This window comes from Scardinius erythrophthalmus, assembly GCF_964197995.2.
Source record: "Scardinius erythrophthalmus genome assembly, chromosome: 14".
Taxonomy (NCBI): domain Eukaryota; kingdom Metazoa; phylum Chordata; class Actinopteri; order Cypriniformes; family Leuciscidae; genus Scardinius; species Scardinius erythrophthalmus.
The window spans coordinates 40,602,428-40,746,606 of NC_138234.1; positions in this window are offsets into that span (position 1 = coordinate 40,602,428).

Here is a 144,179-nt window from a genome sequence, read left to right on the forward strand (position 1 = left end):
TCAAAGCCTGCTCCCCAATGGTTTCTGCTGACACTTTTGCAAGAGGCATATATACCCCTCGGGTCCCAGCAAGTTTTCACCAAGGTGGTAGGACCCAGCGATCCATTTCGGTCCTTTGCATACCTTGTTTATTCGTGTAGCCTGCCTTCCAGATAATCAATATGCACTTGCTTAGCATTTTATCCATTGGGTTATTATGGAATCAAACTAATCAAGAGTTCTAGACTTTGACAGGTTCTTCTTATTTGCTTTCATGTTACTATAGACAACTATGCCTAGGGTCTTGAAGTTCTATCACACCACATGTAGTCACTTACATGTATGCTTACTTGACATATGTAACGCCTTAGGTATTTACAACACCACTGGTCACTATATGATAAAAGTGTGAAAATTAATCGTAAGAAATTTATATTAGTTCAAGTTTGCTCTGTGTGGATTTATTGTTTATTGTTCTGTTTCAGTGATGTTCTTTGACATTTTGAATTTTCTGAAAGGAAAATATATCACCTACGGGGTCAAAGCCAGTTCCCCAATGGTATCAGCTGCAGCTTTTGCAAGAGACATATATACCCCTCGGGTCCCAGCAAGTTTTCACCAAGGTAGTAGGACCCAGCGATCCATTTCTCCCCTTTGCATACCTTGTTTATTTGTGTAGCCTTCCCTACAGATAATCAATATGCACTTGCTTAGCATTTCTTCTATTGGGTTATTATGAAATCAAACTAATCAAGAGTTCTAGACTTTGACAGGTTTTTCTTATTTGCTTTCATGTTACTATAGACAACTATGCCTATGGTCTTGAAGTTCTATCACACCACATGTAGTCACTTACATGTATGCTTACTTGGCATATGTAACTCTTAAGGTATTTTCAACACCACTGGTCACTATATGATAAAAGCGTGAAAATTAATCGTAAGAAATTTATTTTAGTTCAAGTTTGCTCTGTGTGGATGTATTGTTCTGTTCCAGTGATGTTCTTTGACTAAATCTGAAGGGAAAAGATATCACCTACGGGGTCAAAGCCTGTTCCCCAATGGTATCTGCTGAAGCTTTTGCAAGAGGCATATATACCCCTCGGGTCCCAGCAAGTTTTCACCAAGGTGGTAGGACCCAGCGATCCATTTCGGCCCTTTGCATACCTTGTTTATTCGTGTAGCCTGCCTTCCAGATAATCAATATGCACTTGCTTAGCACTTTATCCATTGGGTTATTATGGAATCAAACTAATCAAGAGTTCTAGACTTTGACAGGTTCTTCTTATTTGCTTTCATGTTACTATAGACAACTATGCCTAGGGTCTTGAAGTTCTATCACACCACATGTAGTCACTTACATGTATGCTTACTTGACATATGTACTCTTTAGGTATTTACAACACCACTGGTCACTATATGATAAAAGTGTGAAAATTAATCGTAAGAAATTTATATTAGTTCAAGATTGCTCTGTGTGGATTTATTGTTTATTGTTCTGTTTCAGTGATGTTCTTTGACATTTTGAATTTTCTGAAGGGAAAATATATCACCTACGGGGTCAAAGCCAGTTCCCCAGTGGTATCAGCTGCAGCTTTTGAAAGAGACATATATACCCCTCGGGTCCCAGCAAGTTTTCACCAAGGTGGTAGGACCCAGCGATCCATTTCTCCCCTTTGCATACCTTGTTTATTCGTGTAGCCTTCCCTACAGATAATCAATATGCACTTGCTTAGCATTTCTTCCATTGGGTTATTATGAAATCAAACTAATCAAGAGTTCTAGACTTTGACAGGTTTTTCTTATTTGCTTTCATGTTACTATAGACAACTATGCCTAGGGTCTTGAAGTTCTATCACACCACATGTAGTCACTTACATGTATGCTTACTCGGCATATGTAACTCTTAAGGTATTTACAACACCACTGGTCACTATATGATAAAAGCGTGAAAATTAATTGTAAGAAATTTATTTTAGTTCAAGTTTGCTCTGTGTGGATTTATTGTTTATTGTTCTGTTTCAGTGATGTCCTTTGACATTTTGAATTTTCTGAAGGGAAAATATATCACCTACGGGGTCAAAGCCAGTTCCCCAATGGTATCAGCTGCAGCTTTTGAAAGAGACATATATACCCCTCGGGTCCCAGCAAGTTTTCACCAAGGTGGTAGGACCCAGCGATCCATTTCTCCCCTTTGCATACCTTGTTTATTCGTGTAGCCTTCCCTACAGATAATCAATATGCACTTGCTTAGCATTTCTTCCATTGGGTTATTATGAAATCAAACTAATCAAGAGTTCTAGACTTTGACAGGTTTTTCTTATTTGCTTTCATGTTACTATAGACAACTATGCCTAGGGTCTTGAAGTTCTATCACACCACATGTAGTCACTTACATGTATGCTTACTTGGCATATGTAACTCTTAAGGTATTTACAACACCACTGGTCACTATATGATAAAAGCGTGAAAATTAATTGTAAGAAATTTATTTTAGTTCAAGTTTGCTCTGTGTGGATTTATTGTTCTGTTTCAGTGATGTTCTGTGACTAAATCTGAAGGGAAAAGATATCACCTATGGGGTCAAAGCCTGCTCCCCAATGGTATCTGCTGACACTTTTGCAAGAGGCATATATACCCCTCGGGTCCCAGCAAGTTTTCACCAAGGTGGTAGGACCCAGCGATCCATTTCGGCCCTTTGCATACCTTGTATATTCGTGTAGCCTGCCTTCCAGATAATCAATATGCACTTGCTTAGCATTTTATCCATTGGGTTATTATGGAATCAAACTAATCAAGAGTTCTAGACTTTGACAGGTTCTTCTTATTTGCTTTCATGTTACTATAGACAACTATGCCTAGGGTCTTGAAGTTCTATCACACCACATGTAGTCACTTACATGTATGCTTACTTGACATATGTAACGCCTTAGGTATTTACAACACCACTGGTCACTATATGATAAAAGTGTGAAAATTAATCGTAAGAAATTTATATTAGTTCAAGTTTGCTCTGAGTAGATTTATTATTCTGTTTCAGTGATGTTGTGTGACTAAATCTGAAGGGAAAAGATATCACCTATGGGGTCAAAGCCTGCTCCCCAATGGTTTCTGCTGAGACTTTTGCAAGAGGCATATATACCCCTCGGGTCCCAGCAAGTTTTCACCAAGGTGGTAGGACCCAGCGATCCATTTCGGCCCTTTGCATACCTTGTTTATTCGTGTAGCCTGCCTTCCAGATAATCAATATGCACTTGCTTAGCATTTTATCCATTGGGTTATTATGGAATCAAACTAATCAAGAGTTCTAGACTTTGACAGGTTCTTCTTATTTGCTTTCATGTTACTATAGACAACTATGCCTAGGGTCTTGAAGTTCTATCACACCACATGTAGTCACTTACATGTATACTTACTTACTCTTTAGGTATTTACAACACCACTGGTCACTATATGATAAAAGTGTGAAAATTAATCGTAAGAAATTTATATTAGTTCAAGTTTGCTCTGTGTGGATTTATTGTTTATTGTTCTGTTTCAGTGATGTTCTTTGACATTTTGAATTTTCTGAAAGGAAAATATATCACCTACGGGGTCAAAGCCAGTTCCCCAATGGTATCAGCTGCAGCTTTTGCAAGAGACATATATACCCCTCGGGTCCCAGCAAGTTTTCACCAAGGTAGTAGGACCCAGCGATCCATTTCTCCCCTTTGCATACCTTGTTTATTTGTGTAGCCTTCCCTACAGATAATCAATATGCACTTGCTTAGCATTTCTTCTATTGGGTTATTATGAAATCAAACTAATCAAGAGTTCTAGACTTTGACAGGTTCTTCTTATTTGCTTTCATGTTACTATAGACAACTATGCCTAGGGTCTTGAAGTTCTATCACACCACATGTAGTCACTTACATGTATGCTTACTTGACATATGTAACGCCTTAGGTATTTACAACACCACTGGTCACTATATGATAAAAGTGTGAAAATTAATCGTAAGAAATTTATATTAGTTCAAGTTTGCTCTGAGTAGATTTATTATTCTGTTTCAGTGATGTTGTGTGACTAAATCTGAAGGGAAAAGATATCACCTATGGGGTCAAAGCCTGCTCCCCAATGGTTTCTGCTGAGATTTTTGCAAGAGGCATATATACCCCTCGGGTCCCAGCAAGTTTTCACCAAGGTGGTAGGACCCAGCGATCCATTTCGGCCCTTTGCATACCTTGTTTATTCGTGTAGCCTGCCTTCCAGATAATCAATATGCACTTGCTTAGCATTTTATCCATTGGGTTATTATGGAATCAAACTAATCAAGAGTTCTAGACTTTGACAGGTTCTTCTTATTTGCTTTCATGTTACTATAGACAACTATGCCTAGGGTCTTGAAGTTCTATCACACCACATGTAGTCACTTACATGTATACTTACTTACTCTTTAGGTATTTACAACACCACTGGTCACTATATGATAAAAGTGTGAAAATTAATCGTAAGAAATTTATATTAGTTCAAGTTTGCTCTGTGTGGATTTATTGTTTATTGTTCTGTTTCAGTGATGTTCTTTGACATTTTGAATTTTCTGAAAGGAAAATATATCACCTACGGGGTCAAAGCCAGTTCCCCAATGGTATCAGCTCCAGCTTTTGCAAGAGACATATATACCCCTCGGGTCCCAGCAAGTTTTCACCAAGGTAGTAGGACCCAGCGATCCATTTCTCCCCTTTGCATACCTTGTTTATTTGTGTAGCCTTCCCTACAGATAATCAATATGCACTTGCTTAGCATTTCTTCTATTGGGTTATTATGAAATCAAACTAATCAAGAGTTCTAGACTTTGACAGGTTTTTCTTATTTGCTTTCATGTTACTATAGACAACTATGCCTATGGTCTTGAAGTTCTATCACACCACATGTAGTCACTTACATGTATGCTTACTTGGCATATGTAACTCTTAAGGTATTTTCAACACCACTGGTCACTATATGATAAAAGCGTGAAAATTAATCGTAAGAAATTTATTTTAGTTCAAGTTTGCTCTGTGTGGATGTATTGTTCTGTTCCAGTGATGTTCTTTGACTAAATCTGAAGGGAAAAGATATCACCTACGGGGTCAAAGCCTGTTCCCCAATGGTATCTGCTGAAGCTTTTGCAAGAGGCATATATACCCCTCGGGTCCCAGCAAGTTTTCACCAAGGTGGTAGGACCCAGCGATCCATTTCGGCCCTTTGCATACCTTGTTTATTCGTGTAGCCTGCCTTCCAGATAATCAATATGCACTTGCTTAGCATTTTATCCATTGGGTTATTATGGAATCAAACTAATCAAGAGTTCTAGACTTTGACAGGTTCTTCTTATTTGCTTTCATGTTACTATAGACAACTATGCCTAGGGTCTTGAAGTTCTATCACACCACATGTAGTCACTTACATGTATGCTTACTTGACATATGTAACTCCTTAGGTATTTACAACACCACTGGTCACTATATGATAAAAGTGTGAAAATTAATCGTAAGAAATTTATATTAGTTCAAGTTTGCTCTGTGTAGATTTATTGTTCTGTTTCAGTGATGTTCTCTGATTAAATCTGAAGGGAAAAGATATCACCTATGGGGTCAAAGCCTGCTCCCCAATGGTTTCTGCTGACACTTTTGCAAGAGGCATATATACCCCTCGGGTCCCAGCAAGTTTTCACCAAGGTGGTAGTACCCAGCGATCCATTTCGGCCCTTTGCATACCTTGTTTATTCGTGTAGCCTGCCTTCCAGATAATCAATATGCACTTGCTTAGCATTTTATCCATTGGGTTATTATGGAATCAAACTAATCAAGAGTTCTAGACTTTGACAGGTTCTTCTTATTTGCTTTCATGTTACTATAGACAACTATGCCTAGGGTCTTGAAGTTCTATCACACCACATGTAGTCACTTACATGTATGCTTACTTGACATATGTAACTCCTTAGGTATTTACAACACCACTGGTCACTATATGATAAAAGTGTGAAAATTAATCGTAAGAAATTTATATTAGTTCAAGTTTGCTCTGTGTGGATTTATTGTTTATTGTTCTGTTTCAGTTATGTTCTTTGACATTTTGAATTTTCTGAAGGGAAAATATATCACCTACGGGGTCAAAGCCAGTTTCCCAATGGTATCAGCTGCAGCTTTTGAAAGAGACATATATACCCCTCGGGTCCCAGCAAGTTTTCACCAAGGTGGTAGGACCCAGCGATCCATTTCTCCCCTTTGCATACCTTGTTTATTCGTGTAGCCTTCCCTACAGATAATCAATATGCACTTGCTTAGCATTTCTTCCATTGGGTTATTATGAAATCAAACTAATCAAGAGTTCTAGACTTTGACAGGTTTTTCTTATTTGCTTTCATGTTACTATAGACAACTATGCCTAGGGTCTTGAAGTTCTATCACACCACATGTAGTCACTTACATGTATGCTTACTTGGCATATGTAACTCTTAAGGTATTTACAACACCACTGGTCACTATATGATAAAAGCGTGAAAATTAATTGTAAGAAATTTATTTTAGTTCAAGTTTGCTCTGTGTGGATTTATTGTTCTGTTTCAGTGATGATCTGTGACTAAATCTGAAGGGAAAAGATATCACCTATGGGGTCAAAGCCTGCTCCCCAATGGTATCTGCTGACACTTTTGCAAGAGGCATATATACCCCTCGGGTCCCAGCAAGTTTTCACCAAGGTGGTAGGACCCAGCGATCCATTTCGGCCCTTTGCATACCTTATATATTCGTGTAGCCTGCCTTCCAGATAATCAATATGCACTTGCTTAGCATTTTATCCATTGGGTTATTATGGAATCAAACTAATCAAGAGTTCTAGACTTTGACAGGTTCTTCTTATTTGCTTTCATGTTACTATAGACAACTATGCCTAGGGTCTTGAAGTTCTATCACACCACATGTAGTCACTTACATGTATGCTTACTTGACATATGTAACGCCTTAGGTATTTACAACACCACTGGTCACTATATGATAAAAGTGTGAAAATTAATCGTAAGAAATTTATATTAGTTCAAGTTTGCTCTGAGTAGATTTATTATTCTGTTTCAGTGATGTTGTGTGACTAAATCTGAAGGGAAAAGATATCACCTATGGGGTCAAAGCCTGCTCCCCAATGGTTTCTGCTGAGACTTTTGCAAGAGGCATATATACCCCTCGGGTCCCAGCAAGTTTTCACCAAGGTGGTAGGACCCAGCGATCCATTTCGGCCCTTTGCATACCTTGTTTATTCGTGTAGCCTGCCTTCCAGATAATCAATATGCACTTGCTTGGCATTTTATCCATTGGGTTATTATGGAATCAAACTAATCAAGAGTTCTAGACTTTGACAGGCTCTTCTTATTTGCTTTCATGTTACTATAGACAACTATGCCTAGGGTCTTGAAGTTCTATCACACCACATGTAGTCACTTACATGTATACTTACTTACTCTTTAGGTATTTACAACACCACTGGTCACTATATGATAAAAGTGTGAAAATTAATCGTAAGAAATTTATATTAGTTCAAGTTTGCTCTGTGTGGATTTATTGTTTATTGTTCTGTTTCAGTGATGTTCTTTGACATTTTGAATTTTCTGAAAGGAAAATATATCACCTACGGGGTCAAAGCCAGTTCCCCAATGGTATCAGCTGCAGCTTTTGCAAGAGACATATATACCCCTCGGGTCCCAGCAAGTTTTCACCAAGGTAGTAGGACCCAGCGATCCATTTCTCCCCTTTGCATACCTTGTTTATTTGTGTAGCCTTCCCTACAGATAATCAATATGCACTTGCTTAGCATTTCTTCTATTGGGTTATTATGAAATCAAACTAATCAAGAGTTCTAGACTTTGACAGGTTTTTCTTATTTGCTTTCATGTTACTATAGACAACTATGCCTATGGTCTTGAAGTTCTATCACACCACATGTAGTCACTTACATGTATGCTTACTTGGCATATGTAACTCTTAAGGTATTTTCAACACCACTGGTCACTATATGATAAAAGCGTGAAAATTAATCGTAAGAAATTTATTTTAGTTCAAGTTTGCTCTGTGTGGATTTATTGTTCTGTTTCAGTGATGTTCTGTGACTAAATCTGAAGGGAAAAGATATCACCTATGGGGTCAAAGCCTGCTCCCCAATGGTATCTGCTGACACTTTTGCAAGAGGCATATATACCCCTCGGGTCCCAGCAAGTTTTCACCAAGGTGGTAGGACCCAGCGATCCATTTCGGCCCTTTGCATACCTTATATATTCGTGTAGCCTGCCTTCCAGATAATCAATATGCACTTGCTTAGCATTTTATCCATTGGGTTATTATGGAATCAAACTAATCAAGAGTTCTAGACTTTGACAGGTTCTTCTTATTTGCTTTCATGTTACTATAGACAACTATGCCTAGGGTCTTGAAGTTCTATCACACCACATGTAGTCACTTACATGTATGCTTACTTGACATATGTAACGCCTTAGGTATTTACAACACCACTGGTCACTATATGATAAAAGTGTGAAAATTAATCGTAAGAAATTTATATTAGTTCAAGTTTGCTCTGAGTAGATTTATTATTCTGTTTCAGTGATGTTGTGTGACTAAATCTGAAGGGAAAAGATATCACCTATGGGGTCAAAGCCTGCTCCCCAATGGTTTCTGCTGAGACTTTTGCAAGAGGCATATATACCCCTCGGGTCCCAGCAAGTTTTCACCAAGGTGGTAGGACCCAGCGATCCATTTCGGCCCTTTGCATACCTTGTTTATTCGTGTAGCCTGCCTTCCAGATAATCAATATGCACTTGCTTAGCATTTTATCCATTGGGTTATTATGGAATCAAACTAATCAAGAGTTCTAGACTTTGACAGGTTCTTCTTATTTGCTTTCATGTTACTATAGACAACTATGCCTAGGGTCTTGAAGTTCTATCACACCACATGTAGTCACTTACATGTATACTTACTTACTCTTTAGGTATTTACAACACCACTGGTCACTATATGATAAAAGTGTGAAAATTAATCGTAAGAAATTTATATTAGTTCAAGTTTGCTCTGTGTGGATTTATTGTTTATTGTTCTGTTTCAGTGATGTTCTTTGACATTTTGAATTTTCTGAAAGGAAAATATATCACCTACGGGGTCAAAGCCAGTTCTCCAATGGTATCAGCTGCAGCTTTTGCAAGAGACATATATACCCCTCGGGTCCCAGCAAGTTTTCACCAAGGTAGTAGGACCCAGCGATCCATTTCTCCCCTTTGCATACCTTGTTTATTTGTGTAGCCTTCCCTACAGATAATCAATATGCACTTGCTTAGCATTTCTTCTATTGGGTTATTATGAAATCAAACTAATCAAGAGTTCTAGACTTTGACAGGTTTTTCTTATTTGCTTTCATGTTACTATAGACAACTATGCCTATGGTCTTGAAGTTCTATCACACCACATGTAGTCACTTACATGTATGCTTACTTGGCATATGTAACTCTTAAGGTATTTTCAACACCACTGGTCACTATATGATAAAAGCGTGAAAATTAATCGTAAGAAATTTATTTTAGTTCAAGTTTGCTCTGTGTGGATGTATTGTTCTGTTCCAGTGATGTTCTTTGACTAAATCTGAAGGGAAAAGATATCACCTACGGGGTCAAAGCCTGTTCCCCAATGGTATCTGCTGAAGCTTTTGCAAGAGGCATATATACCCCTCGGGTCCCAGCAAGTTTTCACCAAGGTGGTAGGACCCAGCGATCCATTTCGGCCCTTTGCATACCTTGTTTATTCGTGTAGCCTGCCTTCCAGATAATCAATATGCACTTGCTTAGCATTTTATCCATTGGGTTATTATGGAATCAAACTAATCAAGAGTTCTAGACTTTGACAGGTTCTTCTTATTTGCTTTCATGTTACTATAGACAACTATGCCTAGGGTCTTGAAGTTCTATCACACCACATGTAGTCACTTACATGTATGCTTACTTGACATATGTAACTCCTTAGGTATTTACAACACCACTGGTCACTATATGATAAAAGTGTGAAAATTAATCGTAAGAAATTTATATTAGTTCAAGTTTGCTCTGTGTAGATTTATTGTTCTGTTTCAGTGATGTTCTCTGATTAAATCTGAAGGGAAAAGATATCACCTATGGGGTCAAAGCCTGCTCCCCAATGGTTTCTGCTGACACTTTTGCAAGAGGCATATATACCCCTCGGGTCCCAGCAAGTTTTCACCAAGGTGGTAGTACCCAGCGATCCATTTCGGCCCTTTGCATACCTTGTTTATTCGTGTAGCCTGCCTTCCAGATAATCAATATGCACTTGCTTAGCATTTTATCCATTGGGTTATTATGGAATCAAACTAATCAAGAGTTCTAGACTTTGACAGGTTCTTCTTATTTGCTTTCATGTTACTATAGACAACTATGCCTAGGGTCTTGAAGTTCTATCACACCACATGTAGTCACTTACATGTATGCTTACTTGACATATGTAACTCCTTAGGTATTTACAACACCACTGGTCACTATATGATAAAAGTGTGAAAATTAATCGTAAGAAATTTATATTAGTTCAAGTTTGCTCTGTGTGGATTTATTGTTTATTGTTCTGTTTCAGTTATGTTCTTTGACATTTTGAATTTTCTGAAGGGAAAATATATCACCTACGGGGTCAAAGCCAGTTTCCCAATGGTATCAGCTGCAGCTTTTGAAAGAGACATATATACCCCTCGGGTCCCAGCAAGTTTTCACCAAGGTGGTAGGACCCAGCGATCCATTTCTCCCCTTTGCATACCTTGTTTATTCGTGTAGCCTTCCCTACAGATAATCAATATGCACTTGCTTAGCATTTCTTCCATTGGGTTATTATGAAATCAAACTAATCAAGAGTTCTAGACTTTGACAGGTTTTTCTTATTTGCTTTCATGTTACTATAGACAACTATGCCTAGGGTCTTGAAGTTCTATCACACCACATGTAGTCACTTACATGTATGCTTACTTGGCATATGTAACTCTTAAGGTATTTACAACACCACTGGTCACTATATGATAAAAGCGTGAAAATTAATTGTAAGAAATTTATTTTAGTTCAAGTTTGCTCTGTGTGGATTTATTGTTCTGTTTCAGTGATGATCTGTGACTAAATCTGAAGGGAAAAGATATCACCTATGGGGTCAAAGCCTGCTCCCCAATGGTATCTGCTGACACTTTTGCAAGAGGCATATATACCCCTCGGGTCCCAGCAAGTTTTCACCAAGGTGGTAGGACCCAGCGATCCATTTCGGCCCTTTGCATACCTTATATATTCGTGTAGCCTGCCTTCCAGATAATCAATATGCACTTGCTTAGCATTTTATCCATTGGGTTATTATGGAATCAAACTAATCAAGAGTTCTAGACTTTGACAGGTTCTTCTTATTTGCTTTCATGTTACTATAGACAACTATGCCTAGGGTCTTGAAGTTCTATCACACCACATGTAGTCACTTACATGTATGCTTACTTGACATATGTAACGCCTTAGGTATTTACAACACCACTGGTCACTATATGATAAAAGTGTGAAAATTAATCGTAAGAAATTTATATTAGTTCAAGTTTGCTCTGAGTAGATTTATTATTCTGTTTCAGTGATGTTGTGTGACTAAATCTGAAGGGAAAAGATATCACCTATGGGGTCAAAGCCTGCTCCCCAATGGTTTCTGCTGAGACTTTTGCAAGAGGCATATATACCCCTCGGGTCCCAGCAAGTTTTCACCAAGGTGGTAGGACCCAGCGATCCATTTCGGCCCTTTGCATACCTTGTTTATTCGTGTAGCCTGCCTTCCAGATAATCAATATGCACTTGCTTAGCATTTTATCCATTGGGTTATTATGGAATCAAACTAATCAAGAGTTCTAGACTTTGACAGGCTCTTCTTATTTGCTTTCATGTTACTATAGACAACTATGCCTAGGGTCTTGAAGTTCTATCACACCACATGTAGTCACTTACATGTATACTTACTTACTCTTTAGGTATTTACAACACCACTGGTCACTATATGATAAAAGTGTGAAAATTAATCGTAAGAAATTTATATTAGTTCAAGTTTGCTCTGTGTGGATTTATTGTTTATTGTTCTGTTTCAGTGATGTTCTTTGACATTTTGAATTTTCTGAAAGGAAAATATATCACCTACGGGGTCAAAGCCAGTTCCCCAATGGTATCAGCTGCAGCTTTTGCAAAAGACATATATACCCCTCGGGTCCCAGCAAGTTTTCACCAAGGTAGTAGGACCCAGCGATCCATTTCTCCCCTTTGCATACCTTGTTTATTTGTGTAGCCTTCCCTACAGATAATCAATATGCACTTGCTTAGCATTTCTTCTATTGGGTTATTATGAAATCAAACTAATCAAGAGTTCTAGACTTTGACAGGTTTTTCTTATTTGCTTTCATGTTACTATAGACAACTATGCCTATGGTCTTGAAGTTCTATCACACCACATGTAGTCACTTACATGTATGCTTACTTGGCATATGTAACTCTTAAGGTATTTTCAACACCACTGGTCACTATATGATAAAAGCGTGAAAATTAATCGTAAGAAATTTATTTTAGTTCAAGTTTGCTCTGTGTGGATTTATTGTTCTGTTTCAGTGATGTTCTGTGACTAAATCTGAAGGGAAAAGATATCACCTATGGGGTCAAAGCCTGCTCCCCAATGGTATCTGCTGACACTTTTGCAAGAGGCATATATACCCCTCGGGTCCCAGCAAGTTTTCACCAAGGTGGTAGGACCCAGCGATCCATTTCGGCCCTTTGCATACCTTATATATTCGTGTAGCCTGCCTTCCAGATAATCAATATGCACTTGCTTAGCATTTTATCCATTGGGTTATTATGGAATCAAACTAATCAAGAGTTCTAGACTTTGACAGGTTCTTCTTATTTGCTTTCATGTTACTATAGACAACTATGCCTAGGGTCTTGAAGTTCTATCACACCACATGTAGTCACTTACATGTATGCTTACTTGACATATGTAACGCCTTAGGTATTTACAACACCACTGGTCACTATATGATAAAAGTGTGAAAATTAATCGTAAGAAATTTATATTAGTTCAAGTTTGCTCTGAGTAGATTTATTATTCTGTTTCAGTGATGTTGTGTGACTAAATCTGAAGGGAAAAGATATCACCTATGGGGTCAAAGCCTGCTCCCCAATGGTTTCTGCTGAGACTTTTGCAAGAGGCATATATACCCCTCGGGTCCCAGCAAGTTTTCACCAAGGTGGTAGGACCCAGCGATCCATTTCGGCCCTTTGCATACCTTGTTTATTCGTGTAGCCTGCCTTCCAGATAATCAATATGCACTTGCTTAGCATTTTATCCATTGGGTTATTATGGAATCAAACTAATCAAGAGTTCTAGACTTTGACAGGTTCTTCTTATTTGCTTTCATGTTACTATAGACAACTATGCCTAGGGTCTTGAAGTTCTATCACACCACATGTAGTCACTTACATGTATACTTACTTACTCTTTAGGTATTTACAACACCACTGGTCACTATATGATAAAAGTGTGAAAATTAATCGTAAGAAATTTATATTAGTTCAAGTTTGCTCTGTGTGGATTTATTGTTTATTGTTCTGTTTCAGTGATGTTCTTTGACATTTTGAATTTTCTGAAAGGAAAATATATCACCTACGGGGTCAAAGCCAGTTCTCCAATGGTATCAGCTGCAGCTTTTGCAAGAGACATATATACCCCTCGGGTCCCAGCAAGTTTTCACCAAGGTAGTAGGACCCAGCGATCCATTTCTCCCCTTTGCATACCTTGTTTATTTGTGTAGCCTTCCCTACAGATAATCAATATGCACTTGCTTAGCATTTCTTCTATTGGGTTATTATGAAATCAAACTAATCAAGAGTTCTAGACTTTGACAGGTTTTTCTTATTTGCTTTCATGTTACTATAGACAACTATGCCTATGGTCTTGAAGTTCTATCACACCACATGTAGTCACTTACATGTATGCTTACTTGGCATATGTAACTCTTAAGGTATTTTCAACACCACTGGTCACTATATGATAAAAGCGTGAAAATTAATCGTAAGAAATTTATTTTAGTTCAAGTTTGCTCTGTGTGGATGTATTGTTCTGTTCCAGTGATGTTCTTTGACTAAATCTGAAGGGAAAAGATATCACCTACGGGGTCAAAGCCTGTTCCCCAATGGTATCTGCTGAAGCTTTTGCAAGAGGCATATATACCCCTCGGGTCCCAGCAAGTTTTCACCAAGGTGGTAGGACCCAGCGATCCATTTCGGCCCTTTGCATACCTTGTTTATTCGTGTAGCCTGCCTTCCAGATAATCAATATGCACTTGCTTAGCATTTTATCCATTGGGTTATTATGGAATCAAACTAATCAAGAGTTCTAGACTTTGACAGGTTCTTCTTATTTGCTTTCATGTTACTATAGACAACTATGCCTAGGGTCTTGAAGTTCTATCACACCACATGTAGTCACTTACATGTATGCTTACTTGACATATGTAACTCCTTAGGTATTTACAACACCACTGGTCACTATATGATAAAAGTGTGAAAATTAATCGTAAGAAATTTATATTAGTTCAAGTTTGCTCTGTGTAGATTTATTGTTCTGTTTCAGTGATGTTCTCTGATTAAATCTGAAGGGAAAAGATATCACCTATGGGGTCAAAGCCTGCTCCCCAATGGTTTCTGCTGACACTTTTGCAAGAGGCATATATACCCCTCGGGTCCCAGCAAGTTTTCACCAAGGTGGTAGTACCCAGCGATCCATTTCGGCCCTTTGCATACCTTGTTTATTCGTGTAGCCTGCCTTCCAGATAATCAATATGCACTTGCTTAGCATTTTATCCATTGGGTTATTATGGAATCAAACTAATCAAGAGTTCTAGACTTTGACAGGTTCTTCTTATTTGCTTTCATGTTACTATAGACAACTATGCCTAGGGTCTTGAAGTTCTATCACACCACATGTAGTCACTTACATGTATGCTTACTTGACATATGTAACTCCTTAGGTATTTACAACACCACTGGTCACTATATGATAAAAGTGTGAAAATTAATCGTAAGAAATTTATATTAGTTCAAGTTTGCTCTGTGTGGATTTATTGTTTATTGTTCTGTTTCAGTTATGTTCTTTGACATTTTGAATTTTCTGAAGGGAAAATATATCACCTACGGGGTCAAAGCCAGTTTCCCAATGGTATCAGCTGCAGCTTTTGAAAGAGACATATATACCCCTCGGGTCCCAGCAAGTTTTCACCAAGGTGGTAGGACCCAGCGATCCATTTCTCCCCTTTGCATACCTTGTTTATTCGTGTAGCCTTCCCTACAGATAATCAATATGCACTTGCTTAGCATTTCTTCCATTGGGTTATTATGAAATCAAACTAATCAAGAGTTCTAGACTTTGACAGGTTTTTCTTATTTGCTTTCATGTTACTATAGACAACTATGCCTAGGGTCTTGAAGTTCTATCACACCACATGTAGTCACTTACATGTATGCTTACTTGGCATATGTAACTCTTAAGGTATTTACAACACCACTGGTCACTATATGATAAAAGCGTGAAAATTAATTGTAAGAAATTTATTTTAGTTCAAGTTTGCTCTGTGTGGATTTATTGTTCTGTTTCAGTGATGATCTGTGACTAAATCTGAAGGGAAAAGATATCACCTATGGGGTCAAAGCCTGCTCCCCAATGGTATCTGCTGACACTTTTGCAAGAGGCATATATACCCCTCGGGTCCCAGCAAGTTTTCACCAAGGTGGTAGGACCCAGCGATCCATTTCGGCCCTTTGCATACCTTATATATTCGTGTAGCCTGCCTTCCAGATAATCAATATGCACTTGCTTAGCATTTTATCCATTGGGTTATTATGGAATCAAACTAATCAAGAGTTCTAGACTTTGACAGGTTCTTCTTATTTGCTTTCATGTTACTATAGACAACTATGCCTAGGGTCTTGAAGTTCTATCACACCACATGTAGTCACTTACATGTATGCTTACTTGACATATGTAACGCCTTAGGTATTTACAACACCACTGGTCACTATATGATAAAAGTGTGAAAATTAATCGTAAGAAATTTATATTAGTTCAAGTTTGCTCTGAGTAGATTTATTATTCTGTTTCAGTGATGTTGTGTGACTAAATCTGAAGGGAAAAGATATCACCTATGGGGTCAAAGCCTGCTCCCCAATGGTTTCTGCTGAGACTTTTGCAAGAGGCATATATACCCCTCGGGTCCCAGCAAGTTTTCACCAAGGTAGTAGGACCCAGCGATCCATTTCTCCCCTTTGCATACCTTGTTTATTTGTGTAGCCTTCCCTACAGATAATCAATATGCACTTGCTTAGCATTTCTTCTATTGGGTTATTATGAAATCAAACTAATCAAGAGTTCTAGACTTTGACAGGTTTTTCTTATTTGCTTTCATGTTACTATAGACAACTATGCCTATGGTCTTGAAGTTCTATCACACCACATGTAGTCACTTACATGTATGCTTACTTGGCATATGTAACTCTTAAGGTATTTTCAACACCACTGGTCACTATATGGTAAAAGCGTGAAAATTAATCGTAAGAAATTTATTTTAGTTCAAGTTTGCTCTGTGTGGATTTATTGTTCTGTTTCAGTGATGTTCTGTGACTAAATCTGAAGGGAAAAGATATCACCTATGGGGTCAAAGCCTGCTCCCCAATGGTATCTGCTGACACTTTTGCAAGAGGCATATATACCCCTCGGGTCCCAGCAAGTTTTCACCAAGGTGGTAGGACCCAGCGATCCATTTCGGCCCTTTGCATACCTTATATATTCGTGTAGCCTGCCTTCCAGATAATCAATATGCACTTGCTTAGCATTTTATCCATTGGGTTATTATGGAATCAAACTAATCAAGAGTTCTAGACTTTGACAGGTTCTTCTTATTTGCTTTCATGTTACTATAGACAACTATGCCTAGGGTCTTGAAGTTCTATCACACCACATGTAGTCACTTACATGTATGCTTACTTGACATATGTAACGCCTTAGGTATTTACAACACCACTGGTCACTATATGATAAAAGTGTGAAAATTAATCGTAAGAAATTTATATTAGTTCAAGTTTGCTCTGAGTAGATTTATTATTCTGTTTCAGTGATGTTGTGTGACTAAATCTGAAGGGAAAAGATATCACCTATGGGGTCAAAGCCTGCTCCCCAATGGTTTCTGCTGAGACTTTTGCAAGAGGCATATATACCCCTCGGGTCCCAGCAAGTTTTCACCAAGGTGGTAGGACCCAGCGATCCATTTCGGCCCTTTGCATACCTTGTTTATTCGTGTAGCCTGCCTTCCAGATAATCAATATGCACTTGCTTAGCATTTTATCCATTGGGTTATTATGGAATCAAACTAATCAAGAGTTCTAGACTTTGACAGGTTCTTCTTATTTGCTTTCATGTTACTATAGACAACTATGCCTAGGGTCTTGAAGTTCTATTACACCACATGTAGTCACTTACATGTATACTTACTTACTCTTTAGGTATTTACAACACCACTGGTCACTATATGATAAAAGTGTGAAAATTAATCGTAAGAAATTTATATTAGTTCAAGTTTGCTCTGTGTGGATTTATTGTTTATTGTTCTGTTTCAGTGATGTTCTTTGACATTTTGAATTTTCTGAAAGGAAAATATATCACCTACGGGGTCAAAGCCAGTTCTCCAATGGTATCAGCTGCAGCTTTTGCAAGAGACATATATACCCCTCGGGTCCCAGCAAGTTTTCACCAAGGTAGTAGGACCCAGCGATCCATTTCTCCCCTTTGCATACCTTGTTTATTTGTGTAGCCTTCCCTACAGATAATCAATATGCACTTGCTTAGCATTTCTTCTATTGGGTTATTATGAAATCAAACTAATCAAGAGTTCTAGACTTTGACAGGTTTTTCTTATTTGCTTTCATGTTACTATAGACAACTATGCCTATGGTCTTGAAGTTCTATCACACCACATGTAGTCACTTACATGTATGCTTACTTGGCATATGTAACTCTTAAGGTATTTTCAACACCACTGGTCACTATATGATAAAAGCGTGAAAATTAATCGTAAGAAATTTATTTTAGTTCAAGTTTGCTCTGTGTGGATGTATTGTTCTGTTCCAGTGATGTTCTTTGACTAAATCTGAAGGGAAAAGATATCACCTACGGGATCAAAGCCTGTTCCCCAATGGTATCTGCTGAAGCTTTTGCAAGAGGCATATATACCCCTCGGGTCCCAGCAAGTTTTCACCAAGGTGGTAGGACCCAGCGATCCATTTCGGCCCTTTGCATACCTTGTTTATTCGTGTAGCCTGCCTTCCAGATAATCAATATGCACTTGCTTAGCATTTTATCCATTGGGTTATTATGGAATCAAACTAATCAAGAGTTCTAGACTTTGACAGGTTCTTCTTATTTGCTTTCATGTTACTATAGACAACTATGCCTAGGGTCTTGAAGTTCTATCACACCACATGTAGTCACTTACATGTATGCTTACTTGACATATGTAACTCCTTAGGTATTTACAACACAACTGGTCACTATATGATAAAAGTGTGAAAATTAATCGTAAGAAATTTATATTAGTTCAAGTTTGCTCTGTGTAGATTTATTGTTCTGTTTCAGTGATGTTCTCTGATTAAATCTGAAGGGAAAAGATATCACCTATGGGGTCAAAGCCTGCTCCCCAATGGTTTCTGCTGACACTTTTGCAAGAGGCATATATACCCCTCGGGTCCCAGCAAGTTTTCACCAAGGTGGTAGTACCCAGCGATCCATTTCGGCCCTTTGCATACCTTGTTTATTCGTGTAGCCTGCCTTCCAGATAATCAATATGCACTTGCTTAGCATTTTATCCATTGGGTTATTATGGAATCAAACTAATCAAGAGTTCTAGACTTTGACAGGTTCTTCTTATTTGCTTTCATGTTACTATAGACAACTATGCCTAGGGTCTTGAAGTTCTATCACACCACATGTAGTCACTTACATGTATGCTTACTTGACATATGTAACTCCTTAGGTATTTACAACACCACTGGTCACTATATGATAAAAGTGTGAAAATTAATCGTAAGAAATTTATATTAGTTCAAGTTTGCTCTGTGTGGATTTATTGTTTATTGTTCTGTTTCAGTTATGTTCTTTGACATTTTGAATTTTCTGAAGGGAAAATATATCACCTACGGGGTCAAAGCCAGTTTCCCAATGGTATCAGCTGCAGCTTTTGAAAGAGACATATATACCCCTCGGGTCCCAGCAAGTTTTCACCAAGGTGGTAGGACCCAGCGATCCATTTCTCCCCTTTGCATACCTTGTTTATTCGTGTAGCCTTCCCTACAGATAATCAATATGCACTTGCTTAGCATTTCTTCCATTGGGTTATTATGAAATCAAACTAATCAAGAGTTCTAGACTTTGACAGGTTTTTCTTATTTGCTTTCATGTTACTATAGACAACTATGCCTAGGGTCTTGAAGTTCTATCACACCACATGTAGTCACTTACATGTATGCTTACTTGGCATATGTATCTCTTAAGGTATTTACAACACCACTGGTCACTATATGATAAAAGCGTGAAAATTAATTGTAAGAAATTTATATTAGTTCAAGTTTGCTCTGTGTGGATTTATTGTTCTGTTTCAGTGATGTTCTGTGACTAAATCTGAAGGGAAAAGATATCACCTATGGGGTCAAAGCCTGCTCCCCAATGGTATCTGCTGACACTTTTGCAAGAGGCATATATACCCCTCGGGTCCCAGCAAGTTTTCACCAAGGTGGTAGGACCCAGCGATCCATTTCGGCCCTTTGCATACCTTGTATATTCGTGTTGCCTGCCTTCCAGATAATCAATATGCACTTGCTTAGCATTTTATCCATTGGGTTATTATGGAATCAAACTAATCAAGAGTTCTAGACTTTGACAGGTTCTTCTTATTTGCTTTCATGTTACTATAGACAACTATGCCTAGGGTCTTGAAGTTCTATCACACCACATGTAGTCACTTACATGTATGCTTACTTGACATATGTAACGCCTTAGGTATTTACAACACCACTGGTCACTATATGATAAAAGTGTGAAAATTAATCGTAAGAAATTTATATTAGTTCAAGTTTGCTCTGAGTAGATTTATTATTCTGTTTCAGTGATGTTGTGTGACTAAATCTGAAGGGAAAAGATATCACCTATGGGGTCAAAGCCTGCTCCCCAATGGTTTCTGCTGAGACTTTTGCAAGAGGCATATATACCCCTCGGGTCCCAGCAAGTTTTCACCAAGGTGGTAGGACCCAGCGATCCATTTCGGCCCTTTGCATACCTTGTTTATTCGTGTAGCCTGCCTTCCAGATAATCAATATGCACTTGCTTAGCATTTTATCCATTGGGTTATTATGGAATCAAACTAATCAAGAGTTCTAGACTTTGACAGGTTCTTCTTATTTGCTTTCATGTTACTATAGACAACTATGCCTAGGGTCTTGAAGTTCTATCACACCACATGTAGTCACTTACATGTATACTTACTTGACATATGTACTCTTTAGGTATTTACAACACCACTGGTCACTATATGATAAAAGCGTGAAAATTAATCGTAAGAAATTTATAGTAGTTCAAGTTTGCTCTGTGTGGATTTATTGTTCTGTTTCAGTGATGTTCTGTGACTAAATCTGAAGGGAAAAGATATCACCTATGGGGTCAAAGCCTGCTCCCCAATGGTATCTGCTGACACTTTTGCAAGAGACATATATACCCCTCGGGTCCCAGCAAGTTTTCACCAAGGTGGTAGGACCCAGCGATCCATTTCGGCCCTTTGCATACCTTGTTTATTCGTGTAGCCTGCCTTCCAGATAATCAATATGCACTTGCTTAGCATTTTATCCATTGGGTTATTATGGAATTAAACTAATCAAGAGTTCTAGACTTTGACAGGTTCTTCTTATTTGCTTTCATGTTACTATAGACAACTATGCCTAGGGTCTTGAAGTTCTATCACACCACATGTAGTCACTTACATGTATGCTTACTTGACATATGTAACGCCTTAGGTATTTACAACACCACTGGTCACTATATGATAAAAGTGTGAAAATTAATCGTAAGAAATTTATATTAGTTCAAGTTTGCTCTGTGTATATTTATTGTTCTGTTTCAGTGATGTTCTGTGACTAAATCTGAAGGGAAAAGATATCACCTATGGGGTCAAAGCCTGCTCCCCAATGGTTTCTGCTGACCCTTTTGCAAGAGGCATATATAACCCTCGGGTCCCAGCAAGTTTTCACCAAGGTGGTAGGACCCAGCGATCCATTTCGGTCCTTTGCATACCTTGTTTATTCGTGTAACCTGCCTTCCAGATAATCAATATGCACTTGCTTAGCATTTTATCCATTGGGTTATTATGGAATCAAACTAATCAAGAGTTCTAGACTTTGACAGGTTCTTCTTATTTGCTTTCATGTTACTATAGACAACTATGCCAAGGGTCTTGAAGTTCTATCACACCACATGTAGTCACTTACATGTATGCTTACTTGACATATGTAACGCCTTAGGTATTTACAACACCACTGGTCACTATATGATAAAAGTGTGAAAATTAATCGTAAGAAATTTATATTAGTTCAAGTTTGCTCTGTGTAGATTTATTGTTCTGTTTCAGTGATGTTCTGTGATTAAATCTGAAGGGAAAAGATATCACCTATGGGGTCAAAGCCTGCTCCCCAATGGTTTCTGCTGACACTTTTGCAAGAGGCATATATACCCCTCGGGTCCCAGCAAGTTTTCACCAAGGTGGTAGGACCCAGCGATCCATTTCGGCCCTTTGCATACCTTGTTTATTCGTGTAGCCTGCCTTCCAGATAATCAATATGCACTTGCTTAGCATTTTATCCATTGGGTTATTATGGAATCAAACTAATCAAGAGTTCTAGACTTTGACAGGTTCTTCTTATTTGCTTTCATGTTACTATAGACAACTATGCCTAGGGTCTTGAAGTTCTATCACACCACATGTAGTCACTTACATGTATACTTACTTGACATATGTACTCTTTAGGTATTTACAACACCACTAGTCACTATATGATAAAAGCGTGAAAATTAATCGTAAGAAATTTATATTAGTTCAAGTTTGCTCTGTGTGGATTTATTGTTCTGTTTCAGTGATGTTCTGTGACTAAATCTGAAGGGAAAAGATATCACCTATGGGGTCAAAGCCTGCTCCCCAATGGTATCTGCTGACACTTTTGCAAGAGACATATATACCCCTCGGGTCCCAGCAAGTTTTCACCAAGGTGGTAGGACCCAGCGATCCATTTCGGCCCTTTGCATACCTTGTTTATTCGTGTAGCCTTCCCTACAGATAATCAATATGCACTTGCTTAGCATTTTATCCATTGGGTTATTATGGAATTAAACTAATCAAGAGTTCTAGACTTTGACAGGTTCTTCTTATTTGCTTTCATGTTACTATAGACAACTATGCCTAGGGTCTTGAAGTTCTATCACACCACATGTAGTCACTTACATGTATGCTTACTTGACATATGTAACGCCTTAGGTATTTACAACACCACTGGTCACTATATGATAAAAGTGTGAAAATTAATCGTAAGAAATTTATATTAGTTCAAGTTTGCTCTGTGTATATTTATTGTTCTGTTTCAGTGATGTTCTGTGACTAAATCTGAAGGGAAAAGATATCACCTATGGGGTCAAAGCCTGCTCCCCAATGGTTTCTGCTGACACTTTTGCAAGAGGCATATATACCCCTCGGGTCCCAGCAAGTTTTCACCAAGGTGGTAGGACCCAGCGATCCATTTCGGTCCTTTGCATACCTTGTTTATTCGTGTAGCCTGCCTTCCAGATAATCAATATGCACTTGCTTAGCATTTTATCCATTGGGTTATTATGGAATCAAACTAATCAAGAGTTCTAGACTTTGACAGGTTCTTCTTATTTGCTTTCATGTTACTATAGACAACTATGCCTAGGGTCTTGAAGTTCTATCACACCACATGTAGTCACTTACATGTATGCTTACTTGACATATGTAACGCCTTAGGTATTTACAACACCACTGGTCACTATATGATAAAAGTGTGAAAATTAATCGTAAGAAATTTATATTAGTTCAAGTTTGCTCTGTGTAGATTTATTGTTCTGTTTCAGTGATGTTCTGTGATTAAATCTGAAGGGAAAAGATATCACCTATGGGGTCAAAGCCTGCTCCCCAATGGTTTCTGCTGAAGCTTTTGCAAGAGGCATATATACCCCTCGGGTCCCAGCAAGTTTTCACCAAGGTGGTAGGACCCAGCGATCCATTTCGGCCCTTTGCATACCTTGTTTATTCGTGTAGCCTGCCTTCCAGATAATCAATATGCACTTGCTTAGCATTTTATCCATTGGGTTATTATGGAATCAAACTAATCAAGAGTTCTAGACTTTGACAGGTTCTTCTTATTTGCTTTCATGTTACTATAGACAACTATGCCTATGGTCTTGAAGTTCTATCACACCACATGTAGTCACTTACATGTATACTTACTTACTCTTTAGGTATTTACAACACCACTGGTCACTATATGATAAAAGTGTGAAAATTAATCGTAAGAAATTTATATTAGTTCAAGTTTGCTCTGTGTGGATTTATTGTTTATTGTTCTGTTTCAGTGATGTTCTTTGACATTTTGAATTTTCTTAAGGGAAAATATATCACCTACGGGGTCAAAGCCAGTTCCCCAATGGTATCAGCTGCAGCTTTTGCAAGAGACATATATACCCCTCGGGTCCCAGCAAGTTTTCACCAAGTTAGTAGGACCCAGCGATCCATTTCTCCCCTTTGCATACCTTGTTTATTCGTGTAGCCTTCCCTACAGATAATCAATATGCACTTGCTTAGCATTTCTTCTATTGGGTTATTATGAAATCAAACTAATCAAGAGTTCTAGACTTTGACAGGTTTTTCTTATTTGCTTTCATGTTACTATAGACAACTATGCCTATGGTCTTGAAGTTCTATCACACCACATGTAGTCACTTACATGTATGCTTACTTGGCATATGTAACTCTTAAGGTATTTACAACACCACTGGTCACTATATGATAAAAGCGTGAAAATTAATCGTAAGAAATTTATTTTACTTCAAGTTTGCTCTGTGTGGATGTATTGTTCTGTTCCAGTGATGTTCTTTGACTAAATCTGAAGGGAAAAGATATCACCTACGGGGTCAAAGCCTGTTCCCCAATGGTATCTGCTGAAGCTTTTGCAAGAGGCATATATACCCCTCGGGTCCCAGCAAGTTTTCACCAAGGTGGTAGGACCCAGCGATCCATTTCGGCCCTTTGCATACCTTGTTTATTCGTGTAGCCTGCCTTCCAGATAATCAATATGCACTTGCTTAGCATTTTATCCATTGGGTTATTATGGAATCAAACTAATCAAGAGTTCTACACTTTGACAGGTTCTTCTTATTTGCTTTCATGTTACTATAGACAACTATGCCTAGGGTCTTGAAGTTCTATCACACCACATGTAGTCACTTACATGTATGCTTACTTGACATATGTAACTCCTTAGGTATTTACAACACCACTGGTCACTATATGATAAAAGTGTGAAAATTAATCGTAAGAAATTTATATTAGTTCAAGTTTGCTCTGTGTAGATTTATTGTTCTGTTTCAGTGATGTTCTCTGATTAAATCTGAAGGGAAAAGATATCACCTATGGGGTCAAAGCCTGCTCCCCAATGGTTTCTGCTGACACTTTTGCAAGAGGCATATATACCCCTCGGGTCCCAGCAAGTTTTCACCAAGGTGGTAGTACCCAGCGATCCATTTCGGCCCTTTGCATACCGTGTTTATTGGTGTAGCCTGCCTTCCAGATAATCAATATGCACTTGCTTAGCATTTTATCCATTGGGTTATTATGGAATCAAACTAATCAAGAGTTCTAGACTTTGACAGGTTCTTCTTATTTGCTTTCATGTTACTATAGACAACTATGCCTAGGGTCTTGAAGTTCTATCACACCACATGTAGTCACTTACATGTATGCTTACTTGACATATGTAACTCCTTATGTATTTACAACACCACTGGTCACTATATGATAAAAGTGTGAAAATTAATCGTAAGAAATTTATATTAGTTCAAGTTTGCTCTGTGTAGATTTATTGTTCTGTTTCAGTGATGTTCTCTGACTAAATCTGAAGGGAAAAGATATCACCTATGGGGTCAAAGCCTGCTCCCCAATGGTTTCTGCTGACACTTTTGCAAGAGGCATATATACCCCTCGGGTCCCAGCAAGTTTTCACCAAGGTGGTAGGACCCAGCGATCCATTTCGGCCCTTTGCATACCTTGTTTATTCGTGTAGCCTGCCTTCCAGATAATCAATATGCACTTGCTTAGCATTTTATCCATTGGGTTATTATGGAATCAAACTAATCAAGAGTTCTAGACTTTGACAGGTTCTTCTTATTTGCTTTCATGTTACTATAGACAACTATGCCTAGGGTCTTGAAGTTCTATCACACCACATGTAGTCACTTACATGTATACTTACTTGACATATGTACTCTTTAGGTATTTACAACACCACTAGTCACTATATGATAAAAGCGTGAAAATTAATCGTAAGAAATTTATATTAGTTCAAGTTTGCTCTGTGTGGATTTATTGTTCTGTTTCAGTGATGTTCTGTGACTAAATCTGAAGGGAAAAGATATCACCTATGGGGTCAAAGCCTGCTCCCCAATGGTATCTGCTGACACTTTTGCAAGAGACATATATACCCCTCGGGTCCCAGCAAGTTTTCACCAAGGTGGTAGGACCCAGCGATCCATTTCGGCCCTTTGCATACCTTGTTTATTCGTGTAGCCTGCCTTCCAGATAATCAATATGCACTTGCTTAGCATTTTATCCATTGGGTTATTATGGAATCAAACTAATCAAGAGTTCTAGACTTTGACAGGTTCTTCTTATTTGCTTTCATGTTACTATAGACAACTATGCCTAGGGTCTTGAAGTTCTATCACACCACATGTAGTCACTTACATGTATGCTTACTTGACATATGTAACGCCTTAGGTATTTACAACACCACTGGTCACTATATGATAAAAGTGTGAAAATTAATCGTAAGAAATTTATATTAGTTCAAGTTTGCTCTGTGTATATTTATTGTTCTGTTTCAGTGATGTTCTGTGACTAAATCTGAAGGGAAAAGATATCACCTATGGGGTCAAAGCCTGCTCCCCAATGGTTTCTGCTGACACTTTTGCAAGAGGCATATATACCCCTCGGGTCCCAGCAAGTTTTCACCAAGGTGGTAGGACCCAGCGATCCATTTCGGCCCTTTGCATACCTTGTTTATTCGTGTAGCCTGCCTTCCAGATAATCAATATGCACTTGCTTAGCATTTTATCCATTGGGTTATTATGGAATCAAACTAATCAAGAGTTCTAGACTTTGACAGGTTCTTCTTATTTGCTTTCATGTTACTATAGACAACTATGCCTATGGTCTTGAAGTTCTATCACACCACATGTAGTCACTTACATGTATACTTACTTACTCTTTAGGTATTTACAACACCACTGGTCACTATATGATAAAAGTGTGAAAATTAATCGTAAGAAATTTATATTAGTTCAAGTTTGCTCTGTGTGGATTTATTGTTTATTGTTCTGTTTCAGTGATGTTCTTTGACATTTTGAATTTTCTGAAAGGAAAATATATCACCTACGGGGTCAAAGCCAGTTCCCCAATGGTATCAGCTGCAGCTTTTGCAAGAGACATATATACCCCTCGGGTCCCAGCAAGTTTTCACCAAGGTAGTAGGACCCAGCGATCCATTTCTCCCCTTTGCATACCTTGTTTATTCGTGTAGCCTTCCCTACAGATAATCAATATGCACTTGCTTAGCATTTCTTCTATTGGGTTATTATGAAATCAAACTAATCAAGAGTTCTAGACTTTGACAGGTTTTTCTTATTTGCTTTCATGTTACTATAGACAACTATGCCTATGGTCTTGAAGTTCTATCACACCACATGTAGTCACTTACATGTATGCTTACTTGGCATATGTAACTCTTAAGGTATTTTCAACACCACTGGTCACTATATGATAAAAGCGTGAAAATTAATCGTAAGAAATTTATTTTAGTTCAAGTTTGCTCTGTGTGGATGTATTGTTCTGTTCCAGTGATGTTCTTTGACTAAATCTGAAGGGAAAAGATATCACCTACGGGGTCAAAGCCTGTTCCCCAATGGTATCTGCTGAAGCTTTTGCAAGAGGCATATATACCCCTCGGGTCCCAGCAAGTTTTCACCAAGGTGGTAGGACCCAGCGATCCATTTCGGCCCTTTGCATACCTTGTTTATTCGTGTAGCCTGCCTTCCAGATAATCAATATGCACTTGCTTAGCATTTTATCCATTGGGTTATTATGGAATCAAACTAATCAAGAGTTCTAGACTTTGACAGGTTCTTCTTATTTGCTTTCATGTTACTATAGACAACTATGCCTAGGGTCTTGAAGTTCTATCACACCACATGTTGTCACTTACATGTATGCTTACTTGACATATGTAACGCCTTAGGTATTTACAACACCACTGGTCACTATATGATAAAAGTGTGAAAATTAATCGTAAGAAATTTATATTAGTTCAAGTTTGCTCTGTGTAGATTTATTGTTCTGTTTCAGTGATGTTCTGTGACTAAATCTGAAGGGAAAAGATATCACCTTTGGGGTCAAAGCCTGCTCCCCAATGGTTTCTGCTGACACTTTTGCAAGAGGCATATATACCCCTCGGGTCCCAGCAAGTTTTCACCAAGGTGGTAGGACCCAGCGATCCATTTCGGCCCTTTGCATACCTTGTTTATTCGTGTAGCCTGCCTTCCAGATAATCAATATGCACTTGCTTAGCATTTTATCCATTGGGTTATTATGGAATCAAACTAATCAAGAGTTCTAGACTTTGACAGGTTCTTCTTATTTGCTTTCATGTTACTATAGACAACTATGCCTAGGGTCTTGAAGTTCTATCACACCACATGTAGTCACTTACATGTATGCTTACTTGACATATGTACTCTTTAGGTATTTACAACACCACTGGTCACTATATGATAAAAGTGTGAAAATTAATCGTAAGAAATTTATATTAGTTCAAGTTTGCTCTGTGTGGATTTATTGTTTATTGTTCTGTTTCAGTGATGTTCTTTGACATTTTGAATTTTCTGAAGGGAAAATATATCACCTACGGGGTCAAAGCCAGTTCCCCAATGGTATCAGCTGCAGCTTTTGAAAGAGACATATATACCCCTCGGGTCCCAGCAAGTTTTCACCAAGGTGGTAGGACCCAGCGATCCATTTCTCGCCTTATGGTACCCGGTGCCGGATTGCAGCTTACTAGGCGGCTCGTGGCTAGGCTGTTCGTGGACGCTGCGCGGCGCCCCCTAGATGATTTTTGGGGGGCCCGGGGCCGCCCTGGGCCCCTCGGCCCTCACCCACAGAGGCCCTGGGAGGCGGTCCCGTGGCCCCAGCCCCCCCGGGGGCCCCGCCAGGGGGCCCCAAAGTCCGACCTGGGGGATTTGCAAAATGCTGCAGTTCGGGGGCTCGCCACAAGGCGGCAGCACGCCGTCCCACGTGCAGCCTATTCGACGGTCGTCGAATAGGTTGTGGTATGGCGCCCACCAAGTGCCTATTTGTCCACCTAAGTGCCTACTCCTCATCATTACGTCCACGAAGTGCCTAAAGTGCCACCTAAGCGCCTACTCTTCACCGTAGTCTTCCTCTCGTCCCACGAAGTGCCTAAAGTGCCACCTAAGTGCCTACTCTTCACCGTAGTCTTCCTCTCGTCCCACGAACAGCCTATTCGTCCACCTAACAGCCTATCCTTCATCGTTACGTCCACGAAGTGCCTAAAGTGCCACCTAAGTGACTACTCTTCACCGTAGTCTTCCTCTCGTCCCACGAAGCGCCTATTCGTCCACCTAAGTGCCTATCCTTCATCGTTACGTCCACGAAGTGCCTAAAGTGCCACCTAAGTGACTACTCTTCACCGTAGTCTTCCTCTCGTCCCACGAAGTGCCTATTCGTCCACCTAAGTGCCTATTCTTCATCGTTACGTCCACGAAGTGCCTAAAGTGCCAACTCTTCACCGTAGTCTTCCTCTCGTCCCACGAACAGCCTATTCGTCCACCTAAGTGCCTATCCTTCATCGTTACGTCCACGAAGTGCCTAAAGTGCCACCTAAGTGACTACACTTCACCGTAGTCTTCCTCTCGTCCCACGAAGTGCCTATTCGTCCACCTAAGTGCCTATTCTTCATCGTTACGTCCACGAAGTGCCTAAAGTGCCAACTCTTCACCGTAGTCTTCCTCTCGTCCCACGAACAGCCTATTCGTCCACCTAAGTGCCTATTCTTCATCGTTACATCCACGAAGTGCCTAAAGTGCGACCTAAGTGACTACTCTTCACCTTAGTCTTCCTCCCGTCCCACGAACAGCCTATTTGTCCACCTAAGTGCCTATTCTTCATCGTTACGTCCACGAAGTGCCTAAAGTGCCAACTCTTCACCGTAGTCTTCCTCTCGTCCCACGAACAGCCTATTCGTCCACCTAAGTGCCTATTCTTCATCGTTACGTCCACAAAGTGCCACCTAAGTGACTACTCTTCACCGTAGTCTTCCTCCCGTCCCACGAACAGCCTATTCGTCCCCCTAAGTGCCTATTTTTCATCACTGTGTCCACGAAGTGCCTAAAGTGCCACCTAAGTGCCTAAATGACCCAAACCCATATGGGACTTTGACCGGGTGCATCTTGGAAACCAAGCCGACTTGGAGCTCCATACTCCGGGCACGGGGGGGTACCAGTGGGACCCCCATGACCCCACAGCCCCCATGGTCCTGTGACCTTCCGGTTTGGAACCAAGCCGACTTGGAGCTCCATACTCTGGGCATGGGTAGGTACCCATGGGACCCCCATGACCCCAGAGTATGGAGCCCCAATTCGGCTTCGTTCCTGAGATACGGCCACTTCCTGTGGGACTTTGACCGGGTGTATCTTGGGAGCCAAGCCGAGTTGGAGCTCCAAACTCCCGGATTGGGGTGGTGCCCAAGGGCCCCCCATGACCCCAGAGTATGGAGCCCCAATTCAGCTTCGTTCCTGAGATATGGCCAATTCCTGTGGGACTTTGACCAGGTGTATCTTGGGAGTCAAGCCGAGTTGGAGCTCCAAACTCCCGGTGTGGGGTGGTGCCGAAGGGCCCCCCATGGCCCCAGAGTATGGAGCCCCAATTCGGCTTCGTTCCTGAGATATGGCCACTTCCTGTGGGACTTTGACCGGGTGTATCTTGGGAACCAAGCCGAATTCGAGCTCCATACTCTGGGCATGGGGGGGGTACCAATGGGGCCCCCATGACCCCAGAGAATGGAGCCCCAAGTCGGCTTAGCTCCCGAGATACATCCGGTCAAAGTCCCGCATCCCACCTGTAACTTATTTGACGGAGCTCCTATATGCTGTCTGTGGACAGTTGATTTTTATGCAAATTATGCATAATTAATGGCTGTAATGTACATCAGTGTGTTGTGGTGTGTCCCCTGAGTGGTGTACAGTAGGTTTGACCACATAAAAGCACTGTAGTTATGAAATATGACCTTTTAATGCAACGTCCACAGACAGCATATAGGCGCTCCGTCGAATAAGTTACAGGCGGGACTTAAACCAAAAGATCCCACCTGTAACTTATTTGACGGAGCTCCTATATGCTGTCTGTGGACAGTTGAATTGTATGCTAATTTTGCAAAATTAATAACTGTAATGTACATCGGTGTGTTGTGGTGTGTCCCCTGAGTGGTGTACAGTAGGTTTGACCACATAAAAGCACTGTAGTTATGAAATATGACCTTTTAATGTAATGTCCACAGACAGCATATAGGGGCTCTGTCGAATAAGTTACAGGCGGGACTTAAACCAAAAGATCCCACCTGTAACTTATTCGACGGAGCCCATATATGCTGTCTGTGGACAGTGATATTTTATGCTAATTTTGCACAATTAATGGGTTAAATGTCCACCAGTGCGTTGTGCTGTGTCCCCTGAGGGCTGTCCAGTAGGTTTGACCACCACTGACCACTTTTATTTATGAAATATGACCTTTAATGTAATGTCCACGGACAGCGCACAGGGGCTCCGTCGAATAACTTGCAGGTGGGATGCTGAGTTTCGACTTAGACATTTTCAGCGGTTGAATCCCTGTAACGAATTTTGGCCTTCAGCACATATGCTGAAATCCCCAATTGGTTACAGGGATTCAACCGCTGAAAATGTCTAAGTCTAAACAGTTGAATTTTATGCAAATTATGCATAATTAATAACTGTAATGTACATCAGTGTGTCGTGGTGTGTCCCCTGAGTGGTGTACAGTAGGTTTGACCACATAAAAGCACTGTAGTTATGAAATATGACCTTTTAATGTAATGTCCACAGACAGCATATAGGGGCTCTGTCGAATAAGTTACAGGCGGGACTTAAACCAAAAGATCCCACCTGTATCTTATTTGACGGAGCTCCTATATGCTGTCTGTGGACAGTTGATTTTAATGCAAATTATGCATAATTAATGGCTGTAATGTACATCAGTGTGTTGTGGTGTGTCCCCTGAGTGGTGTACAGTAGGTTTGACCACATAAAAGCACTGTAGTTATGAAATATGACCTTTTAATGTAATGTCCACAGACAGCATATAGGGGCTCTGTCAAATAAGTTGCAGGTGGGCTCCAAACTTTGAACGGCTATAACTCGGGGGCCCAGCCGCCTAGCAGCACCAAACTCGGGTCAAAGTAAGGTCCCCAGGGGCCCTCTCCAACGGGCCCTAACCCGTGCTTCTAGCGCCCCCACAGGCCGAGATACGGGGGCCAACAGGCAAGGGTGCACTTCAGAAGGAAGGGTCCCAGAGGCTCAGGACTCTGAGGTCTGAGAGGGCCCCTGGGGGCCCCTCACCACCCCGAAGGACGATCTGCTGGGACTCGTCCTTTCCGAGATATCGACCGTTTTGTTCAAAAGTCCCTTATGTATAACCGGGTGTATCTTGGGAGCCAAGCCGAGTTTGAGCTCCAAACTCCCGGAGTGGGGAGGTACCCAAGGGCCCCCCATGACCCCAGAGTATGGAGCCCCAATTCGGCTTCGTTCCTGAGATATGGCCACTTCCTGTGGGAGTTTGACCGGGTGTATCTTGGGAGTCAAGCCGAATTCGAGCTCCATACTCTGGGCATGGGGGGGCACCAATGGCGCCCCCATGACCCCAGAGTATGGAGCCCCAATTCGGCTTCGTTCCTGAGATATGGCCACTTCCTGTGGGACTTTGACCGGGTGTATCTTGGGAGCCAAGCCGAGTTGGAGCTCCAAAATCCCGTTGTGGGGTGGTGCCCAAGGGCCCCCCATGACCCCAGAGTATGGATCCCCTCAATTCGGCTTCGTTCCTGAGATATGGCCACTTCCTGTGGGACTTTGACCGGGTGTATCTTGGGAACCAAGCCGAATTCGAGCTCCATACTCTGGGTATGGGGGGGTACCAATGGGGCCCCCATGACCCCAGAGTATGGAGCCCCAAGTCGGCTTAGCTCCCGAGATACATCCGGTCAAAGTCCCGCATCCCACCTGTAACTTATTTGACGGAGCTCCTATATGCTGTCTGTGGACAGTTGATTTTTATGCAAATTATGCATAATTAATGGCTGTAATGTACATCAGTGTGTTGTGGTGTGTCCCCTGAGTGGTGTACAGTAGGTTTGACCACATAAAAGCACTGTAGTTATGAAATATGACCTTTTAATGTAATGTCCACAGACAGCATATAGGGGCTCTGTCGAATAAGTTACAGGCGGGACTTAAACCAAAAGATCCCACCTGTAACTTATTTGACGGAGCTCCTATATGCTGTCTGTGGACAGTTGAATTTTATGCTAATTTTGCAAAATGAATAACTGTCATGTACATCAGTGTGTTGTGGTGTGTCCCCTGAGTGGTGTACAGTAGGTTTGACCACATAAAAGCACTGTAGTTATGAAATATGACCTTTTAATGTACTGGCATCCCACCTGTAGCTTAATAAGTTACTCACCGTCATCCCTAATAATCACACGTATTTACCCTGAAACTCACATCCCACCTGTAACTTATTTGACGGAGCTCCTATATGCTGTCTGTGGACAGTTGATTTTTATGCAAATTATGCATAATTAATGGCTGTCATGTACATCAGTGTGTTGTGGTGTGTCCCCTGAGTGGTGTACAGTAGGTTTGACCACATAAAAGCACTGTAGTTATGAAATATGACCTTTTAATGAAATGTCCACAGACAGCATATAGGGGCTCTGTCGAATAAGTTGCAGGTGGGCTCCAAACTTTGAACGGCTATAACTCGGGGGCCCAGCCGCCTAGCAGCACCAAACTCGGGTCAAAGTAAGGTCCCCAGGGGCCCTCTCCAACGGGCCCTAACCCGTGCTTCTAGCGCCCCCACAGGCCGAGATACGGGGGCCAACAGGCAAGGGTGCACTTCAGAAGGAAGGGTCCCAGAGGCTCAGGACTCTGAGGTCTGAGAGGGCCCCTGGGGGCCCCTCACCACCCCGAAGGACGATCTGCTGGGACTCGTCCTTTCCGAGATATCGACAGTTTTGTTCAAAAGTCCCTTATGTATAACCGGGTGTATCTTGGGAGCCAAGCCGAGTTTGAGCTCCAAACTCCCGGAGTAGGGAGGTACCCAAGAGCCCCCCATGACCCCACAGTATGGAGCCCCAATTCAGCTTCGTTCCTGAGATATGGTCACTTCCTGTGGGAATTTGACCGGGTGTATCTTGGGAGTCAAGCCGAATTCGAGCTCCATACTCTGGGCATGGGGGGGCACCAATGGCGCCCCCATGACCCCAGAGTATGGAGCCCCAAGTCGGCTTTGTTCCTGAGATATGGCCACTTCCTGTGGGACTTTGACCGGGTGTATCTTGGGAGCCAAGCCGACTTGGAGCTCCATACTCTGGGCATGGCTAGGTACCCAAGGGCCCCCCATGACCCCAGAGTTTGGAGCCCCAATTCAGCTTCGTTCCTGAGATATGGCCACTTCCTGTGGGATTTTGACCGGGTGTATCTTGGGAGCCAAGCCGAGTTGGAGCTCCAAACTCCCGGTGTGGGGAGGTACCCAAGGGCCCCCCATGACCGCAGAGTATGGAGCCCCAATTCGGCTTCGTTCCTGAGATATGGCCACTTCCTGTGGAAATTTGACCGGGTGTATCTTGGGAACCAAGCCGAATTCGAGCTCCATACTCTGGGTATGGGGGGGTACCAATGGGGCCCCCATGACCCCAGAGTATGGAGCCCCAAGTCGGCTTAGCTCCCGAGATACATCCGGTCAAAGTCCCGCATCCCACCTGTAACTTATTTGACGGAGCTCCTATATGCTGTCTGTGGACAGTTGATTTTTATGCAAATTATGCATAATTAATGGCTGTAATGTACATCAGTGTGTTGTGGTGTGTCCCCTGAGTGGTGTACAGTAGGTTTGACCACATAAAAGCACTGTAGTTATGAAATATGACCTTTTAATGTAATGTCCACAGACAGCATATAGGGGCTCTGTCGAATAAGTTACAGGCGGGACTTAAACCAAAAGATCCCACCTGTAACTTATTTGACGGAGCTCCTATATGCTGTCTGTGGACAGTTGAATTTTATGCTAATTTTGCAAAATGAATAACTGTCATGTACATCAGTGTGTTGTGGTGTGTCCCCTGAGTGGTGTACAGTAGGTTTGACCACATAAAAGCACTGTAGTTATGAAATATGACCTTTTAATGTAATGTCCACAGACAGCATATAGGGGCTCTGTCGAATAAGTTACAGGCGGGACTTAAACCAAAAGATCCCACCTGTAACTTATTTGACGGAGCTCCTATATGCTGTCTGTGGACAGTTGATTTTTATGCAAATTATGCCTAATTAATGGCTGTCATGTACATCAGTGTGTTGTGGTGTGTCCCCTGAGTGGTGTACAGTAGGTTTGACCACATAAAAGCACTGTAGTTATGAAATATGACCTTTTAATGTAATGTCCACAGACAGCATATAGGGGCTCTGTCGAATAAGTTACAGGTGGGACTTTAACCAAAAGATCCCACCTGTAACTTATTCGACAGAGCCCCTATATGCTGTCTGTGGGCAGTTGAATTTTATGCTAATTTTGCTAAATTAATAACTCTAATGTACATCAGTGTGTTGTGGTGTGTCCCCTGAGTGGTGTACAGTAGGTTTGACCACATAAAAGCACTGTAGTTATGAAATATGACCTTTTGATGTACTGGCATCCCACCTGTAGCTTAATAAGTTACTCACCGTCCTCCCTAAAAATCACACGTATTTTCCCTAAAACTCACATCCCACCTGTAACTTATTCGACGGAGCCCATATATGCTGTCTGTGGACAGTTGAATTTTATGCAAATTTTGCATAATTAATAACTGTAATGTACATCAGTGTGTTGTGGTGTGTCCCCTGAGTGGTGTACAGTAGGTTTGACCACATAAAAGCACTGTAGTTATGAAATATGACCTTTAAATGTAATGTCCACAGACAGCATATAGGCGCTCTGTTGAATAAGTTGCAGGTGGGCTCCAAACTTTGAACGGCTATAACTCGGGGGCCCGGCCGCCTAGCGGCACCAAACTTGGGTCAAAGTAAGGTCCCCAGGGGCCCTCTCCAACGCGCCCTAGCCCGTGCTTCTAGCGCCCCCACAGGCCGATATACGGGGGCCAACAGGAAAGGGTGCACTTCAGAAGGAAGGGTCCCAGAGGCTCAGGACTCTGGGTTCTGAGAGGGCCCCTAGGGGCCCCTCACCACCCCGAAGGACGATCTGCTGTGACTCGTCCTTTCCGAGATATCGACCGTTTTGTCCAAAAGTCCCTTGTGTATAACCGGGTGTATCTTGGGAGTTAAGCCGATTTGGAGCTCCAAACTCCGGGCATGATGGGGGCCCATAGGGGCCCTTCATATCCCACCGCCCCCAGCTCCTGGGACCTTCCGTTTTGGAGATACGGTCACTTCCTGTGGGATTTTGACCAGGTGTATCTTGGGAGCCAAGCCGAGTTTGAGCTCCAAACTCCCGGTGTCGAGAGGAACCCAAGGGCCCCCCATGACCCCAGAGTATGGAGCCCCAATTCGGCTTCGTTCCTGAGATATGGCCACTTCCTGTGGGACTTTGACCGGGTGCATCTTGGGAGTCAAGCCGAGTTGGAGCTCCAAACTCCCGGTGTGGGGTGGTGCCGAAGGGCCCCCCATGGCCCCAGAGTATGGAGCCCCAATTCGGCTTCGTTCCTGAGATATGGCCACTTCCTGTGGGACTTTGACCGGGTGTATCTTGGGAACCAAGCCGAATTCGAGCTCCATACTCTGGGCATGGGGGGGTACCAATGGGGCCCCCATGACCCCAGAGAATGGAGCCCCAAGTCGGCTTAGCTCCCGAGATACATCCGGTCAAAGTCCCGCATCCCACCTGTAACTTATTTGACGGAGCTCCTATATGCTGTCTGTGGACAGTTGATTTTTATGCAAATTATGCATAATTAATGGCTGTAATGTACATCAGTGTGTTGTGGTGTGTCCCCTGAGTGGTGTACAGTAGGTTTGACCACATAAAAGCACTGTAGTTATGAAATATGACCTTTTAATGCAACGTCCACAGACAGCATATAGGCGCTCCGTCGAATAAGTTACAGGCGGGACTTAAACCAAAAGATCCCACCTGTAACTTATTTGACGGAGCTCCTATATGCTGTCTGTGGACAGTTGAATTGTATGCTAATTTTGCAAAATTAATAACTGTAATGTACATCGGTGTGTTGTGGTGTGTCCCCTGAGTGGTGTACAGTAGGTTTGACCACATAAAAGCACTGTAGTTATGAAATATGACCTTTTAATGTAATGTCCACAGACAGCATATAGGGGCTCTGTCGAATAAGTTACAGGCGGGACTTAAACCAAAAGATCCCACCTGTAACTTATTCGACGGAGCCCATATATGCTGTCTGTGGACAGTGATATTTTATGCTAATTTTGCACAATTAATGGGTTAAATGTCCACCAGTGCGTTGTGCTGTGTCCCCTGAGGGCTGTCCAGTAGGTTTGACCACCACTGACCACTTTTATTTATGAAATATGACCTTTAATGTAATGTCCACGGACAGCGCACAGGGGCTCCGTCGAATAACTTGCAGGTGGGATGCTGAGTTTCGACTTAGACATTTTCAGCGGTTGAATCCCTGTAACGAATTTTGGCCTTCAGCACATATGCTGAAATCCCCAATTGGTTACAGGGATTCAACCGCTGAAAATGTCTAAGTCTAAACAGTTGAATTTTATGCAAATTATGCATAATTAATAACTGTAATGTACATCAGTGTGTCGTGGTGTGTCCCCTGAGTGGTGTACAGTAGGTTTGACCACATAAAAGCACTGTAGTTATGAAATATGACCTTTTAATGTAATGTCCACAGACAGCATATAGGGGCTCTGTCGAATAAGTTACAGGCGGGACTTAAACCAAAAGATCCCACCTGTATCTTATTTGACGGAGCTCCTATATGCTGTCTGTGGACAGTTGATTTTAATGCAAATTATGCATAATTAATGGCTGTAATGTACATCAGTGTGTTGTGGTGTGTCCCCTGAGTGGTGTACAGTAGGTTTGACCACATAAAAGCACTGTAGTTATGAAATATGACCTTTTAATGTAATGTCCACAGACAGCATATAGGGGCTCTGTCAAATAAGTTGCAGGTGGGCTCCAAACTTTGAACGGCTATAACTCGGGGGCCCAGCCGCCTAGCAGCACCAAACTCGGGTCAAAGTAAGGTCCCCAGGGGCCCTCTCCAACGGGCCCTAACCCGTGCTTCTAGCGCCCCCACAGGCCGAGATACGGGGGCCAACAGGCAAGGGTGCACTTCAGAAGGAAGGGTCCCAGAGGCTCAGGACTCTGAGGTCTGAGAGGGCCCCTGGGGGCCCCTCACCACCCCGAAGGACGATCTGCTGGGACTCGTCCTTTCCGAGATATCGACCGTTTTGTTCAAAAGTCCCTTATGTATAACCGGGTGTATCTTGGGAGCCAAGCCGAGTTTGAGCTCCAAACTCCCGGAGTGGGGAGGTACCCAAGGGCCCCCCATGACCCCAGAGTATGGAGCCCCAATTCGGCTTCGTTCCTGAGATATGGCCACTTCCTGTGGGAGTTTGACCGGGTGTATCTTGGGAGTCAAGCCGAATTCGAGCTCCATACTCTGGGCATGGGGGGGCACCAATGGCGCCCCCATGACCCCAGAGTATGGAGCCCCAATTCGGCTTCGTTCCTGAGATATGGCCACTTCCTGTGGGACTTTGACCGGGTGTATCTTGGGAGCCAAGCCGAGTTGGAGCTCCAAAATCCCGTTGTGGGGTGGTGCCCAAGGGCCCCCCATGACCCCAGAGTATGGATCCCCTCAATTCGGCTTCGTTCCTGAGATATGGCCACTTCCTGTGGGACTTTGACCGGGTGTATCTTGGGAACCAAGCCGAATTCGAGCTCCATACTCTGGGTATGGGGGGGTACCAATGGGGCCCCCATGACCCCAGAGTATGGAGCCCCAAGTCGGCTTAGCTCCCGAGATACATCCGGTCAAAGTCCCGCATCCCACCTGTAACTTATTTGACGGAGCTCCTATATGCTGTCTGTGGACAGTTGATTTTTATGCAAATTATGCATAATTAATGGCTGTAATGTACATCAGTGTGTTGTGGTGTGTCCCCTGAGTGGTGTACAGTAGGTTTGACCACATAAAAGCACTGTAGTTATGAAATATGACCTTTTAATGTAATGTCCACAGACAGCATATAGGGGCTCTGTCGAATAAGTTACAGGCGGGACTTAAACCAAAAGATCCCACCTGTAACTTATTTGACGGAGCTCCTATATGCTGTCTGTGGACAGTTGAATTTTATGCTAATTTTGCAAAATGAATAACTGTCATGTACATCAGTGTGTTGTGGTGTGTCCCCTGAGTGGTGTACAGTAGGTTTGACCACATAAAAGCACTGTAGTTATGAAATATGACCTTTTAATGTACTGGCATCCCACCTGTAGCTTAATAAGTTACTCACCGTCATCCCTAATAATCACACGTATTTACCCTGAAACTCACATCCCACCTGTAACTTATTTGACGGAGCTCCTATATGCTGTCTGTGGACAGTTGATTTTTATGCAAATTATGCATAATTAATGGCTGTCATGTACATCAGTGTGTTGTGGTGTGTCCCCTGAGTGGTGTACAGTAGGTTTGACCACATAAAAGCACTGTAGTTATGAAATATGACCTTTTAATGAAATGTCCACAGACAGCATATAGGGGCTCTGTCGAATAAGTTGCAGGTGGGCTCCAAACTTTGAACGGCTATAACTCGGGGGCCCAGCCGCCTAGCAGCACCAAACTCGGGTCAAAGTAAGGTCCCCAGGGGCCCTCTCCAACGGGCCCTAACCCGTGCTTCTAGCGCCCCCACAGGCCGAGATACGGGGGCCAACAGGCAAGGGTGCACTTCAGAAGGAAGGGTCCCAGAGGCTCAGGACTCTGAGGTCTGAGAGGGCCCCTGGGGGCCCCTCACCACCCCGAAGGACGATCTGCTGGGACTCGTCCTTTCCGAGATATCGACAGTTTTGTTCAAAAGTCCCTTATGTATAACCGGGTGTATCTTGGGAGCCAAGCCGAGTTTGAGCTCCAAACTCCCGGAGTAGGGAGGTACCCAAGAGCCCCCCATGACCCCACAGTATGGAGCCCCAATTCAGCTTCGTTCCTGAGATATGGTCACTTCCTGTGGGAATTTGACCGGGTGTATCTTGGGAGTCAAGCCGAATTCGAGCTCCATACTCTGGGCATGGGGGGGCACCAATGGCGCCCCCATGACCCCAGAGTATGGAGCCCCAAGTCGGCTTTGTTCCTGAGATATGGCCACTTCCTGTGGGACTTTGACCGGGTGTATCTTGGGAGCCAAGCCGACTTGGAGCTCCATACTCTGGGCATGGCTAGGTACCCAAGGGCCCCCCATGACCCCAGAGTTTGGAGCCCCAATTCAGCTTCGTTCCTGAGATATGGCCACTTCCTGTGGGATTTTGACCGGGTGTATCTTGGGAGCCAAGCCGAGTTGGAGCTCCAAACTCCCGGTGTGGGGAGGTACCCAAGGGCCCCCCATGACCGCAGAGTATGGAGCCCCAATTCGGCTTCGTTCCTGAGATATGGCCACTTCCTGTGGAAATTTGACCGGGTGTATCTTGGGAACCAAGCCGAATTCGAGCTCCATACTCTGGGTATGGGGGGGTACCAATGGGGCCCCCATGACCCCAGAGTATGGAGCCCCAAGTCGGCTTAGCTCCCGAGATACATCCGGTCAAAGTCCCGCATCCCACCTGTAACTTATTTGACGGAGCTCCTATATGCTGTCTGTGGACAGTTGATTTTTATGCAAATTATGCATAATTAATGGCTGTAATGTACATCAGTGTGTTGTGGTGTGTCCCCTGAGTGGTGTACAGTAGGTTTGACCACATAAAAGCACTGTAGTTATGAAATATGACCTTTTAATGTAATGTCCACAGACAGCATATAGGGGCTCTGTCGAATAAGTTACAGGCGGGACTTAAACCAAAAGATCCCACCTGTAACTTATTTGACGGAGCTCCTATATGCTGTCTGTGGACAGTTGATTTTTATGCAAATTATGCCTAATTAATGGCTGTCATGTACATCAGTGTGTTGTGGTGTGTCCCCTGAGTGGTGTACAGTAGGTTTGACCACATAAAAGCACTGTAGTTATGAAATATGACCTTTTAATGTAATGTCCACAGACAGCATATAGGGGCTCTGTCGAATAAGTTACAGGTGGGACTTTAACCAAAAGATCCCACCTGTAACTTATTCGACAGAGCCCCTATATGCTGTCTGTGGGCAGTTGAATTTTATGCTAATTTTGCTAAATTAATAACTCTAATGTACATCAGTGTGTTGTGGTGTGTCCCCTGAGTGGTGTACAGTAGGTTTGACCACATAAAAGCACTGTAGTTATGAAATATGACCTTTTGATGTACTGGCATCCCACCTGTAGCTTAATAAGTTACTCACCGTCCTCCCTAAAAATCACACGTATTTTCCCTAAAACTCACATCCCACCTGTAACTTATTCGACGGAGCCCATATATGCTGTCTGTGGACAGTTGAATTTTATGCAAATTTTGCATAATTAATAACTGTAATGTACATCAGTGTGTTGTGGTGTGTCCCCTGAGTGGTGTACAGTAGGTTTGACCACATAAAAGCACTGTAGTTATGAAATATGACCTTTAAATGTAATGTCCACAGACAGCATATAGGCGCTCTGTTGAATAAGTTGCAGGTGGGCTCCAAACTTTGAACGGCTATAACTCGGGGGCCCGGCCGCCTAGCGGCACCAAACTTGGGTCAAAGTAAGGTCCCCAGGGGCCCTCTCCAACGCGCCCTAGCCCGTGCTTCTAGCGCCCCCACAGGCCGATATACGGGGGCCAACAGGAAAGGGTGCACTTCAGAAGGAAGGGTCCCAGAGGCTCAGGACTCTGGGTTCTGAGAGGGCCCCTAGGGGCCCCTCACCACCCCGAAGGACGATCTGCTGTGACTCGTCCTTTCCGAGATATCGACCGTTTTGTCCAAAAGTCCCTTGTGTATAACCGGGTGTATCTTGGGAGTTAAGCCGATTTGGAGCTCCAAACTCCGGGCATGATGGGGGCCCATAGGGGCCCTTCATATCCCACCGCCCCCAGCTCCTGGGACCTTCCGTTTTGGAGATACGGTCACTTCCTGTGGGATTTTGACCAGGTGTATCTTGGGAGCCAAGCCGAGTTTGAGCTCCAAACTCCCGGTGTCGAGAGGAACCCAAGGGCCCCCCATGACCCCAGAGTATGGAGCCCCAATTCGGCTTCGTTCCTGAGATATGGCCACTTCCTGTGGGAGTTTGACCGGGTGTATCTTGGGAACCAAGCCGAATTAGAGCTCCATACTCAGGGCATGGGGGGGTACCTATGGGCCCCCCATGGCCCCAGAGTATGGAGCCCCAATTCGGCTTCGTTCCTGAGATATGGCCACTTCCTGTGGGACTTTGACCGGGTGTATCTTGGGAACCAAGCCGAATTCGAGCTCCATACTCTGGGCATGGGGGGGGGGGGGGGGTACCAATGGGGCCCCCATGACCCCAGAGAATGGAGCCCCAAGTCGGCTTAGCTCCCGAGATACATCCGGTCAAAGTCCCGCATCCCACCTGTAACTTATTTGACGGAGCTCCTATATGCTGTCTGTGGACAGTTGATTTTTATGCAAATTATGCATAATTAATGGCTGTAATGTACATCAGTGTGTTGTGGTGTGTCCCCTGAGTGGTGTACAGTAGGTTTGACCACATAAAAGCACTGTAGTTATGATATATGACCTTTTAATGTAATGTCCACAGACAGCATATAGGGGCTCTGTCGAATAAGTTACAGACGGGACTTAAACCAAAAGATCCCACCTGTAACTTATTCGACGGAGCCCATATATGCTGTCTGTGGACAGTTGAATTTTATGCAAATTATGCATAATTAATAACTGTAATGTACATCAGTGTGTCGTGGTGTGTCCCCTGAGTGGTGTACAGTAGGTTTGACCACATAAAAGCACTGTAGTTATGAAATATGACCTTTTAATGTAATGTCCACAGACAGCATATAGGGGCTCTGTCGAATAAGTTACAGACGGGACTTTAACCAAGTCATCCCACCTGTAACTTATTCGACGGAGCCCATATATGCTGTCTGTGGACAGTTGAATTTTATGCAAATTATGCATAATTAATAACTGTAATGTACATCAGTGTGTTGTGGTGTGTCCCCTGAGTGGTGTACAGTAGGTTTGACCACATAAAAGCACTGTAGTTCTGAAATATGACCTTTTAATGCAACGTCCACAGACAGCATACAGGCGCTCCGTCGAATAAGTTACAGGCGGGACTTAAACCAAAAGATCCCACCTGTAACTTATTTGACGGAGCTCCTATATGCTGTCTGTGGACAGTTGAATTGTATGCTAATTTTGCAAAATTAATAACTGTAATGTACATCGGTGTGTTGTGGTGTGTCCCCTGAGTGGTGTACAGTAGGTTTGACCACATAAAAGCACTGTAGTTATGAAATATGACCTTTTAATGCAATGTCCACAGACAGCATATAGGGGCTCTGTCGAATAAGTTACAGGCGGGACTTAAACCAAAAGATCCCACCTGTAACTTATTTGACGGAGCTCCTATATGCTGTCTGTGGACAGTTGAATTGTATGCAAATTTTGCAAAATTAATAACTGTAATGTACATCGGTGTGTTGTGGTGTGTCCCCTGAGTGGTGTACAGTAGGTTTGACCACATAAAAGCACTGTAGTTATGAAATATGACCTTTAAATGTAATGTCCACAGACAGCATATAGGGGCTCTGTCGAATAAGTTACAGGCGGGACTTTAACCAAAAGATCCCACCTGTAACTTATTCGACAGAGCCCCTATATGCTGTCTGTGGGCAGTTGAATTTTATGCTAATTTTGCAAAATTGATGGCTGTAATGTACATCAGTGTGTTGTGGTGTGTCCCCTGAGTGGTGTACAGTAGGTTTGACCACATATAACTAGTGCATTTATGAAATATGACCTTTTAATGTAATTGTCCACAGACAGCCTAGAGGCCGGTCGAATAAGGTACAGGCTGGACTTGATCCCACCTGTAACTTAGTTGAGGTGGCAGGGGGAAAAGCATTTTTAGGGCAATTTTGCCCCGTTGCGTGGCCCCTGGAGGGTCTTGGTAGACGGGACCACCGTCTGCCGCCTCAGGGGGCTAGGCCGCATCGAACCATGGGCGTTGTTTGGGGGCCAAAAAATTATTAGGGGGCGCCGCGCAGCGCTTAGTGACTCTTGTCCACGGGCTACCTTTTAAGCTGTAAATGGGTACGAGGTTCCAGAATTAAGCAAATTAGGGAAAATAGGCAGTCTGTGGACAATTCTTAGTTCATATAAGTTGCCATATGGCGAATTAGTTGTACGAAGGGATACAAAGGCACCATTCCGGATCCTACGTCCAACTTATATGAATGGTTTTCCCTAATAATTCGTTAATTGAACCGAGGTGGCACATAGGCTCCTAGGTGGCCACCACTAGGGGGCCAGGTTCCCTAATCCATGTCCACGAAGTGCCTAAAGTGCCACCTAAGTGCCTACTCTTCACCGTAGTCTTCCTCTCGTCCCACGAACAGCCTATTCGTCCACCTAAGTGCCTATTTTTCATCAATTCGTCCACGAAGTGCCTAAAGTGCCACCTAAGTGCCTATTCCCATGTCCACGAAGTGCCTAAGGTGCCACCTAACTGCCTATTCCTCATTACTATGTCCACGAAGTGCCTAAAGTGCCACCTAACTGCCTATTCCTCATTACTATGTCCACGAAGTGCCTAAAGTGCCACCAAACTGCCGTGCAACTTATTGCATGCGTTTTCATAGGTGGTTCATGGACAGTGGTCCAAAAGGTCCGTTTGGCAGGGGTCAAAAGGTCGCAGGGGCTCCAAATTTGACACGGTGGTAGTCCAGGGGCCCCCGGTTCAGGATCCTGGGTTTCAGGGTCCTAGGTGGGTGTTAAAATTTTCCCTGCACTCTAGAGACCCGTCCTCCTGATAGGTGGCAGTGGGGCCCCTAGGCTACCAGCATGCGAAGTTTGGGGCCCCTCGGACCCGTTTTCGTGCTTAATTGGCCCAATTGTCCACGAACAGCCTACATCAAATAGGTTGCAGGACGGACGTCTGGAAAGCAGGGGTCAAAAGGTCGCAGGGGCTCCAAATTTGACACGGTGGTAGTCCAGGGGCCCCCGGTTCAGGATCCTGGGTTTCAGGGTCCTAGGTGGGCCCCGAGTTTTTTTCTTAACCCTAGCCTCTCTTTTCATTGTGCCCTGTCTCTCTGTCTATGAGCGCAAGAGGCCTTTGTGAGAGATTTTGACAAAGCAGGCCCAAAAAAATTCCCTTTGCTCTAGGGACTCGTCCTCCGAGGTTGTGGCAGAGGGGACCCTGGGCTACCAGGATGCGGAGTTTGGGGCCCCTCGGACCCCCGGGGGCCGAACAGTAGCCGACGACACGTGCAACTTATTGCATGCGTTTTCATAGGTGGTTCGTGGGACAGCGGACCAAAAGGTCCGTTTGGCAGGGGTCAAAAGGTCGCAGGGGCTCCAAATTTGACACGGTGGTAGTCCAGGGGCCCCCTGTTCAGGATCCTGGGTTTCAGGGTCCTAGGTGGGCCCCGAGTTTTTTTCTTAACCCTAGCCTCTCTTTTCATTGTGCCCTGTCTCTCTGTCTATGAGCGCAAGAGGCCTTTGTGAGAGATTTTGACAAAGCAGGCCCAAAAAAATTCCCTTTGCTCTAGGGACTCGTTCTCCTAGGTTGTGGCAGAGGGGACCCTGGGCTACCAGGATGCGGAGTTTGGGGCCCCTCGGACCCCCGGGGGCCGAACAGTAGCCGAGGACACGTGCAACTTATTGCATGCGTTTTCATAGGTGGTTCATGGACAGTGGACCAAAAGGTCCGTTTGGCAGGGGTCAAAAGGTCGCAGGGGCTCCAAATTTGACACGGTGGTAGTCCAGGGGCCCCCGGTTCAGGATCCTGGGTTTCAGGGTCCAAGGTGGGTGTTAAAATTTTCCCTGCACTCTAGAGACCCGTCCTCCTGATAGGTGGCAGTGGGGCCCCTAGGCTACCAGCATGCGAAGTTTGGGGCCCCTCGGACCCGTTTTCGTGCTTAATTGGCCCAATTGTCCACGAACAGCCTACATCAAATAGGTTGCAGGACGGACGTCTGGAAAGCAGGGGTCAAAAGGTCGCAGGGGCTCCAAATTTGACACGGTGGTAGTCCAGGGGCCCCCGGTTCAGGATCCTGGGTTTCAGGGTCCTAGGTGGGCCCCGAGTTTTTTTCTTAACCCTAGCCTCTCTTTTCATTGTGCCCTGTCTCTCTGTCTATGAGCGCAAGAGGCCTTTGTGAGAGATTTTGACAAAGCAGGCCCAAAAAAATTCCCTTTGCTCTAGGGACTCGTCCTCCTAGGTTGTGGCAGAGGGGACCCTGGGCTACCAGGATGCGGAGTTTGGGGCCCCTCGGACCCCCGGGGGCCGATCAGTAGCCGAGGACACGTGCAACTTATTGCATGCGTTTTCATAGGTGGTTCGTGGGACAGCGGACCAAAAGGTCCGTTTGGCAGGGGTCAAAAGGTCACAGGGGCTCCAAATTTGACACGGTGGTAGTCCAGGGGCCCCCGGTTCAGGATCCTGGGTTTCAGGGTCCTAGGTGGGCCCCGAGTTTTTTTCTTAACCCTAGCCTCTCTTTTCATTGTGCCCTGTCTCTCTGTCTATGAGCGCAAGAGGCCTTTGTGAGAGATTTTGACAAAGCAGGCCCAAAAAAATTCCCTTTGCTCTAGGGACTCGTTCTCCTAGGTTGTGGCAGAGGGGACCCTGGGCTACCAGGATGCGGAGTTTGGGGCCCCTCGGACCCCCGGGGGCCGAACAGTAGCCGAGGACACGTGCAACTTATTGCATGCGTTTTCATAGGTGGTTCGTGGACAGCGGACCAAAAGGTCCGTTTGGCAGGGGTCAAAAGGTCGCAGGGGCTCCAAATTTGACACGGTGGTAGTCCAGGGGCCCCCGGTTCAGGATCCTGGGTTTCAGGGTCCAAGGTGGGTGTTAAAATTTTCCCTGCACTCTAGAGACCCGTCCTCCTGATAGGTGGCAGTGGGGCCCCTAGGCTACCAGCATGCGAAGTTTGGGGCCCCTCGGACCCGTTTTCGTGCTTAATTGGCCCAATTGTCCACGAACAGCCTACATCAAATAGGTTGCAGGACGGACGTCTGGAAAGCAGGGGTCAAAAGGTCGCAGGGGCTCCAAATTTGACACGGTGGTAGTCCAGGGGCCCCCGGTTCAGGATCCTGGGTTTCAGGGTCCTAGGTGGGCCCCGAGTTTTTTTCTTAACCCTAGCCTCTCTTTTCATTGTGCCCTGTCTCTCTGTCTATGAGCGCAAGAGGCCTTTGTGAGAGATTTTGACAAAGCAGGCCCAAAAAAATTCCCTTTGCTCTAGGGACTCGTCCTCCTAGGTTGTGGCAGAGGGGACCCTGGGCTACCAGGATGCGGAGTTTGGGGCCCCTCGGACCCCCGGGGGCCGATCAGTAGCCGAGGACACGTGCAACTTATTGCATGCGTTTTCATAGGTGGTTCGTGGGACAGCGGACCAAAAGGTCCGTTTGGCAGGGGTCAAAAGGTCACAGGGGCTCCAAATTTGACACGGTGGTAGTCCAGGGGCCCCCGGTTCAGGATCCTGGGTTTCAGGGTCCTAGGTGGGCCCCGAGTTTTTTTCTTAACCCTAGCCTCTCTTTTCATTGTGCCCTGTCTCTCTGTCTATGAGCGCAAGAGGCCTTTGTGAGAGATTTTGACAAAGCAGGCCCAAAAAAATTCCCTTTGCTCTAGGGACTCGTTCTCCTAGGTTGTGGCAGAGGGGACCCTGGGCTACCAGGATGCGGAGTTTGGGGCCCCTCGGACCCCCGGGGGCCGAACAGTAGCCGAGGACACGTGCAACTTATTGCATGCGTTTTCATAGGTGGTTCGTGGACAGCGGAACAAAAGGTCCGTTTGGCAGGGGTCAAAAGGTCGCAGGGGCTCCAAATTTGACACGGTGGTAGTCCAGGGGCCCCCGGTTCAGGATCCTGGGTTTCAGGGTCCAAGGTGGGTGTTAAAATTTTCCCTGCACTCTAGAGACCCGTCCTCCTGATAGGTGGCAGTGGGGCCCCTAGGCTACCAGCATGCGAAGTTTGGGGCCCCTCGGACCCGTTTTCGTGCTTAATTGGCCCAATTGTCCACGAACAGCCTACATCAAATAGGTTGCAGGACGGACGTCTGGAAAGCAGGGGTCAAAAGGTCGCAGGGGCTCCAAATTTGACACGGTGGTAGTCCAGGGGCCCCCGGTTCAGGATCCTGTGTTTCAGGGTCCTAGGTGGGCCCCGAGTTTTTTTCTTAACCCTAGCCTCTCTTTTCATTGTGCCCTGTCTCTCTGTCTATGAGCGCAAGAGGCCTTTGTGAGAGATTTTGACAAAGCAGGCCCAAAAAAATTCCCTTTGCTCTAGGGACTCGTCCTCCTAGGTTGTGGCAGAGGGAACCCTGGGCTACCAGGATGCGGAGTTTGGGGCCCCTCGGACCCCCGGGGGCCGATCAGTAGCCGAGGACACTTGCAACTTATTGCATGCGTTTTCATAGGTGGTTCGTGGACAGCGGACCAAAAGGTCCGTTTGGCAGGGTTCAAAAGGTCGCAGGGGCTCCAAATTTGACAGGGTGGTAGTCCAGGGGCCCCCGGTTCAGGATCCTGTGTTTCAGGGTCCTAGGTGGGCCCCGAGTTTTTTTCTTAACCCTAGCCTCTCTTTTCATTGTGCCCTGTCTCTCTGTCTATGAGCGCAAGAGGCCTTTGTGAGAGATTTTGACAAAGCAGGCCCAAAAAAATTCCCTTTGCTCTAGGGACTCGTCCTCCTAGTATGTGGCAGAGGGGACCCTGGGCTACCAGGATGCGGAGTTTGGGGCCCCTCGGACCCCCGGGGGCCGAACAGTAGCCGAGGACACGTGCAACTTATTGCATGCGTTTTCATAGGTGGTTCGTGGACAACGGACCAAAAGGTCCGTTTGGCAGGGTTCAAAAGGTCGCAGGGGCTCCAAATTTGACACGGTGGTAGTCCAGGGGCCCCCGGTTCAGGATCCTGGGTTTCAGGGTCCTAGGTGGGTGTTAAAATTTTCCCTGCACTCTAGAGACCCGTCCTCCTGATATGTGGCAGTGGGGCCGCTAGGCCACCAGCATGCGAAGTTTGGGGCCCCTCGGACCCGTTTTCGTGCTTAATTGGCCCAATTGTCCACGAACAGCCTACGTCAAATAGGTTGCAGGACGGATGTCTGGAAAGCAGGGGTCAAAAGGTCGCAGGGGCTCCAAATTTGACACGGTGGTAGTCCAGGGGCCCCCGGTTCAGGATCCCGGGTTTCAGGGGCCTAGGTGGTTGCAAATTTTTTCCCTGCACTCTAGAGACCTGTCCTCCTGATATGTGGCAGTGGGGCCCCTAGGCTACCAGGATGCCGAGTTTGGGGCCCCTGGGACGAACTGGTGAAAACTAAGCTGTTAGGTGGACAAATAGGCTGCTCGTGGGCCGAGAGGAAGACTACGATGAAGAGTAGTCAGTTTGGACGAGTTAATGAAGAATAGGCACTTAGGTGGACGAAAAGGCCGTTCGTGGGACGTGAGGAAGACTACGGTGAAGAGTGGTCACTTAGGGGACGTTTAGGCGCTCCGTGGACGAATTGGTGAAAAATTGGCACTTAGGTGGACGAATAGGCTGTCCTCGGGACGTGAGGAAGACTACGGCGAAGGGTAGGCACTTAGGGGACGTTTAGGCGCTCCGTGGACGAATTGGTGAAAAATAGGCACCTAGGTGGACGAATAGGCTGTTCGTGGGACGAGAGGAAGACTACGGTGAAGAGTAGGCACTTAGGTGGCACTTTAGTCACTTCGTGGACATATTGATGAAGAATAGGCACTTAGGTGGACGAATAGGCTGTCCTCGGGACGTGAGGAAGACTACGGCGAAGGGTAGGCACTTGGGTGACGTTTAGGCGCCCCGTGGGCGAATCGGTGAAGAATAGGCTGCTAGGTGGACGTTTCGGCGCTGCGTGGACAAAACGGTGAAGAATGGGCAGCCAGGTGGACAAAAATGGCTGTCCGTGGGATTGTCCCCTCAGCACAGCTCAACAGCGCCCCCAGAGGTGTCCCCACGGGGCCTATTGCGCAATCTGGTGAAATAAACGGACTTAGGCGAAAAGCGCCAACTCGCAACTTATTTAAGTGCGAAAATGGATCCAAATGTAGCCTACGATCCCTTGTACAGCCTATGCGTCATATGGCAACTTATTTGAATGGGCCGAGGTCCCACGAAGAGCCTAAAGGTCCTAACTCGCCTTTGCATACCTTGTTTATTCGTGTAGCCTTCCCTACAGATAATCAATATGCACTTGCTTAGCATTTTATCCATTGGGTTATTATGGAATCAAACTAATCAAGAGTTCTAGACTTTGACAGGTTCTTCTTATTTGCTTTCATGTTACTATAGACAACTATGCCTAGGGTCTTGAAGTTCTATCACACCACATGTAGTCACTTACATGTATACTTACTTACTCTTTAGGTATTTACAACACCACTGGTCACTATATGATAAAAGTGTGAAAATTAATCGTAAGAAATTTATATTAGTTCAAGTTTGCTCTGTGTGGATTTATTGTTTATTGTTCTGTTTCAGTGATGTTCTTTGACATTTTGAATTTTCTTAAGGGAAAATATATCACCTACGGGGTCAAAGCCAGTTCCCCAATGGTATCAGCTGCAGCTTTTGCAAGAGACATATATACCCCTCGGGTCCCAGCAAGTTTTCACCAAGGTAGTAGGACCCAGCGATCCATTTCTCCCCTTTGCATACCTTGTTTATTCGTGTAGCCTTCCCTACAGATAATCAATATGCACTTGCTTGGCATTTCTTCTATTGGGTTATTATGAAATCAAACTAATCAAGAGTTCTAGACTTTGACAGGTTTTTCTTATTTGCTTTCATGTTACTATAGACAACTATGCCTATGGTCTTGAAGTTCTATCACACCACATGTAGTCACTTACATGTATGCTTACTTGGCATATGTAACTCTTAAGGTATTTACAACACCACTGGTCACTATATGATAAAAGCGTGAAAATTAATCGTAAGAAATTTATTTTAGTTCAAGTTTGCTCTGTGTGGATTTATTGTTCTGTTTCAGTGATGTTCTGTGACTAAATCTGAAGGGAAAAGATATCACCTATGGGGTCAAAGCCTGCTCCCCAATGGTATCTGCTGACACTTTTGCAAGAGGCATATATACCCCTCGGGTCCCAGCAAGTTTTCACCAAGGTGGTAGGACCCAGCGATCCATTTCGGCCCTTTGAATACCTTGTTTATTCGTGTAGCCTGCCTTCCAGATAATCAATATGCACTTGCTTAGCATTTTATCCATTGGGTTATTATGGAATCAAACTAATCAAGAGTTCTAGACTTTGACAGGTTCTTCTTATTTGCTTTCATGTTACTATAGACAACTATGCCTAGGGTCTTGAAGTTCTATCACACCACATGTTGTCACTTACATGTATGCTTACTTGACATATGTAACGCCTTAGGTATTTACAACACCACTGGTCACTATATGATAAAAGTGTGAAAATTAATCGTAAGAAATTTATATTAGTTCAAGTTTGCTCTGTGTAGATTTATTGTTCTGTTTCAGTGATGTTCTGTGACTAAATCTGAAGGGAAAAGATATCACCTTTGGGGTCAAAGCCTGCTCCCCAATGGTTTCTGCTGACACTTTTGCAAGAGGCATATATACCCCTCGGGTCCCAGCAAGTTTTCACCAAGGTGGTAGGACCCAGCGATCCATTTCGGCCCTTTGCATACCTTGTTTATTCGTGTAGCCTGCCTTCCAGATAATCAATATGCACTTGCTTAGCATTTTATCCATTGGGTTATTATGGAATCAAACTAATCAAGAGTTCTAGACTTTGACAGGTTCTTCTTATTTGCTTTCATGTTACTATAGACAACTATGCCTAGGGTCTTGAAGTTCTATCACACCACATGTTGTCACTTACATGTATGCTTACTTGACATATGTAACGCCTTAGGTATTTACAACACCACTGGTCACTATATGATAAAAGTGTGAAAATTAATCGTAAGAAATTTATATTAGTTCAAGTTTGCTCTGTGTAGATTTATTGTTCTGTTTCAGTGATGTTCTGTGACTAAATCTGAAGGGAAAAGATATCACCTTTGGGGTCAAAGCCTGCTCCCCAATGGTTTCTGCTGACACTTTTGCAAGAGGCATATATACCCCTCGGGTCCCAGCAAGTTTTCACCAAGGTGGTAGGACCCAGCGATCCATTTTGGCCCTTTGCATACCTTGTTTATTCGTGTAGCCTGCCTTCCAGATAATCAATATGCACTTGCTTAGCATTTTATCCATTGGGTTATTATGGAATCAAACTAATCAAGAGTTCTAGACTTTGACAGGTTCTTCTTATTTGCTTTCATGTTACTATAGACAACTATGCCTAGGGTCTTGAAGTTCTATCACACCACATGTAGTCACTTACATGTATGCTTACTTGACATATGTACTCTTTAGGTATTTACAACACCACTGGTCACTATATGATAAAAGTGTGAAAATTAATCGTAAGAAATTTATATTAGTTCAAGTTTGCTCTGTGTGGATTTATTGTTTATTGTTCTGTTTCAGTGATGTTCTTTGACATTTTGAATTTTCTGAAGGGAAAATATATCACCTACGGGGTCAAAGCCAGTTCCCCAATGGTATCAGCTGCAGCTTTTGAAAGAGACATATATACCCCTCGGGTCCCAGCAAGTTTTCACCAAGGTGGTAGGACCCAGCGATCCATTTCTCCCCTTTGCATACCTTGTTTATTCGTGTAGCCTTCCCTACAGATAATCAATATGCACTTGCTTAGCATTTCTTCCATTGGGTTATTATGAAATCAAACTAATCAAGAGTTCTAGACTTTGACAGGTTTTTCTTATTTGCTTTCATGTTACTATAGACAACTATGCCTAGGGTCTTGAAGTTCTATCACACCACATGTAGTCACTTACATGTATGCTTACTTGGCATATGTAACTCTTAAGGTATTTACAACACCACTGGTCACTATATGATAAAAGCGTGAAAATTAATTGTAAGAAATTTATTTTAGTTCAAGTTTGCTCTGTGTGGATTTATTGTTCTGTTTCAGTGATGTTCTGTGACTAAATCTGAAGGGAAAAGATATCACCTATGGGGTCAAAGCCTGCTCCCCAATGGTATCTGCTGACACTTTTGCAAGAGGCATATATACCCCTCGGGTCCCAGCAAGTTTTCACCAAGGTGGTAGGACCCAGCGATCCATTTCGGCCCTTTGCATACCTTGTATATTCGTGTAGCCTGCCTTCCAGATAATCAATATGCACTTGCTTAGCATTTTATCCATTGGGTTATTATGGAATCAAACTAATCAAGAGTTCTAGACTTTGACAGGTTCTTCTTATTTGCTTTCATGTTACTATAGACAACTATGCCTAGGGTCTTGAAGTTCTATCACACCACATGTAGTCACTTACATGTATGCTTACTTGACATATGTAACGCCTTAGGTATTTACAACACCACTGGTCACTATATGATAAAAGTGTGAAAATTAATCGTAAGAAATTTATATTAGTTCAAGTTTGCTCTGAGTAGATTTATTATTCTGTTTCAGTGATGTTGTGTGACTAAATCTGAAGGGAAAAGATATCACCTATGGGGTCAAAGCCTGCTCCCCAATGGTTTCTGCTGACACTTTTGCAAGAGGCATTTATACCCCTCGGGTCCCAGCAAGTTTTCACCAAGGTGGTAGGACCCAGCGATCCATTTCGGCCCTTTGCATACCTTGTATATTCGTGTAGCCTGCCTTCCAGATAATCAATATGCACTTGCTTAGCATTTTATCCATTGGGTTATTATGGAATCAAACTAATCAAGAGTTCTAGACTTTGACAGGTTCTTCTTATTTGCTTTCATGTTACTATAGACAACTATGCCTAGGGTCTTGAAGTTCTATCACACCACATGTAGTCACTTACATGTATGCTTACTTGACATATGTAACGCCTTAGGTATTTACAACACCACTGGTCACTATATGATAAAAGTGTGAAAATTAATCGTAAGAAATTTATATTAGTTCAAGTTTGCTCTGTGTGGATTTATTGTTTATTGTTCTGTTTCAGTGATGTTCTTTGACATTTTGAATTTTCTGAAAGGAAAATATATCACCTACGGGGTCAAAGCCAGTTCCCCAATGGTATCAGCTGCAGCTTTTGCAAGAGACATATATACCCCTCGGGTCCCAGCAAGTTTTCACCAAGGTAGTAGGACCCAGCGATCCATTTCTCCCCTTTGCATACCTTGTTTATTTGTGTAGCCTTCCCTACAGATAATCAATATGCACTTGCTTAGCATTTCTTCTATTGGGTTATTATGAAATCAAACTAATCAAGAGTTCTAGACTTTGACAGGTTTTTCTTATTTGCTTTCATGTTACAATAGACAACTATGCCTATGGTCTTGAAGTTCTATCACACCACATGTAGTCACTTACATGTATGCTTACTTGGCATATGTAACTCTTAAGGTATTTTCAACACCACTGGTCACTATATGATAAAAGCGTGAAAATTAATCGTAAGAAATTTATTTTAGTTCAAGTTTGCTCTGTGTGGATGTATTGTTCTGTTCCAGTGATGTTCTTTGACTAAATCTGAAGGGAAAAGATATCACCTACGGGGTCAAAGCCTGTACCCCAATGGTATCTGCTGAAGCTTTTGCAAGAGGCATATATACCCCTCGGGTCCCAGCAAGTTTTCACCAAGGTGGTAGGACCCAGCGATCCATTTCGGCCCTTTGCATACCTTGTTTATTCGTGTAGCCTGCCTTCCAGATAATCAATATGCACTTGCTTAGCATTTTATCCATTGGGTTATTATGGAATCAAACTAATCAAGAGTTCTAGACTTTGACAGGTTCTTCTTATTTGCTTTCATGTTACTATAGACAACTATGCCTAGGGTCTTGAAGTTCTATCACACCACATGTAGTCACTTACATGTATGCTTACTTGGCATATGTAACTCTTAAGGTATTTACAACACCACTGGTCACTATATGATAAAAGCGTGAAAATTAATTGTAAGAAATTTATTTTAGTTCAAGTTTGCTCTGTGTGGATTTATTGTTCTGTTTCAGTGATGTTCTGTGACTAAATCTGAAGGGAAAAGATATCACCTATGGGGTCAAAGCCTGCTCCCCAATGGTATCTGCTGACACTTTTGCAAGAGGCATATATACCCCTCGGGTCCCAGCAAGTTTTCACCAAGGTGGTAGGACCCAGCGATCCATTTCGGCCCTTTGCATACCTTGTTTATTCGTGTAGCCTGCCTTCCAGATAATCAATATGCACTTGCTTAGCATTTTATCCATTGGGTTATTATGGAATCAAACTAATCAAGAGTTCTAGACTTTGACAGGTTCTTCTTATTTGCTTTCATGTTACTATAGACAACTATGCCTAGGGTCTTGAAGTTCTATCACACCACATGTTGTCACTTACATGTATGCTTACTTGACATATGTAACGCCTTAGGTATTTACAACACCACTGGTCACTATATGATAAAAGTGTGAAAATTAATCGTAAGAAATTTATATTAGTTCAAGTTTGCTCTGAGTAGATTTATTATTCTGTTTCAGTGATGTTGTGTGACTAAATCTGAAGGGAAAAGATATCACCTATGGGGTCAAAGCCTGCTCCCCAATGGTTTCTGCTGAGACTTTTGCAAGAGGCATATATACCCCTCGGGTCCCAGCAAGTTTTCACCAAGGTGGTAGGACCCAGCGATCCATTTCGGCCCTTTGCATACCTTGTTTATTCGTGTAGCCTGCCTTCCAGATAATCAATATGCACTTGCTTAGCATTTTATCCATTGGGTTATTATGGAATCAAACTAATCAAGAGTTCTAGACTTTGACAGGTTCTTCTTATTTGCTTTCATGTTACTATAGACAACTATGCCTAGGGTCTTGAAGTTCTATCACACCACATGTAGTCACTTACATGTATACTTACTTACTCTTTAGGTATTTACAACACCACTGGTCACTATATGATAAAAGTGTGAAAATTAATCGTAAGAAATTTATATTAGTTCAAGTTTGCTCTGTGTAGATTTATTGTTCTGTTTCAGTGATGTTCTTTGACTAAATCTGAAGGGAAAAGATATCACCTATGGGGTCAAAGCCTGCTCCCCAATGGTTTCTGCTGACACTTTTGCAAGAGGCATATATACCCCTCGGGTCCCAGCAAGTTTTCACCAAGGTGGTAGGACCCAGCGATCCATTTCGGTCCTTTGCATACCTTGTTTATTTGTGTAGCCTGCCTTCCAGATAATCAATATGCACTTGCTTAGCATTTTATCCATTTGGTTATTATGGAATCAAACTAATCAAGAGTTCTAGACTTTGACAGGTTCTTCTTATTTGCTTTCATGTTACTATAGACAACTATGCCTAGGGTCTTGAAGTTCTATCACACCACATGTAGTCACTTACATGTATGCTTACTTGACATATGTAACGCCTTAGGTATTTACAACACCACTGGTCACTATATGATAAAAGTGTGAAAATTAATCGTAAGAAATTTATATTAGTTCAAGTTTGCTCTGTGTAGATTTATTGTTCTGTTTCAGTGATGTTCTGTGATTAAATCTGAAGGGAAAAGATATCACCTATGGGGTCAAAGCCTGCTCCCCAATGGTTTCTGCTGAAGCTTTTGCAAGAGGCATATATACCCCTCGGGTCCCAGCAAGTTTTCACCAAGGTGGTAGGACCCAGCGATCCATTTCGGCCCTTTGCATACCTTGTTTATTCGTGTAGCCTGCCTTCCAGATAATCAATATGCACTTGCTTAGCATTTTATCCATTGGGTTATTATGGAATCAAACTAATCAAGAGTTCTAGACTTTGACAGGTTCTTCTTATTTGCTTTCATGTTACTATAGACAACTATGCCTATGGTCTTGAAGTTCTATCACACCACATGTAGTCACTTACATGTATACTTACTTACTCTTTAGGTATTTACAACACCACTGGTCACTATATGATAAAAGTGTGAAAATTAATCGTAAGAAATTTATATTAGTTCAAGTTTGCTCTGTGTGGATTTATTGTTTATTGTTCTGTTTCAGTGATGTTCTTTGACATTTTCAATTTTCTTAAGGGAAAATATATCACCTACGGGGTCAAAGCCAGTTCCCCAATGGTATCAGCTGCAGCTTTTGCAAGAGACATATATACCCCTCAGGTCCCAGCAAGTTTTCACCAAGGTAGTAGGACCCAGCGATCCATTTCTCCCCTTTGCATACCTTGTTTATTCGTGTAGCCTTCCCTACAGATAATCAATATGCACTTGCTTAGCATTTCTTCTATTGGGTTATTATGAAATCAAACTAATCAAGAGTTCTAGACTTTGACAGGTTTTTCTTATTTGCTTTCATGTTACTATAGACAACTATGCCTATGGTCTTGAAGTTCTATCACACCACATGTAGTCACTTACATGTATGCTTACTTGGCATATGTAACTCTTAAGGTATTTACAACACCACTGGTCACTATATGATAAAAGCGTGAAAATTAATCGTAAGAAATTTATTTTAGTTCAAGTTTGCTCTGTGTGGATGTATTGTTCTGTTCCAGTGATGTTCTTTGACTAAATCTGAAGGGAAAAGATATCACCTACGGGGTCAAAGCCTGTTCCCCAATGGTATCTGCTGAAGCTTTTGCAAGAGGCATATATACCCCTCGGGTCCCAGCAAGTTTTCACCAAGGTGGTAGGACCCAGCGATCCATTTCGGCCCTTTGCATACCTTGTTTATTCGTGTAGCCTGCCTTCCAGATAATCAATATGCACTTGCTTAGCATTTTATCCATTGGGTTATTATGGAATCAAACTAATCAAGAGTTCTACACTTTGACAGGTTCTTCTTATTTGCTTTCATGTTACTATAGACAACTATGCCTAGGGTCTTGAAGTTCTATCACACCACATGTAGTCACTTACATGTATGCTTACTTGACATATGTAACTCCTTAGGTATTTACAACACCACTGGTCACTATATGATAAAAGTGTGAAAATTAATCGTAAGAAATTTATATTAGTTCAAGTTTGCTCTGTGTAGATTTATTGTTCTGTTTCAGTGATGTTCTCTGACTAAATCTGAAGGGAAAAGATATCACCTATGGGGTCAAAGCCTGCTCCCCAATGGTTTCTGCTGACACTTTTGCAAGAGGCATATATACCCCTCGGGTCCCAGCAAGTTTTCACCAAGGTGGTAGGACCCAGCGATCCATTTCGGCCCTTTGCATACCTTGTTTATTCGTGTAGCCTGCCTTCCAGATAATCAATATGCACTTGCTTAGCATTTTATCCATTGGGTTATTATGGAATCAAACTAATCAAGAGTTCTAGACTTTGACAGGTTCTTCTTATTTGCTTTCATGTTACTATAGACAACTATGCCTAGGGTCTTGAAGTTCTATCACACCACATGTAGTCACTTACATGTATACTTACTTGACATATGTACTCTTTAGGTATTTACAACACCACTGGTCACTATATGATAAAAGCGTGAAAATTAATCGTAAGAAATTTATATTAGTTCAAGTTTGCTCTGTGTGGATTTATTGTTCTGTTTCAGTGATGTTCTGTGACTAAATCTGAAGGGAAAAGATATCACCTATGGGGTCAAAGCCTGCTCCCCAATGGTATCTGCTGACACTTTTGCAAGAGACATATATACCCCTCGGGTCCCAGCAAGTTTTCACCAAGGTGGTAGGACCCAGCGATCCATTTCGGCCCTTTGCATACCTTGTTTATTCGTGTAGCCTTCCCTACAGATAATCAATATGCACTTCCTTAGCATTTCTTCCATTGGGTTATTATGAAATCAAACTAATCAAGAGTTCTAGACTTTGACAGGTTTTTCTTATTTGCTTTCATGTTACTATAGACAACTATGCCTAGGGTCTTGAAGTTCTATCACACCACATGTAGTCACTTACATGTATGCTTACTTGGCATATGTAACTCTTAAGGTATTTACAACACCACTGGTCACTATATGATAAAAGTGTGAAAATTAATCGTAAGAAATTTATATTAGTTCAAGTTTGCTCTGTGTGGATTTATTGTTTATTGTTCTGTTTCAGTTATGTTCTTTGACATTTTGAATTTTCTGAAGGGAAAATATATCACCTACGGGGTCAAAGCCAGTTCCCCAATGGAATCAGCTGCAGCTTTTGAAAGAGACATATATACCCCTCGGGTCCCAGCAAGTTTTCACCAAGGTAGTAGGACCCAGCGATCCATTTCTCCCCTTTGCATACCTTGTTTATTCGTGTAGCCTTCCCTACAGATAATCAATATGCACTTGCTTAGCATTTCTTCCATTGGGTTATTATGAAATCAAACTAATCAAGAGTTCTAGACTTTGACAGGTTTTTCTTATTTGCTTTCATGTTACTATAGACAACTATGCCTAGGGTCTTGAAGTTCTATCACACCACATGTAGTCACTTACATGTATGCTTACTTGGCATATGTAACTCTTAAGGTATTTACAACACCACTGGTCACTATATGATAAAAGCGTGAAAATTAATCGTAAGAAATTTATATTAGTTCAAGTTTGCTCTGTGTGGATTTATTGTTCTGTTTCAGTGATGTTCAGTGACTAAATCTGAAGGGAAAAGATATCACCTATGGGGTCAAAGCCTGCTCCCCAATGGTATCTGCTGACACTTTTGCAAGAGACATATATACCCCTCGGGTCCCAGCAAGTTTTCACCAAGGTGGTAGGACCCAGCGATCCATTTCGGCCCTTTGCATACCTTGTTTATTCGTGTAGCCTGCCTTCCAGATAATCAATATGCACTTGCTTAGCATTTTATCCATTGGGTTATTATGGAATTAAACTAATCAAGAGTTCTAGACTTTGACAGGTTCTTCTTATTTGCTTTCATGTTACTATAGACAACTATGCCTAGGGTCTTGAAGTTCTATCACACCACATGTAGTCACTTACATGTATGCTTACTTGACATATGTAACGCCTTAGGTATTTACAACACCACTGGTCACTATATGATAAAAGTGTGAAAATTAATCGTAAGAAATTTATATTAGTTCAAGTTTGCTCTGTGTATATTTATTGTTCTGTTTCAGTGATGTTCTGTGACTAAATCTGAAGGGAAAAGATATCACCTATGGGGTCAAAGCCTGCTCCCCAATGGTTTCTGCTGACACTTTTGCAAGAGGCATATATACCCCTCGGGTCCCAGCAAGTTTTCACCAAGGTGGTAGGACCCAGCGATCCATTTCGGTCCTTTGCATACCTTGTTTATTCGTGTAGCCTGCCTTCCAGATAATCAATATGCACTTGCTTAGCATTTTATCCATTGGGTTATTATGGAATCAAACTAATCAAGAGTTCTAGACTTTGACAGGTTCTTCTTATTTGCTTTCATGTTACTATAGACAACTATGCCTAGGGTCTTGAAGTTCTATCACACCACATGTAGTCACTTACATGTATGCTTACTTGACATATGTAACGCCTTAGGTATTTACAACACCACTGGTCACTATATGATAAAAGTGTGAAAATTAATCGTAAGAAATTTATATTAGTTCAAGTTTGCTCTGTGTGGATTTATTGTTTATTGTTCTGTTTCAGTGATGTTCTTTGACATTTTGAATTTTCTGAAAGGAAAATATATCACCTACGGGGTCAAAGCCAGTTCCCCAATGGTATCAGCTGCAGCTTTTGCAAGAGACATATATACCCCTCGGGTCCCAGCAAGTTTTCACCAAGGTAGTAGGACCCAGCGATCCATTTCTCCCCTTTGCATACCTTGTTTATTTGTGTAGCCTTCCCTACAGATAATCAATATGCACTTGCTTAGCATTTCTTCTATTGGGTTATTATGAAATCAAACTAATCAAGAGTTCTAGACTTTGACAGGTTTTTCTTATTTGCTTTCATGTTACTATAGACAACTATGCCTATGGTCTTGAAGTTCTATCACACCACATGTAGTCACTTACATGTATGCTTACTTGGCATATGTAACTCTTAAGGTATTTTCAACACCACTGGTCACTATATGATAAAAGCGTGAAAATTAATCGTAAGAAATTTATTTTAGTTCAAGTTTGCTCTGTGTGGATGTATTGTTCTGTTCCAGTGATGTTCTTTGACTAAATCTGAAGGGAAAAGATATCACCTACGGGGTCAAAGCCTGTTCCCCAATGGTATCTGCTGAAGCTTTTGCAAGAGGCATATATACCCCTCGGGTCCCAGCAAGTTTTCACCAAGGTGGTAGGACCCAGCGATCCATTTCGGCCCTTTGCATACCTTGTTTATTCGTGTAGCCTGCCTTCCAGATAATCAATATGCACTTGCTTAGCACTTTATCCATTGGGTTATTATGGAATCAAACTAATCAAGAGTTCTAGACTTTGACAGGTTCTTCTTATTTGCTTTCATGTTACTATAGACAACTATGCCTAGGGTCTTGAAGTTCTATCACACCACATGTAGTCACTTACATGTATGCTTACTTGACATATGTACTCTTTAGGTATTTACAACACCACTGGTCACTATATGATAAAAGTGTGAAAATTAATCGTAAGAAATTTATATTAGTTCAAGATTGCTCTGTGTGGATTTATTGTTTATTGTTCTGTTTCAGTGATGTTCTTTGACATTTTGAATTTTCTGAAGGGAAAATATATCACCTACGGGGTCAAAGCCAGTTCCCCAGTGGTATCAGCTGCAGCTTTTGAAAGAGACATATATACCCCTCGGGTCCCAGCAAGTTTTCACCAAGGTGGTAGGACCCAGCGATCCATTTCTCCCCTTTGCATACCTTGTTTATTCGTGTAGCCTTCCCTACAGATAATCAATATGCACTTGCTTAGCATTTCTTCCATTGGGTTATTATGAAATCAAACTAATCAAGAGTTCTAGACTTTGACAGGTTTTTCTTATTTGCTTTCATGTTACTATAGACAACTATGCCTAGGGTCTTGAAGTTCTATCACACCACATGTAGTCACTTACATGTATGCTTACTCGGCATATGTAACTCTTAAGGTATTTACAACACCACTGGTCACTATATGATAAAAGCGTGAAAATTAATTGTAAGAAATTTATTTTAGTTCAAGTTTGCTCTGTGTGGATTTATTGTTCTGTTTCAGTGATGTTCTGTGACTAAATCTGAAGGGAAAAGATATCACCTATGGGGTCAAAGCCTGCTCCCCAATGGTTTCTGCTGACACTTTTGCAAGAGGCATATATACCCCTCGGGTCCCAGCAAGTTTTCACCAAGGTGGTAGGACCCAGCGATCCATTTCGGCCCTTTGCATACCTTGTTTATTCGTGTAGCCTGCCTTCCAGATAATCAATATGCACTTGCTTAGCATTTTATCCATTGGGCTATTATGGAATCAAACTAATCAAGAGTTCTAGACTTTGACAGGTTCTTCTTATTTGCTTTCATGTTACTATAGACAACTATGCCTAGGGTCTTGAAGTTCTATCACACCACATGTAGTCACTTACATGTATACTTACTTACTCTTTAGGTATTTACAACACCACTGGTCACTATATGATAAAAGTGTGAAAATTAATCGTAAGAAATTTATATTAGTTCAAGTTTGCTCTGTGTGGATTTATTGTTTATTGTTCTGTTTCAGTGATGTTCTTTGACATTTTGAATTTTCTTAAGGGAAAATATATCACCTACGGGGTCAAAGCCAGTTCCCCAATGGTATCAGCTGCAGCTTTTGCAAGAGACATATATACCCCTCGGGTCCCAGCAAGTTTTCACCAAGGTAGTAGGACCCAGCGATCCATTTCTCCCCTTTGCATACCTTGTTTATTCGTGTAGCCTTCCCTACAGATAATCAATATGCACTTGCTTGGCATTTCTTCTATTGGGTTATTATGGAATCAAACTAATCAAGAGTTCTACACTTTGACAGGTTCTTCTTATTTGCTTTCATGTTACTATAGACAACTATGCCTAGGGTCTTGAAGTTCTATCACACCACATGTAGTCACTTACATGTATACTTACTTGACATATGTACTCTTTAGGTATTTACAACACCACTGGTCACTATATGATAAAAGCGTGAAAATTAATCGTAAGAAATTTATATTAGTTCAAGTTTGCTCTGTGTGGATTTATTGTTCTGTTTCAGTGATGTTCTGTGACTAAATCTGAAGGGAAAAGATATCACCTATGGGGTCAAAGCCTGCTCCCCAATGGTATCTGCTGACACTTTTGCAAGAGACATATATACCCCTCGGGTCCCAGCAAGTTTTCACCAAGGTGGTAGGACCCAGCGATCCATTTCGGCCCTTTGCATACCTTGTTTATTCGTGTAGCCTTCCCTACAGATAATCAATATGCACTTCCTTAGCATTTCTTCCATTGGGTTATTATGAAATCAAACTAATCAAGAGTTCTAGACTTTGACAGGTTTTTCTTATTTGCTTTCATGTTACTATAGACAACTATGCCTAGGGTCTTGAAGTTCTATCACACCACATGTAGTCACTTACATGTATGCTTACTTGACATATGTAACGCCTTAGGTATTTACAACACCACTGGTCACTATATGATAAAAGTGTAAAAATTAATCGTAAGAAATTTATATTAGTTCAAGTTTGCTCTGTGTAGATTTATTGTTCTGTTTCAGTGATGTTCTGTGACTAAATCTGAAGGGAAAAGATATCACCTTTGGGGTCAAAGCCTGCTCCCCAATGGTTTCTGCTGACACTTTTGCAAGAGGCATATATACCCCTCGGGTCCCAGCAAGTTTTCACCAAGGTGGTAGGACCCAGCGATCCATTTCGGCCCTTTGCATACCTTGTTTATTCGTGTAGCCTGCCTTCCAGATAATCAATATGCACTTGCTTAGCATTTTATCCATTGGGTTATTATGGAATCAAACTAATCAAGAGTTCTAGACTTTGACAGGTTCTTCTTATTTGCTTTCATGTTACTATGGACAACTATGCCTAGGGTCTTGAAGTTCTATCACACCACATGTAGTCACTTACATGTATGCTTACTTGACATATGTAACTCCTTAGGTATTTACAACACCACTGGTCACTATATGATAAAAGTGTGAAAATTAATCGTAAGAAATTTATATTAGTTCAAGTTTGCTCTGTGTGGATTTATTGTTTATTGTTCTGTTTCAGTTATGTTCTTTGACATTTTGAATTTTCTGAAGGGAAAATATATCACCTACGGGGTCAAAGCCAGTTTCCCAATGGTATCAGCTGCAGCTTTTGAAAGAGACATATATACCCCTCGGGTCCCAGCAAGTTTTCACCAAGGTGGTAGGACCCAGCGATCCATTTCTCCCCTTTGCATACCTTGTTTATTCGTGTAGCCTTCCCTACAGATAATCAATATGCACTTGCTTAGCATTTCTTCCATTGGGTTATTATGAAATCAAACTAATCAAGAGTTCTAGACTTTGACAGGTTTTTCTTATTTGCTTTCATGTTACTATAGACAACTATGCCTATGGTCTTGAAGTTCTATCACACCACATGTAGTCACTTACATGTATGCTTACTTGGCATATGTAACTCTTAAGGTATTTACAACACCACTGGTCACTATATGATAAAAGCGTGAAAATTAATTGTAAGAAATTTATTTTAGTTCAAGTTTGCTCTGTGTGGATTTATTGTTCTGTTTCAGTGATGATCTGTGACTAAATCTGAAGGGAAAAGATATCACCTATGGGGTCAAAGCCTGCTCCCCAATGGTATCTGCTGACACTTTTGCAAGAGGCATATATACCCCTCGGGTCCCAGCAAGTTTTCACCAAGGTGGTAGGACCCAGCGATCCATTTCGGCCCTTTGCATACCTTATATATTCGTGTAGCCTGCCTTCCAGATAATCAATATGCACTTGCTTAGCATTTTATCCATTGGGTTATTATGGAATCAAACTAATCAAGAGTTCTAGACTTTGACAGGTTCTTCTTATTTGCTTTCATGTTACTATAGACAACTATGCCTAGGGTCTTGAAGTTCTATCACACCACATGTAGTCACTTACATGTATGCTTACTTGACATATGTAACGCCTTAGGTATTTACAACACCACTGGTCACTATATGATAAAAGTGTGAAAATTAATCGTAAGAAATTTATATTAGTTCAAGTTTGCTCTGAGTAGATTTATTATTCTGTTTCAGTGATGTTGTGTGACTAAATCTGAAGGGAAAAGATATCACCTATGGGGTCAAAGCCTGCTCCCCAATGGTTTCTGCTGAGACTTTTGCAAGAGGCATATATACCCCTCGGGTCCCAGCAAGTTTTCACCAAGGTAGTAGGACCCAGCGATCCATTTCTCCCCTTTGCATACCTTGTTTATTTGTGTAGCCTTCCCTACAGATAATCAATATGCACTTGCTTAGCATTTCTTCTATTGGGTTATTATGAAATCAAACTAATCAAGAGTTCTAGACTTTGACAGGTTTTTCTTATTTGCTTTCATGTTACTATAGACAACTATGCCTATGGTCTTGAAGTTCTATCACACCAAATGTAGTCACTTACATGTATGCTTACTTGGCATATGTAACTCTTAAGGTATTTTCAACACCACTGGTCACTATATGATAAAAGCGTGAAAATTAATCGTAAGAAATTTATTTTAGTTCAAGTTTGCTCTGTGTGGATTTATTGTTCTGTTTCAGTGATGTTCTGTGACTAAATCTGAAGGGAAAAGATATCACCTATGGGGTCAAAGCCTGCTCCCCAATGGTATCTGCTGACACTTTTGCAAGAGGCATATATACCCCTCGGGTCCCAGCAAGTTTTCACCAAGGTGGTAGGACCCAGCGATCCATTTCGGCCCTTTGCATACCTTATATATTCGTGTAGCCTGCCTTCCAGATAATCAATATGCACTTGCTTAGCATTTTATCCATTGGGTTATTATGGAATCAAACTAATCAAGAGTTCTAGACTTTGACAGGTTCTTCTTATTTGCTTTCATGTTACTATAGACAACTATGCCTAGGGTCTTGAAGTTCTATCACACCACATGTAGTCACTTACATGTATGCTTACTTGACATATGTAACGCCTTAGGTATTTACAACACCACTGGTCACTATATGATAAAAGTGTGAAAATTAATCGTAAGAAATTTATATTAGTTCAAGTTTGCTCTGAGTAGATTTATTATTCTGTTTCAGTGATGTTGTGTGACTAAATCTGAAGGGAAAAGATATCACCTATGGGGTCAAAGCCTGCTCCCCAATGGTTTCTGCTGAGACTTTTGCAAGAGGCATATATACCCCTCGGGTCCCAGCAAGTTTTCACCAAGGTGGTAGGACCCAGCGATCCATTTCGGCCCTTTGCATACCTTGTTTATTCGTGTAGCCTGCCTTCCAGATAATCAATATGCACTTGCTTAGCATTTTATCCATTGGGTTATTATGGAATCAAACTAATCAAGAGTTCTAGACTTTGACAGGTTCTTCTTATTTGCTTTCATGTTACTATAGACAACTATGCCTAGGGTCTTGAAGTTCTATCACACCACATGTAGTCACTTACATGTATACTTACTTACTCTTTAGGTATTTACAACACCACTGGTCACTATATGATAAAAGTGTGAAAATTAATCGTAAGAAATTTATATTAGTTCAAGTTTGCTCTGTGTGGATTTATTGTTTATTGTTCTGTTTCAGTGATGTTCTTTGACATTTTGAATTTTCTTAAGGGAAAATATATCACCTACGGGGTCAAAGCCAGTTCCCCAATGGTATCAGCTGCAGCTTTTGCAAGAGACATATATACCCCTCGGGTCCCAGCAAGTTTTCACCAAGGTAGTAGGACCCAGCGATCCATTTCTCCCCTTTGCATACCTTGTTTATTTGTGTAGCCTTCCCTACAGATAATCAATATGCACTTGCTTAGCATTTCTTCTATTGGGTTATTATGAAATCAAACTAATCAAGAGTTCTAGACTTTGACAGGTTTTTCTTATTTGCTTTCATGTTACTATAGACAACTATGCCTATGGTCTTGAAGTTCTATCACACCACATGTAGTCACTTACATGTATGCTTACTTGGCATATGTAACTCTTAAGGTATTTTCAACACCACTGGTCACTATATGATAAAAGCGTGAAAATTAATCGTAAGAAATTTATTTTAGTTCAAGTTTGCTCTGTGTGGATGTATTGTTCTGTTCCAGTGATGTTCTTTGACTAAATCTGAAGGGAAAAGATATCACCTACGGGGTCAAAGCCTGTTCCCCAATGGTATCTGCTGAAGCTTTTGCAAGAGGCATATATACCCCTCGGGTCCCAGCAAGTTTTCACCAAGGTGGTAGGACCCAGCGATCCATTTCGGCCCTTTGCATACCTTGTTTATTCGTGTAGCCTGCCTTCCAGATAATCAATATGCACTTGCTTAGCATTTTATCCATTGGGTTATTATGGAATCAAACTAATCAAGAGTTCTAGACTTTGACAGGTTCTTCTTATTTGCTTTCATGTTACTATAGACAACTATGCCTAGGGTCTTGAAGTTCTATCACACCACATGTAGTCACTTACATGTATGCTTACTTGACATATGTAACTCCTTAGGTATTTACAACACCACTGGTCACTATATGATAAAAGTGTGAAAATTAATCGTAAGAAATTTATATTAGTTCAAGTTTGCTCTGTGTAGATTTATTGTTCTGTTTCAGTGATGTTCTCTGATTAAATCTGAAGGGAAAAGATATCACCTATGGGGTCAAAGCCTGCTCCCCAATGGTTTCTGCTGACACTTTTGCAAGAGGCATATATACCCCTCGGGTCCCAGCAAGTTTTCACCAAGGTGGTAGTACCCAGCGATCCATTTCGGCCCTTTGCATACCTTGTTTATTCGTGTAGCCTGCCTTCCAGATAATCAATATGCACTTGCTTAGCATTTTATCCATTGGGTTATTATGGAATCAAACTAATCAAGAGTTCTAGACTTTGACAGGTTCTTCTTATTTGCTTTCATGTTACTATAGACAACTATGCCTAGGGTCTTGAAGTTCTATCACACCACATGTAGTCACTTACATGTATACTTACTTGACATATGTACTCTTTAGGTATTTACAACACCACTGGTCACTATATGATAAAAGCGTGAAAATTAATCGTAAGAAATTTATATTAGTTCAAGTTTGCTCTGTGTGGATTTATTGTTCTGTTTCAGTGATGTTCTGTGACTAAATCTGAAGGGAAAAGATATCACCTATGGGGTCAAAGCCTGCTCCCCAATGGTATCTGCTGACACTTTTGCAAGAGACATATATACCCCTCGGGTCCCAGCAAGTTTTCACCAAGGTGGTAGGACCCAGCGATCCATTTCGGCCCTTTGCATACCTTGTTTATTCGTGTAGCCTGCCTTCCAGATAATCAATATGCACTTGCTTAGCATTTTATCCATTGGGTTATTATGGAATTAAACTAATCAAGAGTTCTAGACTTTGACAGGTTCTTCTTATTTGCTTTCATGTTACTATAGACAACTATGCCTAGGGTCTTGAAGTTCTATCACACCACATGTAGTCACTTACATGTATGCTTACTTGACATATGTAACGCCTTAGGTATTTACAACACCACTGGTCACTATATGATAAAAGTGTGAAAATTAATCGTAAGAAATTTATATTAGTTCAAGTTTGCTCTGTGTATATTTATTGTTCTGTTTCAGTGATGTTCTGTGACTAAATCTGAAGGGAAAAGATATCACCTATGGGGTCAAAGCCTGCTCCCCAATGGTTTCTGCTGACACTTTTGCAAGAGGCATATATACCCCTCGGGTCCCAGCAAGTTTTCACCAAGGTGGTAGGACCCAGCGATCCATTTCGGTCCTTTGCATACCTTGTTTATTCGTGTAGCCTGCCTTCCAGATAATCAATATGCACTTGCTTAGCATTTTATCCATTGGGTTATTATGGAATCAAACTAATCAAGAGTTCTAGACTTTGACAGGTTCTTCTTATTTGCTTTCATGTTACTATAGACAACTATGCCTAGGGTCTTGAAGTTCTATCACACCACATGTAGTCACTTACATGTATGCTTACTTGACATATGTAACGCCTTAGGTATTTACAACACCACTGGTCACTATATGATAAAAGTGTGAAAATTAATCGTAAGAAATTTATATTAGTTCAAGTTTGCTCTGTGTAGATTTATTGTTCTGTTTCAGTGATGTTCTGTGACTAAATCTGAAGGGAAAAGATATCACCTATGGGGTCAAAGCCTGCTCCCCAATGGTATCTGCTGACACTTTTGCAAGAGACATATATACCCCTCGGGTCCCAGCAAGTTTTCACCAAGGTGGTAGGACCCAGCGATCCATTTCGGCCCTTTGCATACCTTGTTTATTCGTGTAGCCTGCCTTCCAGATAATCAATATGCACTTGCTTAGCATTTTATCCATTGGGTTATTATGGAATTAAACTAATCAAGAGTTCAAGACTTTGACAGGTTCTTCTTATTTGCTTTCATGTTACTATAGACAACTATGCCTAGGGTCTTGAAGTTCTATCACACCACATGTAGTCACTTACATGTATGCTTACTTGACATATGTAACGCCTTAGGTATTTACAACACCACTGGTCACTATATGATAAAAGTGTGAAAATTAATCGTAAGAAATTTATATTAGTTCAAGTTTGCTCTGTGTATATTTATTGTTCTGTTTCAGTGATGTTCTGTGACTAAATCTGAAGGGAAAAGATATCACCTATGGGGTCAAAGCCTGCTCCCCAATGGTTTCTGCTGACCCTTTTGCAAGAGGCATATATAACCCTCGGGTCCCAGCAAGTTTTCACCAAGGTGGTAGGACCCAGCGATCCATTTCGGTCCTTTGCATACCTTGTTTATTCGTGTAGCCTGCCTTCCAGATAATCAATATGCACTTGCTTAGCATTTTATCCATTGGGTTATTATGGAATCAAACTAATCAAGAGTTCTAGACTTTGACAGGTTCTTCTTATTTGCTTTCATGTTACTATAGACAACTATGCCTAGGGTCTTGAAGTTCTATCACACCACATGTAGTCACTTACATGTATGCTTACTTGACATATGTAACGCCTTAGGTATTTACAACACCACTGGTCACTATATGATAAAAGTGTGAAAATTAATCGTAAGAAATTTATATTAGTTCAAGTTTGCTCTGTGTAGATTTTTTGTTCTGTTTCAGTGATGTTCTGTGATTAAATCTGAAGGGAAAAGATATCACCTATGGGGTCAAAGCCTGCTCCCCAATGGTTTCTGCTGAAGCTTTTGCAAGAGGCATATATACCCCTCGGGTCCCAGCAAGTTTTCACCAAGGTGGTAGGGCCCAGCGATCCATTTCGGCCCTTTGCATACCTTTTTTTTTTTCGTGTAGCCTGCCTTCCAGATAATCAATATGCACTTGCTTAGCATTTTATCCATTGGGTTATTATGGAATCAAACTAATCAAGAGTTCTAGACTTTGACAGGTTCTTTTTATTTGCTTTCATGTTACTATAGACAACTATGCCTATGGTCTTGAAGTTCTATCACACCACATGTAGTCACTTACATGTATGCTTACTTGGCATATGTAACTCTTAAGGTATTTACAACACCACTGGTCACTATATGATAAAAGCGTGAAAATTAATCGTAAGAAATTTATTTTAGTTCAAGTTTGCTCTGTGTGGATGTATTGTTCTGTTCCAGTGATGTTCTTTGACTAAATCTGAAGGGAAAAGATATCACCTACGGGGTCAAAGCCTGTTCCCCAATGGTATCTGCTGAAGCTTTTGCAAGAGGCATATATACCCCTCGGGTCCCAGCAAGTTTTCACCAAGGTGGTAGGACCCAGCGATCCATTTCGGCCCTTTGCATACCTTGTTTATTCGTGTAGCCTGCCTTCCAGATAATCAATATGCACTTGCTTAGCATTTTATCCATTGGGTTATTATGGAATCAAACTAATCAAGAGTTCTAGACTTTGACAGGTTCTTCTTATTTGCTTTCATGTTACTATAGACAACTATGCCTAGGGTCTTGAAGTTCTATCACACCACATGTAGTCACTTACATGTATGCTTACTTGACATATGTAACTCCTTAGGTATTTACAACACCACTGGTCACTATATGATAAAAGTGTGAAAATTAATCGTAAGAAATTCATATTAGTTCAAGTTTGCTCTGTGTAGATTTATTGTTCTGTTTCAGTGATGTTCTCTGATTAAATCTGAAGGGAAAAGATATCACCTATGGGGTCAAAGCCTGCTCCCCAATGGTTTCTGCTGACACTTTTGCAAGAGGCATATATACCCCTCGGGTCCCAGCAAGTTTTCACCAAGGTGGTAGGACCCAGCGATCCATTTCGGCCCTTTGCATACCTTGTTTATTCGTGTAGCCTGCCTTCCAGATAATCAATATGCACTTGCTTAGCATTTTATCCATTGGGTTATTATGGAATCAAACTAATCAAGAGTTCTAGACTTTGACAGGTTCTTCTTATTTGCTTTCATGTTACTATAGACAACTATGCCTAGGGTCTTGAAGTTCTATCACACCACATGTAGTCACTTACATGTATACTTACTTGACATATGTACTCTTTAGGTATTTACAACACCACTAGTCACTATATGATAAAAGCGTGAAAATTAATCGTAAGAAATTTATATTAGTTCAAGTTTGCTCTGTGTAGATTTATTGTTCTGTTTCAGTGATGTTCTGTGACTAAATCTGAAGGGAAAAGATATCACCTTTGGGGTCAAAGCCTGCTCCCCAATGGTTTCTGCTGACACTTTTGCAAGAGGCATATATACCCCTCGGGTCCCAGCAAGTTTTCACCAAGGTGGTAGGACCCAGCGATCCATTTCGGCCCTTTGCATACCTTGTTTATTCGTGTAGCCTGCCTTCCAGATAATCAATATGCACTTGCTTAGCATTTTATCCATTGGGTTATTATGGAATCAAACTAATCAAGAGTTCTAGACTTTGACAGGTTCTTCTTATTTGCTTTCATGTTACTATGGACAACTATGCCTAGGGTCTTGAAGTTCTATCACACCACATGTAGTCACTTACATGTATACTTACTTGACATATGTACTCTTTAGGTATTTACAACACCACTGGTCACTATATGATAAAAGTGTGAAAATTAATCGTAAGAAATTTATATTAGTTCAAGTTTGCTCTGTGTGGATTTATTGTTTATTGTTCTGTTTCAGTTATGTTCTTTGACATTTTGAATTTTCTGAAGGGAAAATATATCACCTACGGGGTCAAAGCCAGTTCCCCAATGGTATCAGCTGCAGCTTTTGAAAGAGACATATATACCCCTCGGGTCCCAGCAAGTTTTCACCAAGGTAGTAGGACCCAGCGATCCATTTCGGCCCTTTGCATACCTTGTATATTCGTGTTGCCTGCCTTCCAGATAATCAATATGCACTTGCTTAGCATTTTATCCATTGGGTTATTATGGAATCAAACTAATCAAGAGTTCTAGACTTTGACAGGTTCTTCTTATTTGCTTTCATGTTACTATAGACAACTATGCCTAGGGTCTTGAAGTTCTATCACACCACATGTAGTCACTTACATGTATGCTTACTTGACATATGTAACGCCTTAGGTATTTACAACACCACTGGTCACTATATGATAAAAGTGTGAAAATTAATCGTAAGAAATTTATATTAGTTCAAGTTTGCTCTGAGTAGATTTATTATTCTGTTTCAGTGATGTTGTGTGACTAAATCTGAAGGGAAAAGATATCACCTATGGGGTCAAAGCCTGCTCCCCAATGGTTTCTGCTGAGACTTTTGCAAGAGGCATATATACCCCTCGGGTCCCAGCAAGTTTTCACCAAGGTGGTAGGACCCAGCGATCCATTTCGGCCCTTTGCATACCTTGTTTATTCGTGTAGCCTGCCTTCCAGATAATCAATATGCACTTGCTTAGCATTTTATCCATTGGGTTATTATGGAATCAAACTAATCAAGAGTTCTAGACTTTGACAGGTTCTTCTTATTTGCTTTCATGTTACTATAGACAACTATGCCTAGGGTCTTGAAGTTCTATCACACCACATGTAGTCACTTACATGTATACTTACTTACTCTTTAGGTATTTACAACACCACTGGTCACTATATGATAAAAGTGTGAAAATTAATCGTAAGAAATTTATATTAGTTCAAGTTTGCTCTGTGTGGATTTATTGTTTATTGTTCTGTTTCAGTGATGTTCTTTGACATTTTGAATTTTCTGAAGGGAAAATATATCACCTACAGGGTCAAAGCCAGTTCCCCAATGGTATCAGCTGCAGCTTTTGCAAGAGACATATATACCCCTCGGGTCCCAGCAAGTTTTCACCAAGGTAGTAGGACCCAGCGATCCATTTCTCCCCTTTGCATACCTTGTTTATTCGTGTAGCCTTCCCTACAGATAATCAATATGCACTTGCTTAGCATTTCTTCTATTGGGTTATTATGAAATCAAACTAATCAAGAGTTCTAGACTTTGACAGGTTTTTCTTATTTGCTTTCATGTTACTATAGACAACTATGCCTATGGTCTTGAAGTTCTATCACACCACATGTAGTCACTTACATGTATGCTTACTTGGCATATGTAACTCTTAAGGTATTTACAACACCACTGGTCACTATATGATAAAAGTGTGAAAATTAATCGTAAGAAATTTATATTAGTTCAAGTTTGCTCTGTGTAGATTTATTGTTCTGTTTCAGTGATGTTCTGTGATTAAATCTGAAGGGAAAAGATATCACCTATGGGGTCAAAGCCTGCTCCCCAATGGTTTCTGCTGACACTTTTGCAAGAGGCATATATACCCCTCGGGTCCCAGCAAGTTTTCACCAAGGTGGTAGTACCCAGCGATCCATTTCGGCCCTTTGCATACCTTGTTTATTCGTGTAGCCTGCCTTCCAGATAATCAATATGCACTTGCTTAGCATTTTATCCATTGGGTTATTATGGAATCAAACTAATCAAGAGTTCTAGACTTTGACAGGTTCTTCTTATTTGCTTTCATGTTACTATAGACAACTATGCCTAGGGTCTTGAAGTTCTATCACACCACATGTAGTCACTTACATGTATGCTTACTTGACATATGTAACTCCTTAGGTATTTACAACACCACTGGTCACTATATGATAAAAGTGTGAAAATTAATCGTAAGAAATTTATATTAGTTCAAGTTTGCTCTGTGTAGATTTATTGTTCTGTTTCAGTGATGTTCTCTGACTAAATCTGAAGGGAAAAGATATCACCTATGGGGTCAAAGCCTGCTCCCCAGTGGTTTCTGCTGACACTTTTGCAAGAGGCATATATACCCCTCGGGTCCCAGCAAGTTTTCACCAAGGTGGTAGGACCCAGCGATCCATTTCGGCCCTTTGCATACCTTGTTTATTCGTGTAGCCTGCCTTCCAGATAATCAATATGCACTTGCTTAGCATTTTATCCATTGGGTTATTATGGAATCAAACTAATCAAGAGTTCTAGACTTTGACAGGTTCTTCTTATTTGCTTTCATGTTACTATAGACAACTATGCCTAGGGTCTTGAAGTTCTATCACACCACATGTAGTCACTTACATGTATGCTTACTTGACATATGTAACGCCTTAGGTATTTACAACACCACTGGTCACTATATGATAAAAGTGTGAAAATTAATCGTAAGAAATTTATATTAGTTCAAGTTTGCTCTGTGTATATTTATTGTTCTGTTTCAGTGATGTTCTGTGACTAAATCTGAAGGGAAAAGATATCACCTATGGGGTCAAAGCCTGCTCCCCAATGGTTTCTGCTGACACTTTTGCAAGAGGCATATATACCCCTCGGGTCCCAGCAAGTTTTCACCAAGGTGGTAGGACCCAGCGATCCATTTCGGTCCTTTGCATACCTTGTTTATTCGTGTAGCCTGCCTTCCAGATAATCAATATGCACTTGCTTAGCATTTTATCCATTGGGTTATTATGGAATCAAACTAATCAAGAGTTCTAGACTTTGACAGGTTCTTCTTATTTGCTTTCATGTTACTATAGACAACTATGCCTAGGGTCTTGAAGTTCTATCACACCACATGTAGTCACTTACATGTATGCTTACTTGACATATGTAACGCCTTAGGTATTTACAACACCACTGGTCACTATATGATAAAAGTGTGAAAATTAATCGTAAGAAATTTATATTAGTTCAAGTTTGCTCTGTGTAGATTTATTGTTCTGTTTCAGTGATGTTCTGTGATTAAATCTGAAGGGAAAAGATATCACCTATGGGGTCAAAGCCTGCTCCCCAATGGTTTCTGCTGAAGCTTTTGCAAGAGGCATATATACCCCTCGGGTCCCAGCAAGTTTTCACCAAGGTGGTAGGACCCAGCGATCCATTTCGGCCCTTTGCATACCTTGTTTATTCGTGTAGCCTGCCTTCCAGATAATCAATATGCACTTGCTTAGCATTTTATCCATTGGGTTATTATGGAATCAAACTAATCAAGAGTTCTAGACTTTGACAGGTTCTTCTTATTTGCTTTCATGTTACTATAGACAACTATGCCTATGGTCTTGAAGTTCTATCACACCACATGTAGTCACTTACATGTATACTTACTTACTCTTTAGGTATTTACAACACCACTGGTCACTATATGATAAAAGTGTGAAAATTAATCGTAAGAAATTTATATTAGTTCAAGTTTGCTCTGTGTGGATTTATTGTTTATTGTTCTGTTTCAGTGATGTTCTTTGACATTTTGAATTTTCTTAAGGGAAAATATATCACCTACGGGGTCAAAGCCAGTTCCCCAATGGTATCAGCTGCAGCTTTTGCAAGAGACATATATACCCCTCGGGTCCCAGCAAGTTTTCACCAAGGTAGTAGGACCCAGCGATCCATTTCTCCCCTTTGCATACCTTGTTTATTCGTGTAGCCTTCCCTACAGATAATCAATATGCACTTGCTTAGCATTTCTTCTATTGGGTTATTATGAAATCAAACTAATCAAGAGTTCTAGACTTTGACAGGTTTTTCTTATTTGCTTTCATGTTACTATAGACAACTATGCCTATGGTCTTGAAGTTCTATCACACCACATGTAGTCACTTACATGTATGCTTACTTGGCATATGTAACTCTTAAGGTATTTACAACACCACTGGTCACTATATGATAAAAGTGTGAAAATTAATCGTAAGAAATTTATATTAGTTCAAGTTTGCTCTGTGTAGATTTATTGTTCTGTTTCAGTGATGTTCTGTGATTAAATCTGAAGGGAAAAGATATCACCTATGGGGTCAAAGCCTGCTCCCCAATGGTTTCTGCTGACACTTTTGCAAGAGGCATATATACCCCTCGGGTCCCAGCAAGTTTTCACCAAGGTGGTAGTACCCAGCGATCCATTTCGGCCCTTTGCATACCTTGTTTATTCGTGTAGCCTGCCTTCCAGATAATCAATATGCACTTGCTTAGCATTTTATCCATTGGGTTATTATGGAATCAAACTAATCAAGAGTTCTAGACTTTGACAGGTTCTTCTTATTTGCTTTCATGTTACTATAGACAACTATGCCTAGGGTCTTGAAGTTCTATCACACCACATGTAGTCACTTACATGTATGCTTACTTGACATATGTAACTCCTTAGGTATTTACAACACCACTGGTCACTATATGATAAAAGTGTGAAAATTAATCGTAAGAAATTTATATTAGTTCAAGTTTGCTCTGTGTAGATTTATTGTTCTGTTTCAGTGATGTTCTCTGACTAAATCTGAAGGGAAAAGATATCACCTATGGGGTCAAAGCCTGCTCCCCAGTGGTTTCTGCTGACACTTTTGCAAGAGGCATATATACCCCTCGGGTCCCAGCAAGTTTTCACCAAGGTGGTAGGACCCAGCGATCCATTTCGGCCCTTTGCATACCTTGTTTATTCGTGTAGCCTGCCTTCCAGATAATCAATATGCACTTGCTTAGCATTTTATCCATTGGGTTATTATGGAATCAAACTAATCAAGAGTTCTAGACTTTGACAGGTTCTTCTTATTTGCTTTCATGTTACTATAGACAACTATGCCTAGGGTCTTGAAGTTCTATCACACCACATGTAGTCACTTACATGTATGCTTACTTGACATATGTAACGCCTTAGGTATTTACAACACCACTGGTCACTATATGATAAAAGTGTGAAAATTAATCGTAAGAAATTTATATTAGTTCAAGTTTGCTCTGTGTATATTTATTGTTCTGTTTCAGTGATGTTCTGTGACTAAATCTGAAGGGAAAAGATATCACCTATGGGGTCAAAGCCTGCTCCCCAATGGTTTCTGCTGACACTTTTGCAAGAGGCATATATACCCCTCGGGTCCCAGCAAGTTTTCACCAAGGTGGTAGGACCCAGCGATCCATTTCGGTCCTTTGCATACCTTGTTTATTCGTGTAGCCTGCCTTCCAGATAATCAATATGCACTTGCTTAGCATTTTATCCATTGGGTTATTATGGAATCAAACTAATCAAGAGTTCTAGACTTTGACAGGTTCTTCTTATTTGCTTTCATGTTACTATAGACAACTATGCCTAGGGTCTTGAAGTTCTATCACACCACATGTAGTCACTTACATGTATGCTTACTTGACATATGTAACGCCTTAGGTATTTACAACACCACTGGTCACTATATGATAAAAGTGTGAAAATTAATCGTAAGAAATTTATATTAGTTCAAGTTTGCTCTGTGTAGATTTATTGTTCTGTTTCAGTGATGTTCTGTGATTAAATCTGAAGGGAAAAGATATCACCTATGGGGTCAAAGCCTGCTCCCCAATGGTTTCTGCTGAAGCTTTTGCAAGAGGCATATATACCCCTCGGGTCCCAGCAAGTTTTCACCAAGGTGGTAGGACCCAGCGATCCATTTCGGCCCTTTGCATACCTTGTTTATTCGTGTAGCCTGCCTTCCAGATAATCAATATGCACTTGCTTAGCATTTTATCCATTGGGTTATTATGGAATCAAACTAATCAAGAGTTCTAGACTTTGACAGGTTCTTCTTATTTGCTTTCATGTTACTATAGACAACTATGCCTATGGTCTTGAAGTTCTATCACACCACATGTAGTCACTTACATGTATACTTACTTACTCTTTAGGTATTTACAACACCACTGGTCACTATATGATAAAAGTGTGAAAATTAATCGTAAGAAATTTATATTAGTTCAAGTTTGCTCTGTGTGGATTTATTGTTTATTGTTCTGTTTCAGTGATGTTCTTTGACATTTTGAATTTTCTTAAGGGAAAATATATCACCTACGGGGTCAAAGCCAGTTCCCCAATGGTATCAGCTGCAGCTTTTGCAAGAGACATATATACCCCTCGGGTCCCAGCAAGTTTTCACCAAGGTAGTAGGACCCAGCGATCCATTTCTCCCCTTTGCATACCTTGTTTATTCGTGTAGCCTTCCCTACAGATAATCAATATGCACTTGCTTAGCATTTCTTCTATTGGGTTATTATGAAATCAAACTAATCAAGAGTTCTAGACTTTGACAGGTTTTTCTTATTTGCTTTCATGTTACTATAGACAACTATGCCTATGGTCTTGAAGTTCTATCACACCACATGTAGTCACTTACATGTATGTTTACTTGGCATATGTAACTCTTAAGGTATTTTCAACACCACTGGTCACTATATGATAAAAGCGTGAAAATTAATCGTAAGAAATTTATTTTAGTTCAAGTTTGCTCTGTGTGGATGTATTGTTCTGTTCCAGTGATGTTCTTTGACTAAATCTGAAGGGAAAAGATATCACCTACGGGGTCAAAGCCTGTTCCCCAATGGTATCTGCTGAAAATTTTGCAAGAGGCATATATACCCCTCGGGTCCCAGCAAGTTTTCACCAAGGTGGTAGGACCCAGCGATCCATTTCGGCCCTTTGCATACCTTGTTTATTCGTGTAGCCTGCCTTCCAGATAATCAATATGCACTTGCTTAGCATTTTATCCATTGGGTTATTATGGAATCAAACTAATCAAGAGTTCTAGACTTTGACAGGTTCTTCTTATTTGCTTTCATGTTACTATAGACAACTATGCCTAGGGTCTTGAAGTTCTATCACACCACATGTAGTCACTTACATGTATGCTTACTTGACATATGTAACTCCTTAGGTATTTACAACACCACTGGTCACTATATGATAAAAGTGTGAAAATTAATCGTAAGAAATTTATATTAGTTCAAGTTTGCTCTGTGTAGATTTATTGTTCTGTTTCAGTGATGTTCTCTGATTAAATCTGAAGGGAAAAGATATCACTATTGGGGTCAAAGCCTGCTCCCCAATGGTTTCTGCTGACACTTTTGCAAGAGGCATATATACCCCTCGGGTCCCAGTAAGTTTTCACCAAGGTGGTAGTACCCAGCGATCCATTTCGGCCCTTTGCATACCTTGTTTATTCGTGTAGCCTGCCTTCCAGATAATCAATATGCACTTGCTTAGCATTTTATCCATTGGGTTATTATGGAATCAAACTAATCAAGAGTTCTAGACTTTGACAGGTTCTTCTTATTTGCTTTCATGTTACTATAGACAACTATGCCTAGGGTCTTGAAGTTCTATCACACCACATGTAGTCACTTACATGTATGCTTACTTGACATATGTAACTCCTTAGGTATTTACAACACCACTGGTCACTATATGATAAAAGTGTGAAAATTAATCGTAAGAAATTTATATTAGTTCAAGTTTGCTCTGTGTAGATTTATTGTTCTGTTTCAGTGATGTTCTCTGACTAAATCTGAAGGGAAAAGATATCACCTATGGGGTCAAAGCCTGCTCCCCAATGGTTTCTGCTGACACTTTTGCAAGAGGCATATATACCCCTCGGGTCCCAGCAAGTTTTCACCAAGGTGGTAGGACCCAGCGATCCATTTCGGCCCTTTGCATACCTTGTTTATTCGTGTAGCCTGCCTTCCAGATAATCAATATGCACTTGCTTAGCATTTTATCCATTGGGTTATTATGGAATCAAACTAATCAAGAGTTCTAGACTTTGACAGGTTCTTCTTATTTGCTTTCATGTTACTATAGACAACTATGCCTAGGGTCTTGAAGTTCTATCACACCACATGTAGTCACTTACATGTATACTTACTTGACATATGTACTCTTTAGGTATTTACAACACCACTGGTCACTATATGATAAAAGCGTGAAAATTAATCGTAAGAAATTTATATTAGTTCAAGTTTGCTCTGTGTGGATTTATTGTTCTGTTTCAGTGATGTTCTGTGACTAAATCTGAAGGGAAAAGATATCACCTATGGGGTCAAAGCCTGCTCCCCAATGGTATCTGCTGACACTTTTGCAAGAGACATATATACCCCTCGGGTCCCAGCAAGTTTTCACCAAGGTGGTAGGACCCAGCGATCCATTTCGGTCCTTTGCATACCTTGTTTATTCGTGTAGCCTGCCTTCCAGATAATCAATATGCACTTGCTTAGCATTTTATCCATTGGGTTATTATGGAATCAAACTAATCAAGAGTTCTAGACTTTGACAGGTTCTTCTTATTTGCTTTCATGTTACTATAGACAACTATGCCTAGGGTCTTGAAGTTCTATCACACCACATGTAGTCACTTACATGTATGCTTACTTGACATATGTAACGCCTTAGGTATTTACAACACCACTGGTCACTATATGATAAAAGTGAGAAAATTAATCGTAAGAAATTTATATTAGTTCAAGTTTGCTCTGTGTAGATTTATTGTTCTGTTTCAGTTATGTTCTGTGATTAAATCTGAAGGGAAAAGATATCACCTATGGGGTCAAAGCCTGCTCCCCAATGGTTTCTGCTGAAGCTTTTGCAAGAGGCATATATACCCCTCGGGTCCCAGCAAGTTTTCACCAAGGTGGTAGGACCCAGCGATCCATTTCGGCCCTTTGCATACCTTGTTTATTCGTGTAGCCTGCCTTCCAGATAATCAATATGCACTTGCTTAGCATTTTATCCATTGGGTTATTATGGAATCAAACTAATCAAGAGTTCTAGACTTTGACAGGTTCTTCTTATTTGCTTTCATGTTACTATAGACAACTATGCCTATGGTCTTGAAGTTCTATCACACCACATGTAGTCACTTACATGTATACTTACTTACTCTTTAGGTATTTACAACACCACTGGTCACTATATGATAAAAGTGTGAAAATTAATCGTAAGAAATTTATATTAGTTCAAGTTTGCTCTGTGTGGATTTATTGTTTATTGTTCTGTTTCAGTGATGTTCTTTGACATTTTGAATTTTCTTAAGGGAAAATATATCACCTACGGGGTCAAAGCCAGTTCCCCAATGGTATCAGCTGCAGCTTTTGCAAGAGACATATGTACCCCTCGGGTCCCAGCAAGTTTTCACCAAGGTAGTAGGACCCAGCGATCCATTTCGGCCCTTTGCATACCTTGTTTATTCGTGTAGCCTTCCCTACAGATAATCAATATGCACTTGCTTAGCATTTCTTCTATTGGGTTATTATGAAATCAAACTAATCAAGAGTTCTAGACTTTGACAGGTTTTTCTTATTTGCTTTCATGTTACTATAGACAACTATGCCTATGGTCTTGAAGTTCTATCACACCACATGTAGTCACTTACATGTATGCTTACTTGGCATATGTAACTCTTAAGGTATTTACAACACCACTGGTCACTATATGATAAAAGCGTGAAAATTAATCGTAAGAAATTTATTTTAGTTCAAGTTTGCTCTGTGTGGATTTATTGTTCTGTTCCAGTGATGTTCTTTGACTAAATCTGAAGGGAAAAGATATCACCTACGGGGTCAAAGCCTGTTCCCCAATGGTATCTGCTGAAGCTTTTGCAAGAGGCATATATACCCCTCGGGTCCCAGCAAGTTTTCACCAAGGTGGTAGGACCCAGCGATCCATTTCGGCCCTTTGCATACCTTGTTTATTCGTGTAGCCTGCCTTCCAGATAATCAATATGCACTTGCTTAGCATTTTATCCATTGGGTTATTATGGAATCAAACTAATCAAGAGTTCTAGACTCTGACAGGTTATTCTTATTTGCTTTCATGTTACTATAGACAACTATGCCTAGGGTCTTGAAGTTCTATCACACCACATGTAGTCACTTACATGTATACTTACTTACTCTTTAGGTATTTACAACACCACTGGTCACTATATGATAAAAGTGTGAAAATTAATCGTAAGAAATTTATATTAGTTCAAGTTTGCTCTGTGTGGATTTATTGTTTATTGTTCTGTTTCAGTGATGTTCTTTGACATTTTGAATTTTCTGAAGGGAAAATATATCACCTACGGGGTCAAAGCCAGTTCCCCAATGGTATCAGCTGCAGCTTTTGCAAGAGACATATATACCCCTCGGGTCCCAGCAAGTTTTCACCAAGGTAGTAGGACCCAGCGATCCATTTCTCCCCTTTGCATACCTTGTTTATTTGTGTAGCCTTCCCTACAGATAATCAATATGCACTTGCTTAGCATTTTTTCTATTGGGTTATTATGAAATCAAACTAATCAAGAGTTCTAGACTTTGACAGGTTTTTCTTATTTGCTTTCATGTTACTATAGACAACTATGCCTATGGTCTTAAAGTTCTATCACACCACATGTAGTCACTTACATGTATGCTTACTTGGCATATGTAACTCTTAAGGTATTTACAACACCACTGGTCACTATATGATAAAAGCGTGAAAATTAATCGTAAGAAATTTATTTTAGTTCAAGTTTGCTCTGTGTGGATTTATTGTTCTGTTTAAGTGATGTTCTTTGACTAAATCTGAAGGGAAAATATATCACCTATGGGGTCAAAGCCTGCTCCCCAATGGTATCTGCTGACACTTTTGCAAGAGGCATGTATACCCCTCGGGTCCCAGCAAGTTTTCACCAAGGTGGTAGGACCCAGCGATCCATCTCGGCCCTTTGCATACCTTGTTTATTCGTGTAGCCTGCCTTCCAGATAATCAATATGCACTTGCTTAGCATTTTATCCATTGGGTTATTATGGAATCAAACTAATCAAGAGTTCTAGACTTTGACAGGTTCTTCTTATTTGCTTTCATGTTACTATAGACAACTATGCCTAGGGTCTTGAAGTTCTATCACACCACATGTAGTCACTTACATGTATACTAACTTGACATATGTAACTCTTTAGGTATTTACAACACCACTGGTCACTATATGATAAAAGTGTGAAAATTAATCGTAAGAAATTTATATTAGTTCAAGTTTGCTCTGTGTAGATTTATTGTTCTGTTTCAGTTATGTTCTGTGATTAAATCTGAAGGGAAAAGATATCACCTATGGGGTCAAAGCCTGCTCCCCAATGGTTTCTGCTGAAGCTTTTGCAAGAGGCATATATACCCCTCGGGTCCCAGCAAGTTTTCACCAAGGTGGTAGGACCCAGCGATCCATTTCGGCCCTTTGCATACCTTGTTTATTCGTGTAGCCTGCCTTCCAGATAATCAATATGCACTTGCTTAGCATTTTATCCATTGGGTTATTATGGAATCAAACTAATCAAGAGTTCTAGACTTTGACAGGTTCTTCTTATTTGCTTTCATGTTACTATAGACAACTATGCCTATGGTCTTGAAGTTCTATCACACCACATGTAGTCACTTACATGTATACTTACTTACTCTTTAGGTATTTACAACACCACTGGTCACTATATGATAAAAGTGTGAAAATTAATCGTAAGAAATTTATATTAGTTCAAGTTTGCTCTGTGTGGATTTATTGTTTATTGTTCTGTTTCAGTGATGTTCTTTGACATTTTGAATTTTCTTAAGGGAAAATATATCACCTACGGGGTCAAAGCCAGTTCCCCAATGGTATCAGCTGCAGCTTTTGCAAGAGACATATGTACCCCTCGGGTCCCAGCAAGTTTTCACCAAGGTAGTAGGACCCAGCGATCCATTTCTCCCCTTTGCATACCTTGTTTATTCGTGTAGCCTTCCCTACAGATAATCAATATGCACTTGCTTAGCATTTCTTCTATTGGGTTATTATGAAATCAAACTAATCAAGAGTTCTAGACTTTGACAGGTTTTTCTTATTTGCTTTCATGTTACTATAGACAACTATGCCTATGGTCTTGAAGTTCTATCACACCACATGTAGTCACTTACATGTATGCTTACTTGGCATATGTAACTCTTAAGGTATTTACAACACCACTGGTCACTATATGATAAAAGCGTGAAAATTAATCGTAAGAAATTTATTTTAGTTCAAGTTTGCTCTGTGTGGATTTATTGTTCTGTTCCAGTGATGTTCTTTGACTAAATCTGAAGGGAAAAGATATCACCTACGGGGTCAAAGCCTGTTCCCCAATGGTATCTGCTGAAGCTTTTGCAAGAGGCATATATACCCCTCGGGTCCCAGCAAGTTTTCACCAAGGTGGTAGGACCCAGCGATCCATTTCGGCCCTTTGCATACCTTGTTTATTCGTGTAGCCTGCCTTCCAGATAATCAATATGCACTTGCTTAGCATTTTATCCATTGGGTTATTATGGAATCAAACTAATCAAGAGTTCTAGACTCTGACAGGTTATTCTTATTTGCTTTCATGTTACTATAGACAACTATGCCTAGGGTCTTGAAGTTCTATCACACCACATGTAGTCACTTACATGTATACTTACTTACTCTTTAGGTATTTACAACACCACTGGTCACTATATGATAAAAGTGTGAAAATTAATCGTAAGAAATTTATATTAGTTCAAGTTTGCTCTGTGTGGATTTATTGTTTATTGTTCTGTTTCAGTGATGTTCTTTGACATTTTGAATTTTCTGAAGGGAAAATATATCACCTACGGGGTCAAAGCCAGTTCCCCAATGGTATCAGCTGCAGCTTTTGCAAGAGACATATATACCCCTCGGGTCCCAGCAAGTTTTCACCAAGGTAGTAGGACCCAGCGATCCATTTCTCCCCTTTGCATACCTTGTTTATTTGTGTAGCCTTCCCTACAGATAATCAATATGCACTTGCTTAGCATTTCTTCTATTGGGTTATTATGAAATCAAACTAATCAAGAGTTCTAGACTTTGACAGGTTTTTCTTATTTGCTTTCATGTTACTATAGACAACTATGCCTATGGTCTTAAAGTTCTATCACACCACATGTAGTCACTTACATGTATGCTTACTTGGCATATGTAACTCTTAAGGTATTTACAACACCACTGGTCACTATATGATAAAAGCGTGAAAATTAATCGTAAGAAATTTATTTTAGTTCAAGTTTGCTCTGTGTGGATTTATTGTTCTGTTTAAGTGATGTTCTTTGACTAAATCTGAAGGGAAAATATATCACCTATGGGGTCAAAGCCTGCTCCCCAATGGTATCTGCTGACACTTTTGCAAGAGGCATGTATACCCCTCGGGTCCCAGCAAGTTTTCACCAAGGTGGTAGGACCCAGCGATCCATCTCGGCCCTTTGCATACCTTGTTTATTCGTGTAGCCTGCCTTCCAGATAATCAATATGCACTTGCTTAGCATTTTATCCATTGGGTTATTATGGAATCAAACTAATCAAGAGTTCTAGACTTTGACAGGTTCTTCTTATTTGCTTTCATGTTACTATAGACAACTATGCCTAGGGTCTTGAAGTTCTATCACACCACATGTAGTCACTTACATGTATACTTACTTGACATATGTAACTCTTTAGGTATTTACAACACCACTGGTCACTATATGATAAAAGTGTGAAAATTTATCGTAAGAAATTTATATTAGTTCAAGTTTGCTCTGTGTGGATTTATTGTTTATTGCTCTGTTTCAGTGATGTTCTTTGACATTTTGAATTTTCTGAAGGGAAAATATATCACCTACGGGGTCAAAGCCAGTTCCCCAATGGTATCAGCTGCAGCTTTTGCAAGAGACATATATACCCCCCGGGTCCCAGCAAGTTTTCACCAAGGTGGTAGGACCCAGCGATCCATTTCTCCCCTTTGCATACCTTGTTTATTCGTGTAGCCTTCCCTACAGATAATCAATATGCACTTGCTTAGCATTTCTTCCATTGGGTTATTATGAAATCAAACTAATCAAGAGTTCTAGACTTTGACAGGTTTTTCTTATTTGCTTTCATGTTACTATAGACAACTATGCCTATGGTCTTGAAGTTCTATCACACCACATGTAGTCACTTACATGTATGCTTACTTGACATATGTAACGCCTTAGGTATTTACAACACCACTGGTCACTATATGATAAAAGTGTGAAAATTAATCGTAAGAAATTTATATTAGTTCAAGTTTGCTCTGTGTAGATTTATTGTTCTGTTTCAGTGAGGTTGTGTGACTAAATCTGAAGGGAAAAGATATCACCTATGGGGTCAAAGCCTGCTCCCCAATGGTTTCTGCTGACACTTTTGCAAGAGGCATATATACCCCTCGGGTCCCAGCAAGTTTTCACCAAGGTGGTAGGACCCAGCGATCCATTTCGGCCCTTTGCATACCTTGTTTATTCGTGTAGCCTTCCCTACAGATAATCAATATGCACTTGCTTAGCATTTCTTCCATTGGGTTATTATGAAATCAAACTAATCAAGAGTTCTAGACTTTGACAGGTTTTTCTTATTTGCTTTCATGTTACTATAGACAACTATGCCTATGGTCTTGAAGTTCTATCACACCACATGTAGTCACTTACATGTATGCTTACTTGACATATGTAACGCCTTAGGTATTTACAACACCACTGGTCACTATATGATATAAGTGTGAAAATTAATCGTAAGAAATTTATATTAGTTCAAGTTTGCTCTGTGTAGATTTATTGTTCTGTTTCAGTGATGTTGTGTGACTAAATCTGAAGGGAAAAGATATCACCTATGGGGTCAAAGCCTGCTCCCCAATGGTTTCTGCTGACACTTTTGCAAGAGGCATATATACCCCTCGGGTCCCAGCAAGTTTTCACCAAGGTGGTAGGACCCAGCGATCCATTTCGGCCCTTTGCATACCTTGTTTATTCGTGTAGCCTGCCTTCCAGATAATCAATATGCACTTGCTTAGCATTTTATCCATTGGGTTATTATGGAATCAAACTAATCAAGAGTTCTAGACTTTGACAGGTTCTTCTTATTTGCTTTCATGTTACTATAGACAACTATGCCTAGGGTCTTGAAGTTCTATCACACCACATGTAGTCACTTACATGTATACTTACTTGACATATGTACTCTTTAGGTATTTACAACACCACTGGTCACTATATGATAAAAGTGTGAAAATTAATCGTAAGAAATTTATATTAGTTCAAGTTTGCTCTGTGTGGATTTATTGTTTATTGTTCTGTTTCAGTGATGTTCTTTGACATTTTGAATTTTCTGAAGGGAAAATTTATCACCTACGGGGTCAAAGCCAGTTCCCCAATGGTATCAGCTGCAGCTTTTGAAAGAGACATATATACCCCTCGGGTCCCAGCAAGTTTTCACCAAGGTGGTAGAACCCAGCGATCCAGTTCTCCCCTTTGCATACCTTGTTTATTCGTGTAGCCTTCCCTACAGATAATCAATATGCACTTGCTTAGCATTTCTTCCATTGGGTTATTATGAAATCAAACTAATCAAGAGTTCTAGACTTTGACAGGTTTTTCTTATTTGCTCTCATGTTACTATAGACAACTATGCCTATGGTCTTGAAGTTCTATCACACCACATGTAGTCACTTACATGTATGCTTACTTGGCATATGTAACTCTTAAGGTATTTACAACACCACTGGTCACTATATGATAAAAGCGTGAAAATTAATCGTAAGAAATTTATTTTAGTTCAAGTTTGCTCTGTGTGGATTTATTGTTCTGTTTAAGTGATGTTCTTTGACTAAATCTGAAGGGAAAAGATATCACCTATGGGGTCAAATCCTGTTCCCCAATGGTATCTGCTGCAGCTTTTGCAAGAGGCATATATACCCCTCGGGTCCCAGCAAGTTTTCACCAAGGTGGTCGGACCCAGCGATCCATTTCTCGCCATATGTAACGCCTTAGGTATTTACAACACCACTGGTCACTATATGATAAAAGTGTGAAAATTAATCGTAAGAAATTTATATTAGTTCAAGTTTGCTCTGTGTAGATTTATTGTTCTGTTTCAGTGATGTTCTGTGACTAAATCTGAAGGGAAAAGATATCACCTTTGGGGTCAAAGCCTGCTCCCCAATGGTTTCTGCTGACACTTTTGCAAGAGGCATATATACCCCTCGGGTCCCAGCAAGTTTTCACCAAGGTGGTAGGACCCAGCGATCCATTTCGGCCCTTTGCATACCTTGTTTATTCGTGTAGCCTGCCTTCCAGATAATCAATATGCACTTGCTTAGCATTTTATCCATTGGGTTATTATGGAATCAAACTAATCAAGAGTTCTAGACTTTGACAGGTTCTTCTTATTTGCTTTCATGTTACTATAGACAACTATGCCTAGGGTCTTGAAGTTCTATCACACCACATGTAGTCACTTACATGTATACTTACTTGACATATGTACTCTTTAGGTATTTACAACACCACTGGTCACTATATGATAAAAGTGTGAAAATTAATCGTAAGAAATTTATATTAGTTCAAGTTTGCTCTGTGTAGATTTATTGTTCTGTTTCAGTGATGTTCTCTGATTAAATCTGAAGGGAAAAGATATCACCTATGGGGTCAAAGCCTGCTCCCCAATGGTTTCTGCTGACACTTTTGCAAGAGGCATATATACCCCTCGGGTCCCAGCAAGTTTTCACCAAGGTGGTAGGACCCAGCGATCCATTTCGGCCCTTTGCATACCTTGTTTATTCGTGTAGCCTGCCTTCCAGATAATCAATATGCACTTGCTTAGCATTTCTTCCATTGGGTTATTATGAAATCAAACTAATCAAGAGTTCTAGACTTTGACAGGTTTTTCTTATTTGCTTTCATGTTACTATAGACAACTATGCCTAGGGTCTTGAAGTTCTATCACACCACATGTAGTCACTTACATGTATACTTACTTGACATATGTACTCTTTAGGTATTTACAACACCACTGGTCACTATATGATAAAAGTGTGAAAATTAATCGTAAGAAATTTATATTAGTTCAAGTTTGCTCTGTGTGGATTTATTGTTTATTGTTCTGTTTCAGTGATGTCCTTTGACATTTTGAATTTTCTGAAGGGAAAATATATCACCTACGGGGTCAAAGCCAGTTCCCCAATGGTATCAGCTGCAGCTTTTGAAAGAGACATATATACCCCTCGGGTCCCAGCAAGTTTTCACCAAGGTGGTAGGACCCAGCGATCCATTTCTCCCCTTTGCATACCTTGTTTATTCGTGTAGCCTTCCCTACAGATAATCAATATGCACTTGCTTAGCATTTCTTCCATTGGGTTATTATGAAATCAAACTAATCAAGAGTTCTAGACTTTGACAGGTTTTTCTTATTTGCTTTCATGTTACTATAGACAACTATGCCTAGGGTCTTGAAGTTCTATCACACCACATGTAGTCACTTACATGTATGCTTACTTGGCATATGTAACTCTTAAGGTATTTACAACACCACTGGTCACTATATGATAAAAGCGTGAAAATTAATTGTAAGAAATTTATTTTAGTTCAAGTTTGCTCTGTGTGGATTTATTGTTCTGTTTCAGTGATGTTCTGTGACTAAATCTGAAGGGAAAAGATATCACCTATGGGGTCAAAGCCTGCTCCCCAATGGTATCTGCTGACACTTTTGCAAGAGGCATATATACCCCTCGGGTCCCAGCAAGTTTTCACCAAGGTGGTAGGACCCAGCGATCCATTTCGGCCCTTTGCATACCTTGTATATTCGTGTAGCCTGCCTTCCAGATAATCAATATGCACTTGCTTAGCATTTTATCCATTGGGTTATTATGGAATCAAACTAATCAAGAGTTCTAGACTTTGACAGGTTCTTCTTATTTGCTTTCATGTTACTATAGACAACTATGCCTAGGGTCTTGAAGTTCTATCACACCACATGTAGTCACTTACATGTATGCTTACTTGACATATGTAACGCCTTAGGTATTTACAACACCACTGGTCACTATATGATAAAAGTGTGAAAATTAATCGTAAGAAATTTATATTAGTTCAAGTTTGCTCTGAGTAGATTTATTATTCTGTTTCAGTGATGTTGTGTGACTAAATCTGAAGGGAAAAGATATCACCTATGGGGTCAAAGCCTGCTCCCCAATGGTTTCTGCTGAGACTTTTGCAAGAGGCATATATACCCCTCGGGTCCCAGCAAGTTTTCACCAAGGTGGTAGGACCCAGCGATCCATTTCGGCCCTTTGCATACCTTGTTTATTCGTGTAGCCTGCCTTCCAGATAATCAATATGCACTTGCTTAGCATTTTATCCATTGGGTTATTATGGAATCAAACTAATCAAGAGTTCTAGACTTTGACAGGTTCTTCTTATTTGCTTTCATGTTACTATAGACAACTATGCCTAGGGTCTTGAAGTTCTATCACACCACATGTAGTCACTTACATGTATACTTACTTACTCTTTAGGTATTTACAACACCACTGGTCACTATATGATAAAAGTGTGAAAATTAATCGTAAGAAATTTATATTAGTTCAAGTTTGCTCTGTGTGGATTTATTGTTTATTGTTCTGTTTCAGTGATGTTCTTTGACATTTTGAATTTTCTGAAGGGAAAATATATCACCTACAGGGTCAAAGCCAGTTGCCCAATGGTATCAGCTGCAGCTTTTGCAAGAGACATATATACCCCTCGGGTCCCAGCAAGTTTTCACCAAGGTAGTAGGACCCAGCGATCCATTTCTCCCCTTTGCATACCTTGTTTATTCGTGTAGCCTTCCCTACAGATAATCAATATGCACTTGCTTAGCATTTCTTCTATTGGGTTATTATGAAATCAAACTAATCAAGAGTTCTAGACTTTGACAGGTTTTTCTTATTTGCTTTCATGTTACTATAGACAACTATGCCTATGGTCTTGAAGTTCTATCACACCACATGTAGTCACTTACATGTATGCTTACTTGGCATATGTAACTCTTAAGGTATTTACAACACCACTGGTCACTATATGATAAAAGTGTGAAAATTAATCGTAAGAAATTTATATTAGTTCAAGTTTGCTCTGTGTAGATTTATTGTTCTGTTTCAGTGATGTTCTGTGATTAAATCTGAAGGGAAAAGATATCACCTATGGGGTCAAAGCCTGCTCCCCAATGGTTTCTGCTGACACTTTTGCAAGAGGCATATATACCCCTCGGGTCCCAGCAAGTTTTCACCAAGGTGGTAGTACCCAGCGATCCATTTCGGCCCTTTGCATACCTTGTTTATTCGTGTAGCCTGCCTTCCAGATAATCAATATGCACTTGCTTAGCATTTTATCCATTGGGTTATTATGGAATCAAACTAATCAAGAGTTCTAGACTTTGACAGGTTCTTCTTATTTGCTTTCATGTTACTATAGACAACTATGCCTAGGGTCTTGAAGTTCTATCACACCACATGTAGTCACTTACATGTATGCTTACTTGACATATGTAACTCCTTAGGTATTTACAACACCACTGGTCACTATATGATAAAAGTGTGAAAATTAATCGTAAGAAATTTATATTAGTTCAAGTTTGCTCTGTGTAGATTTATTGTTCTGTTTCAGTGATGTTCTCTGACTAAATCTGAAGGGAAAAGATATCACCTATGGGGTCAAAGCCTGCTCCCCAGTGGTTTCTGCTGACACTTTTGCAAGAGGCATATATACCCCTCGGGTCCCAGCAAGTTTTCACCAAGGTGGTAGGACCCAGCGATCCATTTCGGCCCTTTGCATACCTTGTTTATTCGTGTAGCCTGCCTTCCAGATAATCAATATGCACTTGCTTAGCATTTTATCCATTGGGTTATTATGGAATCAAACTAATCAAGAGTTCTAGACTTTGACAGGTTCTTCTTATTTGCTTTCATGTTACTATAGACAACTATGCCTAGGGTCTTGAAGTTCTATCACACCACATGTAGTCACTTACATGTATGCTTACTTGACATATGTAACGCCTTAGGTATTTACAACACCACTGGTCACTATATGATAAAAGTGTGAAAATTAATCGTAAGAAATTTATATTAGTTCAAGTTTGCTCTGTGTATATTTATTGTTCTGTTTCAGTGATGTTCTGTGACTAAATCTGAAGGGAAAAGATATCACCTATGGGGTCAAAGCCTGCTCCCCAATGGTTTCTGCTGACACTTTTGCAAGAGGCATATATACCCCTCGGGTCCCAGCAAGTTTTCACCAAGGTGGTAGGACCCAGCGATCCATTTCGGTCCTTTGCATACCTTGTTTATTCGTGTAGCCTGCCTTCCAGATAATCAATATGCACTTGCTTAGCATTTTATCCATTGGGTTATTATGGAATCAAACTAATCAAGAGTTCTAGACTTTGACAGGTTCTTCTTATTTGCTTTCATGTTACTATAGACAACTATGCCTAGGGTCTTGAAGTTCTATCACACCACATGTAGTCACTTACATGTATGCTTACTTGACATATGTAACGCCTTAGGTATTTACAACACCACTGGTCACTATATGATAAAAGTGTGAAAATTAATCGTAAGAAATTTATATTAGTTCAAGTTTGCTCTGTGTAGATTTATTGTTCTGTTTCAGTGATGTTCTGTGATTAAATCTGAAGGGAAAAGATATCACCTATGGGGTCAAAGCCTGCTCCCCAATGGTTTCTGCTGAAGCTTTTGCAAGAGGCATATATACCCCTCGGGTCCCAGCAAGTTTTCACCAAGGTGGTAGGACCCAGCGATCCATTTCGGCCCTTTGCATACCTTGTTTATTCGTGTAGCCTGCCTTCCAGATAATCAATATGCACTTGCTTAGCATTTTATCCATTGGGTTATTATGGAATCAAACTAATCAAGAGTTCTAGACTTTGACAGGTTCTTCTTATTTGCTTTCATGTTACTATAGACAACTATGCCTATGGTCTTGAAGTTCTATCACACCACATGTAGTCACTTACATGTATACTTACTTACTCTTTAGGTATTTACAACACCACTGGTCACTATATGATAAAAGTGTGAAAATTAATCGTAAGAAATTTATATTAGTTCAAGTTTGCTCTGTGTGGATTTATTGTTTATTGTTCTGTTTCAGTGATGTTCTTTGACATTTTGAATTTTCTTAAGGGAAAATATATCACCTACGGGGTCAAAGCCAGTTCCCCAATGGTATCAGCTGCAGCTTTTGCAAGAGACATATATACCCCTCGGGTCCCAGCAAGTTTTCACCAAGGTAGTAGGACCCAGCGATCCATTTCTCCCCTTTGCATACCTTGTTTATTCGTGTAGCCTTCCCTACAGATAATCAATATGCACTTGCTTAGCATTTCTTCTATTGGATTATTATGAAATCAAACTAATCAAGAGTTCTAGACTTTGACAGGTTTTTCTTATTTGCTTTCATGTTACTATAGACAACTATGCCTATGGTCTTGAAGTTCTATCACACCACATGTAGTCACTTACATGTATGCTTACTTGGCATATGTAACTCTTAAGGTATTTACAACACCACTGGTCACTATATGATAAAAGCGTGAAAATTAATCGTAAGAAATTTATTTTAGTTCAAGTTTGCTCTGTGTGGATTTATTGTTCTGTTCCAGTGATGTTCTTTGACTAAATCTGAAGGGAAAAGATATCACCTACGGGGTCAAAGCCTGTTCCCCAATGGTATCTGCTGAAGCTTTTGCAAGAGGCATATATACCCCTCGGGTCCCAGCAAGTTTTCACCAAGGTGGTAGGACCCAGCGATCCATTTCGGCCCTTTGCATACCTTGTTTATTCGTGTAGCCTGCCTTCCAGATAATCAATATGCACTTGCTTAGCATTTTATCCATTGGGTTATTATGGAATCAAACTAATCAAGAGTTCTAGACTCTGACAGGTTATTCTTATTTGCTTTCATGTTACTATAGACAACTATGCCTAGGGTCTTGAAGTTCTATCACACCACATGTAGTCACTTACATGTATACTTACTTACTCTTTAGGTATTTACAACACCACTGGTCACTATATGATAAAAGTGTGAAAATTAATCGTAAGAAATTTATATTAGTTCAAGTTTGCTCTGTGTGGATTTATTGTTTATTGTTCTGTTTCAGTGATGTTCTTTGACATTTTGAATTTTCTGAAGGGAAAATATATCACCTACGGGGTCAAAGCCAGTTCCCCAATGGTATCAGCTGCAGCTTTTGCAAGAGACATATATACCCCTCGGGTCCCAGCAATTTTTTACCAAGGTAGTAGGACCCAGCGATCCATTTCTCCCCTTTGCATACCTTGTTTATTTGTGTAGCCTTCCCTACAGATAATCAATATGCACTTGCTTAGCATTTCTTCTATTGGGTTATTATGAAATCAAACTAATCAAGAGTTCTAGACTTTGACAGGTTTTTCTTATTTGCTTTCATGTTACTATAGACAACTATGCCTATGGTCTTAAAGTTCTATCACACCACATGTAGTCACTTACATGTATGCTTACTTGGCATATGTAACTCTTAAGGTATTTACAACACCACTGGTCACTATATGATAAAAGCGTGAAAATTAATCGTAAGAAATTTATTTTAGTTCAAGTTTGCTCTGTGTGGATTTATTGTTCTGTTTAAGTGATGTTCTTTGACTAAATCTGAAGGGAAAAGATATCACCTATGGGGTCAAAGCCTGCTCCCCAATGGTATCTGCTGACACTTTTGCAAGAGGCATATATACCCCTTGGGTCCCAGCAAGTTTTCACCAAGGTGGTAGGACCCAGCGATCCATCTCGGCCCTTTGCATACCTTGTTTATTCGTGTAGCCTGCCTTCCAGATAATCAATATGCACTTGCTTAGCATTTTATCCATTGGGTTATTATGGAATCAAACTAATCAAGAGTTCTAGACTTTGACAGGTTTTTCTTATTTGCTTTCATGTTACTATAGACAACTATGCCTATGGTCTTGAAGTTCTATCACACCACATGTAGTCACTTACATGTATGCTTACTTGACATATGTAACGCCTTAGGTATTTACAACACCACTGGTCACTATATGATAAAAGTGTGAAAATTAATCGTAAGAAATTTATATTAGTTCAAGTTTGCTCTGTGTAGATTTATTGTTCTGTTTCAGTGATGTTGTGTGACTAAATCTGAAGGGAAAAGATATCACCTATGGGGTCAAAGCCTGCTCCCCAATGGTTTCTGCTGACACTTTTGCAAGAGGCATATATACCCCTCGGGTCCCAGCAAGTTTTCACCAAGGTGGTAGGACCCAGCGATCCATTTCGGCCCTTTGCATACCTTGTTTATTCGTGTAGCCTGCCTTCCAGATAATCAATATGCACTTGCTTAGCATTTTATCCATTGGGTTATTATGGAATCAAACTAATCAAGAGTTCTAGACTTTGACAGGTTCTTCTTATTTGCTTTCATGTTACTATAGACAACTATGCCTAGGGTCTTGAAGTTCTATCACACCACATGTAGTCACTTACATGTATACTTACTTGACATATGTACTCTTTAGGTATTTACAACACCACTGGTCACTATATGATAAAAGTGTGAAAATTAATCGTAAGAAATTTATATTAGTTCAAGTTTGCTCTGTGTGGATTTATTGTTTATTGTTCTGTTTCAGTGATGTTCTTTGACATTTTGAATTTTCTGAAGGGAAAATTTATCACCTACGGGGTCAAAGCCAGTTCCCCAATGGTATCAGCTGCAGCTTTTGAAAGAGACATATATACCCCTCGGGTCCCAGCAAGTTTTCACCAAGGTGGTAGGACCCAGCGATCCATTTCTCCCCTTTGCATACCTTGTTTATTCGTGTAGCCTTCCCTACAGATAATCAATATGCACTTGCTTAGCATTTCTTCCATTGGGTTATTATGAAATCAAACTAATCAAGAGTTCTAGACTTTGACAGGTTTTTCTTATTTGCTCTCATGTTACTATAGACAACTATGCCTATGGTCTTGAAGTTCTATCACACCACATGTAGTCACTTACATGTATGCTTACTTGGCATATGTAACTCTTAAGGTATTTACAACACCACTGGTCACTATATGATAAAAGCGTGAAAATTAATCGTAAGAAATTTATTTTAGTTCAAGTTTGCTCTGTGTGGATTTATTGTTCTGTTTAAGTGATGTTCTTTGACTAAATCTGAAGGGAAAAGATATCACCTATGGGGTCAAAGCCTGTTCCCCAATGGTATCTGCTGCAGCTTTTGCAAGAGGCATATATACCCCTCGGGTCCCAGCAAGTTTTCACCAAGGTGGTCGGACCCAGCGATCCATTTCTCGCCATATGTAACGCCTTAGGTATTTACAACACCACTGGTCACTATATGATAAAAGTGTGAAAATTAATCGTAAGAAATTTATATTAGTTCAAGTTTGCTCTGTGTAGATTTATTGTTCTGTTTCAGTGATGTTCTGTGACTAAATCTGAAGGGAAAAGATATCACCTTTGGGGTCAAAGCCTGCTCCCCAATGGTTTCTGCTGACACTTTTGCAAGAGGCATATATACCCCTCGGGTCCCAGCAAGTTTTCACCAAGGTGGTAGGACCCAGCGATCCATTTCGGCCCTTTGCATACCTTGTTTATTCGTGTAGCCTGCCTTCCAGATAATCAATATGCACTTGCTTAGCATTTTATCCATTGGGTTATTATGGAATCAAACTAATCAAGAGTTCTAGACTTTGACAGGTTCTTCTTATTTGCTTTCATGTTACTATGGACAACTATGCCTAGGGTCTTGAAGTTCTATCACACCACATGTAGTCACTTACATGTATACTTACTTGACATATGTACTCTTTAGGTATTTACAACACCACTGGTCACTATATGATAAAAGTGTGAAAATTAATCGTAAGAAATTTATATTAGTTCAAGTTTGCTCTGTGTGGATTTATTGTTTATTGTTCTGTTTCAGTTATGTTTTTTGACATTTTGAATTTTCTGAAGGGAAAATATATCACCTACGGGGTCAAAGCCAGTTTCCCAATGGTATCAGCTGCAGCTTTTGAAAGAGACATATATACCCCTCGGGTCCCAGCAAGTTTTCACCAAGGTGGTAGGACCCAGCGATCCATTTCTCCCCTTTGCATACCTTGTTTATTCGTGTAGCCTTCCCTACAGATAATCAATATGCACTTGCTTAGCATTTCTTCCATTGGGTTATTATGAAATCAAACTAATCAAGAGTTCTAGACTTTGACAGGTTTTTCTTATTTGCTTTCATGTTACTATAGACAACTATGCCTAGGGTCTTGAAGTTCTATCACACCACATGTAGTCACTTACATGTATACTTACTTGACATATGTACTCTTTAGGTATTTACAACACCACTGGTCACTATATGATAAAAGTGTGAAAATTAATCGTAAGAAATTTATATTAGTTCAAGTTTGCTCTGTGTGGATTTATTGTTTATTGTTCTGTTTCAGTGATGTCCTTTGACATTTTGAATTTTCTGAAGGGAAAATATATCACCTACGGGGTCAAAGCCAGTTCCCCAATGGTATCAGCTGCAGCTTTTGAAAGAGACATATATACCCCTCGGGTCCCAGCAAGTTTTCACCAAGGTGGTAGGACCCAGCGATCCATTTCTCCCCTTTGCATACCTTGTTTATTCGTGTAGCCTTCCCTACAGATAATCAATATGCACTTGCTTAGCATTTCTTCCATTGGGTTATTATGAAATCAAACTAATCAAGAGTTCTAGACTTTGACAGGTTTTTCTTATTTGCTTTCATGTTACTATAGACAACTATGCCTAGGGTCTTGAAGTTCTATCACACCACATGTAGTCACTTACATGTATGCTTACTTGGCATATGTAACTCTTAAGGTATTTACAACACCACTGGTCACTATATGATAAAAGCGTGAAAATTAATTGTAAGAAATTTATTTTAGTTCAAGTTTGCTCTGTGTGGATTTATTGTTCTGTTTCAGTGATGTTCTGTGACTAAATCTGAAGGGAAAAGATATCACCTATGGGGTCAAAGCCTGCTCCCCAATGGTATCTGCTGACACTTTTGCAAGAGGCATATATACCCCTCGGGTCCCAGCAAGTTTTCACCAAGGTGGTAGGACCCAGCGATCCATTTCGGCCCTTTGCATACCTTGTATATTCGTGTAGCCTGCCTTCCAGATAATCAATATGCACTTGCTTAGCATTTTATCCATTGGGTTATTATGGAATCAAACTAATCAAGAGTTCTAGACTTTGACAGGTTCTTCTTATTTGCTTTCATGTTACTATAGACAACTATGCCTAGGGTCTTGAAGTTCTATCACACCACATGTAGTCACTTACATGTATGCTTACTTGACATATGTAACGCCTTAGGTATTTACAACACCACTGGTCACTATATGATAAAAGTGTGAAAATTAATCGTAAGAAATTTATATTAGTTCAAGTTTGCTCTGAGTAGATTTATTATTCTGTTTCAGTGATGTTGTGTGACTAAATCTGAAGGGAAAAGATATCACCTATGGGGTCAAAGCCTGCTCCCCAATGGTTTCTGCTGAGACTTTTGCAAGAGGCATATATACCCCTCGGGTCCCAGCAAGTTTTCACCAAGGTGGTAGGACCCAGCGATCCATTTCGGCCCTTTGCATACCTTGTTTATTCGTGTAGCCTGCCTTCCAGATAATCAATATGCACTTGCTTAGCATTTTATCCATTGGGTTATTATGGAATCAAACTAATCAAGAGTTCTAGACTTTGACAGGTTCTTCTTATTTGCTTTCATGTTACTATAGACAACTATGCCTAGGGTCTTGAAGTTCTATCACACCACATGTAGTCACTTACATGTATACTTACTTACTCTTTAGGTATTTACAACACCACTGGTCACTATATGATAAAAGTGTGAAAATTAATCGTAAGAAATTTATATTAGTTCAAGTTTGCTCTGTGTGGATTTATTGTTTATTGTTCTGTTTCAGTGATGTTCTTTGACATTTTGAATTTTCTGAAAGGAAAATATATCACCTACGGGGTCAAAGCCAGTTCCCCAATGGTATCAGCTGCAGCTTTTGCAAGAGACATATATACCCCTCGGGTCCCAGCAAGTTTTCACCAAGGTAGTAGGACCCAGCGATCCATTTCTCCCCTTTGCATACCTTGTTTATTTGTGTAGCCTTCCCTACAGATAATCAATATGCACTTGCTTAGCATTTCTTCTATTGGGTTATTATGAAATCAAACTAATCAAGAGTTCTAGACTTTGACAGGTTTTTCTTATTTGCTTTCATGTTACTATAGACAACTATGCCTATGGTCTTGAAGTTCTATCACACCACATGTAGTCACTTACATGTATGCTTACTTGGCATATGTAACTCTTAAGGTATTTTCAACACCACTGGTCACTATATGATAAAAGCGTGAAAATTAATCGTAAGAAATTTATTTTAGTTCAAGTTTGCTCTGTGTGGATGTATTGTTCTGTTCCAGTGATGTTCTTTGACTAAATCTGAAGGGAAAAGATATCACCTACGGGGTCAAAGCCTGTTCCCCAATGGTATCTGCTGAAGCTTTTGCAAGAGGCATATATACCCCTCGGGTCCCAGCAAGTTTTCACCAAGGTGGTAGGACCCAGCGATCCATTTCGGCCCTTTGCATACCTTGTTTATTCGTGTAGCCTGCCTTCCAGATAATCAATATGCACTTGCTTAGCATTTTATCCATTGGGTTATTATGGAATCAAACTAATCAAGAGTTCTAGACTTTGACAGGTTCTTCTTATTTGCTTTCATGTTACTATAGACAACTATGCCTAGGGTCTTGAAGTTCTATCACACCACATGTAGTCACTTACATGTATGCTTACTTGACATATGTAACTCCTTAGGTATTTACAACACCACTGGTCACTATATGATAAAAGTGTGAAAATTAATCGTAAGAAATTTATATTAGTTCAAGTTTGCTCTGTGTAGATTTATTGTTCTGTTTCAGTGATGTTCTCTGATTAAATCTGAAGGGAAAAGATATCACCTATGGGGTCAAAGCCTGCTCCCCAATGGTTTCTGCTGACACTTTTGCAAGAGGCATATATACCCCTCGGGTCCCAGCAAGTTTTCACCAAGGTGGTAGTACCCAGCGATCCATTTCGGCCCTTTGCATACCTTGTTTATTCGTGTAGCCTGCCTTCCAGATAATCAATATGCACTTGCTTAGCATTTTATCCATTGGGTTATTATGGAATCAAACTAATCAAGAGTTCTAGACTTTGACAGGTTCTTCTTATTTGCTTTCATGTTACTATAGACAACTATGCCTAGGGTCTTGAAGTTCTATCACACCACATGTAGTCACTTACATGTATGCTTACTTGACATATGTAACTCCTTAGGTATTTACAACACCACTGGTCACTATATGATAAAAGTGTGAAAATTAATCGTAAGAAATTTATATTAGTTCAAGTTTGCTCTGTGTGGATTTATTGTTTATTGTTCTGTTTCAGTTATGTTCTTTGACATTTTGAATTTTCTGAAGGGAAAATATATCACCTACGGGGTCAAAGCCAGTTTCCCAATGGTATCAGCTGCAGCTTTTGAAAGAGACATATATACCCCTCGGGTCCCAGCAAGTTTTCACCAAGGTGGTAGGACCCAGCGATCCATTTCTCCCCTTTGCATACCTTGTTTATTCGTGTAGCCTTCCCTACAGATAATCAATATGCACTTGCTTAGCATTTCTTCCATTGGGTTATTATGAAATCAAACTAATCAAGAGTTCTAGACTTTGACAGGTTTTTCTTATTTGCTTTCATGTTACTATAGACAACTATGCCTAGGGTCTTGAAGTTCTATCACACCACATGTAGTCACTTACATGTATGCTTACTTGGCATATGTAACTCTTAAGGTATTTACAACACCACTGGTCACTATATGATAAAAGCGTGAAAATTAATTGTAAGAAATTTATTTTAGTTCAAGTTTGCTCTGTGTGGATTTATTGTTCTGTTTCAGTGATGATCTGTGACTAAATCTGAAGGGAAAAGATATCACCTATGGGGTCAAAGCCTGCTCCCCAATGGTATCTGCTGACACTTTTGCAAGAGGCATATATACCCCTCGGGTCCCAGCAAGTTTTCACCAAGGTGGTAGGACCCAGCGATCCATTTCGGCCCTTTGCATACCTTATATATTCGTGTAGCCTGCCTTCCAGATAATCAATATGCACTTGCTTAGCATTTTATCCATTGGGTTATTATGGAATCAAACTAATCAAGAGTTCTAGACTTTGACAGGTTCTTCTTATTTGCTTTCATGTTACTATAGACAACTATGCCTAGGGTCTTGAAGTTCTATCACACCACATGTAGTCACTTACATGTATGCTTACTTGACATATGTAACGCCTTAGGTATTTACAACACCACTGGTCACTATATGATAAAAGTGTGAAAATTAATCGTAAGAAATTTATATTAGTTCAAGTTTGCTCTGAGTAGATTTATTATTCTGTTTCAGTGATGTTGTGTGACTAAATCTGAAGGGAAAAGATATCACCTATGGGGTCAAAGCCTGCTCCCCAATGGTTTCTGCTGAGACTTTTGCAAGAGGCATATATACCCCTCGGGTCCCAGCAAGTTTTCACCAAGGTGGTAGGACCCAGCGATCCATTTCGGCCCTTTGCATACCTTGTTTATTCGTGTAGCCTGCCTTCCAGATAATCAATATGCACTTGCTTAGCATTTTATCCATTGGGTTATTATGGAATCAAACTAATCAAGAGTTCTAGACTTTGACAGGCTCTTCTTATTTGCTTTCATGTTACTATAGACAACTATGCCTAGGGTCTTGAAGTTCTATCACACCACATGTAGTCACTTACATGTATACTTACTTACTCTTTAGGTATTTACAACACCACTGGTCACTATATGATAAAAGTGTGAAAATTAATCGTAAGAAATTTATATTAGTTCAAGTTTGCTCTGTGTGGATTTATTGTTTATTGTTCTGTTTCAGTGATGTTCTTTGACATTTTGAATTTTCTGAAAGGAAAATATATCACCTACGGGGTCAAAGCCAGTTCCCCAATGGTATCAGCTGCAGCTTTTGCAAGAGACATATATACCCCTCGGGTCCCAGCAAGTTTTCACCAAGGTAGTAGGACCCAGCGATCCATTTCTCCCCTTTGCATACCTTGTTTATTTGTGTAGCCTTCCCTACAGATAATCAATATGCACTTGCTTAGCATTTCTTCTATTGGGTTATTATGAAATCAAACTAATCAAGAGTTCTAGACTTTGACAGGTTTTTCTTATTTGCTTTCATGTTACTATAGACAACTATGCCTATGGTCTTGAAGTTCTATCACACCACATGTAGTCACTTACATGTATGCTTACTTGGCATATGTAACTCTTAAGGTATTTTCAACACCACTGGTCACTATATGATAAAAGCGTGAAAATTAATCGTAAGAAATTTATTTTAGTTCAAGTTTGCTCTGTGTGGATTTATTGTTCTGTTTCAGTGATGTTCTGTGACTAAATCTGAAGGGAAAAGATATCACCTATGGGGTCAAAGCCTGCTCCCCAATGGTATCTGCTGACACTTTTGCAAGAGGCATATATACCCCTCGGGTCCCAGCAAGTTTTCACCAAGGTGGTAGGACCCAGCGATCCATTTCGGCCCTTTGCATACCTTATATATTCGTGTAGCCTGCCTTCCAGATAATCAATATGCACTTGCTTAGCATTTTATCCATTGGGTTATTATGGAATCAAACTAATCAAGAGTTCTAGACTTTGACAGGTTCTTCTTATTTGCTTTCATGTTACTATAGACAACTATGCCTAGGGTCTTGAAGTTCTATCACACCACATGTAGTCACTTACATGTATGCTTACTTGACATATGTAACGCCTTAGGTATTTACAACACCACTGGTCACTATATGATAAAAGTGTGAAAATTAATCGTAAGAAATTTATATTAGTTCAAGTTTGCTCTGAGTAGATTTATTATTCTGTTTCAGTGATGTTGTGTGACTAAATCTGAAGGGAAAAGATATCACCTATGGGGTCAAAGCCTGCTCCCCAATGGTTTCTGCTGAGACTTTTGCAAGAGGCATATATACCCCTCGGGTCCCAGCAAGTTTTCACCAAGGTGGTAGGACCCAGCGATCCATTTCGGCCCTTTGCATACCTTGTTTATTCGTGTAGCCTGCCTTCCAGATAATCAATATGCACTTGCTTAGCATTTTATCCATTGGGTTATTATGGAATCAAACTAATCAAGAGTTCTAGACTTTGACAGGTTCTTCTTATTTGCTTTCATGTTACTATAGACAACTATGCCTAGGGTCTTGAAGTTCTATCACACCACATGTAGTCACTTACATGTATACTTACTTACTCTTTAGGTATTTACAACACCACTGGTCACTATATGATAAAAGTGTGAAAATTAATCGTAAGAAATTTATATTAGTTCAAGTTTGCTCTGTGTGGATTTATTGTTTATTGTTCTGTTTCAGTGATGTTCTTTGACATTTTGAATTTTCTGAAAGGAAAATATATCACCTACGGGGTCAAAGCCAGTTCCCCAATGGTATCAGCTGCAGCTTTTGCAAGAGACATATATACCCCTCGGGTCCCAGCAAGTTTTCACCAAGGTAGTAGGACCCAGCGATCCATTTCTCCCCTTTGCATACCTTGTTTATTTGTGTAGCCTTCCCTACAGATAATCAATATGCACTTGCTTAGCATTTCTTCTATTGGGTTATTATGAAATCAAACTAATCAAGAGTTCTAGACTTTGACAGGTTTTTCTTATTTGCTTTCATGTTACTATAGACAACTATGCCTATGGTCTTGAAGTTCTATCACACCACATGTAGTCACTTACATGTATGCTTACTTGGCATATGTAACTCTTAAGGTATTTTCAACACCACTGGTCACTATATGATAAAAGCGTGAAAATTAATCGTAAGAAATTTATTTTAGTTCAAGTTTGCTCTGTGTGGATGTATTGTTCTGTTCCAGTGATGTTCTTTGACTAAATCTGAAGGGAAAAGATATCACCTACGGGGTCAAAGCCTGTTCCCCAATGGTATCTGCTGAAGCTTTTGCAAGAGGCATATATACCCCTCGGGTCCCAGCAAGTTTTCACCAAGGTGGTAGGACCCAGCGATCCATTTCGGCCCTTTGCATACCTTGTTTATTCGTGTAGCCTGCCTTCCAGATAATCAATATGCACTTGCTTAGCATTTTATCCATTGGGTTATTATGGAATCAAACTAATCAAGAGTTCTAGACTTTGACAGGTTCTTCTTATTTGCTTTCATGTTACTATAGACAACTATGCCTAGGGTCTTGAAGTTCTATCACACCACATGTAGTCACTTACATGTATGCTTACTTGACATATGTAACTCCTTAGGTATTTACAACACCACTGGTCACTATATGATAAAAGTGTGAAAATTAATCGTAAGAAATTTATATTAGTTCAAGTTTGCTCTGTGTAGATTTATTGTTCTGTTTCAGTGATGTTCTCTGATTAAATCTGAAGGGAAAAGATATCACCTATGGGGTCAAAGCCTGCTCCCCAATGGTTTCTGCTGACACTTTTGCAAGAGGCATATATACCCCTCGGGTCCCAGCAAGTTTTCACCAAGGTGGTAGTACCCAGCGATCCATTTCGGCCCTTTGCATACCTTGTTTATTCGTGTAGCCTGCCTTCCAGATAATCAATATGCACTTGCTTAGCATTTTATCCATTGGGTTATTATGGAATCAAACTAATCAAGAGTTCTAGACTTTGACAGGTTCTTCTTATTTGCTTTCATGTTACTATAGACAACTATGCCTAGGGTCTTGAAGTTCTATCACACCACATGTAGTCACTTACATGTATGCTTACTTGACATATGTAACTCCTTAGGTATTTACAACACCACTGGTCACTATATGATAAAAGTGTGAAAATTAATCGTAAGAAATTTATATTAGTTCAAGTTTGCTCTGTGTGGATTTATTGTTTATTGTTCTGTTTCAGTTATGTTCTTTGACATTTTGAATTTTCTGAAGGGAAAATATATCACCTACGGGGTCAAAGCCAGTTTCCCAATGGTATCAGCTGCAGCTTTTGAAAGAGACATATATACCCCTCGGGTCCCAGCAAGTTTTCACCAAGGTGGTAGGACCCAGCGATCCATTTCTCCCCTTTGCATACCTTGTTTATTCGTGTAGCCTTCCCTACAGATAATCAATATGCACTTGCTTAGCATTTCTTCCATTGGGTTATTATGAAATCAAACTAATCAAGAGTTCTAGACTTTGACAGGTTTTTCTTATTTGCTTTCATGTTACTATAGACAACTATGCCTAGGGTCTTGAAGTTCTATCACACCACATGTAGTCACTTACATGTATGCTTACTTGGCATATGTAACTCTTAAGGTATTTACAACACCACTGGTCACTATATGATAAAAGCGTGAAAATTAATTGTAAGAAATTTATTTTAGTTCAAGTTTGCTCTGTGTGGATTTATTGTTCTGTTTCAGTGATGATCTGTGACTAAATCTGAAGGGAAAAGATATCACCTATGGGGTCAAAGCCTGCTCCCCAATGGTATCTGCTGACACTTTTGCAAGAGGCATATATACCCCTCGGGTCCCAGCAAGTTTTCACCAAGGTGGTAGGACCCAGCGATCCATTTCGGCCCTTTGCATACCTTATATATTCGTGTAGCCTGCCTTCCAGATAATCAATATGCACTTGCTTAGCATTTTATCCATTGGGTTATTATGGAATCAAACTAATCAAGAGTTCTAGACTTTGACAGGTTCTTCTTATTTGCTTTCATGTTACTATAGACAACTATGCCTAGGGTCTTGAAGTTCTATCACACCACATGTAGTCACTTACATGTATGCTTACTTGACATATGTAACGCCTTAGGTATTTACAACACCACTGGTCACTATATGATAAAAGTGTGAAAATTAATCGTAAGAAATTTATATTAGTTCAAGTTTGCTCTGAGTAGATTTATTATTCTGTTTCAGTGATGTTGTGTGACTAAATCTGAAGGGAAAAGATATCACCTATGGGGTCAAAGCCTGCTCCCCAATGGTTTCTGCTGAGACTTTTGCAAGAGGCATATATACCCCTCGGGTCCCAGCAAGTTTTCACCAAGGTAGTAGGACCCAGCGATCCATTTCTCCCCTTTGCATACCTTGTTTATTTGTGTAGCCTTCCCTACAGATAATCAATATGCACTTGCTTAGCATTTCTTCTATTGGGTTATTATGAAATCAAACTAATCAAGAGTTCTAGACTTTGACAGGTTTTTCTTATTTGCTTTCATGTTACTATAGACAACTATGCCTATGGTCTTGAAGTTCTATCACACCACATGTAGTCACTTACATGTATGCTTACTTGGCATATGTAACTCTTAAGGTATTTTCAACACCACTGGTCACTATATGGTAAAAGCGTGAAAATTAATCGTAAGAAATTTATTTTAGTTCAAGTTTGCTCTGTGTGGATTTATTGTTCTGTTTCAGTGATGTTCTGTGACTAAATCTGAAGGGAAAAGATATCACCTATGGGGTCAAAGCCTGCTCCCCAATGGTATCTGCTGACACTTTTGCAAGAGGCATATATACCCCTCGGGTCCCAGCAAGTTTTCACCAAGGTGGTAGGACCCAGCGATCCATTTCGGCCCTTTGCATACCTTATATATTCGTGTAGCCTGCCTTCCAGATAATCAATATGCACTTGCTTAGCATTTTATCCATTGGGTTATTATGGAATCAAACTAATCAAGAGTTCTAGACTTTGACAGGTTCTTCTTATTTGCTTTCATGTTACTATAGACAACTATGCCTAGGGTCTTGAAGTTCTATCACACCACATGTAGTCACTTACATGTATGCTTACTTGACATATGTAACTCCTTAGGTATTTACAACACCACTGGTCACTATATGATAAAAGTGTGAAAATTAATCGTAAGAAATTTATATTAGTTCAAGTTTGCTCTGTGTAGATTTATTGTTCTGTTTCAGTGATGTTCTCTGATTAAATCTGAAGGGAAAAGATATCACCTATGGGGTCAAAGCCTGCTCCCCAATGGTTTCTGCTGACACTTTTGCAAGAGGCATATATACCCCTCGGGTCCCAGCAAGTTTTCACCAAGGTGGTAGTACCCAGCGATCCATTTCGGCCCTTTGCATACCTTGTTTATTCGTGTAGCCTGCCTTCCAGATAATCAATATGCACTTGCTTAGCATTTTATCCATTGGGTTATTATGGAATCAAACTAATCAAGAGTTCTAGACTTTGACAGGTTCTTCTTATTTGCTTTCATGTTACTATAGACAACTATGCCTAGGGTCTTGAAGTTCTATCACACCACATGTAGTCACTTACATGTATGCTTACTTGACATATGTAACTCCTTAGGTATTTACAACACCACTGGTCACTATATGATAAAAGTGTGAAAATTAATCGTAAGAAATTTATATTAGTTCAAGTTTGCTCTGTGTGGATTTATTGTTTATTGTTCTGTTTCAGTTATGTTCTTTGACATTTTGAATTTTCTGAAGGGAAAATATATCACCTACGGGGTCAAAGCCAGTTTCCCAATGGTATCAGCTGCAGCTTTTGAAAGAGACATATATACCCCTCGGGTCCCAGCAAGTTTTCACCAAGGTGGTAGGACCCAGCGATCCATTTCTCCCCTTTGCATACCTTGTTTATTCGTGTAGCCTTCCCTACAGATAATCAATATGCACTTGCTTAGCATTTCTTCCATTGGGTTATTATGAAATCAAACTAATCAAGAGTTCTAGACTTTGACAGGTTTTTCTTATTTGCTTTCATGTTACTATAGACAACTATGCCTAGGGTCTTGAAGTTCTATCACACCACATGTAGTCACTTACATGTATGCTTACTTGGCATATGTAACTCTTAAGGTATTTACAACACCACTGGTCACTATATGATAAAAGCGTGAAAATTAATTGTAAGAAATTTATTTTAGTTCAAGTTTGCTCTGTGTGGATTTATTGTTCTGTTTCAGTGATGATCTGTGACTAAATCTGAAGGGAAAAGATATCACCTATGGGGTCAAAGCCTGCTCCCCAATGGTATCTGCTGACACTTTTGCAAGAGGCATATATACCCCTCGGGTCCCAGCAAGTTTTCACCAAGGTGGTAGGACCCAGCGATCCATTTCGGCCCTTTGCATACCTTATATATTCGTGTAGCCTGCCTTCCAGATAATCAATATGCACTTGCTTAGCATTTTATCCATTGGGTTATTATGGAATCAAACTAATCAAGAGTTCTAGACTTTGACAGGTTCTTCTTATTTGCTTTCATGTTACTATAGACAACTATGCCTAGGGTCTTGAAGTTCTATCACACCACATGTAGTCACTTACATGTATGCTTACTTGACATATGTAACGCCTTAGGTACTTACAACACCACTGGTCACTATATGATAAAAGTGTGAAAATTAATCGTAAGAAATTTATATTAGTTCAAGTTTGCTCTGAGTAGATTTATTATTCTGTTTCAGTGATGTTGTGTGACTAAATCTGAAGGGAAAAGATATCACCTATGGGGTCAAAGCCTGCTCCCCAATGGTTTCTGCTGAGACTTTTGCAAGAGGCATATATACCCCTCGGGTCCCAGCAAGTTTTCACCAAGGTGGTAGGACCCAGCGATCCATTTCGGCCCTTTGCATACCTTGTTTATTCGTGTAGCCTGCCTTCCAGATAATCAATATGCACTTGCTTAGCATTTTATCCATTGGGTTATTATGGAATCAAACTAATCAAGAGTTCTAGACTTTGACAGGCTCTTCTTATTTGCTTTCATGTTACTATAGACAACTATGCCTAGGGTCTTGAAGTTCTATCACACCACATGTAGTCACTTACATGTATACTTACTTACTCTTTAGGTATTTACAACACCACTGGTCACTATATGATAAAAGTGTGAAAATTAATCGTAAGAAATTTATATTAGTTCAAGTTTGCTCTGTGTGGATTTATTGTTTATTGTTCTGTTTCAGTGATGTTCTTTGACATTTTGAATTTTCTGAAAGGAAAATATATCACCTACGGGGTCAAAGCCAGTTCCCCAATGGTATCAGCTGCAGCTTTTGCAAGAGACATATATACCCCTCGGGTCCCAGCAAGTTTTCACCAAGGTAGTAGGACCCAGCGATCCATTTCTCCCCTTTGCATACCTTGTTTATTTGTGTAGCCTTCCCTACAGATAATCAATATGCACTTGCTTAGCATTTCTTCTATTGGGTTATTATGAAATCAAACTAATCAAGAGTTCTAGACTTTGACAGGTTTTTCTTATTTGCTTTCATGTTACTATAGACAACTATGCCTATGGTCTTGAAGTTCTATCACACCACATGTAGTCACTTACATGTATGCTTACTTGGCATATGTAACTCTTAAGGTATTTACAACACCACTGGTCACTATATGATAAAAGCGTGAAAATTAATTGTAAGAAATTTATTTTAGTTCAAGTTTGCTCTGTGTGGATTTATTGTTCTGTTTCAGTGATGATCTGTGACTAAATCTGAAGGGAAAAGATATCACCTATGGGGTCAAAGCCTGCTCCCCAATGGTATCTGCTGACACTTTTGCAAGAGGCATATATACCCCTCGGGTCCCAGCAAGTTTTCACCAAGGTGGTAGGACCCAGCGATCCATTTCGGCCCTTTGCATACCTTATATATTCGTGTAGCCTGCCTTCCAGATAATCAATATGCACTTGCTTAGCATTTTATCCATTGGGTTATTATGGAATCAAACTAATCAAGAGTTCTAGACTTTGACAGGTTCTTCTTATTTGCTTTCATGTTACTATAGACAACTATGCCTAGGGTCTTGAAGTTCTATCACACCACATGTAGTCACTTACATGTATGCTTACTTGACATATGTAACGCCTTAGGTATTTACAACACCACTGGTCACTATATGATAAAAGTGTGAAAATTAATCGTAAGAAATTTATATTAGTTCAAGTTTGCTCTGAGTAGATTTATTATTCTGTTTCAGTGATGTTGTGTGACTAAATCTGAAGGGAAAAGATATCACCTATGGGGTCAAAGCCTGCTCCCCAATGGTTTCTGCTGAGACTTTTGCAAGAGGCATATATACCCCTCGGGTCCCAGCAAGTTTTCACCAAGGTAGTAGGACCCAGCGATCCATTTCTCCCCTTTGCATACCTTGTTTATTTGTGTAGCCTTCCCTACAGATAATCAATATGCACTTGCTTACCATTTCTTCTATTGGGTTATTATGAAATCAAACTAATCAAGAGTTCTAGACTTTGACAGGTTTTTCTTATTTGCTTTCATGTTACTATAGACAACTATGCCTATGGTCTTGAAGTTCTATCACACCACATGTAGTCACTTACATGTATGCTTACTTGGCATATGTAACTCTTAAGGTATTTTCAACACCACTGGTCACTATATGGTAAAAGCGTGAAAATTAATCGTAAGAAATTTATTTTAGTTCAAGTTTGCTCTGTGTGGATTTATTGTTCTGTTTCAGTGATGTTCTGTGACTAAATCTGAAGGGAAAAGATATCACCTATGGGGTCAAAGCCTGCTCCCCAATGGTATCTGCTGACACTTTTGCAAGAGGCATATATACCCCTCGGGTCCCAGCAAGTTTTCACCAAGGTGGTAGGACCCAGCGATCCATTTCGGCCCTTTGCATACCTTATATATTCGTGTAGCCTGCCTTCCAGATAATCAATATGCACTTGCTTAGCATTTTATCCATTGGGTTATTATGGAATCAAACTAATCAAGAGTTCTAGACTTTGACAGGTTCTTCTTATTTGCTTTCATGTTACTATAGACAACTATGCCTAGGGTCTTGAAGTTCTATCACACCACATGTAGTCACTTACATGTATGCTTACTTGACATATGTAACGCCTTAGGTATTTACAACACCACTGGTCACTATATGATAAAAGTGTGAAAATTAATCGTAAGAAATTTATATTAGTTCAAGTTTGCTCTGAGTAGATTTATTATTCTGTTTCAGTGATGTTGTGTGACTAAATCTGAAGGGAAAAGATATCACCTATGGGGTCAAAGCCTGCTCCCCAATGGTTTCTGCTGAGACTTTTGCAAGAGGCATATATACCCCTCGGGTCCCAGCAAGTTTTCACCAAGGTGGTAGGACCCAGCGATCCATTTCGGCCCTTTGCATACCTTGTTTATTCGTGTAGCCTGCCTTCCAGATAATCAATATGCACTTGCTTAGCATTTTATCCATTGGGTTATTATGGAATCAAACTAATCAAGAGTTCTAGACTTTGACAGGTTCTTCTTATTTGCTTTCATGTTACTATAGACAACTATGCCTAGGGTCTTGAAGTTCTATTACACCACATGTAGTCACTTACATGTATACTTACTTACTCTTTAGGTATTTACAACACCACTGGTCACTATATGATAAAAGTGTGAAAATTAATCGTAAGAAATTTATATTAGTTCAAGTTTGCTCTGTGTGGATTTATTGTTTATTGTTCTGTTTCAGTGATGTTCTTTGACATTTTGAATTTTCTGAAAGGAAAATATATCACCTACGGGGTCAAAGCCAGTTCTCCAATGGTATCAGCTGCAGCTTTTGCAAGAGACATATATACCCCTCGGGTCCCAGCAAGTTTTCACCAAGGTAGTAGGACCCAGCGATCCATTTCTCCCCTTTGCATACCTTGTTTATTTGTGTAGCCTTCCCTACAGATAATCAATATGCACTTGCTTAGCATTTCTTCTATTGGGTTATTATGAAATCAAACTAATCAAGAGTTCTAGACTTTGACAGGTTTTTCTTATTTGCTTTCATGTTACTATAGACAACTATGCCTATGGTCTTGAAGTTCTATCACACCACATGTAGTCACTTACATGTATGCTTACTTGGCATATGTAACTCTTAAGGTATTTTCAACACCACTGGTCACTATATGATAAAAGCGTGAAAATTAATCGTAAGAAATTTATTTTAGTTCAAGTTTGCTCTGTGTGGATGTATTGTTCTGTTCCAGTGATGTTCTTTGACTAAATCTGAAGGGAAAAGATATCACCTACGGGATCAAAGCCTGTTCCCCAATGGTATCTGCTGAAGCTTTTGCAAGAGGCATATATACCCCTCGGGTCCCAGCAAGTTTTCACCAAGGTGGTAGGACCCAGCGATCCATTTCGGCCCTTTGCATACCTTGTTTATTCGTGTAGCCTGCCTTCCAGATAATCAATATGCACTTGCTTAGCATTTTATCCATTGGGTTATTATGGAATCAAACTAATCAAGAGTTCTAGACTTTGACAGGTTCTTCTTATTTGCTTTCATGTTACTATAGACAACTATGCCTAGGGTCTTGAAGTTCTATCACACCACATGTAGTCACTTACATGTATGCTTACTTGACATATGTAACTCCTTAGGTATTTACAACACAACTGGTCACTATATGATAAAAGTGTGAAAATTAATCGTAAGAAATTTATATTAGTTCAAGTTTGCTCTGTGTAGATTTATTGTTCTGTTTCAGTGATGTTCTCTGATTAAATCTGAAGGGAAAAGATATCACCTATGGGGTCAAAGCCTGCTCCCCAATGGTTTCTGCTGACACTTTTGCAAGAGGCATATATACCCCTCGGGTCCCAGCAAGTTTTCACCAAGGTGGTAGTACCCAGCGATCCATTTCGGCCCTTTGCATACCTTGTTTATTCGTGTAGCCTGCCTTCCAGATAATCAATATGCACTTGCTTAGCATTTTATCCATTGGGTTATTATGGAATCAAACTAATCAAGAGTTCTAGACTTTGACAGGTTCTTCTTATTTGCTTTCATGTTACTATAGACAACTATGCCTAGGGTCTTGAAGTTCTATCACACCACATGTAGTCACTTACATGTATGCTTACTTGACATATGTAACTCCTTAGGTATTTACAACACCACTGGTCACTATATGATAAAAGTGTGAAAATTAATCGTAAGAAATTTATATTAGTTCAAGTTTGCTCTGTGTGGATTTATTGTTTATTGTTCTGTTTCAGTTATGTTCTTTGACATTTTGAATTTTCTGAAGGGAAAATATATCACCTACGGGGTCAAAGCCAGTTTCCCAATGGTATCAGCTGCAGCTTTTGAAAGAGACATATATACCCCTCGGGTCCCAGCAAGTTTTCACCAAGGTGGTAGGACCCAGCGATCCATTTCTCCCCTTTGCATACCTTGTTTATTCGTGTAGCCTTCCCTACAGATAATCAATATGCACTTGCTTAGCATTTCTTCCATTGGGTTATTATGAAATCAAACTAATCAAGAGTTCTAGACTTTGACAGGTTTTTCTTATTTGCTTTCATGTTACTATAGACAACTATGCCTAGGGTCTTGAAGTTCTATCACACCACATGTAGTCACTTACATGTATGCTTACTTGGCATATGTATCTCTTAAGGTATTTACAACACCACTGGTCACTATATGATAAAAGCGTGAAAATTAATTGTAAGAAATTTATATTAGTTCAAGTTTGCTCTGAGTAGATTTATTATTCTGTTTCAGTGATGTTGTGTGACTAAATCTGAAGGGAAAAGATATCACCTATGGGGTCAAAGCCTGCTCCCCAATGGTTTCTGCTGAGACTTTTGCAAGAGGCATATATACCCCTCGGGTCCCAGCAAGTTTTCACCAAGGTGGTAGGACCCAGCGATCCATTTCGGCCCTTTGCATACCTTGTTTATTCGTGTAGCCTGCCTTCTAGATAATCAATATGCACTTGCTTAGCATTTTATCCATTGGGTTATTATGGAATCAAACTAATCAAGAGTTCTAGACTTTGACAGGTTCTTCTTATTTGCTTTCATGTTACTATAGACAACTATGCCTAGGGTCTTGAAGTTCTATCACACCACATGTAGTCACTTACATGTATACTTACTTACTCTTTAGGTATTTACAACACCACTGGTCACTATATGATAAAAGTGTGAAAATTAATCGTAAGAAATTTATATTAGTTCAAGTTTGCTCTGTGTGGATTTATTGTTTATTGTTCTGTTTCAGTGATGTTCTTTGACATTTTGAATTTTCTGAAAGGAAAATATATCACCTACGGGGTCAAAGCCAGTTCCCCAATGGTATCAGCTGCAGCTTTTGCAAGAGACATATATACCCCTCGGGTCCCAGCAAGTTTTCACCAAGGTAGTAGGACCCAGCGATCCATTTCTCCCCTTTGCATACCTTGTTTATTTGTGTAGCCTTCCCTACAGATAATCAATATGCACTTGCTTAGCATTTCTTCTATTGGGTTATTATGAAATCAAACTAATCAAGAGTTCTAGACTTTGACAGGTTTTTCTTATTTGCTTTCATGTTACTATAGACAACTATGCCTATGGTCTTGAAGTTCTATCACACCACATGTAGTCACTTACATGTATGCTTACTTGGCATATGTAACTCTTAAGGTATTTTCAACACCACTGGTCACTATATGATAAAAGCGTGAAAATTAATCGTAAGAAATTTATTTTAGTTCAAGTTTGCTCTGTGTGGATTTATTGTTCTGTTTCAGTGATGTTCTGTGACTAAATCTGAAGGGAAAAGATATCACCTATGGGGTCAAAGCCTGCTCCCCAATGGTATCTGCTGACACTTTTGCAAGAGGCATATATACCCCTCGGGTCCCAGCAAGTTTTCACCAAGGTGGTAGGACCCAGCGATCCATTTCGGCCCTTTGCATACCTTATATATTCGTGTAGCCTGCCTTCCAGATAATCAATATGCACTTGCTTAGCATTTTATCCATTGGGTTATTATGGAATCAAACTAATCAAGAGTTCTAGACTTTGACAGGTTCTTCTTATTTGCTTTCATGTTACTATAGACAACTATGCCTAGGGTCTTGAAGTTCTATCACACCACATGTAGTCACTTACATGTATGCTTACTTGACATATGTAACTCCTTAGGTATTTACAACACCACTGGTCACTATATGATAAAAGTGTGAAAATTAATCGTAAGAAATTTATATTAGTTCAAGTTTGCTCTGTGTAGATTTATTGTTCTGTTTCAGTGATGTTGTGTGACTAAATCTGAAGGGAAAAGATATCACCTATGGGGTCAAAGCCTGCTCCCCAATGGTTTCTGCTGACACTTTTGCAAGAGGCATATATACCCCTCGGGTCCCAGCAAGTTTTCACCAAGGTGGTAGGACCCAGCGATCCATTTCGGCCCTTTGCATACCTTGTTTATTTGTGTAGCCTGCCTTCCAGATAATCAATATGCACTTGCTTAGCATTTTATCCATTGGGTTATTATGGAATCAAACTAATCAAGAGTTCTAGACTTTGACAGGTTCTTCTTATTTGCTTTCATGTTACTATAGACAACTATGCCTAGGGTCTTGAAGTTCTATCACACCACATGTAGTCACTTACATGTATACTTACTTACTCTTTAGGTATTTACAACACCACTGGTCACTATATGATAAAAGTGTGAAAATTAATCGTAAGAAATTTATATTAGTTCAAGTTTGCTCTGTGTGGATTTATTGTTTATTGTTCTGTTTCAGTGATGTTCTTTGACATTTTGAATTTTCTGAAAGGAAAATATATCACCTACGGGGTCAAAGCCAGTTCCCCAATGGTATCAGCTGCAGCTTTTGCAAGAGACATATATACCCCTCGGGTCCCAGCAAGTTTTCACCAAGGTAGTAGGACCCAGCGATCCATTTCTCCCCTTTGCATACCTTGTTTATTTGTGTAGCCTTCCCTACAGATAATCAATATGCACTTGCTTAGCATTTCTTCTATTGGGTTATTATGAAATCAAACTAATCAAGAGTTCTAGACTTTGACAGGTTTTTCTTATTTGCTTTCATGTTACTATAGACAACTATGCCTATGGTCTTGAAGTTCTATCACACCACATGTAGTCACTTACATGTATGCTTACTTGGCATATGTAACTCTTAAGGTATTTTCAACACCACTGGTCACTATATGATAAAAGCGTGAAAATTAATCGTAAGAAATTTATTTTAGTTCAAGTTTGCTCTGTGTGGATTTATTGTTCTGTTTCAGTGATGTTCTGTGACTAAATCTGAAGGGAAAAGATATCACCTATGGGGTCAAAGCCTGCTCCCCAATGGTATCTGCTGACACTTTTGCAAGAGGCATATATACCCCTCGGGTCCCAGCAAGTTTTCACCAAGGTGGTAGGACCCAGCGATCCATTTCGGCCCTTTGCATACCTTATATATTCGTGTAGCCTGCCTTCCAGATAATCAATATGCACTTGCTTAGCATTTTATCCATTGGGTTATTATGGAATCAAACTAATCAAGAGTTCTAGACTTTGACAGGTTCTTCTTATTTGCTTTCATGTTACTATAGACAACTATGCCTAGGGTCTTGAAGTTCTATCACACCACATGTAGTCACTTACATGTATGCTTACTTGACATATGTAACGCCTTAGGTATTTACAACACCACTGGTCACTATATGATAAAAGTGTGAAAATTAATCATAAGAAATTTATATTAGTTCAAGTTTGCTCTGAGTAGATTTATTATTCTGTTTCAGTGATGTTGTGTGACTAAATCTGAAGGGAAAAGATATCACCTATGGGGTCAAAGCCTGCTCCCCAATGGTTTCTGCTGAGACTTTTGCAAGAGGCATATATACCCCTCGGGTCCCAGCAAGTTTTCACCAAGGTGGTAGGACCCAGCGATCCATTTCGGCCCTTTGCATACCTTGTTTATTCGTGTAGCCTGCCTTCCAGATAATCAATATGCACTTGCTTAGCATTTTATCCATTGGGTTATTATGGAATCAAACTAATCAAGAGTTCTAGACTTTGACAGGTTCTTCTTATTTGCTTTCATGTTACAATAGACAACTATGCCTAGGGTCTTGAAGTTCTATCACACCACATGTAGTCACTTACATGTATACTTACTTACTCTTTAGGTATTTACAACACCACTGGTCACTATATGATAAAAGTGTGAAAATTAATCGTAAGAAATTTATATTAGTTCAAGTTTGCTCTGTGTGGATTTATTGTTTATTGTTCTGTTTCAGTGATGTTCTTTGACATTTTGAATTTTCTGAAAGGAAAATATATCACCTACGGGGTCAAAGCCAGTTCCCCAATGGTATCAGCTGCAGCTTTTGCAAGAGACATATATACCCCTCGGGTCCCAGCAAGTTTTCACCAAGGTAGTAGGACCCAGCGATCCATTTCTCCCCTTTGCATACCTTGTTTATTTGTGTAGCCTTCCCTACAGATAATCAATATGCACTTGCTTAGCATTTCTTCTATTGGGTTATTATGAAATCAAACTAATCAAGAGTTCTAGACTTTGACAGGTTTTTCTTATTTGCTTTCATGTTACTATAGACAACTATGCCTATGGTCTTGAAGTTCTATCACACCACATGTAGTCACTTACATGTATGTTTACTTGGCATATGTAACTCTTAAGGTATTTTCAACACCACTGGTCACTATATGATAAAAGCGTGAAAATTAATCGTAAGAAATTTATTTTAGTTCAAGTTTGCTCTGTGTGGATGTATTGTTCTGTTCCAGTGATGTTCTTTGACTAAATCTGAAGGGAAAAGATATCACCTACGGGGTCAAAGCCTGTTCCCCAATGGTATCTGCTGAAGCTTTTGCAAGAGGCATATATACCCCTCGGGTCCCAGCAAGTTTTCACCAAGGTGGTAGGACCCAGCGATCCATTTCGGCCCTTTGCATACCTTGTTTATTCGTGTAGCCTGCCTTCCAGATAATCAATATGCACTTGCTTAGCATTTTATCCATTGGGTTATTATGGAATCAAACTAATCAAGAGTTCTAGACTTTGACAGGTTCTTCTTATTTGCTTTCATGTTACTATAGACAACTATGCCTAGGGTCTTGAAGTTCTATCACACCACATGTAGTCACTTACATGTATGCTTACTTGACATATGTAACTCCTTAGGTATTTACAACACCACTGGTCACTATATGATAAAAGTGTGAAAATTAATCGTAAGAAATTTATATTAGTTCAAGTTTGCTCTGTGTAGATTTATTGTTCTGTTTCAGTGATGTTCTCTGATTAAATCTGAAGGGAAAAGATATCACCTATGGGGTCAAAGCCTGCTCCCCAATGGTTTCTGCTGACACTTTTGCAAGAGGCATATATACCCCTCGGGTCCCAGCAAGTTTTCACCAAGGTAGTAGGACCCAGCGATCCATTTCGGCCCTTTGCATACCTTGTTTATTCGTGTAGCCTGCCTTCCAGATAATCAATATGCACTTGCTTAGCATTTTATCCATTGGGTTATTATGGAATCAAACTAATCAAGAGTTCTAGACTTTGACAGGTTCTTCTTATTTGCTTTCATGTTACTATAGACAACTATGCCTAGGGTCTTGAAGTTCTATCACACCACATGTAGTCACTTACATGTATGCTTACTTGACATATGTAACTCCTTAGGTATTTACAACACCACTGGTCACTATATGATAAAAGTGTGAAAATTAATCGTAAGAAATTTATATTAGTTCAAGTTTGCTCTGTGTAGATTTATTGTTCTGTTTCAGTGATGTTCTCTGACTAAATCTGAAGGGAAAAGATATCACCTATGGGGTCAAAGCCTGCTTCCCAATGGTTTCTGCTGACACTTTTGCAAGAGGCATATATACCCCTCGGGTCCCAGCAAGTTTTCACCAAGGTGGTAGGACCCAGCGATCCATTTCGGCCCTTTGCATACCTTGTTTATTCGTGTAGCCTGCCTTCCAGATAATCAATATGCACTTGCTTAGCATTTTATCCATTGGGTTATTATGGAATCAAACTAATCAAGAGTTCTAGACTTTGACAGGTTCTTCTTATTTGCTTTCATGTTACTATAGACAACTATGCCTAGGGTCTTGAAGTTCTATCACACCACATGTAGTCACTTACATGTATGCTTACTTGACATATGTAACGCCTTAGGTATTTACAACACCACTGGTCACTATATGATAAAAGTGTGAAAATTAATCGTAAGAAATTTATATTAGTTCAAGTTTGCTCTGAGTAGATTTATTATTCTGTTTCAGTGATGTTGTGTGACTAAATCTGAAGGGAAAAGATATCACCTATGGGGTCAAAGCCTGCTCCCCAATGGTTCCTGCTGAGACTTTTGCAAGAGGCATATATACCCCTCGGGTCCCAGCAAGTTTTCACCAAGGTGGTAGGACCCAGCGATCCATTTCGGCCCTTTGCATACCTTGTTTATTCGTGTAGCCTGCCTTCCAGATAATCAATATGCACTTGCTTAGCATTTTATCCATTGGGTTATTATGGAATCAAACTAATCAAGAGTTCTAGACTTTGACAGGTTCTTCTTATTTGCTTTCATGTTACTATAGACAACTATGCCTAGGGTCTTGAAGTTCTATCACACCACATGTAGTCACTTACATGTATACTTACTTGACATATGTACTCTTTAGGTATTTACAACACCACTGGTCACTATATGATAAAAGCGTGAAAATTAATCGTAAGAAATTTATATTAGTTCAAGTTTGCTCTGTGTGGATTTATTGTTCTGTTTCAGTGATGTTCTGTGACTAAATCTGAAGGGAAAAGATATCACCTATGGGGTCAAAGCCTGCTCCCCAATGGTATCTGCTGACACTTTTGCAAGAGACATATATACCCCTCGGGTCCCAGCAAGTTTTCACCAAGGTGGTAGGACCCAGCGATCCATTTCGGCCCTTTGCATACCTTGTTTATTCGTGTAGCCTGCCTTCCAGATAATCAATATGCACTTGCTTAGCATTTTATCCATTGGGTTATTATGGAATTAAACTAATCAAGAGTTCAAGACTTTGACAGGTTCTTCTTATTTGCTTTCATGTTACTATAGACAACTATGCCTAGGGTCTTGAAGTTCTATCACACCACATGTAGTCACTTACATGTATGCTTACTTGACATATGTAACGCCTTAGGTATTTACAACACCACTGGTCACTATATGATAAAAGTGTGAAAATTAATCGTAAGAAATTTATATTAGTTCAAGTTTGCTCTGTGTATATTTATTGTTCTGTTTCAGTGATGTTCTGTGACTAAATCTGAAGGGAAAAGATATCACCTATGGGGTCAAAGCCTGCTCCCCAATGGTTTCTGCTGACCCTTTTGCAAGAGGCATATATAACCCTCGGGTCCCAGCAAGTTTTCACCAAGGTGGTAGGACCCAGCGATCCATTTCGGTCCTTTGCATACCTTGTTTATTCGTGTAGCCTGCCTTCCAGATAATCAATATGCACTTGCTTAGCATTTTATCCATTGGGTTATTATGGAATCAAACTAATCAAGAGTTCTAGACTTTGACAGGTTCTTCTTATTTGCTTTCATGTTACTATAGACAACTATGCCTAGGGTCTTGAAGTTCTATCACACCACATGTAGTCACTTACATGTATGCTTACTTGACATATGTAACGCCTTAGGTATTTACAACACCACTGGTCACTATATGATAAAAGTGTGAAAATTAATCGTAAGAAATTTATATTAGTTCAAGTTTGCTCTGTGTAGATTTATTGTTCTGTTTCAGTGATGTTCTGTGATTAAATCTGAAGGGAAAAGATATCACCTATGGGGTCAAAGCCTGCTCCCCAATGGTTTCTGCTGAAGCTTTTGCAAGAGGCATATATACCCCTCGGGTCCCAGCAAGTTTTCACCAAGGTGGTAGGGCCCAGCGATCCATTTCGGCCCTTTGCATACCTTTTTTTTTTTCGTGTAGCCTGCCTTCCAGATAATCAATATGCACTTGCTTAGCATTTTATCCATTGGGTTATTATGGAATCAAACTAATCAAGAGTTCTAGACTTTGACAGGTTCTTTTTATTTGCTTTCATGTTACTATAGACAACTATGCCTATGGTCTTGAAGTTCTATCACACCACATGTAGTCACTTACATGTATGCTTACTTGGCATATGTAACTCTTAAGGTATTTACAACACCACTGGTCACTATATGATAAAAGCGTGAAAATTAATCGTAAGAAATTTATTTTAGTTCAAGTTTGCTCTGTGTGGATGTATTGTTCTGTTCCAGTGATGTTCTTTGACTAAATCTGAAGGGAAAAGATATCACCTACGGGGTCAAAGCCTGTTCCCCAATGGTATCTGCTGAAGCTTTTGCAAGAGGCATATATACCCCTCGGGTCCCAGCAAGTTTTCACCAAGGTGGTAGGACCCAGCGATCCATTTCGGCCCTTTGCATACCTTGTTTATTCGTGTAGCCTGCCTTCCAGATAATCAATATGCACTTGCTTAGCATTTTATCCATTGGGTTATTATGGAATCAAACTAATCAAGAGTTCTAGACTTTGACAGGTTCTTCTTATTTGCTTTCATGTTACTATAGACAACTATGCCTAGGGTCTTGAAGTTCTATCACACCACATGTAGTCACTTACATGTATGCTTACTTGACATATGTAACTCCTTAGGTATTTACAACACCACTGGTCACTATATGATAAAAGTGTGAAAATTAATCGTAAGAAATTCATATTAGTTCAAGTTTGCTCTGTGTAGATTTATTGTTCTGTTTCAGTGATGTTCTCTGATTAAATCTGAAGGGAAAAGATATCACCTATGGGGTCAAAGCCTGCTCCCCAATGGTTTCTGCTGACACTTTTGCAAGAGGCATATATACCCCTCGGGTCCCAGCAAGTTTTCACCAAGGTGGTAGGACCCAGCGATCCATTTCGGCCCTTTGCATACCTTGTTTATTCGTGTAGCCTGCCTTCCAGATAATCAATATGCACTTGCTTAGCATTTTATCCATTGGGTTATTATGGAATCAAACTAATCAAGAGTTCTAGACTTTGACAGGTTCTTCTTATTTGCTTTCATGTTACTATAGACAACTATGCCTAGGGTCTTGAAGTTCTATCACACCACATGTAGTCACTTACATGTATACTTACTTGACATATGTACTCTTTAGGTATTTACAACACCACTAGTCACTATATGATAAAAGCGTGAAAATTAATCGTAAGAAATTTATATTAGTTCAAGTTTGCTCTGTGTAGATTTATTGTTCTGTTTCAGTGATGTTCTGTGACTAAATCTGAAGGGAAAAGATATCACCTTTGGGGTCAAAGCCTGCTCCCCAATGGTTTCTGCTGACACTTTTGCAAGAGGCATATATACCCCTCGGGTCCCAGCAAGTTTTCACCAAGGTGGTAGGACCCAGCGATCCATTTCGGCCCTTTGCATACCTTGTTTATTCGTGTAGCCTGCCTTCCAGATAATCAATATGCACTTGCTTAGCATTTTATCCATTGGGTTATTATGGAATCAAACTAATCAAGAGTTCTAGACTTTGACAGGTTCTTCTTATTTGCTTTCATGTTACTATGGACAACTATGCCTAGGGTCTTGAAGTTCTATCACACCACATGTAGTCACTTACATGTATACTTACTTGACATATGTACTCTTTAGGTATTTACAACACCACTGGTCACTATATGATAAAAGTGTGAAAATTAATCGTAAGAAATTTATATTAGTTCAAGTTTGCTCTGTGTGGATTTATTGTTTATTGTTCTGTTTCAGTTATGTTCTTTGACATTTTGAATTTTCTGAAGGGAAAATATATCACCTACGGGGTCAAAGCCAGTTCCCCAATGGTATCAGCTGCAGCTTTTGAAAGAGACATATATACCCCTCGGGTCCCAGCAAGTTTTCACCAAGGTGGTAGGACCCAGCGATCCATTTCTCCCCTTTGCATACCTTGTTTATTCGTGTAGCCTTCCCTACAGATAATCAATATGCACTTGCTTAGCATTTCTTCCATTGGGTTATTATGAAATCAGACTAATCAAGAGTTCTAGACTTTGACAGGTTTTTCTTATTTCCTTTCATGTTACTATAGACAACTATGCCTAGGGTCTTGAAGTTCTATCACACCACATGTAGTCACTTACATGTATGCTTACTTGGCATATGTAACTCTTAAGGTATTTACAACACCACTGGTCACTATATGATAAAAGCGTGAAAATTAATTGTAAGAAATTTATTTTAGTTCAAGTTTGCTCTGTGTGGATTTATTGTTCTGTTTCAGTGATGTTCTGTGACTAAATCTGAAGGGAAAAGATATCACCTATGGGGTCAAAGCCTGCTCCCCAATGGTATCTGCTGACACTTTTGCAAGAGGCATATATACCCCTCGGGTCCCAGCAAGTTTTCACCAAGGTGGTAGGACCCAGCGATCCATTTCGGCCCTTTGCATACCTTGTATATTCGTATTGCCTGCCTTCCAGATAATCAATATGCACTTGCTTAGCATTTTATCCATTGGGTTATTATGGAATCAAACTAATCAAGAGTTCTAGACTTTGACAGGTTCTTCTTATTTGCTTTCATGTTACTATAGACAACTATGCCTAGGGTCTTGAAGTTCTATCACACCACATGTAGTCACTTACATGTATGCTTACTTGACATATGTAACGCCTTAGGTATTTACAACACCACTGGTCACTATATGATAAAAGTGTGAAAATTAATCGTAAGAAATTTATATTAGTTCAAGTTTGCTCTGAGTAGATTTATTATTCTGTTTCAGTGATGTTGTGTGACTAAATCTGAAGGGAAAAGATATCACCTATGGGGTCAAAGCCTGCTCCCCAATGGTTCCTGCTGAGACTTTTGCAAGAGGCATATATACCCCTCGGGTCCCAGCAAGTTTTCACCAAGGTGGTAGGACCCAGCGATCCATTTCGGCCCTTTGCATACCTTGTTTATTCGTGTAGCCTGCCTTCCAGATAATCAATATGCACTTGCTTAGCATTTTATCCATTGGGTTATTATGGAATCAAACTAATCAAGAGTTCTAGACTTTGACAGGTTCTTCTTATTTGCTTTCATGTTACTATAGACAACTATGCCTAGGGTCTTGAAGTTCTATCACACCACATGTAGTCACTTACATGTATACTTACTTGACATATGTACTCTTTAGGTATTTACAACACCACTGGTCACTATATGATAAAAGCGTGAAAATTAATCGTAAGAAATTTATATTAGTTCAAGTTTGCTCTGTGTGGATTTATTGTTCTGTTTCAGTGATGTTCTGTGACTAAATCTGAAGGGAAAAGATATCACCTATGGGGTCAAAGCCTGCTCCCCAATGGTATCTGCTGACACTTTTGCAAGAGACATATATACCCCTCGGGTCCCAGCAAGTTTTCACCAAGGTGGTAGGACCCAGCGATCCATTTCGGCCCTTTGCATACCTTGTTTATTCGTGTAGCCTGCCTTCCAGATAATCAATATGCACTTGCTTAGCATTTTATCCATTGGGTTATTATGGAATTAAACTAATCAAGAGTTCAAGACTTTGACAGGTTCTTCTTATTTGCTTTCATGTTACTATAGACAACTATGCCTAGGGTCTTGAAGTTCTATCACACCACATGTAGTCACTTACATGTATGCTTACTTGACATATGTAACGCCTTAGGTATTTACAACACCACTGGTCACTATATGATAAAAGTGTGAAAATTAATCGTAAGAAATTTATATTAGTTCAAGTTTGCTCTGTGTATATTTATTGTTCTGTTTCAGTGATGTTCTGTGACTAAATCTGAAGTGAAAAGATATCACCTATGGGGTCAAAGCCTGCTCCCCAATGGTTTCTGCTGACCCTTTTGCAAGAGGCATATATAACCCTCGGGTCCCAGCAAGTTTTCACCAAGGTGGTAGGACCCAGCGATCCATTTCGGTCCTTTGCATACCTTGTTTATTCGTGTAGCCTGCCTTCCAGATAATCAATATGCACTTGCTTAGCATTTTATCCATTGGGTTATTATGGAATCAAACTAATCAAGAGTTCTAGACTTTGACAGGTTCTTCTTATTTGCTTTCATGTTACTATAGACAACTATGCCTAGGGTCTTGAAGTTCTATCACACCACATGTAGTCACTTACATGTATGCTTACTTGACATATGTAACGCCTTAGGTATTTACAACACCACTGGTCACTATATGATAAAAGTGTGAAAATTAATCGTAAGAAATTTATATTAGTTCAAGTTTGCTCTGTGTAGATTTATTGTTCTGTTTCAGTGATGTTCTGTGATTAAATCTGAAGGGAAAAGATATCACCTATGGGGTCAAAGCCTGCTCCCCAATGGTTTCTGCTGAAGCTTTTGCAAGAGGCATATATACCCCTCGGGTCCCAGCAAGTTTTCACCAAGGTGGTAGGGCCCAGCGATCCATTTCGGCCCTTTGCATACCTTTTTTTTTTTCGTGTAGCCTGCCTTCCAGATAATCAATATGCACTTGCTTAGCATTTTATCCATTGGGTTATTATGGAATCAAACTAATCAAGAGTTCTAGACTTTGACAGGTTCTTTTTATTTGCTTTCATGTTACTATAGACAACTATGCCTATGGTCTTGAAGTTCTATCACACCACATGTAGTCACTTACATGTATGCTTACTTGGCATATGTAACTCTTAAGGTATTTACAACACCACTGGTCACTATATGATAAAAGCGTGAAAATTAATCGTAAGAAATTTATTTTAGTTCAAGTTTGCTCTGTGTGGATGTATTGTTCTGTTCCAGTGATGTTCTTTGACTAAATCTGAAGGGAAAAGATATCACCTACGGGGTCAAAGCCTGTTCCCCAATGGTATCTGCTGAAGCTTTTGCAAGAGGCATATATACCCCTCGGGTCCCAGCAAGTTTTCACCAAGGTGGTAGGACCCAGCGATCCATTTCGGCCCTTTGCATACCTTGTTTATTCGTGTAGCCTGCCTTCCAGATAATCAATATGCACTTGCTTAGCATTTTATCCATTGGGTTATTATGGAATCAAACTAATCAAGAGTTCTAGACTTTGACAGGTTCTTCTTATTTGCTTTCATGTTACTATAGACAACTATGCCTAGGGTCTTGAAGTTCTATCACACCACATGTAGTCACTTACATGTATGCTTACTTGACATATGTAACTCCTTAGGTATTTACAACACCACTGGTCACTATATGATAAAAGTGTGAAAATTAATCGTAAGAAATTCATATTAGTTCAAGTTTGCTCTGTGTAGATTTATTGTTCTGTTTCAGTGATGTTCTCTGATTAAATCTGAAGGGAAAAGATATCACCTATGGGGTCAAAGCCTGCTCCCCAATGGTTTCTGCTGACACTTTTGCAAGAGGCATATATACCCCTCGGGTCCCAGCAAGTTTTCACCAAGGTGGTAGGACCCAGCGATCCATTTCGGCCCTTTGCATACCTTGTTTATTCGTGTAGCCTGCCTTCCAGATAATCAATATGCACTTGCTTAGCATTTTATCCATTGGGTTATTATGGAATCAAACTAATCAAGAGTTCTAGACTTTGACAGGTTCTTCTTATTTGCTTTCATGTTACTATAGACAACTATGCCTAGGGTCTTGAAGTTCTATCACACCACATGTAGTCACTTACATGTATACTTACTTGACATATGTACTCTTTAGGTATTTACAACACCACTAGTCACTATATGATAAAAGCGTGAAAATTAATCGTAAGAAATTTATATTAGTTCAAGTTTGCTCTGTGTAGATTTATTGTTCTGTTTCAGTGATGTTCTGTGACTAAATCTGAAGGGAAAAGATATCACCTTTGGGGTCAAAGCCTGCTCCCCAATGGTTTCTGCTGACACTTTTGCAAGAGGCATATATACCCCTCGGGTCCCAGCAAGTTTTCACCAAGGTGGTAGGACCCAGCGATCCATTTCGGCCCTTTGCATACCTTGTTTATTCGTGTAGCCTGCCTTCCAGATAATCAATATGCACTTGCTTAGCATTTTATCCATTGGGTTATTATGGAATCAAACTAATCAAGAGTTCTAGACTTTGACAGGTTCTTCTTATTTGCTTTCATGTTACTATGGACAACTATGCCTAGGGTCTTGAAGTTCTATCACACCACATGTAGTCACTTACATGTATACTTACTTGACATATGTACTCTTTAGGTATTTACAACACCACTGGTCACTATATGATAAAAGTGTGAAAATTAATCGTAAGAAATTTATATTAGTTCAAGTTTGCTCTGTGTGGATTTATTGTTTATTGTTCTGTTTCAGTTATGTTCTTTGACATTTTGAATTTTCTGAAGGGAAAATATATCACCTACGGGGTCAAAGCCAGTTCCCCAATGGTATCAGCTGCAGCTTTTGAAAGAGACATATATACCCCTCGGGTCCCAGCAAGTTTTCACCAAGGTAGTAGGACCCAGCGATCCATTTCGGCCCTTTGCATACCTTGTTTATTCGTGTAGCCTTCCCTACAGATAATCAATATGCACTTGCTTAGCATTTCTTCCATTGGGTTATTATGAAATCAAACTAATCAAGAGTTCTAGACTTTGACAGGTTTTTCTTATTTCCTTTCATGTTACTATAGACAACTATGCCTAGGGTCTTGAAGTTCTATCACACCACATGTAGTCACTTACATGTATGCTTACTTGGCATATGTAACTCTTAAGGTATTTACAACACCACTGGTCACTATATGATAAAAGCGTGAAAATTAATTGTAAGAAATTTATTTTAGTTCAAGTTTGCTCTGTGTGGATTTATTGTTCTGTTTCAGTGATGTTCTGTGACTAAATCTGAAGGGAAAAGATATCACCTATGGGGTCAAAGCCTGCTCCCCAATGGTATCTGCTGACACTTTTGCAAGAGGCATATATACCCCTCGGGTCCCAGCAAGTTTTCACCAAGGTGGTAGGACCCAGCGATCCATTTCGGCCCTTTGCATACCTTGTATATTCGTGTTGCCTGCCTTCCAGATAATCAATATGCACTTGCTTAGCATTTTATCCATTGGGTTATTATGGAATCAAACTAATCAAGAGTTCTAGACTTTGACAGGTTCTTCTTATTTGCTTTCATGTTACTATAGACAACTATGCCTAGGGTCTTGAAGTTCTATCACACCACATGTAGTCACTTACATGTATGCTTACTTGACATATGTAACGCCTTAGGTATTTACAACACCACTGGTCACTATATGATAAAAGTGTGAAAATTAATCGTAAGAAATTTATATTAGTTCAAGTTTGCTCTGAGTAGATTTATTATTCTGTTTCAGTGATGTTGTGTGACTAAATCTGAAGGGAAAAGATATCACCTATGGGGTCAAAGCCTGCTCCCCAATGGTTTCTGCTGAGACTTTTGCAAGAGGCATATATACCCCTCGGGTCCCAGCAAGTTTTCACCAAGGTGGTAGGACCCAGCGATCCATTTCGGCCCTTTGCATACCTTGTTTATTCGTGTAGCCTGCCTTCCAGATAATCAATATGCACTTGCTTAGCATTTTATCCATTGGGTTATTATGGAATCAAACTAATCAAGAGTTCTAGACTTTGACAGGTTCTTCTTATTTGCTTTCATGTTACTATAGACAACTATGCCTAGGGTCTTGAAGTTCTATCACACCACATGTAGTCACTTACATGTATACTTACTTGACATATGTACTCTTTAGGTATTTACAACACCACTGGTCACTATATGATAAAAGCGTGAAAATTAATCGTAAGAAATTTATAGTAGTTCAAGTTTGCTCTGTGTGGATTTATTGTTCTGTTTCAGTGATGTTCTGTGACTAAATCTGAAGGGAAAAGATATCACCTATGGGGTCAAAGCCTGCTCCCCAATGGTATCTGCTGACACTTTTGCAAGAGACATATATACCCCTCGGGTCCCAGCAAGTTTTCACCAAGGTGGTAGGACCCAGCGATCCATTTCGGCCCTTTGCATACCTTGTTTATTCGTGTAGCCTGCCTTCCAGATAATCAATATGCACTTGCTTAGCATTTTATCCATTGGGTTATTATGGAATCAAACTAATCAAGAGTTCTAGACTTTGACAGGTTCTTCTTATTTGCTTTCATGTTACTATAGACAACTATGCCTAGGGTCTTGAAGTTCTATCACACCACATGTAGTCACTTACATGTATACTTACTTGACATATGTACTCTTTAGGTATTTACAACACCACTGGTCACTATATGATAAAAGCGTGAAAATTAATCGTAAGAAATTTATAGTAGTTCAAGTTTGCTCTGTGTGGATTTATTGTTCTGTTTCAGTGATGTTCTGTGACTAAATCTGAAGGGAAAAGATATCACCTATGGGGTCAAAGCCTGCTCCCCAATGGTATCTGCTGACACTTTTGCAAGAGACATATATACCCCTCGGGTCCCAGCAAGTTTTCACCAAGGTGGTAGGACCCAGCGATCCATTTCGGCCCTTTGCATACCTTGTTTATTCGTGTAGCCTGCCTTCCAGATAATCAATATGCACTTGCTTAGCATTTTATCCATTGGGTTATTATGGAATTAAACTAATCAAGAGTTCTAGACTTTGACAGGTTCTTCTTATTTGCTTTCATGTTACTATAGACAACTATGCCTAGGGTCTTGAAGTTCTATCACACCACATGTAGTCACTTACATGTATGCTTACTTGACATATGTAACGCCTTAGGTATTTACAACACCACTGGTCACTATATGATAAAAGTGTGAAAATTAATCGTAAGAAATTTATATTAGTTCAAGTTTGCTCTGTGTATATTTATTGTTCTGTTTCAGTGATGTTCTGTGACTAAATCTGAAGGGAAAAGATATCACCTATGGGGTCAAAGCCTGCTCCCCAATGGTTTCTGCTGACCCTTTTGCAAGAGGCATATATAACCCTCGGGTCCCAGCAAGTTTTCACCAAGGTGGTAGGACCCAGCGATCCATTTCGGTCCTTTGCATACCTTGTTTATTCGTGTAACCTGCCTTCCAGATAATCAATATGCACTTGCTTAGCATTTTATCCATTGGGTTATTATGGAATCAAACTAATCAAGAGTTCTAGACTTTGACAGGTTCTTCTTATTTGCTTTCATGTTACTATAGACAACTATGCCAAGGGTCTTGAAGTTCTATCACACCACATGTAGTCACTTACATGTATGCTTACTTGACATATGTAACGCCTTAGGTATTTACAACACCACTGGTCACTATATGATAAAAGTGTGAAAATTAATCGTAAGAAATTTATATTAGTTCAAGTTTGCTCTGTGTAGATTTATTGTTCTGTTTCAGTGATGTTCTGTGATTAAATCTGAAGGGAAAAGATATCACCTATGGGGTCAAAGCCTGCTCCCCAATGGTTTCTGCTGACACTTTTGCAAGAGGCATATATACCCCTCGGGTCCCAGCAAGTTTTCACCAAGGTGGTAGGACCCAGCGATCCATTTCGGCCCTTTGCATACCTTGTTTATTCGTGTAGCCTGCCTTCCAGATAATCAATATGCACTTGCTTAGCATTTTATCCATTGGGTTATTATGGAATCAAACTAATCAAGAGTTCTAGACTTTGACAGGTTCTTCTTATTTGCTTTCATGTTACTATAGACAACTATGCCTAGGGTCTTGAAGTTCTATCACACCACATGTAGTCACTTACATGTATACTTACTTGACATATGTACTCTTTAGGTATTTACAACACCACTAGTCACTATATGATAAAAGCGTGAAAATTAATCGTAAGAAATTTATATTAGTTCAAGTTTGCTCTGTGTGGATTTATTGTTCTGTTTCAGTGATGTTCTGTGACTAAATCTGAAGGGAAAAGATATCACCTATGGGGTCAAAGCCTGCTCCCCAATGGTATCTGCTGACACTTTTGCAAGAGACATATATACCCCTCGGGTCCCAGCAAGTTTTCACCAAGGTGGTAGGACCCAGCGATCCATTTCGGCCCTTTGCATACCTTGTTTATTCGTGTAGCCTTCCCTACAGATAATCAATATGCACTTGCTTAGCATTTTATCCATTGGGTTATTATGGAATTAAACTAATCAAGAGTTCTAGACTTTGACAGGTTCTTCTTATTTGCTTTCATGTTACTATAGACAACTATGCCTAGGGTCTTGAAGTTCTATCACACCACATGTAGTCACTTACATGTATACTAACTTGACATATGTAACGCCTTAGGTATTTACAACACCACTGGTCACTATATGATAAAAGTGTGAAAATTAATCGTAAGAAATTTATATTAGTTCAAGTTTGCTCTGTGTAGATTTATTGTTCTGTTTCAGTGATGTTCTGTGATTAAATCTGAAGGGAAAAGATATCACCTATGGGGTCAAAGCCTGCTCCCCAATGGTTTCTGCTGAAGCTTTTGCAAGAGGCATATATACCCCTCGGGTCCCAGCAAGTTTTCACCAAGGTGGTAGGACCCAGCGATCCATTTCGGCCCTTTGCATACCTTGTTTATTCGTGTAGCCTGCCTTCCAGATAATCAATATGCACTTGCTTAGCATTTTATCCATTGGGTTATTATGGAATCAAACTAATCAAGAGTTCTAGACTTTGACAGGTTCTTCTTATTTGCTTTCATGTTACTATAGACAACTATGCCTATGGTCTTGAAGTTCTATCACACCACATGTAGTCACTTACATGTATACTTACTTACTCTTTAGGTATTTACAACACCACTGGTCACTATATGATAAAAGTGTGAAAATTAATCGTAAGAAATTTATATTAGTTCAAGTTTGCTCTGTGTGGATTTATTGTTTATTGTTCTGTTTCAGTGATGTTCTTTGACATTTTGAATTTTCTTAAGGGAAAATATATCACCTACGGGGTCAAAGCCAGTTCCCCAATGGTATCAGCTGCAGCTTTTGCAAGAGACATATATACCCCTCGGGTCCCAGCAAGTTTTCACCAAGTTAGTAGGACCCAGCGATCCATTTCTCCCCTTTGCATACCTTGTTTATTCGTGTAGCCTTCCCTACAGATAATCAATATGCACTTGCTTAGCATTTCTTCTATTGGGTTATTATGAAATCAAACTAATCAAGAGTTCTAGACTTTGACAGGTTTTTCTTATTTGCTTTCATGTTACTATAGACAACTATGCCTATGGTCTTGAAGTTCTATCACACCACATGTAGTCACTTACATGTATGCTTACTTGGCATATGTAACTCTTAAGGTATTTACAACACCACTGGTCACTATATGATAAAAGCGTGAAAATTAATCGTAAGAAATTTATTTTACTTCAAGTTTGCTCTGTGTGGATGTATTGTTCTGTTCCAGTGATGTTCTTTGACTAAATCTGAAGGGAAAAGATATCACCTACGGGGTCAAAGCCTGTTCCCCAATGGTATCTGCTGAAGCTTTTGCAAGAGGCATATATACCCCTCGGGTCCCAGCAAGTTTTCACCAAGGTGGTAGGACCCAGCGATCCATTTCGGCCCTTTGCATACCTTGTTTATTCGTGTAGCCTGCCTTCCAGATAATCAATATGCACTTGCTTAGCATTTTATCCATTGGGTTATTATGGAATCAAACTAATCAAGAGTTCTACACTTTGACAGGTTCTTCTTATTTGCTTTCATGTTACTATAGACAACTATGCCTAGGGTCTTGAAGTTCTATCACACCACATGTAGTCACTTACATGTATGCTTACTTGACATATGTAACTCCTTAGGTATTTACAACACCACTGGTCACTATATGATAAAAGTGTGAAAATTAATCGTAAGAAATTTATATTAGTTCAAGTTTGCTCTGTGTAGATTTATTGTTCTGTTTCAGTGATGTTCTCTGATTAAATCTGAAGGGAAAAGATATCACCTATGGGGTCAAAGCCTGCTCCCCAATGGTTTCTGCTGACACTTTTGCAAGAGGCATATATACCCCTCGGGTCCCAGCAAGTTTTCACCAAGGTGGTAGTACCCAGCGATCCATTTCGGCCCTTTGCATACCTTGTTTATTCGTGTAGCCTGCCTTCCAGATAATCAATATGCACTTGCTTAGCATTTTATCCATTGGGTTATTATGGAATCAAACTAATCAAGAGTTCTAGACTTTGACAGGTTCTTCTTATTTGCTTTCATGTTACTATAGACAACTATGCCTAGGGTCTTGAAGTTCTATCACACCACATGTAGTCACTTACATGTATGCTTACTTGACATATGTAACTCCTTAGGTATTTACAACACCACTGGTCACTATATGATAAAAGTGTGAAAATTAATCGTAAGAAATTTATATTAGTTCAAGTTTGCTCTGTGTAGATTTATTGTTCTGTTTCAGTGATGTTCTCTGACTAAATCTGAAGGGAAAAGATATCACCTATGGGGTCAAAGCCTGCTCCCCAATGGTTTCTGCTGACACTTTTGCAAGAGGCATATATACCCCTCGGGTCCCAGCAAGTTTTCACCAAGGTGGTAGGACCCAGCGATCCATTTCGGCCCTTTGCATACCTTGTTTATTCGTGTAGCCTGCCTTCCAGATAATCAATATGCACTTGCTTAGCATTTTATCCATTGGGTTATTATGGAATCAAACTAATCAAGAGTTCTAGACTTTGACAGGTTCTTCTTATTTGCTTTCATGTTACTATAGACAACTATGCCTAGGGTCTTGAAGTTCTATCACACCACATGTAGTCACTTACATGTATACTTACTTGACATATGTACTCTTTAGGTATTTACAACACCACTAGTCACTATATGATAAAAGCGTGAAAATTAATCGTAAGAAATTTATATTAGTTCAAGTTTGCTCTGTGTGGATTTATTGTTCTGTTTCAGTGATGTTCTGTGACTAAATCTGAAGGGAAAAGATATCACCTATGGGGTCAAAGCCTGCTCCCCAATGGTATCTGCTGACACTTTTGCAAGAGACATATATACCCCTCGGGTCCCAGCAAGTTTTCACCAAGGTGGTAGGACCCAGCGATCCATTTCGGCCCTTTGCATACCTTGTTTATTCGTGTAGCCTGCCTTCCAGATAATCAATATGCACTTGCTTAGCATTTTATCCATTGGGTTATTATGGAATCAAACTAATCAAGAGTTCTAGACTTTGACAGGTTCTTCTTATTTGCTTTCATGTTACTATAGACAACTATGCCTAGGGTCTTGAAGTTCTATCACACCACATGTAGTCACTTACATGTATGCTTACTTGACATATGTAACGCCTTAGGTATTTACAACACCACTGGTCACTATATGATAAAAGTGTGAAAATTAATCGTAAGAAATTTATATTAGTTCAAGTTTGCTCTGTGTATATTTATTGTTCTGTTTCAGTGATGTTCTGTGACTAAATCTGAAGGGAAAAGATATCACCTATGGGGTCAAAGCCTGCTCCCCAATGGTTTCTGCTGACACTTTTGCAAGAGGCATATATACCCCTCGGGTCCCAGCAAGTTTTCACCAAGGTGGTAGGACCCAGCGATCCATTTCGGCCCTTTGCATACCTTGTTTATTCGTGTAGCCTGCCTTCCAGATAATCAATATGCACTTGCTTAGCATTTTATCCATTGGGTTATTATGGAATCAAACTAATCAAGAGTTCTAGACTTTGACAGGTTCTTCTTATTTGCTTTCATGTTACTATAGACAACTATGCCTATGGTCTTGAAGTTCTATCACACCACATGTAGTCACTTACATGTATACTTACTTACTCTTTAGGTATTTACAACACCACTGGTCACTATATGATAAAAGTGTGAAAATTAATCGTAAGAAATTTATATTAGTTCAAGTTTAATCTGTGTGGATTTATTGTTTATTGTTCTGTTTCAGTGATGTTCTTTGACATTTTGAATTTTCTGAAAGGAAAATATATCACCTACGGGGTCAAAGCCAGTTCCCCAATGGTATCAGCTGCAGCTTTTGCAAGAGACATATATACCCCTCGGGTCCCAGCAAGTTTTCACCAAGGTAGTAGGACCCAGCGATCCATTTCTCCCCTTTGCATACCTTGTTTATTCGTGTAGCCTTCCCTACAGATAATCAATATGCACTTGCTTAGCATTTCTTCTATTGGGTTATTATGAAATCAAACTAATCAAGAGTTCTAGACTTTGACAGGTTTTTCTTATTTGCTTTCATGTTACTATAGACAACTATGCCTATGGTCTTGAAGTTCTATCACACCACATGTAGTCACTTACATGTATGCTTACTTGGCATATGTAACTCTTAAGGTATTTTCAACACCACTGGTCACTATATGATAAAAGCGTGAAAATTAATCGTAAGAAATTTATTTTAGTTCAAGTTTGCTCTGTGTGGATGTATTGTTCTGTTCCAGTGATGTTCTTTGACTAAATCTGAAGGGAAAAGATATCACCTACGGGGTCAAAGCCTGTTCCCCAATGGTATCTGCTGAAGCTTTTGCAAGAGGCATATATACCCCTCGGGTCCCAGCAAGTTTTCACCAAGGTGGTAGGACCCAGCGATCCATTTCGGCCCTTTGCATACCTTGTTTATTCGTGTAGCCTGCCTTCCAGATAATCAATATGCACTTGCTTAGCATTTTATCCATTGGGTTATTATGGAATCAAACTAATCAAGAGTTCTAGACTTTGACAGGTTCTTCTTATTTGCTTTCATGTTACTATAGACAACTATGCCTAGGGTCTTGAAGTTCTATCACACCACATGTTGTCACTTACATGTATGCTTACTTGACATATGTAACGCCTTAGGTATTTACAACACCACTGGTCACTATATGATAAAAGTGTGAAAATTAATCGTAAGAAATTTATATTAGTTCAAGTTTGCTCTGTGTAGATTTATTGTTCTGTTTCAGTGATGTTCTGTGACTAAATCTGAAGGGAAAAGATATCACCTTTGGGGTCAAAGCCTGCTCCCCAATGGTTTCTGCTGACACTTTTGCAAGAGGCATATATACCCCTCGGGTCCCAGCAAGTTTTCACCAAGGTGGTAGGACCCAGCGATCCATTTCGGCCCTTTGCATACCTTGTTTATTCGTGTAGCCTGCCTTCCAGATAATCAATATGCACTTGCTTAGCATTTTATCCATTGGGTTATTATGGAATCAAACTAATCAAGAGTTCTAGACTTTGACAGGTTCTTCTTATTTGCTTTCATGTTACTATAGACAACTATGCCTAGGGTCTTGAAGTTCTATCACACCACATGTTGTCACTTACATGTATGCTTACTTGACATATGTAACGCCTTAGGTATTTACAACACCACTGGTCACTATATGATAAAAGTGTGAAAATTAATCGTAAGAAATTTATATTAGTTCAAGTTTGCTCTGTGTAGATTTATTGTTCTGTTTCAGTGATGTTCTGTGACTAAATCTGAAGGGAAAAGATATCACCTTTGGGGTCAAAGACTGCTCCCCAATGGTTTCTGCTGACACTTTTGCAAGAGGCATATATACCCCTCGGGTCCCAGCAAGTTTTCACCAAGGTGGTAGGACCCAGGGATCCATTTCGGCCCTTTGCATACCTTGTTTATTCGTGTAGCCTGCCTTCCAGATAATCAATATGCACTTGCTTAGCATTTTATCCATTGGGTTATTATGGAATCAAACTAATCAAGAGTTCTAGACTTTGACAGGTTCTTCTTATTTGCTTTCATGTTACTATAGACAACTATGCCTAGGGTCTTGAAGTTCTATCACACCACATGTAGTCACTTACATGTATGCTTACTTGACATATGTACTCTTTAGGTATTTACAACACCACTGGTCACTATATGATAAAAGTGTGAAAATTAATCGTAAGAAATTTATATTAGTTCAAGTTTGCTCTGTGTGGATTTATTGTTTATTGTTCTGTTTCAGGGATGTTCTTTGACATTTTGAATTTTCTGAAGGGAAAATATATCACCTACGGGGTCAAAGCCAGTTCCCCAATGGTATCAGCTGCAGCTTTTGAAAGAGACATATATACCCCTCGGGTCCCAGCAAGTTTTCACCAAGGTGGTAGGACCCAGCGATCCATTTCTCCCCTTTGCATACCTTGTTTATTCGTGTAGCCTTCCCTACAGATAATCAATATGCACTTGCTTAGCATTTTATCCATTGGGTTATTATGGAATCAAACTAATCAAGAGTTCTAGACTTTGACAGGTTCTTCTTATTTGCTTTCATGTTACTATAGACAACTATGCCTAGGGTCTTGAAGTTCTATCACACCACATGTAGTCACTTACATGTATGCTTACTTGACATATGTAACGCCTTAGGTATTTACAACACCACTGGTCACTATATGATAAAAGTGTGAAAATTAATCGTAAGAAATTTATATTAGTTCAAGTTTGCTCTGAGTAGATTTATTATTCTGTTTCAGTGATGTTGTGTGACTAAATCTGAAGGGAAAATATATCACCTATGGGGTCAAAGCCTGCTCCCCAATGGTTTCTGCTGACACTTTTGCAAGAGGCATATATACCCCTCGGGTCCCAGCAAGTTTTCACCAAGGTGGTAGGACCCAGCGATCCATTTCGGCCCTTTGCATACCTTGTTTATTCGTGTAGCCTGCCTTCCAGATAATCAATATGCACTTGCTTAGCATTTTATCCATTGGGTTATTATGGAATCAAACTAATCAAGAGTTCTAGACTTTGACAGGTTCTTCTTATTTGCTTTCATGTTACTATAGACAACTATGCCTAGGGTCTTGAAGTTCTATCACACCACATGTAGTCACTTACATGTATACTTACTTACTCTTTAGGTATTTACAACACCACTGGTCACTATATGATAAAAGTGTGAAAATTAATCGTAAGAAATTTATATTAGTTCAAGTTTGCTCTGTGTGGATTTATTGTTTATTGTTCTGTTTCAGTGATGTTCTTTGACATTTTGAATTTTCTTAAGGGAAAATATATCACCTACGGGGTCAAAGCCAGTTCCCCAATGGTATCAGCTGCAGCTTTTGCAAGAGACATATATACCCCTCGGGTCCCAGCAAGTTTTCACCAAGGTAGTAGGACCCAGCGATCCATTTCTCCCCTTTGCATACCTTGTTTATTCGTGTAGCCTTCCCTACAGATAATCAATATGCACTTGCTTGGCATTTCTTCTATTGGGTTATTATGAAATCAAACTAATCAAGAGTTCTAGACTTTGACAGGTTTTTCTTATTTGCTTTCATGTTACTATAGACAACTATGCCTATGGTCTTGAAGTTCTATCACACCACATGTAGTCACTTACATGTATGCTTACTTGGCATATGTAACTCTTAAGGTATTTACAACACCACTGGTCACTATATGATAAAAGCGTGAAAATTAATCGTAAGAAATTTATTTTAGTTCAAGTTTGCTCTGTGTGGATTTATTGTTCTGTTTCAGTGATGTTCTGTGACTAAATCTGAAGGGAAAAGATATCACCTATGGGGTCAAAGCCTGCTCCCCAATGGTATCTGCTGACACTTTTGCAAGAGGCATATATACCCCTCGGGTCCCAGCAAGTTTTCACCAAGGTGGTAGGACCCAGCGATCCATTTCGGCCCTTTGAATACCTTGTTTATTCGTGTAGCCTGCCTTCCAGATAATCAATATGCACTTGCTTAGCATTTTATCCATTGGGTTATTATGGAATCAAACTAATCAAGAGTTCTAGACTTTGACAGGTTCTTCTTATTTGCTTTCATGTTACTATAGACAACTATGCCTAGGGTCTTGAAGTTCTATCACACCACATGTTGTCACTTACATGTATGCTTACTTGACATATGTAACGCCTTAGGTATTTACAACACCACTGGTCACTATATGATAAAAGTGTGAAAATTAATCGTAAGAAATTTATATTAGTTCAAGTTTGCTCTGTGTAGATTTATTGTTCTGTTTCAGTGATGTTCTGTGACTAAATCTGAAGGGAAAAGATATCACCTTTGGGGTCAAAGCCTGCTCCCCAATGGTTTCTGCTGACACTTTTGCAAGAGGCATATATACCCCTCGGGTCCCAGCAAGTTTTCACCAAGGTGGTAGGACCCAGCGATCCATTTTGGCCCTTTGCATACCTTGTTTATTCGTGTAGCCTGCCTTCCAGATAATCAATATGCACTTGCTTAGCATTTTATCCATTGGGTTATTATGGAATCAAACTAATCAAGAGTTCTAGACTTTGACAGGTTCTTCTTATTTGCTTTCATGTTACTATAGACAACTATGCCTAGGGTCTTGAAGTTCTATCACACCACATGTAGTCACTTACATGTATGCTTACTTGACATATGTACTCTTTAGGTATTTACAACACCACTGGTCACTATATGATAAAAGTGTGAAAATTAATCGTAAGAAATTTATATTAGTTCAAGTTTGCTCTGTGTGGATTTATTGTTTATTGTTCTGTTTCAGTGATGTTCTTTGACATTTTGAATTTTCTGAAGGGAAAATATATCACCTACGGGGTCAAAGCCAGTTCCCCAATGGTATCAGCTGCAGCTTTTGAAAGAGACATATATACCCCTCGGGTCCCAGCAAGTTTTCACCAAGGTGGTAGGACCCAGCGATCCATTTCTCCCCTTTGCATACCTTGTTTATTCGTGTAGCCTTCCCTACAGATAATCAATATGCACTTGCTTAGCATTTCTTCCATTGGGTTATTATGAAATCAAACTAATCAAGAGTTCTAGACTTTGACAGGTTTTTCTTATTTGCTTTCATGTTACTATAGACAACTATGCCTAGGGTCTTGAAGTTCTATCACACCACATGTAGTCACTTACATGTATGCTTACTTGGCATATGTAACTCTTAAGGTATTTACAACACCACTGGTCACTATATGATAAAAGCGTGAAAATTAATTGTAAGAAATTTATTTTAGTTCAAGTTTGCTCTGTGTGGATTTATTGTTCTGTTTCAGTGATGTTGTGTGACTAAATCTGAAGGGAAAAGATATCACCTATGGGGTCAAAGCCTGCTCCCCAATGGTATCTGCTGACACTTTTGCAAGAGGCATATATACCCCTCGGGTCCCAGCAAGTTTTCACCAAGGTGGTAGGACCCAGCGATCCATTTCGGCCCTTTGCATACCTTGTATATTCGTGTAGCCTGCCTTCCAGATAATCAATATGCACTTGCTTAGCATTTTATCCATTGGGTTATTATGGAATCAAACTAATCAAGAGTTCTAGACTTTGACAGGTTCTTCTTATTTGCTTTCATGTTACTATAGACAACTATGCCTAGGGTCTTGAAGTTCTATCACACCACATGTAGTCACTTACATGTATGCTTACTTGACATATGTAACGCCTTAGGTATTTACAACACCACTGGTCACTATATGATAAAAGTGTGAAAATTAATCGTAAGAAATTTATATTAGTTCAAGTTTGCTCTGAGTAGATTTATTATTCTGTTTCAGTGATGTTGTGTGACTAAATCTGAAGGGAAAAGATATCACCTATGGGGTCAAAGCCTGCTCCCCAATGGTTTCTGCTGACACTTTTGCAAGAGGCATTTATACCCCTCGGGTCCCAGCAAGTTTTCACCAAGGTGGTAGGACCCAGCGATCCATTTCGGCCCTTTGCATACCTTGTATATTCGTGTAGCCTGCCTTCCAGATAATCAATATGCACTTGCTTAGCATTTTATCCATTGGGTTATTATGGAATCAAACTAATCAAGAGTTCTAGACTTTGACAGGTTCTTCTTATTTGCTTTCATGTTACTATAGACAACTATGCCTAGGGTCTTGAAGTTCTATCACACCACATGTAGTCACTTACATGTATGCTTACTTGACATATGTAACGCCTTAGGTATTTACAACACCACTGGTCACTATATGATAAAAGTGTGAAAATTAATCGTAAGAAATTTATATTAGTTCAAGTTTGCTCTGTGTGGATTTATTGTTTATTGTTCTGTTTCAGTGATGTTCTTTGACATTTTGAATTTTCTGAAAGGAAAATATATCACCTACGGGGTCAAAGCCAGTTCCCCAATGGTATCAGCTGCAGCTTTTGCAAGAGACATATATACCCCTCGGGTCCCAGCAAGTTTTCACCAAGGTAGTAGGACCCAGCGATCCATTTCTCCCCTTTGCATACCTTGTTTATTTGTGTAGCCTTCCCTACAGATAATCAATATGCACTTGCTTAGCATTTCTTCTATTGGGTTATTATGAAATCAAACTAATCAAGAGTTCTAGACTTTGACAGGTTTTTCTTATTTGCTTTCATGTTACAATAGACAACTATGCCTATGGTCTTGAAGTTCTATCACACCACATGTAGTCACTTACATGTATGCTTACTTGGCATATGTAACTCTTAAGGTATTTTCAACACCACTGGTCACTATATGATAAAAGCGTGAAAATTAATCGTAAGAAATTTATTTTAGTTCAAGTTTGCTCTGTGTGGATGTATTGTTCTGTTCCAGTGATGTTCTTTGACTAAATCTGAAGGGAAAAGATATCACCTACGGGGTCAAAGCCTGTACCCCAATGGTATCTGCTGAAGCTTTTGCAAGAGGCATATATACCCCTCGGGTCCCAGCAAGTTTTCACCAAGGTGGTAGGACCCAGCGATCCATTTCGGCCCTTTGCATACCTTGTTTATTCGTGTAGCCTGCCTTCCAGATAATCAATATGCACTTGCTTAGCATTTTATCCATTGGGTTATTATGGAATCAAACTAATCAAGAGTTCTAGACTTTGACAGGTTCTTCTTATTTGCTTTCATGTTACTATAGACAACTATGCCTAGGGTCTTGAAGTTCTATCACACCACATGTAGTCACTTACATGTATACTTACTTACTCTTTAGGTATTTACAACACCACTGGTCACTATATGATAAAAGTGTGAAAATTAATCGTAAGAAATTTATATTAGTTCAAGTTTGCTCTGTGTGGATTTATTGTTTATGGTTCTGTTTCAGTGATGTTCTTTGACATTTTGAATTTTCTGAAAGGAAAATATATCACCTACGGGGTCAAAGCCAGTTCCCCAATGGTATCAGCTGCAGCTTTTGCAAGAGACATATATACCCCTCGGGTCCCAGCAAGTTTTCACCAAGGTAGTAGGACCCAGCGATCCATTTCTCCCCTTTGCATACCTTGTTTATTTGTGTAGCCTTCCCTACAGATAATCAATATGCACTTGCTTAGCATTTCTTCTATTGGGTTATTATGAAATCAAACTAATCAAGAGTTCTAGACTTTGACAGGTTTTTCTTATTTGCTTTCATGTTACTATAGACAACTATGCCTATGGTCTTGAAGTTCTATCACACCACATGTAGTCACTTACATGTATGTTTACTTGGCATATGTAACTCTTAAGGTATTTTCAACACCACTGGTCACTATATGATAAAAGCGTGAAAATTAATCGTAAGAAATTTATTTTAGTTCAAGTTTGCTCTGTGTGGATGTATTGTTCTGTTCCAGTGATGTTCTTTGACTAAATCTGAAGGGAAAAGATATCACCTATGGGGTCAAAGCCTGCTCCCCAATGGTATCTGCTGACACTTTTGCAAGAGGCATATATACCCCTCGGGTCCCAGCAAGTTTTCACCAAGGTGGTAGGACCCAGCGATCCATTTCGGCCCTTTGCATACCTTATATATTCGTGTAGCCTGCCTTCCAGATAATCAATATGCACTTGCTTAGCATTTTATCCATTGGGTTATTATGGAATCAAACTAATCAAGAGTTCTAGACTTTGACAGGTTCTTCTTATTTGCTTTCATGTTACTATAGACAACTATGCCTAGGGTCTTGAAGTTCTATCACACCACATGTAGTCACTTACATGTATGCTTACTTGACATATGTAACGCCTTAGGTATTTACAACACCACTGGTCACTATATGATAAAAGTGTGAAAATTAATCATAAGAAATTTATATTAGTTCAAGTTTGCTCTGAGTAGATTTATTATTCTGTTTCAGTGATGTTGTGTGACTAAATCTGAAGGGAAAAGATATCACCTATGGGGTCAAAGCCTGCTCCCCAATGGTTTCTGCTGAGACTTTTGCAAGAGGCATATATACCCCTCGGGTCCCAGCAAGTTTTCACCAAGGTGGTAGGACCCAGCGATCCATTTCGGCCCTTTGCATACCTTGTTTATTCGTGTAGCCTGCCTTCCAGATAATCAATATGCACTTGCTTAGCATTTTATCCATTGGGTTATTATGGAATCAAACTAATCAAGAGTTCTAGACTTTGACAGGTTCTTCTTATTTGCTTTCATGTTACTATAGACAACTATGCCTAGGGTCTTGAAGTTCTATCACACCACATGTAGTCACTTACATGTATACTTACTTACTCTTTAGGTATTTACAACACCACTGGTCACTATATGATAAAAGTGTGAAAATTAATCGTAAGAAATTTATATTAGTTCAAGTTTGCTCTGTGTGGATTTATTGTTTATTGTTCTGTTTCAGTGATGTTCTTTGACATTTTGAATTTTCTGAAAGGAAAATATATCACCTACGGGGTCAAAGCCAGTTCCCCAATGGTATCAGCTGCAGCTTTTGCAAGAGACATATATACCCCTCGGGTCCCAGCAAGTTTTCACCAAGGTAGTAGGACCCAGCGATCCATTTCTCCCCTTTGCATACCTTGTTTATTTGTGTAGCCTTCCCTACAGATAATCAATATGCACTTGCTTAGCATTTCTTCTATTGGGTTATTATGAAATCAAACTAATCAAGAGTTCTAGACTTTGACAGGTTTTTCTTATTTGCTTTCATGTTACTATAGACAACTATGCCTATGGTCTTGAAGTTCTATCACACCACATGTAGTCACTTACATGTATGTTTACTTGGCATATGTAACTCTTAAGGTATTTTCAACACCACTGGTCACTATATGATAAAAGCGTGAAA